At 42.0% G+C, this 101,485-nt stretch overlaps 2 protein-coding genes across 6 annotated transcripts; both read left to right on the top strand.

The window, feature by feature from the left end:
- Nucleotides 1-6,745: 6,745 nt before the first annotated feature.
- cluha (CLUH binding protein of NUMT mRNA a) lies at nucleotides 6,746-47,111 on the top strand. Of its 5 annotated transcripts, none has more exons than XM_085796573.1 (27): nucleotides 6,746-7,108; nucleotides 15,384-15,577; nucleotides 17,222-17,393; nucleotides 19,147-19,290; nucleotides 20,846-20,973; nucleotides 22,142-22,296; nucleotides 23,439-23,564; nucleotides 24,682-24,829; nucleotides 24,938-25,030; nucleotides 26,431-26,865; nucleotides 27,984-28,243; nucleotides 29,078-29,406; nucleotides 30,321-30,422; nucleotides 31,831-31,931; nucleotides 33,921-34,073; nucleotides 34,159-34,221; nucleotides 35,413-35,657; nucleotides 36,952-37,036; nucleotides 37,140-37,293; nucleotides 38,180-38,319; nucleotides 40,225-40,305; nucleotides 40,401-40,526; nucleotides 41,586-41,707; nucleotides 42,256-42,349; nucleotides 42,961-43,095; nucleotides 43,195-43,268; nucleotides 44,953-47,111. In XM_085796573.1, exons 1-27 carry the CDS (start codon nucleotides 6,976-6,978, stop codon nucleotides 45,077-45,079), a joined length of 4,119 nt encoding a protein of 1,372 aa, XP_085652699.1. In that variant the 5' UTR covers nucleotides 6,746-6,975; the 3' UTR covers nucleotides 45,080-47,111. The 5 variants fall into 5 exon arrangements, with proteins under 5 accessions (XP_085652699.1, XP_085652697.1, XP_085652698.1 ...); XM_085796571.1 differs by having other exon boundaries at nucleotides 6,759-7,108; nucleotides 29,078-29,493; XM_085796572.1 differs by having other exon boundaries at nucleotides 6,787-7,105; nucleotides 29,078-29,493.
- A 3,081-nt stretch (nucleotides 47,112-50,192) lies between these two features.
- On the top strand, nucleotides 50,193-99,901 carry LOC146976640 (lissencephaly-1 homolog). The gene is made up of 11 exons (XM_085796563.1): nucleotides 50,193-50,323; nucleotides 57,922-58,231; nucleotides 77,726-77,810; nucleotides 81,263-81,337; nucleotides 82,275-82,481; nucleotides 88,450-88,618; nucleotides 90,379-90,481; nucleotides 90,629-90,857; nucleotides 94,564-94,665; nucleotides 95,717-95,873; nucleotides 97,777-99,901. Exons 2-11 carry the CDS (start codon nucleotides 58,200-58,202, stop codon nucleotides 97,848-97,850), a joined length of 1,233 nt encoding a protein of 410 aa, XP_085652689.1. The 5' UTR covers nucleotides 50,193-50,323; nucleotides 57,922-58,199; the 3' UTR covers nucleotides 97,851-99,901.
- Nucleotides 99,902-101,485: the final 1,584 nt, after the last annotated feature.

Below are 101,485 nucleotides of genomic sequence, written 5' to 3'. Positions count from 1 at the left end.
ACACCATCGCAGCTTAATATAAACGTATTTCATATAGGCTACTGCAATAATTCACAAAAATATACATTCAAACCTCAACAAATAACTTAAAATGTCTGAATTCTAACCGTTTAAGACGAGGGCATGACGCCATGTTTTGATGTTGTCGTGACGTCAAGTCGGAGCTCTGATATGATACCCGAGTTTTCCGATCTGTAATTTCCGAGTTCGACGCCGTTCAATTTTATTTTTTAACAACTCGGAGCTCGTTTTTTTCCGACTTCCGAGTTGTCTTGAACGCAGCATATATTACACTTTGACTTTTTAAATGGACTTTGATATAACCTCAAACAATGTGCAAAGCAAAACTCAGTGTCACTTTAAGTAAGTCAGTCTTATATTAAATTAGAATCTGTTTACACCGGTGTCACATGCTCTATATACTCTGGGGCCTTATTGCAGATAGAATACCCCCTTTTAGATTTACGCTAAGGGTGTGTTTGACCGTGGTAGCAGCCATTTTAGGTGGACCACCACCACCCGGCCCAGCTGTGTGGCCCCAACCAACTGTGACCTTTCAAGGCCAACTATAAATCACGCCGGGGCAGGTGGCCAGCTGAAACTACAAACGGCTCCATGCAAAAAGACAGACTGATTGGATGAACAGACGACAAACAATGATTTACAATTCTTTTGTTTCTGTTTTCTTTTTAACCCTTGACCACTGAACACTTATAGATCTGTTGTAATCATACATTTTATAGCTGATCCACAGAAGATACTTTCTGATTGGCCCCAAGCCCCCACCTGCCCACCTAAACTCAATCATTGATGTTATTAAAGCAGACGTAAGCGTTCCGGTCGTTTTGGCTACTAATGCTGCGTTCCAGGCAGGCTTTTGAAACCGTAAATTACAGCTTCAAGTCACAACTTACGACTTTGTAGCGTTCCAGGCAACCCACTCGTGTTTTTAACTTCCTGTTTTACCTGTGAAAGTCACTATAACGGCCACTCGTAACTTCCATGAACTGGTCGAACTGGTACGACTTCACAGGTCGGAAAAACAGGAGTTACGGGTTGCCTTGAACGCACCATAACAGTCCTCGTCCCTACGTCACCACATTCAGGCGCATCCCTTGGCTGCACACACAGAGAGGACTGCCCCTTTATGCCGTTCTCTCTCCTCATTGGATAAAACTTGTAGGATACAAGAAAAGTTTTCTCCTGGGCTCAGAGCAGAGCAGAGTGACTGACAGACCCGTGTTTCAGACCAAACACTCTATAGAAGTGATTGCTGTCGGAAGATATAACTATTTAAGACTTATATTAACACAAAAATATCGCTCACTTCTGCTTTAACATCAACTGTCAAGTCAAAATGTCAGATGGGCAAAATGTCTGTAATCTAACCACAGCTTCAACTGACGAGAAAAAAACTAAAGAAAGTGGATCAGGATTTCACCACAGCCGACCTTTATTTCTTTAGTGTGTCCATAACATGAGGTAGTAACGTCTCTTCTACACCATGTACTTTCCATTGTTTAATATTTACGTACATTACTCTTGTTTTTTTCTGTTTTGTTTTGTTTTGTTTTGTTTTGTTTTGTTTTGTTTTGTTGTCCCCGAGCCACATTGTAAAACTGTATCCATCACGAGCACTTAAAGAGGAACTATGCAAGTCTGGCCGCTTTTCCACTGTTTTGCTAACCCTCCTCTCGGTCATGTGCATTTGTTTTTAACGAAGCCGGTGAAGAATCAATCCATGGAGCGGTGGATAACGTTATATAACATTATACAATGTTACAACGAGTATATCTGTGTAGTCTTAACTGTCATAAACAAAAGATTACAGTTGGTTTTCAGCCATGAGAGCCAAGTCACAAGTCATGTCTATCACAATTACTCTGGATTTTTTTAATGAAGGTAAAAATGTAGTAAAGCCACGGGAGAAATCCTGCTTAGTTCCTCTTTAAATTCACACCATCATACAGATAGACACACACACACATACATACACACAACATCATTTTTTCAGTTTCACAACTTATGATTTTGTGATCTTTCAGTTACAATGCAACAACTACTAAGTATTTAATAAAACAGTTTGATATTTCTTTCGATATAAAGAACCGAAGGCCAGTCAGTCAGTCAGCAGTGACGTTGGCCACGTACGAACTTTGTCTCCAGGGCTGAAGCGACACATTTTACTTACTCAGCCTGGATGTTTTTAAGAGAAACATTGAAGCATCAGTGTATAAATGCAGCTATTCTCTATCTCTACTCTGTCGTGGCTGCTTGTTATGAACAGGCCACATTCAGGTGATAATCACGCCTGACTCGTTGGACCCAGTGCTTTACTCAGGTGTGGTTTGTGTACTAAACACACACCTATACACACACTAACGACTACTACTTCAACTTATCTGTGTTTGAGGTTGTTGGGGTTTCTTTTTCGCCTCAGGAAAAATGGACAAACCAGAGCATGACTGCAGGTTTCGGTGTGTGTGGTGTGTGTTTTTTTTTAATTTTTTTTGTCCAGTTGATGATCTACTTGCGATGTGTTCCTTTTTCTGTTTTACACAACTTCCCAAAGTAGCTGAAAATGCACATGAAGACAGTGGCTGTGGACTGTGTGTACATGACGAGAACACCCTCCCTCTTGTGTTGTGTTATCAACATAGTACACGCGCACGGTGGCCCCTAGTGTGACAATGAGCAAACAGCAACAGTGGAGGGACGATGAAATTTCATGTCACACTTTCAGCGGCTGTATTATTATTATAACGTACAGTTAGGACACACACTGCAAAAACTCAAAATCTTTCCAAGAATATTTGTCTTATTTCTTGTCAAAATGTCTCATTTCTAGTCAAAACTAATCTCTTTCCACTTAAAATAAGACTCACCACCTTAAAAATTAACTTGTTTTTAGATCATTTTCACTTGTTTCAAACACATTTTCACTTTAAATAAGTAGAAAAATCTAGTCTTATTTTGAGTAGAATGAGTAGAATGAGATTAGTTTTGACTAGAAATGACATTTTGACTAAAAATAAGACAAATATTCTTGGTAAGATATTTGATTTTTTGCAGTGCACTTTTATGTTATTGCAGATGATGAATTCAGAGCTGTCTGATGAAAACCCCACTGTACTTTCTGCCTTATAATGGAGGAGTAACGGACTTGCAGGATGAACTGAAGACACTTAAGACATTTCTCTATCTCAGTTTTGCGTCATTTTATTTCAACACTTCTACAAGATGCCGTACGGTTTCGCATATCAAGGTCAACTGTGTGTAATGTGTAATGTTTTGTCGGAGTCGCTTGACATTTCAGCCGTGACTCGACTGAGCATCAGTAACGTTGACATGAGCCTTCCTCTGAGGCTGGGTTTCATTGCTGCAAGGCTTTTCTCACCTTTTACAACAACTGGTTAGACGTTTAGCATCACATTTTGGTAGTAAATGTTCAATAAAGCAATATATCAATATATTTATATATCATTAGTAGGTCCCGTCAACTGGTTTAAGTACACTTGAGGTGTTAAAATAGATTTTATGATTGTTTAACTTTGTATTTTGTAATTGTTGAGCTGGGTATGTTTTGCTTAATATTTTTCTGAACTGTCCAACAGATTTGATTGGATATGACCGTCTAACAGATGGCCACTGAATCTTTACACGATGAATTGTTATGTTACAGTTTATAGGAGGCATATTTGATTAGGGGAGTCAATGATACGCTGCACCGAGCAAACAAACTGGGCGTATTATTATTATTATTATTATGCCACGCGACACTGTCTGGATGAAGAACTTGTCCTCCTTTTAGCAAAAATGCAAATGCGACAAGGGTTTTCATTCAACTCTCAGCTGGTAAGCCATTAGCATGACTGTGTGCACTACTCTTCCTCAAGTTTTATGAGACAGTAGGGGACAAAAGAACGAAGCCGTCTTGTTCCCCCCTCCCTCTTTCCCTCTTTCCCTCCTTCCTTCCCTCCCTCCTTCCCTCCTCTCTCTCCCTCGGAGGAATCCTGAACTTAGACTGTTAGACTTCATCACTCCATATCATGCAAAATGAAACAGCAGGTAGACTGAACTCTCCATCCATCTCCCATAATCAGTAAATGAAAGGTGTGTACCACATTGTACCATGATTTCACATTTCAGATGATCTATTCTCTGAATTACGTGCTCTGTATATTATAGAGAGCATCTTGGAAAGCAGGTCCAAACACTGGCTGCTGTGCTGTAAGCATCTTTGCTACAGACTGATGACTTGTTTGTCTGCTTTGGGGGGGAAAAACACTAATGAGGCAAAGAGGCCCACCGCTAAAATCAACATGAAGACGAATGGTGTGATGAATGAAGATGACTTTTCATGTTTTCACAAATGCTCGCTGCCTGATTTGCTTTTTCTACTTTTCAAAAACGCATTTAACATCAATCAAACAGCAAAAAAAAGAAGTAGATAATTTACTCAGACCCATTGAGAACGTCTTCCATCTCTCTAAACGCACATGTAACAAATCCAAATCCTCATTTTAAAAAAACACAACGCTAACAAATGTCAGCGGCAGCATCATCTCTGTCATTTCTTTCTGCCCAGGTCTTGTGCTATTTGAGGTCAAATAACTTTCTATTGCATCTTACAGAAGGATTCAGGAAGACTGTGTGAGGCATCGTGTTTGGCATGTTATGTGGACTCTAGCAATAATGCTGTGTGATGATGATTCATACCCAACATGAAAAGCGGAGAGGTCTTGCTCTGGGTCTTTGTATGGTTTTGGTCCATTGGTGGCCATAAGCTATTGACTGATAACCGCATATACTGTGTTTGCTTCCTTTAGTGATCTACTATACACATACATGGAATAAAATGAAGGATTGTCTAGTTTGTTGCCTGCTTGTCATTGAAACAGAGAATTTGTTGAACTTTTACCTGTCCTCACATTTGTTTCAGTGACGCCACAAACGTCTTTGATAGATGAGAAATCCTAAATCTGTGTGGTTCAAATCTACAATGTCATTTTGAGCATACAAAGCAACCTTCAGCAAACATGTATAAAACAATAAATACAATGCTATATTGGACTAATACATGGTGTGGGATATTATACATTATGAAAACATGATACTAAGATTATTTCACTATGATATTTCCATACATCGTTCTCTTTTATAATAAATATTTACAGTAATTCAGTGTGAACAATAACATATGATTCAATCCAGTTGGATATGGACAATTTACTATCATTATATGAATTAAGAGCATCTATTTTGTCCATTATAATAATTTTCGATCCCAAATTGACTTTTGTGTAGAGAGGAATAGATTCCTCTGTATTTTACCATGAGACAATGAGAACATACCTTTCTAATGAAAAATATTGAATAAATAAATATTGAATATTGAAAATAAAATAAAACAAAATAAAGGGACAATGTTGATGTGTGAGAAACAAGTATTGACCTAGTGATGAGGGCCAAAGTTTATCAATTGATTGATATTCACATCACATTTTCTTAATACTTCCAAGTTGTATGTAACAATTAGGTTTCCATGCAAAGAACTGTAGAAAAACTACAGAAAAGATGCATAATATCTAGTGAAAGGATGCAGCATGAGCCAGAGATTACATTTAGGTGTGGATCCAAATTATTCACTATGAATTAGATTTTTGTCCTCTGAAGTCTGTGTTGTTTTGTCTTTGGTGGAGATCTGCAGTCCCATCTAGGCAATTATTAAACTAAAATATATTGGCAGAGCACATAGAAGAGATAGATTTAATCAGTTTGAAAGTAACTTATACACTACTCAAAATGTTAGTTAACTTTCAGGTCAAATGTATTAAGTCTCTCTGTTCAACATGATGACATGGAGCTCAGTGGATGCTTCCCTCTGACAGCATCCCATCATCTGAAGCCTCCACATGTCCAGGTCCTGTTGATCTGTTATATAGGTGTGGTCTTGGTCTCATGATGTCAGAGTGCTATTTGCTGCTGCTGCTGCACAAATGTAAATTTCCCCACTGTGGGACAAATAAAGGAATCTTAACTTAACTTAACTTAACTTAACTTAACTTAATGAAGACGACTGTTTCAATACAAACTGTCACCGAAGCAGAAAGAACATTTAGTGGTGGATTCATGGATCAGACACTTGTGATGTGTGTGGTTAATCACCTTGTTGTCGAACAAGTTATGTTATAAGGACTGAAACACTGAACAGTTGGACATGTGCATTCAAAAAGTTTAGAGAAGGTCAAATTAAGTTCACCTGTGTAAAGGTTAGAGTGCATTTAAGGTGCATTCTGAAATTTCATCCTGAAAGCTTCTGAATACAGTTAACTACTTTTTGTGAGTAGTGTATAGTTTTTTACGCAGATTTCAAGGTCATATGCAACTAAAATAACCTCTAAAGTAGTTGTAAACAGTTCAAGCAACTGCTCCTTGTGTGTGTGTGTGTGTGTGTGTGTGTGTGTGTGTGTGTGTGACATCTGGGTCAAACTGTCAATCAAGCCATTCAGTGGGATATTTGTTATTCTGATAATAGTCACAACAGTGCAGCAATTTTTTCTTTCTCATTTTATTCAAACATTTTATTTTGGGTGTTCAGCTGGGAAACTACAATATTCAATGTCCAAAAAAAAGAAAAGAAAAGACAAAGACGAGGTGGATTTAAAAAGGAAATTGTCGCATGTGGCTTTCCGTAGCGCCACGCGCGGTGGGTGGGGAAGTGCAACGCAAAGGCATAGAGGTCAAGAGGAGGGGAGAAGAAAACCACGTGTGTTCACCACCATGTACAGCGCTGTCCTTCCTCCGTAGACTTGTTTTTGTAAGCCTGTACCCTTCGCATGTAGCCAGCTAGCCCGTGTTTAGTCGGAGAAGCAGTCTTTCTTTCTTTCTTTTTTTTGTTATTTCTTTTACAGACTCGCACAATTCAAGCAAAGCTGCAAGGGGGGATTTCTGTCGCCACACTGACTGCCGACCATGGTGAGCAAGACAGATGACATCCCGGCGTCAGTGCCTAGCTGTAATCCGGTTGATCTTGCGGATGAGACCGGGGATGGAGCCCAGGAAGCCAGCAGCAAGACCCGTCTGAAGGACCCGGGCTGCGGCTGTGGTGAGTCTGCAGAGCCCCACACACACACACACACACACACAGCTTCATACGTGCTGCTATGACACTGGACATACTGGACACACACTGCACACTCTGGTTATAACTCATTGATACAACCAACCACCAACCAACACCCCGGTGCACTGACCGCTTTATTAAATGTTGTCAACTTTAGTGCTTATTTTGCACCTTTTAGCAGCATCCACTACAACCGGTGACATTCACCTCCGTGTATTGTTATTATGGGACTTGCAAGTCCTCGGGCTCAAGGTGGTGGTCTATATAGGCTGTAAGTTACCCTCTCCTCCTCCTCCTCTACTCCTCCTGTACCCCCGACCCCAACCAGGCATCTCCTTGGTACCCTCTCCTCCAAATGTCTCTAAGTTAACAAGCAGCATTATAATTAAATAGATGTGCCTCTAGCTAATTTGCTAATATGAGCACCCTGCGCAGGATCGATAGGCTACTGTGTGTCTTCTTTTACATCCGCGGGTCACAGCTGTTAGCATGTAGCATAGCCTGTATAAAGAAGGCATGTAAGTTAGCCAAAGCTGCCACTGACAGTGTGAGGCGAGCAGACAGTGCTAACTAACCATTATAGACCTGTGTGTGTGTGTGCACGCTAAGCTAACCCAAACAGGACCATAGACTGTAAAGAACAGGACCCGGCTTCTGTTAGCTTCCTCATTCAGTGCGCAGCCACTTAGCTCACTGTTAGCTCGCTGTTAGCTCGTCGGCTAACTGACTGACTGAATGACAGCAGCTCCACACACACGACCACCGGCAGCAAAGCAAAGCAAAAGCCTGGTGTGTTTTTTTTTTGTAGATAATATAACACGAGTTTTAGCTACAACTGCAGGGCCCTTGCTTGTTTCATCACGCAGCTTATTATGTTACACAAACTGGGACCGACCGACCGACCGACGCTGCACATGTTCGGTAACAGAGCGAGAGCCAGGAACTGAAGGTCACCTTCAGTGGAGCGGCTCACTGTCTGCCGGGGCGCGGGGGGGGCTCAAACACTACAGCCCTGGGCCGGGGGGGTCTACTGTCACCTGGTTGTGTGAGGGGCTGTGTTGTCACTCTGTTTAATTAGTGAAAATACACACACGTAGCTGCCAGGTGTGTGAAACTCGCCGCGGGTGAGTGATAACCCTACGCCGGCTACCCCGCACCCCCCCCGCCGGCTGACACCAGATAGAGTGGCCCGGCCTCCTCCTCCTCCTCCTCCTCCTCCTCCTCCTCCGCGACCGGGAAGCGGAAGCTGTGTGTCGTAGAAAAAGTCACTCATGACAGCGAGTCCATGCACGGTGAGAGGGAAGGTTACGCTCATGATACATGAACAGAAACAGCAGCGTGAGCAGGTGAGTGTCCTGCCGGGACAGAGTCACAGGGTGCACGGAGGACAGGAGAGGAGAGGAGAGGAGACCACCGACAGGCTGAAGAGTTAATGTTACACAACTTGTAGAGCAACTGAAGTCACTGCAGGCTCTTTCTATGTCTCTCTCTGTCTCTCTGTGTGTCACATGTGGGACCTTGAATTGTCTCTGCCATGTCTCAATTCACAGTAAAACACAGAGGAGAGTCTCTGACCGCCTGTAGTGTCTGATTTCAGGTCGTGTTTGTGTGTTTCTGTGGGTGCATTGCTGTGTCCCCTCCCTCCACAAACCTATAGTACATTTCTGGAGCTGATAGAAATATAGTCCGTTGATTTATTAGTTAATTGGTGGAACAATTTGTGCAATAGTTTAGGTTATTTTATTAGAGGCACAAATGCAACATATTCTGTGGCTCCATGCAGCTTTGCAAGCATTTGCTGCCCTGTGTTTGTTTTATGTTTTACATGTGAAGTTTTTAAGTGTTAATTGAAATAAGCAACTGGATGGTGCCACTTTGCACTTGAGGAATGATCTCTGGCATTGTTGCACATTTTATGATCCATATGATAATGAATGAATTGTTCTGATCATGAGAAGAGTCATTAGCTGCAGATCAGCAACGGATAGGTTTGTCAGTTTGCTCTCTTTTTTTTCCAGTTTTCTTACAATTTTTAGATGCATATGGATTATAAAAGATGAGAAGTCAGTATTTGTTGGAGCTCTGGAAAAAAGAACCATGAGCTGCAGCCATACCTGTGTGTGTGACCTACATATCACATGTGTGCTTTATATGTGAGGGACTGATGGGCCTCAGTCATATCTGATACCAAGAGCTGACGCTGCCTCTGGGACGGTCAGTTGTGACAGGTTGTTGGAGTAGCACATGGCAGAGCAGACAGGCCGGGTCGAGGGTCACTGTTAGTGGTTTTAAGGTACTTAATGCTCGTGTGGGGAGAAGAGTGACCTGGTTAATCCCAGGAATCACTGACATGCTGGCACTATTTCACCAAGGCCACAGACACACAAGGTTTCAGTGTGTTCACCATCACCAGCATCAGTGGTTCCCGGCCTTTTACTGCAGAGGAAACACCTGTTGTCAAGGGTAACACATCACAGGGTGTACGTTGGGGTTGAGCTGTTAATTGAAGAGGGACATGCACGATTTTGAGGCATTTGGGGATAAATGATGCATCAGTTGTCAAGAAAACAACGAACAAAGTTGGAGAAATGCAAAGGATGAGTATGACTGTTGGGCTGCAAGAGACGATGGTTTATCTGCCCATTGTTTCTATCTATCTATGGGTTGTTTTGTCAGAAGTAAAAGCATGTTTCAGTTGTTGTAAGGTGGCTTTTTCAAATGTTTTTGTCCAATTAACAGTCTGACAGCAAAATCCAAAGGTGTTCTGTTTATTATCATCTGACTGTGACAAAGTAAATCCTCACAGGCACAAGCACATGTTTAGCATTTTTGCCTTTTTAAAAATGACTAAAACAAATCTATTATCAAAATTATTGCACATTATGCGGGAGAATCTGATGTATACTTTTGTTCAATTCAACTCACACTGTTGGAGCTTTGAACCACAAGTTTGGAGCCCTGATCAATAGCTCATGTTAAATATCTGGATCTTTTTGGTTTCCTCTGTGCATTTGTAAATCAGAGTTATCAATTAATATAGTTGTATGTTCTTGATAAGCCTTCTAAATAATCAGAAATGCACTCAAAACACCTCCATCACATGTTTCCCCAGAGTACGAGATGACAAGTTGTTCATTTAGTTTGATCAACAATAGAAAACAGCTGAAGCAATGAATGTATTTGAATTATGAATGCAGCATAAGAGCTGTTCTCAGATGGACTTGCATTTATCCTGTAATTGAGGAATGTTTTATCCTCCATTGCTGCAAGTATGTAACAATCAGGCTTTATGTTGAGTCAGTGGTGCAGTAAAATGTGGTGGTGACTCAGGGTCTGTCCGTCCGTCCATCAGGACGTTACCACGGCGAACATGATTACAGAGACCTTGTGTTGTTTTTGTTGTTGTGGTTTTTGTTGTTTTCAGGGTTGTCTGGCTGGCTGGCTGCTTAAATGTTGCCATGGCAGCAGTCAGGGTCTTGATGTCAAGGCCTGCAGACAGAGTGGAGAGCTGGCTTCCTGGCTGGCTGGCTGCTGGAGAAACAGAGCAGCAGCAGTTTGGTTGTCAGAAAGTTTCAGCCCGAGGACGTCGGGACGTTGTTCAGGCTGGGTGACGAAGCCTCTTCCCCACATGTTTAAAGAGGGAAATAATCCTGGATCTCAAATATGTATCCTGGACAAAAATAGTCCCACATTTTTTGATTAGTCATCCTGATCATGCAAGAAAAGCCCTTAGAAAAAAAAGGTATTGTTGACCATGAATGGAACTATGTCCTACTACTTGGCACACACATGTATATGGGTGTGTGTGTGTGTGTGTTTGTGGGTTCAAAGTGAAGAGATGATTTATATATTTATATATATATATAGGCCTGTTAAAGACTTGTGGTCATTTAAGGACACCAGACTAGGGTCCCTTTAAGACTAATGTGCATGTGGGCACAATAACCAATTAATAATGCTAATTATAACAAAACCTTGTAAAGCATATAAAACTACCGTAACATGTAGCTGTATACACCATGTAGGAGAAATAAAAGAAAGTTCAATTCACATAAGATGAATGGTACAAGGGTCAGTGACAAATACTTTTCTTTTTTTTATAAATGAAAATGAATAAATTCTAATTGTTTTAAAAGCATGGATCAGATTTGTTAAAATGTACATTTTGTATTCATGTTGGTTTTATGTAACTTCTTAAACAAAAATTAGACTGAATGCTCTGAAAATGTCAAATGGTGTCACCACAAAAGAATGATGAATATTAAATATTTGATCCACCTACGCTGGATTTAAGTGTACGTATATAAAGTATACTTTCTACTGAAAACATTCAATTGAAGTAGATTTTTTTTTGCTGTTTCTATATCTGAATTTTACAACACTGAGCAGGACATATAACATAAAACTACCCCTTTTTTCTAAATAATGTGACAGATTATGTAAAATTTGACAAGAAATAAGTGTTGCATTGCAAAAGTGAATTACATTTATTCCACATTTTATGAGTCCAGATTCATTTTCTTGTACATAGTCAAGACTAGTATGAAAAAACACCAGTTACACCACTTGACATTGGATTGCATCACATCATTGAGCCATAAAACAAATAAAAAAATGAAGGCAAATGGAATAAAACCAGAGTGTAGAAGGAGGGAGATCAGTAAAACCAACTCAGTGATAGACATGTTCTTTACACAAATAGAAGATCACAAGCCACAAACTGTAAAACACTGCAACAAGCATGTAGACTCTGTTAGTGACCCACTTTCCCTCTGAGCAGGGTGGGAATATCCTCATTTTAAGAAGCTTCCCCCTGTTTAGTTAAACTTGATTAGTTTATTACTTCCTTGTCCAGTTAGTGTGTACAACTTCTAGATGACGCGATCAAACGTCTTGTTTTGTGCTCGAACAGTTCAACATCCAAACAGATTTATTTCGCTGCAGAGAACCGAGGGGACGGCCTGTTAGTCGGCCGGCGGGTCGCCATGGTGTCGTCATGGTGTCGTCATGGTGTCCAGCTCAGATAAGCAGCTGAAGGAGCCGTCCTCACACTACACACACACACACACACACAGATTAGATATTAGATTTCTTTGGTACTTATTACTGAATTGAATACATTTCCAAGACAAATATTTTTACTTTTACTCGAGTTAATTTGTAGGAAGGCTGAAAAGTACTTGTTACTTTCAGGTCTTTTTTTTCTAAAATCCTATTGGACACAAGCTGTGTTTGTCAGAGAAGGAAACCCTAACCCCTAAAAGCAGCACATCAGTGCAGGTTTCAAAGAGTTCATTCTCACTAACAAGAGTTAAAAGCTCCTTACATTCATTTAGAAAAAATTATAGTAATTCATTGATGTGAAAAATAAGAAATGTACTCTTACTCTTACTTTTACTTAAAGTAAATTTAAAAGCATGTACGTTTGGATTAGGCTTGGGCGGTATTATGGTAATACCGTAAACTGCAGGTGTTTAAAAATAGCAACGGTATCAGTTTCAATACCGTCGTGAAAAAATGCAATGCACTTATACAAGAGATAAGGATTAAATATTAAATAAAAGTGATTTAATGTCTAAAATTGATTATATGTCCAGTAGCACTTATGTGTGGTTGAATTTTCAGTTAGTTTAATATGTTTTAGCCTACTTTTACACCCCCGGTCATATAGATTTTGACTTAATTTTGACAAGACACGGCTCCAAATGTTTTTTGTTTTTTTCCTGCGACCAATCGACCAATGATATTTTGGTCTGCTAATGTTTAGCCCTAGTATTCAGTTTCTGAATGGTGAAGACACAAGCCAGCGTTTGGTAATGACACTTGCGTCATAATTTTTAATTAGTCACGGTAATACCGTATACCGTGGTAAAATGTGGAGGAGGTTTGACGGTATCAAAATTTGGATACCGCCCAAGCCTAGTTTGGATACTTAAGTACCTTTAAAAGCAAGTACTTTTTTACTCTTACTGGAGTAACATGTCGACTGAGCTACTTTTACTTGTAACGGAGTAAATTTTGACCAGTAGTATTTGTACTCTTACTCAAGTACTGGGGTTGAGTACTCTGTCCATCTCTACACACACACGCGCGCACACACACACACACACGCACACACACCGTGCCCTGCGTTTCCTTCTGCTCCGCCACACTGTTATTAACGTGTGTGTCTGCTCTGAAGCCGTTGTGTTTGTTATTCAGAGCGTGGCCCGCTCCCCCCCCCCCCCACACACACACACCTCCACCATTTTAGTGAGTTCATTCCCACCCGGGGTCGTAGTCCAGTCATGAAGCCGCCTCACCCCTCCCTTTGGGCCTTTCTGCTGGGTTACCCTTGACAAACGACCAAGGACAAAGTGGCCGGCAGCAGTTGTGTGTGTGTGTGTGTCCCCCCAGTGAGAGAAAACAGTTGTCTGACATCCATACACACACACACACACACACACACACACACACACACACACACACACACACACTCAGCCCTGCTCCTCTGAGTTACCTCCTCTTTATTCTGGTCACTCCTTTTATCTCATCCTTCCCAACTCTAAAAGGAAAGGTGGAAAGTTTAATAAGCATGCATGGTGTGTAATAAAATGAAGTACATGTGTGTGTGTGTGATAGTTTGTTTTTCATTAAGAGAAAATGAATGAAATCTGAGTGATCCAATGTCCGAAGCAGCCGCCAAATGTGTAACTAGCTGAGTTGCTGATATTGCATCATAGTGAGTGACCAACAATTCCCTCTTGTGAGTGCAGAAATCTCTCCTGGTCTTCAGGACCTCGAGGCTGCGGGGGCTTAACTCCCCCCAGTGTTGCAACAGTGTTGGTTTCAGCAGGTCAGTGTGTTGCTTTCTCTCCAGGGCAGCTGGTTAGTTGCTTGTTGGCAACATTTTCTCATACAATAATTTGTGATTTGCATGTGTTGTGGGTTCAGTTTTTTTTTTTTTTTTTGTTTAGTTTGTACCTGTGCTCCATGGTAGCCGGCCGCTCGTCCATCCCCTTATCCTGTAGCGTGGCATACTATTGCTCAGCTCTGTCGGCTATGTTCAGCCATTCATAAATATTTCATGAGGTTATCAGAAAGGTCATTCAGCCTCTGGGTCCGTGTGCTTTGTTTTTGACCGACCCGCCTGCCTAGCAGCGTCTCGGCGTTCCTGTGGGAGCAAAGTCTATTGTTTTGTTTTCTTTCTTTGGTGTCAGGATGACTTGTCTCGCGTGGCTGGCTGTCTAAAGGTGCTGCTCCCTGGTGCTCAGTGTATTGGCTCATCGCAGCTGTACGGTGGATGGTTGTTTAACTTCATAATAGTAATACAGAATAGGATGTAAAAGCCCCAGCCTGGGGTTGTGTTTTCAGACTTTAAAGGAGACATGTTCTGCCTCCTTTCCACAAATTAAAATACTGCCCAGGTGTCTTAAAGACATATCTGTGACATGCTTTGGTCAAAATCCCCCAAGGATCAAACATCACAGCTCTTTTTATCCTCTCAAAACAGCCCTGTTCAGAACGGCTGGTTTCAGTGCCTGTCCCTTTAAATGCAAATGAACCACTGCTTGCCCCGCCCCACCCCTTCTACTGGTCCCAGGTAGGGGTGGGGTTATGCAAATTCGAATCCTAGAGCCTGCACAATACATATTTTTTTGTCAATTCTCATATTTTGGGGGGCCAGAAGGCAAAACAAACACCCAAATATATGTTAAAGAGCCTTCAAAAAGTGATATTTCCATAATATGCCCCATTTAAGAAGCACCAGGGTGCATGTGTAGCTGATGCTAGTTTAAAAAGCAAAGAGTAGTGGTGCCAGATAGTGATGTGATCTAGGTTTTTTTTAACAGGATGTTCCCATGACACATGACACAAACAGCCTTGTTCAGAACGGCTGGTTTCAGTGCCTGCCCCTTTAAATGCAAATGAACCACATCTTGCCCCGCCCCGCCCCTTCTACCAGTCCCAGGTAGGGGTGGGGTTATGCAAATTCCAAACCTAGTTCCTTCACTGGAAGACAACTGAGGTAACAGCTCGTAAAACTATGTGGATTTCAACCTAGGAAGCCTAAACATTACAGATTTATTTGTCAATTCTCACATTTTGGGGGCCAGAAGGCGAAACAAACACCTAAATATATGTTAAAGAGCCTGATATTTCCATAATATGTCCCCTTTAAACAAACTAGCCTAGTGAGTTGCTGCTGTAATCATCTCAGGATATGAATGTCCCATAATCCACTGATGACCCGTGCCGGCGTCTCTCTCCGCTGCAGGGCACAGCGCAGATACAGCCATGGTGAACGGGGACGGGACTCATGACCACGCGGAGGAGACGGACTCGAAGCAGGACGGGGCGGCCGAGGTGGACGGAGTGGACGAGTCCAACGAACAGGAAGTGATAGTGATCCAGGACACGGGCTTCACCGTTAAGATCCAGGCCCCCGGGACAGAACCGTTCGACCTGCAGGTGAGGACCCCACTCTCCACATCCACAAGCACCAGTGTGTTAGCGTTCATACAGATGTGTGTGTGGCGGCCTGGGAAAACCCGTCGGAAGTCGCGGACGTTCTATTGTTAGTCTACTTGCCAGCCCATAGGGCCCCATTGTGAACCCGGAAATGTTGAGTACCCCAAAGTTTTATGTTAATAATAATAGATAGTATGGGTCCCCAGTATTCAGAAACTGCCGGATGCTAACTTATATATATTGGGCAATTAGCATAACAGACATAATTAGCATAAATTAGCATAATTGCCTATATGGGCAATATTTCAACAAAATTGACTTGGCTGATCTGGGCAATATTGGAGTGGTTTTAGGGGTTATTGATGATGCTGAATCCATTTCTGACATTTTCAAAATTTAAAATGGCTGTCTAAACCGGAAGTGACCAGATTTTGAAATCCATCAAAATCGGCCCACTGGCGGTTAAAATCTGGTCACTTCCGGTTTAGACAGCCATTTTGAATTTTTAAAATGTCAGAAATGGATTCAGCATCATCAATAACCCCTAAAACCACTCCAATATTGCCCAGATCAGTTGTTGAAATATTGCCCATAGCAATTATGCAAATTTATGCTAATTATGTCAATTATGCTAATTGCCCAATATATATAAGTTAGCATCCGGCAGTTTCTGAATACTGGGGACCCATACTATCTATTTCTAACATAAAACTTTGGGGTACTCAACATTTCCGGGTACTCATTGTTGGCAAGTAGACTATGTGGCTATATAGGTGGAAAAGTACTATTTCCACGATTTTGATATTTTGTGTGATTCTGGTACTTTGAACTCTCTACTACATCGTGGTGAATAAATATTTTAAGAAAACAAAACGGAAACTTACTTATTTTTATGTTTTTGTGGCGAGTAAAGCGTTTCTTTTCCAGCTGAGCCACAGCAGCAGCGCTAGAGGAGACCGGTCCGTTGTTGTTGTAGAGGTAACATTCAAGGACCCTCGGAAAGCAGAGAATCCCGCGATTCAGATGCTTTTTTACAGCTGATCTTTATCATAAACGGTTGTTGATGTTTTGTAAAACATGTGCAAGTGCCGATGATGAGTTCGGTTTAGCGCCGATGCTACGTTCTGTTTAGCATTGATGCTACGTTCGGATTAGCATCGATGCTACGCTCGGTTAGCATCTGTTCCCGTACCACGTGATTACACGCACCCTATACGGCCCCTTCTTGTCATAGAGGCACCATTCAAGGACCCTCGGAAAGCAGAAAATCACACGATTCAGATACAGCTCATCTCTATCATAAACGGTTCAGAAGTTGTTTAATGTTTTGTAAAACACTCGTCTTTAGAGAGTTAAAACAGCAAAGTTCTATTTAAAGCCATTTTTCTCACTTTTCAGTTTTTTGGAAACTCAGATCATAACTTTTGATCTGAAAGGGCTATCTCAGTTATTCAAACAGTTATGAATGGCTGAAAACTTCTAGTTTATGGAAATATCAAAAAATGAAAATGTCAAAAAAAATTCCACCATATGAAGGGTTTTCCCAGGCCACCACACATATTAGGTAGACAAATATTATGCATGTTGTTGGTGAGACACCTTCTGATGCTCCATCATGTCTTCTCTGCCCCCCCCCACCTTTAGGTGTCTCCCCAAGAAATGGTGCAGGAAATCCACCAGGTGCTGATGGACCGCGAGGACACGTGTCACCGCACCTGCTTCTCCCTGCAGCTGGACGGAAACGTGCTGGACAACTTTGCTGAGCTCAAGTCCATCGAGGGCCTGCAGGAGGGCTCGCTCCTCAAAGTGGTGGAAGGTCAGACTCAGAGACCTGTTGCCAGGTTTTGTTGTTTACGTTGTTTTGGTCCAGATGGGGGAAAAAGTCTTTGAGTGAACAGTAGGGAGGAGCCATCGCTAACAAGGCTTCGCACTAACCAACCCAGTTTGATATCACAGACAGAGGAAGTTGATCTTAAAGCCTCACCTCTAATACCTCCAGTTGCATTTTGGAGTCAAAAGTAAATACAGGCTAAACTATAGAGGAGACCATGCGGAGGCTGTGAGCTGTGTGAGAGACGCAATAAAAAAATCTTAGCTCGGGTCACACTGGTGTCTCACTGGGCAGAGTGCATGCTCCAAGTGCCTGGGTAAGGGTTAGGGTTAGCCACATGCTAGGTTTGACCCATTGAAATTTAACTTGAATTTCCTTTTACTGTCATCGAGCAGTGAAGCACAACAAAATGTAGGTGCATCTCTCCCCAATGATTTAAAAAGAAAAGAGACAACTCTGTGTGGTAACGTTGTGTTATTATCTCATAGCGTGGCGAATGTGCAGCTCACAACTTGTCCACCAGAGCGTTGTGGAGTTGTTGGATTGTGTATTTGATGAGGGAAACCAAGAAATCCCATGAGCCTCCGTAGCGTAGCTCTGAGCAGCTCACGGCTCTGCTCCGCCGTTCTAAAAACAGCTTGCACCGACAATTAAAGGTAACGAAGCTACTCCTAAAACTATAGGGATTATGGCAATGGGCCAATTTGCCAAAATGTTGAACTATCCCTTTAAAGTATTCTTGTTGCACAAACCTTTACTTAATCCTTATTGGTTAATTTGAATGGGACTGTGCATATTAATGAGTGTACAGTACAGGACTGTTGTAAATAAAGAAAACATGAAACCAGTATTACAGACATAGAAACATACAGTATCACATACAAACAACAACTACAATAAAATAAACAGTGCTAACAAAGTAAAGCTGCTACCCAAAGTGCTAGTTTTTAAAGTATTTCCAAGGCAGAAGTGCTTGTTGTTAAAGCGGCCGTTGAATATGTAATTGTTCACAAAATGCCAGAAGCTGTGTTCACCTCGTCGGTCCATAATGAAAGTGTTATTGACTAGGACAGTGATGGCAGGTTCAGCCTGACGAACCTGATCACCCACGCCGAATGTCTGAAGAGTGTTACACCTTCATACTTTTGGATGTTGAAGAAGAATATTTTATTTTATTTTATTTTATTTATAGTGCAATGCAGGTGATAAACAATACAAGTGTAAAAGTGTGTAAGACGGGTGAAAAACAAACATATATAGCAACACAGAACAAGACAATACGCAGTGATAACTATTATAACCAATCAAATGAAATAACAAAACAAAAAAAAAACAATAAATGAGAAATAAAAAATTAAAATAAAATAACACAATTGAAATAACAAAGACAATGTTTTTGTTTAGGATACGCGTTGTGTGTGTGTGTGTGCATGCGTGTGTGTGATGAGCATAAGTATGTTGGACTTCTGAGGTAGATATGGCAAAAAGAAAGGGGGGAGAGATAGCAGAACAATAGTAAATAAATAATTAAATAGGTAGTAAATAATAATAGTGAGAAGAAAAAAAAAGAAAAGAAGAATATTTTAATTGCAGGGACGCGCTCAAATGATGATGGTTTTTTTTCTGGCAAAGACGACACTGAATGAAATCACACTGAAATCACAGAATCTGTTGTTGGACAAACCCCACGATGCCTTCTAGTTCTATCCCTGACCTCGGCGTGTCTGTTTTTGTGCAGAGCCGTACACCGTCCGTGAGGCTCGCATCCACGTGCGTCACATCAGAGACCTGCTGAAAAGCCTGGACCCCTCGGACGCCTACAACGGAGTGGACTGCAACTCCCTCTCCTTCCTCAGCATCTTCACTGATGGAGACCTCGGAGGTACGGTGTCACGTCAAGACGCTCACGTTAACAGACACACACCAGATGTCGACTCGATGTTTGTACAGGGAGAAACTGCTCTGTGTGTCCCCGAGGGGTTTCTTTTCTTTAAACCAACAGCGCTGAATTCACACTTGTCCTGTGTTTAAACTGCCACAGAAATATGACTTGGTACAATGTAGGAACGTCGCTCTTGTGACTCTCATATAAAAGACACGAGAACTTTTTGTTAAGATTTAAGAGAAACATATTCAAATACAGGGTTCTTACGGATCCTTAAAAAGTCTTAAAAGACATTGAATTCATTAATCTAAAAACAAGGCCTTAATTGGCATTAAAATGTCTTAAATCAAATTGTCAAAAGTCTTAAAAATGTTAACACATGGTAAGTGGGATTTTATGGTTGTAATTAGTCTCAAATCTCAAAATAATTGGTAACAATCCGACATAGAGAAGTTAGTGGCGGTCAGTGTTTTTGTTTTTCAGACTTTTTATGCATTTATTTTGAAAGGACAGCTGGAAAGAGACACAATCCAATGTTCATGTAGCAGTCACTTTACCTTGGATCACATAGGAAAGTGGGTAAAATTGTCCCTAACCCTATGTAATTGATGTGGTGTTTTTCTTTCTTTTTACTGCATTTGTGTTTATTATGAAGTCGGTCTTAAATTTCATTTCAAGTGGCTTTAAATAAGTCTTAAAAAGTCTTAAATTGAACTTGGCTTAAGCTGTAGGAACCCTGAAATATCTCCAGATTCATATAAAGGAGTCTGAAGTCTTCACAGTATCCTCCTCTACAGAAGTTATGTTATGTTTATTTATTTGATATGGACATCATAAATACATTGAGACTGTTCCAGTGGACAGAACAGATGCTTTGCTTGGGTGTGTTGTTTAGCACATGTGCTAATTGTCAACACCAGTCCATAGGCGGCAATTCAAAAAGCACAGAACATATTATCAACAGTATGAGATAAAACCAAGTGCATGACACTACATCATGACAGTAGCAGACTAAAAAAATACAGAGCAGGAGCAGGAGATTGAGCAAACAGAAATCATGATCGTAACAGTAAAAATAGAAACATTGAAAAAGTCCATATTTTATTATATATATATTATATTTGCTTTTAATCCTCTGTTAAACGAGTTTTTATCAGTCTCCAGTTTCAGGTGAGTGGGTAAAGTGTTCCATAGGTTAACTAACCCCTTTCATTGAGAAGGCAGACTGTCCACATGATGTTGTACACTTGGGAACAATGCAGTCGCCATAGTGGGAAGCTCGTGTGTTCACTCGGCTTGAGCTACAGCGTCTTTTTATCAGTGCAGAAAACAGGGCTGATACACAGTTATGAAGACATTTAAAAAACGAGACTGATATTACAGTAAATTATAAAGTTTTCAAATGCAAGAAGGTTGGTGTTTTCTCAGGATGCGAGGAGGAGAAGTGGTAGATGAACAGCTGTATTCCTGCTCAGCATCTGCATATATTACTATACTGATGGTGCAGTGGTGTAACCTTGCTCCTTCCCTTCCTACGTCGTTGTTGTTGCAGATAGCGGCAAGAGAAAGAAGAAGGGCAACGAGCTGGAGCAGATCGACTGCACCCCGCCGGAGCACATCCTGCCCAGCAGCAAAGAGCGCCCCCTGGTGCCCCTCCAGCCACAGAACAAGGACTGGAAGGTGAGCGGCGGCAGCAACAGGCCAGAGACTTGGCACCACATGAAGGTGTCACATGAGGGGGGGGAGTGCATTCTGCCGTTTAAAACTGAAGGATAAAAATGTGGTGCTTTAAAGCTACAGCTTCAGCTACAGAATAGATTTTAAAGTTCTGCTCCTGGTTTACAAATCACTGAATGGTTTAGGTCCAGAATACATGAATGACATGTTAGTAGAGTATAAACCCAGTAGAGCTCTGAGATCTACTGACTCAGGTCAGATAGTGGAGCTCAGAGTTCAGACCAGACATGGTGAAGCAGCATTTAGCTGTTATGCTGCTCACAACTGGAACAAAATACCAGCAGAACTGAGATCAGCCCCAACTGAGATCAGCACTTTTAAATCCAGGTTAAAAACATTTCTCTTTTCACGTGCTTATAGCTGAGAACTTAAAACTTTATCTATTTTCTTTTATTTTACTTTTATTTGCTCTTGCTTTTAACTCTGTTTTTAGTGTTTTGTTTGTTTTTACTCTTGTTTTATGCTTCTTTTTCTTAATGTTTTGTCTTTATGTAAAGCACATTGAGTTGCCTTGGTATGAAATGTGCTATATAAATAAAGGTGCCATGCCTGCCTTACAATTTTATGGTAAAAAACAAAACAAAAAAAGCAGGGTGGTTGTGCGCACATCCAATGCCTATTTTAGGCCAGGTGCCGGACAGTCAGGATAATTGCAAAGAAAAAAGGGAATATCCGCACACTGATTTAAGCTCCAATAAATGGGAGCTTAAATCAGTGTGCGGATATTCCCTTTTTTCTTTGCAAAAAACAAAACAAAAACATGTTTCCAAACTACCAGCAGAACTGAGATCAGCCCCAACTGTCAGCCCTTTTAAATCCAGGTTAAAAACATTTCTCTTTTCACGTGCTTATGGCTGAGAACTTAAAACTTTATCTGTTTTCTTTTCTTTTACTTTTATTTGCTCTTGCTTTTAACTCTGTTTTTAGTGTTTTGTTTGTTTTTATGCTTCTTTTTTTAATGTTTTGTCTTTATGTAAAGCACATTGAGTTGCCTTGGTATGAAATGTGCTATATAAATAAAGGTGCCTTGCCTTGGCTTAAAATTTTATGCTAAAAAAACAAAACAAAAACATGTTTCCTTTGTCTGATGAGTTGTAAATGTCGCCACCAGCCTATGCAGTGCCTGAAGGTCCTGACGATGAGCGGCTGGAACCCCCCGCCCGGGAACAGGAAGATGCACGGTGACCTCATGTACCTGTACATCGTGACTGCGGAGGAGCGCCACGTCAGCGTCACTGCCTCTACACGCGGCTTCTACCTCAACCAGTCAGTCCACATTTCACCGCAGAGCAGAGGGCTCTCCGCCTTCAGTTAGCACACAAAGCGTTACACATGCAGGGTTCCTACGCAAGTATGGAAAAGTATGGAATTTGATTTTATACATTTCCAGGTCTGGAAAAGTATGGAAAATGGAAACTATTATATGGAAATATATTTTTCTTAATACTTATCTGGGTTTGGTCCCATCTGAAGTTATTTGGGTTAATTATTTTGTATGCGCTATTGTACCTAGCTACAATCTCCAGGAAATTATTTGGCTACATAATGGCATACACATTCAGAATAATGAAAATAAATGATAAATTGCATGCTTTTTTTTATATTATGGCACATCTATTTACTAAAATATCACAAATAATATGAATATTTTAACGAGCAGTCTGGAAATTAGGGTCTGGAAAAAGTATGGAATTTGGACATTTCAACCCTGCACATAGCCTTATTATTTTAAGATTAAAAAAACACTCAAGGAAGTGTAAGAGGTGTCTCCTGTGAGTTAGGTTTTGCTGGACACACACACACAGATTCTCCAGTAGCACTTTAGTATAATAAACAATACAGTGCACAGTGCATGGAATAGCACTTTCTCTAAATGGAGGACAGTGCATTAAGTGTTGATAGAGATGCAGAGGCCTATTAGCAGTTTCAGCATCCTAATTTTGGATCCCTACTAAAGCTTAGCAGTCAAATTAATGATGTAATTGGATTACACTGGAAAGTACACTTGGGGAAGACGATGCTGTGCTCAGAGCAGGGTTGTCTCTCTCTGTTTCTAACAGCTCGGTCACAGCAGATACACAGTTGTACTGCTGGACACACATTACACGTTTGGTTTCTTATTGTCAAAGAAATTGTGTGAATACAATTCAAATGACATGCTAGCAGTGAAATGAGCCTTAATTTAAATGTGCAGCCAGTAATTGTGGTAGTTGCCAAAGTTTTAGCTCCTTCTTCTTTACTGATGTTTCTAAATACAGATATGTAAATTGTAAAAAATAAAAGTCAGGTCCCTACAGGAAGACAATCCAGACCTTTTTAAATTCTGGATGTTTTTTCTCATGGAACTGGACTTAATGTTGTGTCGATGTGAGCTCTGATGGTAAATTGTGTCTGTGTGTTGTGTACAGATCCACTACCTACACCTTCAACCCCAAACCAGCCAACCCCAGCTTCCTGAGCCATTCTCTGGTGGAGCTGCTGAGCCAGATCAGCCCTGCCTTCAAGAAGAACTTCACTGCCCTGCAAAAGAAAAGGTGACGGGTGTCTCTTTACCTTTACCTGAAAGAACGAATCTCGTTTGAGCGGCTCTGCATAGTATAGAGTCGATGCTCATCATGAAACGCATGTTTACTCAGGAGCTGGGTTTGTATTTGAACAAATACCTCTCTTCTCCTTTTTTGAAGTTCTTCTTTACACCGTGAGAAAGCAGGTTGTCTTTTACAGTCGTTAGGCTTGGGCGGTATTACGGTAATACCGTAAACTGCAGGTGTTTAAAAATAGCAACGGTATCAGTTTCAATACCGTCATGAAAAAATGCAATGCACTTATACAGGAGATTGGGATTCAATATTAAATAAAAGTGATTTAATGTCTAAAATTGATTATATGTCCAGTAGCACTTATGTGTGGTTGAATTTTCAGTTAGTTTAATATGTTTTAGCCTACTTTTAACCCCCCCCGCTCTCCGCTCCCCCGTCGGACACGCTCCGCCATAGTCACTCTCACTCACACACACATCACACAGCCAGATCGCTCTGCACACAGTTTATGAACTTGATTAGTTTCAACAAGTCGGTCGGGTTTTTCACTGTGAGACAGACCGCCGATGAGCCTGTGGGACGGGTCCGCTAATCGTTGAAAACAGCAGTGCAGAAATGTCTGGAACAACATCGGAAAAAGTCGCTCTTGACAAGAAAAAAATAAAAAAAAGGGACCGGACCTGCCGTGCCGTGTCTTGTAAAAAAAAAAACTGACAGCGAGTGCGTGTCATGACTTCCTGTATCTGGCCCTTCAAAATAAAAGCCCTATAGCCTTTCATATACAGTTCGGTCATATTGATTTTGACTTAATTTTGACAAGACAGGGCTCCAAATGTTTTTTTTTTTTTTTCCTGCTACCAATCGACCAATGATATTTTGGTCTGCTAATGTTTAGCCCTAGTATTCAGTTTCTGAATGGTGAAGACACAAGCCAGCGTTTGGTAATGACACTTACGTCATCATTTTTAATTAATTAGTTATACCGTGGTAAAATGTGGAGGAAGTTTGGCGGTATCAAAATTTGGATACCGCCCAAGCCTAACAGTCGTATTAAAAATGAAAGGCCATGCAAGTGAAGTCTTGTTTCCCCTGTGTTGTGTAACTGCTGCAGAGTTCAGCGACACCCCTTTGAGAGGATAGCCACGCCTTTCCAGGTGTACAGCTGGACGGCTCCGCAGGTCGACCACGCCATGGACTGCGTTCGAGCCGAGGACGCCTACACCTCCCGTCTGGGTTACGAGGAGCACATACCTGGACAGGTGGGGCGCGGCTGTACACCAGCAGCACAGCACAGCAGGCAGATGTATAATAATAATGCAGCCATTTTGTCGGTGCTAATAAAGTTGTTTATGTCGACATGTCTCCAGACCAGAGATTGGAACGAGGAGCTACAGACCACCAGAGAGCTGCCCCGCAAAAACCTGCCCGAGCGGCTGCTGAGGGAGCGCGCCATATTCAAGGTGCAGTTGATATTAAAGATGTTCAGAAAAGAAAATTGAATGTGATCCCACTATGGGTCTTAAAATTAGTGTCATCACTCATCTATCAGACGATGTAGCCCAAACGTTTCCATCACTCAGCCTAGCTAGCTAAGTTAGCAAGCTACTGTATAATATAGCTAGCCTACTAGCTGACAGTTAGCTACGTTAGCTAAACACACTTCCATGCACGCACACACACCGAGCTGGACGACATCCAATCAAATTCCTTCGAAACAACACTGTGTCCTGCCCCAAACATTGAATATCCCGCCCGTTTGATAACGCCCAATCAAATTTGTTTTCCTTACTTGTGTAAACTTGTGCGGAAACTCGTGGAAGGAGGCGGGACAAACAGGACAAATGGCCATTTCTCAACACCTTTAAAGATATTATGGTTCAGATTTTTTTTTTTTTTGCATGCATTAGGCAGGGACATTATGAAATGTTTTTGTGTGGTAAAAAAAAATCCCATTTGCTGTCAATCCAAAAGTCTGATGTTATGTAGAATTAGGGAATGAAAGGGGTTTAAAAGATAATAAAATGTGGATTTTGTTTGAATCGATTAATCGTTCCATCCATTCTCCCCTGCTTGTCCAGGTCACATAATCTTAGGAATGGTTGTAATATATGGTTGGGGTAATAGAAATTTGATATAAATAGCAATAAATTAAAGCACAAGTAAGCGATATGTTTGTGTTAATCTAAGTCTTAAATAGTTATATCTTCCGACAGCAATCACTTCTATAGAGTGTTTGGTCTGAAACACGGGTCTGTCAGTCACTCTGCTCTGCTCTGAGCCCAGGAGAAAACTTTTCTTGTATCCTACAAGTTTTATCCAATGAGGAGAGAGAACGGCATAAAGGGGCAGTCCTCTCTGTGTGTGCAGCCAAGGGATGCGTGTGAATGTGGTGACGTAGGGACGAGGACCAATAGATCCATGACGAGGGCGGGGGCTGCTAACTCCATCGGCTGACAAGAAGTTATGGTGCGTTCAAGGCAACTCGTAACTCGTGTTTTTCCGACCTGTGAACTCGTACCAGTTCGATCTGGTACGAGTTCACGGGTCAGAAGTTACGAGTGGCCGTTCTAGTGACTTTCACAGGTAAAACAGGTCGGAGAAACACGAGTGGGTTGCCTGGAACGCTACAAAGTCGTAAGTCGTGACTTGAAGCTGTAATTTACGGATTTACGGTTTCAAAAGCCTGCCTGGAACGCAGCATTAGCCAAAACCACCGGATCGCTTACTTCTGCTTTAATGACTTTTAAAAAACCCTGCGTAAACCCTACTGTAGTTAGATCAGACCTCTGTGTTGCCAGAGGAACTGAAGATGAAGATGAAGATATAATGTAGTTTTTTATGCGTCTTCCTCCTCCTGCAGGTCCACAGTGACTTTGCGGCAGCCGCCACCCGAGGAGCCATGGCGGTCATCGACGGCAACGTCATGGCCATCAACCCCGGCGAGGAAACGCGCATGCAGATGTTCATCTGGAACAACATCTTCTTCAGCCTGGGCTTCGACGTGCGGGACCACTACCGCGAGCTGGGCGGGGACGCCGCCGCCCACGCCGCGCCCACCAACGACCTGAACGGCGTGCGGGCGTACGGGGCGGTGGACGTGGAGGGTCTCTACACCCTGGGCACGGTGGTGGTGGACTACCGGGGCTACCGCGTCACCGCCCAGTCCATCATCCCGGGCATCCTGGAGCGAGAGCAGGAGCAGAGCGTCATCTACGGCTCCATCGACTTCGGGAAGACGGTCGTGTCTCACAGCAAATACCTGGAGCTGCTGGAGAAGACGAGCCGGCCGCTCAAGGTCAGTGACGGACAAAACGTCTGAGTGATCATTAACTAACTCCTGGATGATCCGGTTATTCACACTACATAACTTTGTGTTGAAGGTTAACTCAGTCGCTTTTTTGATTTCCATTGTTGTGGGGAAAAAAATGGGTCAATGTACAATAATTTATTGTGGGTTAAACCCATAAAGATTGTCCTGCTGTCGTGAGTACTACTACAGTTGTAGGATATGAGCCTTTTTCATATTGAAAGAATGTAGTCAAGACGTGTCAGCTTAATTATTTACATCTTAAGCATTGGCCATAGAGTACCGGTAGTCAAGTTGTACAATGACAGAAGGCAGAAAGACCGACAAACTAATTTTTTTTTGACACTTTCAAATATACACAATATTGCCAGCTTCATCCCTTAAAGGGATAGTTTAACATTTTGGCAAATTCACCTATTGCCATTAATCCCTATAGTCATAGCAGTAGGTTCATTACCTTTAATTATCGGTGCAAGCTGTTTTGAGATCAGCGGGGCAGAGATGTGAGCTGCTCAGCGAACACAATGAAGGTGAACGGTACAGGTCCCCTCTCCCTCATCAAACTCATCAAATACACAATCCAACAACTCCACAACGCTCTTGTGGATAAGTTGTGACCTGCACATTCACCACGCTATGAGATAATAATGTATAATTTTGAGACAGAGTTGTTTTCGAGGCAAATGCGTAGCCAGAACTACATTCCAGACATGGCTGCTAGTTCAAAGTATTTGCTTCATGTGTTGAAATGTTACATAATTATACATGATTATCTCATAGCGTGGTGAATGTGCAGGTCACAACTTGTCCACCAGACCATTTTGGAGTTGTTGGATTGTGTATTTGATGAGGGACAGGGGACCTGTACCATTCATCTTCATTGTGTCGCTGAGCAGCTCACGTCTCTGCCCCGCTGATCTCAAAACAACATGTAATGAACCTACTGTTAAGACTATAGGGATTATGGCAATAGGCGAATTTGCCAAAACTACCCCTTTAAGGCCTTGCATTTCTGACTACATGAGTTTGACAGATGCCTCGACTCAGACGATGTGTGTTCAGGTCCTCTGTGTCTCCTACAAGTTAATACTGGCTGTAACATTCAGGTCCAGAGACACAGCGTGCTGAACGAGAAGGACGACGCGGTGGAGCTGTGCTCCTCCGTCGAGTGTAAAGGCATCATCGGGAATGACGGCCGACACTACATCCTGGACCTGCTGCGTACTTTCCCCCCGGACCTCAACTTCCTGCCTGTGGACGGAGAGGACCTCCCTCTAGAGAGCCAGCACCAGGGCTTCCCCCGAAACCACCGCCACCGCCTGGCCTGCCTGCGCCAGGAGCTCATCGAGGCCTTTGTCGAGCACAGGTGGGAGTCTGAGCCGGTGTGGGCGAGGGATGTGCAGGGTTACCCGAGTACCCGAGTACCCAGGTACCCGAGTAGACAGTCTGCTGTCCGGTTATGAATTTATTATCTAGTTAACCTAGGATTAAAAAAACGGCACGTTAGAGCGTCAGTCTAGTGTCGGATCAAACTACATCATCAGCCATGGTTCGGCTTTTTGTCGTGTTAAACAGTTTCGGATCAAGCAACGTGATTTTCTGCTGTGTAAAAGCGTTTTTGGATCGAGCCTCGGACTTTCAAACCTTTTACAATAATCTGTGGTGGTTCCCTCGGAGACGACAGGTGTCATCAAGTCTGGTAGAAAATCTGCTTTCAGTTTACAAACATTCTGAAACCTTCCCAGTTATTTCCTGAGACGATGCGAGGCCGAGAGGAGCGAAGGCACCAAAATGTTAATAAGCAAAAATAAGCACCGCTAATGATTTAAAAAAAAGAAAAAAAAGTTTTCTCCTCCGAGGCAGCCGCAGCATAAATGCGCTGCGCTCAGAGCGCATTCAGCGCATTTATTCGCATCTCTACTCTTATTATCCACCTGATATTTAGTCTGACGACGCTGTGTGTCAGTAATGCGACTGTCTGACGGACAGAGTGCGTTTATGCACCGGCTGAGCTCTGTCCGTCAGACATGACGTCATTTCATTTTTTATTACAGTATTCGGTTACCCGGGTACAACAAGGTTAGGGTACTCGGTTAGAAAATTATTGGAAATGCCCATCCCTAGTGTGCGCCATCACGTTCACATGTGAGGAGTTTTTTATTTCCCCTCCGTTTAACTGTCCCCTCTGTCCCCTCTCCAGATATCTCCTCTTCATGAAGATGGCAGCGTTACAGCTCATGCAACAGAAAGCGAACAAGGACAGTAAGGCTGACACGCCCGCCATCACAGAAACAGCCTCAGAAACACCCACAGAAAACAGTGCCGACACAAACCAGGCACAGACCCCCGCATCAGATTCCCCCAAAGCACCAGAGGTTTCCACAGACAGCAGCAGCAGCAGCAGCCAGACAGACGGCAGCACGCAGGCAGCGGCCGACGGCGAAGAAGAAAAGTCCCCGAAACCCGCCACGAACGGGCCGCTAGAGCCCGCAGCTACCCAGAACGGGGAGTGCAAGAGCCCACTGGAGGGTAAGGAGCTTGAGGAAAGTATTCCAGGATTAGCTCAGGCCAAAGAGCTGGCGGAGACCTTAGTTGCCGAAGACGGATCTGGTATTGGTACGTCCAAAAAAAATAACCCCCCGAAAAGCAAAGCCAGGACAAAACGCAGGGAGAGCTACTCTGGTGGATAACTGCATAGACGGAAAAAGAAAAAAAAGTAGCATTTAATCAGATGGAAGGAGTATTGAACCAAAACTGAACTGTCCTAATGCAGCTAATTTTAGAAGTGTGTGTGTGTGTCTGTGTAGTATTAAAGTATCAAGCAGTGGGTCATAGTGGCTCCCATCCACCTGGCTAGCTGTCCCTGCTCCGTCCGCGCTGTGTGCAGTGGGGAGGAGCGTTGGCACCGATCGAGCCCGCTCTCCTTGTTCCAGCCTGTAATAACCTGCTGCTCGGGGATGTGATCAGTTGCAGTGTCCATAAATCCAAAAAAAAAAGGTGTTTGGAATGCAAAAGATAATCATTCAGTGTTTTTTTGTTTTGTTTTTTGTGCTGCTCAATTGATCCTGAATCAGTAATCTGCTTGTCAAACTAATCAGTAGTGTTTTGAGGTGGTGGTGTGTGTTCATCCATGAGCATGTCTTATTGTTAGCTGAACCAAAACTAACAACTACAGCTGCTGCACTCAAATCAGTGTTTTGGATACATGAAGAGATGAATGGAACTACAAAATCAGTGATACTGTATTGTGTGATCAGGTGTGTTGGCGATAATCACACAATGTAGCATGCGGAGGTGGAGGGAACAGAAAATTGGCGCCTGTGGCTCGGTGTGTGGACGGGACACACAACGTTGTCTCTTCTTGCCAGTACTTAACGTTTGTGTGTGTGTGTGTGTGTGTGTGTGTGTGTGTCTTCCCTGCGTCCGATCCCGATCACAAACAGATCCCAAAAGCCGCGAAGTCGTCCTCAACGCTTGCAAGGCGGTCGGCTCCATCAGCAACACGTCGTTTGACATCCGCTTCAACCCTGACATCTTCTCCCCAGGTGAGCGCGGCAAGGATGATACACTTTTATAGAATTCAAACCAAGATTTTTTTTTTTTTTAAGCCTTTAAAAACTCATTTTGCTCTTTATTGAGCAAAGTGCATTTCAGAGCACATGAATGAAACTGAGGAGTTACCATGACAACTGCATGTACAGAAGTGAATAAAAAAAAAATCAAACTGCACAAAATGGAGACCAACAAAACGATATATTTGACTTCTAATGCATCTCTGCATTCAGAGCATGTTCACAAAAGAGAATAAATATCAAATTGCACAAAATAAAGACCCACAAAACAAAACAAGATTCACTGCATTCAGGCCACATTAACTCTTTGAGTGCCAGCCCTTTTATAAAATGGTCAGTGCCGTGTGCCAGCGTTTCGGGGCATTTTGAGTAATATTTTAAGACCAAGAGATTATTTTGTACTATGCCTCTGAAAACACAAAATAGCTCAAAGGAAAGAGGAGACTCTCTATTTAACTAGGGAAAAAACCATTTGTTTGTACCTTGTTCCATTCTTGATTTTTCTTAAGCTGAATAGAGACCACTTTTTTTCTAGAAAGCTGAGAAAAATGCATTTTTGTGAAAGAGAGTCTCTCAAGAAAAACAGTGATTTATCTGTTTTAATTTTGGCTTCAAAAACATGTAAGACATCTGAAAATTAAATTTCACATGTTTTTTCATTGTACAAAAAAAAGTCCTACTCTGCAGAGTGATGCCTGCCCTCCTACTTCTCCTGCAGTTGCTGCCCCCTCACCATCTCCTCCCCTCTCCCCCCAAATAATAAGAAACTGAGGAGGAGCATTACAACTGCATGTGTTCACGTGTCTCGTGCCTTTCAATATAAGTTATTTTTCAAAATAAAAGACATGTCCAACATCAGATGTGCATTAAATATTATTTACTTTTTTGACCAGCTGTCCGCGACCCATCCAGAACGGGTCTAGACCCACTTTTGGGTCCCGACCCACCAGTTGAGAACCACTGCTGTAGATCACTGTTGTTCCTGCTTTTTGTGGACAATTCAGGCGAAATAATGATGGTGCATGGGAAAGATTTGAAAATTTGAAAATATTCAAGTCAAACATAAAATATTTCAGCGGCCAAATACACACAAAAAAAGGAAATCAGGTGATCAGTGTTGGCTATAAATATATTTGAAATGTTAAAGGCTGATTTATGGTAAATTGACAATCAATAAAGAAAAATACAAAATAATTTGATTTACACTTTTTAGTTGAAAGCAGCTTAGATAACTTGTCACTGTACAATTTTCCACTTCCCATATAACCAGCCTGAGCTCATTAGGCTCCAAATGGTCTCTGGGGTGATAAATAACACTGTTCACAATGTAGGATCTAATTTAAGTGTACTGTGTGTGTGTGTGTGTGTGGTGTTCAAACAGGAGTACGTTTCCCCGACGACAGCACAGATGACGTCCAGAAGCAGAAGCAGCTCCTTAAAGATGCAGCTGCTTTCTTAGTGTCCTGTCAGATCCCATCGCTGGTCAGTAACACACACGGGTTTTTTTGAATGACCTTATGTATTTGGTAACACTTAATAATAAATACACACTATTACCGTAAGCATTAAATACTGATTTTATCATTTATAACACATGAATACTCATTAGTATGTAGTTTATAAACACGGTTAAAAATGTTTTACTCATCATTGATAACCACTAACTGTATTTATAAACTACATACTAATGAGTATTAATGCGTTATAAATGAAGAATTCAGTATTTATTAATGCTTAACTAATGCTTAAAGGACAATTCCAGGTGAATTCAACTCTGGGGTGTATTTTCCTATAATTTTAGGTCTAAAAGAATGAATCTGAAGATTTTCAGTTTAATTGCTCCTGTTTTGCGGTAGTTGTGTCTGTCCCCGCATCACCACGGCAGCAATGAATGGGAGTGGATGTAAGTTTCGCTGTTTAGGCTGTTTCCATCCCTCAAAGCCACAATTTTTTTCCACAGACAGCGTCAGATGGAGACTCAAACATGCACCGAGAAGTTTATTTACTTCAACAAGCCGACATGTTTGTAAAACTAGATCTAATTCAAAGTCTCCCGGAGTCTCGCGCGAGACCCAGTTGCCGTGCTGGTGTATTCAGGTGCAGTAGGAGCTACCGCTTGTGTCATAAACACAGGAATATCAACTCTTTACTTGCTTCAAGTTAGGGCTTTGACAACGAACTTCGAAATTCGAATATAATTCGAATATTAAAAAAATAACCATATTCGAACGAATATTAGGGCAGCTCTAAATATTCGAACCTGTAATAAGCATTATTTTTGGTAAATGTGTTTGCCTGAAAACGTAGTTTTCAATCCAGATTAAAGGCTTTTTTCAGCCTGTTGAAGTTGTGAAACGCAGCTCATTAGCATTGATCACCTGGGGCTCCTGTACTTACAGTATGACGTTATCACGTCGTTAACGCCTGACGCCTGTTCACACCGTTCACACTTCTTCACTGATAAACAATGGCGGAGCAAAAGGCTGCGAGTGCGACCATAGATAGCATACTCTACAAACCACGGAGGGAGAAGTTGAAATATGTGTCTACATTCATTTAGGAGTGGCGGGCCGTTTTTTTTTTAATTGTCGCAAATACACCACCGCAGCATGTCATCCGTTCATTAATCCCCGCATAGCGCTGTTTCTTATTGGCACACACACACACACACACACACACACACACACAGAGAGAAGCGCGCATGCAGCATGCATGACAGTGAAAGCGAAACTTGTACCGCCCCCCCCCCCGTCGGACAATCCGGTCGCTTCGGGCGGGGGGGGGGGGGGTCAAAATATTAAAAAATATATTATCCATAATATTCGAATATATTCGAATATTAATATTAATAAACAAACGAAGTTCGAATATGATTTTTTGGACAAATGTCAAAGCCCTACTTCAAGTGTACATTTTTTTCCACAGACAGCGTCAGATGGCTACTCAAACATGCGCCGAGAAGTTTTTTTTACTTGAAGCAAGTAAAGAGTTGATATTCCTGTGTTTATGACACAAACGGTAGCTTTTCCCACTGCTCCTGAACACACCGCGCACGGCAACTGGGTCTCGCGCGAGACTCCGGGAGACTTTGAATTAGATCTAGTTTTACAAACATGTCGGCTTGCTTGAAGTAAATAAACTTCTCGGTGCATGTTTGAGTCTCCATCTGACGCTGTCTGTGGAAAAAAATTGCGGCTTTGAGGGCTGGAAACAGCCTAAACAGCAGAACTTACATCCACTCCCATTCATTGCTGCCGTGGCGATGCGCGGACATACGCAACTACCGCAAAACAGGAGCAATTAAACTGAAAATCTTCAGATTCCTTCTTTTAGACCTAAAATGATATGAAAATACACCCCCGAGTTGAATTCGCCTGGAATTGTCCTTTAATAGTGTGTACTTATTATAAAGTGTTACATTTATTTTTTAGACTGTGTCTCTAAATGTGAAGGTGTGTGTTGTGTGAGCAGGTTAAAGACTGTCTGGACCACAGCGCGCTGCCCATGGATGGAGCCACGCTGACAGAGGCCCTGCATCAGAGAGGCATCAACGTTCGCTACCTGGGCACCGTCCTGGAGTTTGTGGACAAGACCCCTGCTAAAGCCCAACTCGAGCACTTCTACGTGAGTCTGACTCTCTACATCTGACCGTCACACAGTCTGTCCTCCTGTTTCCTTCTAACATTTTTCTCCCTTTCTCATATTTTAGAGAATAGGAATCAGTGAGCTGATCACTAGATGTGCAAAACATATCTTCAAGACGTACCTCCAGGTTTGTAACTTTGAATACACATGATATAGTTTCTTGAAAAGACGAAAATACTTTGAATCCGTTAAAGGGACAACGAGGAGTTTTGGAAAAGTGAAGTGTTTCCACACTACATTTATGAGCCTCTGCACCGTGAAATTCTTTGACCGGCGCAAGACAGACTCATGTTTTCATTCATCAAGAATTAAAGTCAGAGGTTGGAAGACGATCACATACCGTCGTAGTTCCCACCATAAACGGAGATTCGGCGGCGTTATTCTCATGACTCGCCACGAAACCGAAAGTAAAGAAACGCTGGTCGGCTCGCCCAGCATTTCCACCACCACTAATAATAACAAAATAACCATAGAGACAAAACCATAGATTTATCTAAAATGGGCCCATTAACAAGTGGTAGCGTAGATTCATCCACATTAACGTGAGACTTTTTTATAACCGAATAGAAACTCCTCGTTGTCCCTTTAATTTTTTTTATTGTTTTATTGTGCGTGGACAGTCCCAATTAATCAACTGCATCAAATAACAGTAAAAAGGGCTTTAGCTTTAGCCAGCATGGCTAATATCCTGCTGTAGTCCCTGGCCAGATGACAATGGGCATCCTAAAAAACAACAACAACAATATATTACAACACAATGATTAAAAATAATCACTAGGGATAGAACAGGTAGGCATCAGTACAATCATGCACAGACAACACATAGAAACATACAAGAGCAGTACATGCAATATACCAGTAATCACACACAATAGGCTACATCAGCACATACTGTACTACACATTCTGGGATGCAGACAGACAGGGGTGCATGCAGACATCACATAGACAGATAAAACACAGACAGGCAGAATGATCATGACGCAAATAGCACAATATCTTAGTGGGTACAGGTGTAGTTATGAGCGAGCCATGTATGTATTTCTTTAATATGGGTGGGAAGTGAGTTCCAATGTTGTAATGCTTTAACAGAAAATGATAGCTGGCCAAATGTACTTTTCCTGAATGGGACTGTTAAATCACCACGAGTGGCGTTTCTAGTGATCTGACCAGTGTTATTGTGTTGGTTTATGAATGAGTTCAATGGTGGTGGAGCTAAACCATGCAGGATTTTAAAGACCAGACAGATGTTCCTATATTTTATGATATCCTCCCAGCTCAGAAGAATTAATCCATGTTTTTCCTTGTTCCTGCGGCAGGGCGTGGAGCTGTCTGCCCTCTCTGCTGCTGTAAGCCATTTCCTCAACTGCTTCCTGAGCTCCTTCCCCGATGCCGTAGCCCACCTGCCTCTGGACGAACTGGTGTCGCGCCGCAAAAGCCGCAAACGGCGCAACAGGGTCCCCGGCGGCGGAGACAACACGGCGTGGGCCAGCCTGACGCCCAGCGAGCTGTGGAAGAACATCGCCTCCGAGGCCCAGAGCTACTATCACTTCACCGTTCAGTGGTAAGAGAGCTATCATCTATTAATGTGATGCAAGCGTCGGAGATGAGGAAACGGGTTTTGCGCTGCTCTTTAGTAGTTGCGTTTCCATCCACCTTCTTTTATTCGCATTTTCAAAAATTGCGAATACAGGTAATACTCAGAAAATTAGAATATCGTGAAAAAGTTCATTCATTTAAGTAATTCAACTTAAAAGGTGAAATGAATATATTATTTAGACTCATAACAAGCATTGCAAGATATTTCAAGCTTTTATTTGTTAGAATTTTGATTATTATGGCTTACAGCTTATGAAAACCCCAAAATCAGAGTCTCAAAAAATTAGAATATCGTGAAAAAGTTCAATGTTGTAGCTCACATTGTCACAGCCTCGTCAGCCAATTAATCCAAAACACCTGCAAAGGGTTCCTGAGCCTTTAAAAGCTCTCTGTCTGGTTCAGTACAGTTCGCAATCATGGGGAAGTGAATGAACTTTTTCACGATATTCTAATTTTCTGAGTATTACCTGTAAATACTTGGATGGAAACGCCAGAAATTCGAAAAAAGGCAGTAAATGCGCATAAAGGTTTTTACGCTTTGGGGGGGAGGGGGTGGATTTGTCAGCGTATCGATTAAATGAAAATGCGACTTTTTGTTATGGAAACAGATGATGTGAATTGAGGCAGAGTTTGTGGGTGAAGCTGCTGGACTTCACCCAGCGACGCCCCGGTCTCCCAGCAACACAAACGCTCCGTAACCCATAATGTTTTGTTCATGACGGTTAAGACTACAAACACACGCCGTAACATCGTATATGTTTTGTAACATTATCCACCGCTCCATTTATTGATTTTTCACCGGCTTCGTATGTAAACAGATGCACATGGGCGAGAGGAGCGAAACCAAAACAGCAGAAAAGCGAGCCGACTTGCACAGTTCCCTACGGTCTTTCTGTGTAAATATCTCATGTTACAACGTGAAAACCTGCAGCTTATATTCAAGTGCGGCCTATATGTACAGTATTTTCTTTTAAAATGTAGCTGGTGCGGCTTATACAGGTGCGTCTATAGTCCGGAAAGTAGGTAAATTGTCCATGATGTTGAGTGTCAGCTGAGTGTCAACTGTTGGATACATTCACGCTCTCTTATGACGTAATCTCACGGTGCACTCCTCCTAATCGCAAAACAATAATGAATGGAAACGGGCATAAATTCGCTTTGCTTTTTTTGCGCATTTTCACAAAATCCGCTTTTAAATTCGATACGACTTGGACGGAAACCCAACTAGTGACAAATATCCTCTTGTTGAACTTGTGCAGTGAAAGTGTGGACCAGGTGGTGGAGAAATACGGCCTCCAGAAATCAACTCTGCTCAGAGAAATTTCTATCAAGACTGGCATCCAGGTAAAAATCTGTTGAGTCCATATTGATCCCCCCAGCACCACTTGGCCAGGTTTCCTCTACTTTTAATAAACGTTTTGTCTGTGTCCCTGTTTTGCTCTTGTAGATTCTTATAAAGGAGTACAACTTTGACAGCCGCCACAAGCCTGCGTTCACCGAGGAAGACATCCTCAACATTTTCCCTGTTGTGAAGCACGTCAACCCCAAAGCCTCCGACGCCTTCCACTTCTTCCAGAGTGGTCAGGCCAAAGTACAGCAAGGTATGATGACGTGTATATTTACTTTTACAGAATAACAGAGCAGAGAATAATCGTGTTGAATGTTTTCGAGGTAAATTCATGCAAAACCGCTGATGTACGTTCCTGTCGGGGCCAGTTTTTCGTCAGTTTTTCGTTGTTCCTCGAAAACAACTCCGTCTCATAACGTTGTGTTATTATCTCATTGCGTGGTGAATTAAGAAAATTAAGAAAGAAAACATTAAGAAAATGTACAAAGATATGGTGCTTAGCAGGTAGAATGGATAGTGATCATTAATGACTACTGCATTACTCCTTAATTGATACGAAATGGTGATGATGTATGTATGTATGTATGTACATGTATGCGTATATGTGTGTAAATGTGTATGTATGTGTTGATATGCATGTATATTTTAACTAGACATAGGGGTGAGAGCTAACAAGCTATGCTTCTTCTCCTTTTCGAATATGTCACTTATTTTCTTTTTTTTTAAATTATTTTTTTGCTTCCTCAGTGTTTACTTTATATTGTGTTGGAAAAGAATTTGCTCAGTAGCAAATCAGGAAGCCTCTTACTATTTTCATATTCAAAATAAACATTACAAACAATACAAACAAATGTGCAGGTCACAACTTGTCTACGAGAGCATTTTGGAGTTGTTGGATTTTGTATTTGATGAGGGAAACCAAGAAATCCCATAATGAGCCTCCGTAGCGTAGCTCTGAGCAGCTCACGGCTCTGCTCCGCCGTTCTAAAAATAGCTTGCACTGACAATTAAAGGTAATAAACCTACTGCTATGACTATAGGGATTATGGCAATGGAGCAATTTGCCAAAATGTTGAACTATCCCTTTAATATAAACTGGCTGTTTTTTCTTATATTTCTCACTTCCTCTTCACCTCCAGGTTTCCTGAAGGAGGGCTGTGAACTGATCAACGAGGCTCTCAACCTCTTCAACAACGTGTATGGACCCATGCATGTAGAGATCTGTGCCTGCCTGCGCCTGCTGGCACGCCTTAATTACATCATGGGAGACCACCCGGAGGTGGGTCTTCATACACTCTTAACCTTGTAGTCCAGGCAAAATAGCGTTTTACGACAGACTAATTGTCACAGAAGGTTTTTCACCATACATCATTTCTATGAGGTGTCCAGAACAACATACTGAAAGTCCTAAGAAATCCTAGTTGGGGAAATATGTTTAATTTGTATCATTATTTACTGTATAAAGTCTATGGTGCTGACAACAATACAGGCCCCTGTTTTTGCTGCTTGCAGCTTTATGGCTTCTTGACCATAAGTCAATTAGTGTTGAGCTCATTTACATATTTAAAATTAATATGTATTTGAAATACAGAAATGTTACTTTTCATGTATACTTTTATTGTGTGAAGTGTGATTGTGGTAGGAGTAAAGGAAGAAAATAAGTCTTTTCGGGTGTATTTTGGGCATATTCCATTAGTGTATTGCTCATTTGCATATTCAAATTCATTTTCCAAGAAACTTGTAATACAAAAAATGTTACTTTTAATGTCTATTTTCATTGTGTAAAGTTTCATTGTGGTAGGAGTAAAGGAAAAAAATAAGTCTATTCGGGTGTATTTTGGGCATTTGATTAGTGTGAGGCTCATTTGCATATTCAAATTAATTTTAATAGAAACTTGTAATACAAAAAATGTTACATTTCATGGATACTTTCATCATGTAAAGAAAAGAAAAAAAATAGCCTCATTGGGGTGTATTGTTGTCGGCACCATAGACTTTAAACAGTAAACTAGAAAAAGCATTTCCAAGAATGGAAATGGTGTGACTGCTGATAGCAACTGAACGCTGTTGCAGAATTAGCAAATAGTGCAAGCTGTGATCACCATACAAATGTTTGACCAAGGTCAGAATCGAACCCACATCCTCATGGTCATTAGACTTCCACTCTGCCTCTAGGCCACAGTGCACACACAGTTGCAGAGACTGTTGTCTGTTAATGATCTGCACACTGTCAACATCAAGAAAGCTTGAGAGTCAAGCTTGAATGACTTAGAATGAAAATGTCTGTGAATTTCAGGCTGAGCACTAACCATATGGCCACAGAGAACCTGAGTTAGAATGAGCTTTATACTATGAGGAATCAAAGACTGTCCAATGACAGCTGAATAATTGGAATCAAAAGTCAAGCAATGAAGTGAAAAGACTGAGGCAGGAATCGAACCCGTGACCATATGATCACTAAACCTTTACTCTGCCACTCGGCTACAGAGTGCACACTGCTTTCAAAACTGTTGTCATTCATTGTAATGTGATGATGTGCTGCAAACTGGTATGAGTAATCAAGGAGATAACAAACACCTGTAACCAATTGAAGGCGGGGGAGGAGAGCAGAATTCAACATAACATAACAAGAGTTCTTCCCTTGGATTCGAACCAGTGACCTTAGGGTTGGCAAGCAGTTACCCTAACCCCTACACTACAGTGGAGTTGTGAAGAAGAGAGGTTGAGACTTTGATGAATGTGAGATTTTTTGTGAAAAAGTTAAATATTTTAAAAAGTATAAATAGTTAAAAAGAGAAAAGTAATGCCGATAAAGTTCAAAAAAAGCTGCACATTTTGATATATGAATTGTTGAAATAGCACAAAGTATGAAGGACTAGAAGAAGACCGTAAAAAGGCGGAAGAAAATGGCCAAACAGAAGAACAATAGTGTGACTGCTTCAGCAGTCACACTAATAATGATGAGAATTAAACATATTTCCCCAACTAGGATTTCTTAGGACTTTTAGTATGTTGTTCTAGACACCTCATAGAAATGATGTATGGTGAAAAACCTTCTGTGACAATTAGTTCTATTTTTGGGTCCAAAATGAGCTAAATTGCCTGGACTATGGTCTGTGACGTTCATATCAAACTGCTGTTGATTTTTTATATCGCTAAATGACATTTATACGTGCACTTGCAGGCTCTGAGCAACCAGCAGAAGGCCGTTCTGATGAGTGAGAGAGTCCTCGGCATCGAGCACCCCAACACAATTCAAGAATATGTAAGTTGTCGCGCCCAGAGAAGAATCTTTCTGGCCCATTCAACACATTTAATTTCCCATCTTACGTCCTGATGTTGTCGCCCACTCTTTCTTAGATGCACTTGGCTCTGTACTGCTTTGCCAACGGCCAGCTGTCGACCGCCCTGAAGCTGCTGTATCGCGGCCGTTACCTCATGTTGTTGGTTTGCGGGGAGGACCACCCAGAGATGGCGCTGCTCGATGTGAGTGAAATCTTTTCACCTTTTATTGAATCATCTACAGAAGTGGACAGAATTGTTGGCACCCTTCTGTTAAAAAAAGAAGAAACACAAACACAATTGTCACTGAAATAACTTGAAGCAGACAAAAGTAAAGGACCAAAGGACGTTCTTCCAGAGGATTGAATGAATTAATGAAATTATTTATTTTGTCCACATACACAAACATCAAAATCAACCATTTTGTGTGAACAATTGATCCAGCACATATTGTACATAATTGCAACCATACATTTCACACACCCACAAAAGAAAAAAAAACATACAGTGACCAAAAAGTGGATAAGTTGAAACCCAAGGTTTATATTTGCCTTTCCGATACCTTCCGTAATATTAGATTACCTGAAACATCAAGAGTGCAAAATAAGACCAATAGAATCATTATTTCATTACTGTGCTTTGTGGACAGGTGAGACAAAACTGGAGCTTTTTGGCAAATCACATCAGCTCATTGTACACAGATGTAAAAATGAAGCATAAAAAGAAAGGGGGGAAAAAAGCACCTACTGTGAAACCTGGCACAGGTTGTCTTTAATCTGAGCAGGTTACAATGAAATCTCAAGACTATCAAGGCATTTTGCAGCGAAATGTGCTCTGAGCAGCTCACGGCTCTGCTCCGCCATTCTAAAAACAGCTTGCACCGACAATTAAAGGTAACAAACCTACCGCTATGACTAAAGGGATTATGGCAACGGGCCAATTTGCCAAAATTTTGAACTATCCCTTTAAGATGAAGTTAAGGGAGCATCTTTTTTGTCCAGACCAGTTTCATTAGTTGGTTTTTTAAAAATCATTTTGATGGACCACAATTCAAAAGCAGTGTCTGATTTTCGTTCGTTTCGTTAATTTTCACCAAATTTTAATTTATTTTTTACTTTTGTTCAGTTTCAAGTTATTTCAGTGACAGATGTGAGTTTTTCTTTCTTTAACTGAAGGGTTATGGTCCATGTGTGTATGTCAACCAAAATAAAGTTGGTTGACTGGTGCTCTCCCTTACTGGTGGTTCTCTTCTTCCCTCCACAGAGCAACATTGGGCTGGTGCTGCACGGAGTGATGGAGTACGATCTGTCCCTGAGATTCCTGGAGAACGCCTTGACCATCAACACAAAGTACCATGGACCGCGGTCCCTCAAAGTGGCCCTCAGGTTGGGGAAGCTTCATCATCATCAGTAACTACAGTACAGGCCAAAAGTTTGGACACACTCGATGCATTTCCTTTATTTTCATGACTATTTACATTGTAGATTCTCACTGAAATTCCACTAATGAACCCTGACATGGCACACTGACACCTGTGAAGTGAAAACCATGTTCAGGTCAGGTTCACCTCTTGAAGCTCATCAAGAGAATGCCAAGAGTGTGCAAAGCAGTAATCAGAGCAAAGGGGGGCTACTTTGAAGAAACTAGAATTGGTGGGGGCAGAGATAGAGGAGGAGGAGGAAGAAGGAGAGGAAGAAGAAAAGAAGAAAGAGAAGACAAAGAAGAAAAGACGTGTTTTCAGTTATTTCACACTTTTTTGTTAATTCCACATGTGTTCATTCATAGTTTTGGTGCCTTCAGTGAGAATAAAGGAAACACACTGAATGAGAAGGTGTGTCCACACTTTTGGCCTGTACTGTATGTAGTTAGTGAAATACTAACTTGTATCATCATTTATGTATATGATGTTTCTCCTTTTCTTTTTATTTCCCAGCCATCATTTGGTCGCCAGGGTTTACGAGAGCAAGGCCGAGTTCCGCTCGGCGCTACAGCACGAGAAGGAGGGCTACACCATTTACAAGAACCAGGTAGACCCTGCTGGACTACACATACACACACTTCTCTGTCTTTAAAAACATCACTGCATCACATTCCAGGGTTTATACAGGAATCTTGAAGTTAATTTCAATACCTTTTTAAGACTTTTTCAAGACCTTCTCAACATTTTTTAACACCTCACCGCCGCTTCAAGCTGTAACCATTTACATCAGTGACACTTTTAACTGAACAGTTTTAGTTTTTGTGATAAAGACTATAGACCACTATGATAGAACAGAATTCAAAAAAGGCTAGGATAATAAATCAAAGACAAAGTTTATCAAAAAAACAAAACATTGCTCAACTCTCAAAAAAACAAAAACAACAATCTTCTTTTCTTTTTCATGAACCGGTTCATCTTTGTTTTTTAATAAAACAAATAAATTCACACACTTCCACAATGTTTTTTACAACTCAAATTCTTGGACAGCTAATTCAGAAAAATACCTTCAATATTTAAGACTTTATAAAGTCATGAAAATACTTTTTAATACTTTTTAAGGGTCTTCATTTTCCCAAAATTGATTTATCACCTTTTAATACTTTTCAAGACCCCGCGGATACCCTGCATTCAGCCTTTCTTTTTCTTCTCTCCTCTCAGATGGGCGAGGCACATGAGAAAACCAAGGAGAGCTCGGAGTACCTGAAGTATCTCACCCAGCAGGCCGTGGCTCTGCAGAGAACCATGAATGAGATCTATAAGAACGGCTCCAACGCCAGCATCATGCCCCTCAAGGTGACCGACCGACCGAGCCCAGTCAGACATGTTTTTATGTTTCCATCTGACGCACGTTAAATGTCTCGTACTGATGTTTATTTCTCCTGTATCCTGCAGTTCACCGCCCCCAGCATGACCAGCGTGCTGGAGCAGCTCAACATCATCAATGGCATCATCTTTATACCTCTCAGGTAGAGTCAGAACGAGTGTACAAGTATGTAGGAGTTCATTCATAATACCCTTAAAGGGATAGTAGCATTTTTTTTAAAGTGGGGTTGTATGATCTCCAAATAGCCCCTAAGTACTTTAATTGCAGTAGAAGACTCTCTGCACTCCTCCCGTTAGCAACGCCAGCCCATAATAGCCCTGCCCAGAGATTTACAACATACAGTGTTGTGAACGGACCCAAAGAAACGGCCTATTTTCACGGCCTAAAAGAGGTTTTACCTGAAAAAAAAAACACAGTTCCATTGTTCACTATAATATAATTTTTTCCAGCCCTTCAAAGTGCAGGAAAAACACAGTTTTGATTTGGACCTAACCAACTCACGTATCCCTCCGCCCAGGGTTAGCGCCCGCCGATCAGCAGTTGGTTAGGTCCAAATAAAAACTGTGTTTTTCCTGCACTTTGAAGGGCTGGAAAAAATTATATTATAGCGAACAATTGAACTGTGTAATTTTTTTTCAGTAAAACCTCTTTTAGGCCGTGAAAATAGGCCGTTTCTTTGGGTCTGTTCACAACACTGTATGTTGTAAATCTCTGGGCAGGACTATTATGGGCTGGCGTTGCTAACGGGAGGAGTGCAGAGAGTCTTCTACTGCAATTAAAGTACTTAGGGGCTATTTGTAGATCATACAACCCCACTTAAAAAAAATGCTACTATCCCTTTAACACCTGAAGGTATTCAACAGCTACTTACAACATGGTGTAAATTTTCAAATAAAAGTCTCAAATAGATGCCGGTCACCTATACCGGCCAGGTCTGGCTACAGGTTTGAGTAAATAAAAGCGGGTTTTTGTATTTCTATTTTCTCTCTAAATGAATGTTGCTCTGGATCCGACTCTTTCCTTCGATTCTTACTCTTCAACAGTAACAGAACGGTTTGACAGTAGCTATTTTCCATCTTTACAGAGCATAAGATTTATTCAAAATTAAATAAAAGTCTGTCCTATATCGATGTCTGTTTTAAATATAAGCCGGGTCAGTTCAGCAGTTGAAGCAAATAAAAGCCCGGGCTTCTATTTGAGAATTTATAGTAAACAAAAATTTATATTTTAAAGGGATAGTTCAACATTTTGGCAAATTGGCCCATTGCCATAATCTCTATAGTTTTAGTAGTAGGTTCGTGAGCTGCTCAGAGCTACGCTACGGAGGCTAATGGGATTTCTTGGTTTCCCTCATCAAACTCATCAAATACACAATCCAACAACTCCACAACGCTCTGGTGGACAAGTTGTGACCTGCACATTCACCACGCTATGAGATAATAACACAACGTTACCACACAGAGTTGTTTTAGAGGGAAATTCATGCAAAACTGCTGCTGATGTTCCCATCGGGAGCAGTTTTTCGGCAAGCAGTCTCTGCATTTCCCTCTAAAACAACTCTGTCTCGTAACGTTCTGTTTTTATCTGATAGTGTGGTGAATGTGCAGGTCACAACTTGTCCACCAGAGCGTTGTGGAGTTGCTGGATTGTGTATTTGATGAGTTTGATGAGGGAAACCAAGAAATCCCATAATGAGCCTCCGTAGCGTAGCTCTGAGCAGCTCACGGCTCTGCTCCGCTTGAATGGTCAAGCTACAGTATGTTTGGGATTCCTCTACAGAAAGTTGAGATGAGTCCAACACTGATCCTCTCTGTTTTTCTTCTCAGCCAAAAGGATCTGGAGAACCTGAAGGCCGAGGTTCAGAGGCGGCAGCTGCTGCAGGAGCTGGGGAAAGGCGACGAGCTGACCGAGGACGGCCCGCTGGAACTAGAAGACAAAATTCCCATCGATTAATCCAGAAATAATCCTTTGTTTGACGCACAACTACTTTCTGCTATTTGGGAGGGAGGGAGGGGGGGGGAGGTTTGATGTGATGTGAAGAAAAAACGGCCTCGTCACTGGGCCCGTGGACCCCAGAGAGCCAAGCAAGCGGTCTAAAAATCAGCATTGAAATAATTAACAGGGGGGGAGGACGGGACGGGAGCAGGCAGATCAGAGAACAAACTGTATGAACTGTAGGACAAAGGAATACAGAGCAAGAGTTTCCTACAAGGTAGGAAGGAAGGAAGGGAGGGAGGAAAGGAAGGGAGGGAGGGAGGAGAGAGTGCAAACGAGAATATAGAATCAACGTTAACGTGCAATGTGAATAATCCCACCAAGGCCCACGATGAACCTGGTGATGACGTCACCCGAGGTTTTAGCTGCTTAGAATTATGATTAATAAATGAATAAATAAATGAGAGAGCGGGTTGCAGCAGCGAGGCGAGGGAGACCGAGGATGACCATGACATTGTACTATACCAGAGCCTTATCCACTGTAACATAACCCCCCAGCTAACGCTTCTTCTTCTTCTTCCAAACTCCCCCACAGCACTGTTATAGCCCCGGACCACTTTTCCTTTTCCTTTTCCTTTTCCTTTTTGCTCCCCAAAGAGCCTTGAAGACCAGACCCCCCCATGTGGCTCCCCTACCCCCCCCCCTTTAAGGTGCTGTCAATGATAAAGCACCTACACCCTGTCCTAGAACTCAGGGGTACTTTCTACTGTGCACTAATAAGACCAGAATACAGTCAATCAATTTGAGATTTTATTTTTTTTTTTCCGAGCGGGGGCTTCAGAATGTAAATTCCCCTCTTGGTGGCTTTTTTTTTCTCGAGCCATCGCCCATCACTCTAGCACGCCCCCCCCCCCCAATGGTTAATCAATTCATCTATCATGTGTACTTGAGACATCCCAGGTGGGTGCCTGCTGTGTCCAATGGTTCCAGTTTTCTTCAGGCAAGCAAATAATTAGTCAGCTCTCAACTATTTTTTTATTTGCTGTATTTCTTTTTCCCTTTTTTTTTTTTTGTTTTTAGTAAATATAATGATTTTTTTGTAAAGGTGCACAGGAGAATGAATACAAGGTATTTTAGACCTATGGATCTCATCAGTTAATTTAAGCCATGTCTGTTTTATAGAAAATGTATAGGTGGGAAAAAGATGTATAAATCTTTATGGGACTTTGACAGGTACTCGGCTGATGCTAACGGAAAGAAACAAACAAAAAAAAAAGCAGATTTGAGGAAACGTCCACTTTACGCAGTAGAATATCAAACTATAAACTAGCTGTGTTCAACCTTCTATTTTTACACATTGAAAGAAAATTATGTGCATGTATGTTTGTATGTGTGACAGTGCGTGTGTCTTTGTGTAGTCCCAATGGAAAAATCTCATCGGCCAGGGCTGTTGCTGCTTTCCGCTGCTGCTGCATAGTTTTGAATAGAGGCTAAGCGAACATTGGCTTTCCAGATGTTTTATTTTTCTACGCATAGTAAAGCTGTTGGATGGCTGATGCCTCTTTCCTTAAAATATTCATGGCCACCAATGTTGTCGATCTGTTTCTGTATGAATTGGTATTGAAATGAACCTCTTCTCACTGTCAGACAGGTGCTCAACATTGGCAGTAGCGAGTGATTTATTGTTGCTGGGTGTGTTTTTTTTTGTTTGTTTCGTTTTTTTTCCCCATTATTGGTTCACGTCATCGTTTCATATGTAACTTGAGACATAAAAAAAAGAAAAAAAAAGAAAAGAAAAATCAGCCAGGAGTGTCTGTTCACTGAGCAGTATTTAGTGCACTTTCTCGTGCTGTTAGGATGTGTTAACATATTTACAGCATCACCAAAAGTGGACAAGAGAATGGCTGCCTCAATGTGATGTACCAAAAAAGACTGAAGGTTTGTTTGCGCTTGTATACATGCAATGTATCCCTCCCATGGCAATTTGTTACTTAATTGTTGCCGTGTCTAAATGTTCTGTGATTAAAGCAATAGAGAGATGGTGCTGGAACTGATTGTTTTCAGAATATGCAGTTTTTACTTGGCACAAGACGTTCATCATGGACTACTGACTGTACAAGCTGAATTATCTGCCCGCTAATAAGGGAGCCGTATATATATATATATATATATATGTGTATATATATATATAAACAGAAAAACCAAGGATGAGACTGGGTGATGAAGTCATGACAGTGATTTTGTTGAGTGTGCTCCCTGAACATTTAACATCAGGAGTAGAGTGTGGTGTGATTTGTGCCTATTGTTGATGCTTCTAAATTGAAGCAGGGTGATAACAGGTAAAAACGTAACAATTTATCATGGTAAAATGTGTTTTGTTTGTTTTTTTCCCCCCATGGGTTTGTTGTATTATTATTATTTTTTTCTATTTTCTTTATTTTCTTTTCCTGCTGCCCAAATCTCCCTCTCTTAACAGTACCCACAGTGTCCATAAGGTGGCACACTAACATTTGTCTCATTGAGAAAGGAAATGCATTGACCTAAATGACAGATGTTGTAGTGCAAATGCACACAAATAGAATCATGGCTTCAGCTGACTTAGACCATTTAAAAAGAGGGAAATTTAATTTTTTTTTTTTTTTTTAGCATTTTTATTTTGCAGAATATCAGTTGGATGTCTAAAAAAATAATAAAGACTGCTCTACCTGTTGAACATGTTCTGAACCTGTTGAAATCCTAACAGCAAGGAGTCTATCTATTGTTTGGGTATTTTAATAGTTCATGATATAGAATAAACTCACTGAGAATGATCAAATGATTTGTCTGCAGAGATGCTCTATATTGCTCGGTTACGGTCTTTTAACACAGCGCTACTTGTAGACGTCTAACTTGAGCTTGTGTTTACTATAACATTTCTTCCTAATAAATAGATACGCTGTTAAAGTATATGGAATATTAGTGGCAGGACTAGGTGAAACTAACTTTTAAGTTTTTATTCTTTTCTATTCGTTTGCAAATAAACCATTTGCAGTTACTGGGTTTGTGTTCAGGTTGCAAAGTATCTGAAATTACAATTGCACACAAGAAAATATGAAATATATATTGAATTGCTATATGGGTACTGTACAAAATGGCTATTAAAGGTTAATCTATTCTATGAGCAAAGTTTTGTGAGGGGAAACCAGTTCTTAAGCGTTGAAGAAAAAAATCTATCTCAAAATAACAAACACTTTGCTATGCACTGGTCATACTGCATTAATTGTCTGTGTGATGTCCATAATGATTTGGATTTGTTTTTTTCCCAGTTGATGAAAATTTCTTCTTCACAAGGGAAGTGTTTGAGTCTGCTTCCCTTGATGTGTGGTATCTATCTATTTAGTATTATATGTTCTTCTTTACTAAACAATCAAATACTTTTATATTAAAAAATAATAAAACAAAACTAGTAAAAGCTTTGTTTTGGTAACTCCTGAGTAGCCAGTGGTGGAACAATGATGATTCTGATAACTTGAGTAATGCCACTCTGTAGCTACTCTGTGAGTGCTCAAAGTTTGACTTTAGCAGAAGCAGGGCCAAGCAGTGTGTTATTGTTCTAGGTGAATGTGATGAGGCATTTCAAGTGCTTAACTTTTAGGGGATTTAATATATGAGTGCATCATATTTCATGGACTGATGAGCTTTGTGGGTAAATTATTATTTTGCAAAGTAGCCTACTTATAACAGTCAGATAAATGGAGTGGAAGTATGAAGTATACAATGAAAGCACTAGTAAGTAGTAGTAGTACAAATACCTCAAAAGTAGCCTACAGAGTACCTGTAGATCACATTCAACATTCTGTATTAGTCTACAATCCAGACCTTTTCTTGCATGTACAGAATTAGACCCCCTGACTTTTACTTGCCTGTTTTCATGGTCTTGTTTTCTATAGACCTGCACAGGGCCGTTGTATAGGGGAGAAAGGTGATGATAACTCTAGGGGCCCAGCGCCCAGTAGGGCCCACTAAAAACCCCAGTAGTCTAATCTTTGTATGACTGAATTATTCTGCATAAGACCCTGACTAATACTCATAGTAATGCTGCATTATTTAGCATCAAAACAAAGTAGGCTAAATAAAAAATGAAGTAGTCTAAGAAAAAAAAAGTGGAAAAGTCAGGGGGTAGGGGCCCACTCTAGTATTCTTTAAGGGGGCCCAGAATTCCTAGCAACGGCCCTGGACCTGCATCAATGGTTGTAGGCAATTAGGGTTATAAATAGCAGCTACACCTTTAATTTGTTTATTCGCCATTCATACTTCATATATATATCACACAGGAAGGATATATATATATCACACAGGAAGGATAAAGATTTTCATCATCAATATGCAGTTCATTAATGTGTCAAAATATAACCCAGCCACTGGACCAATTCAGAACTTTTAAACCACGAGAAGCTACGTAAAAATTAACAGAGAAAAAAAAAGCCGTATAACTTTTTCAATTTTTTGCCTTTTTATTTGATAGCACAGAGAAAAAAAAGCCGTATAACTTTTTTTTTCTTTTTTTGCCCTTTTATTTGATAGCACAGAGAAAAAAAGCCGTATAGTTTTTTTTTTTTGCCCTTTTATTTGATAGCACAGAGAAAAAAAGCCGTATAACTTTTTTTTTTGCCTTTTTATTTGATAGCACAGAAAAAAAAGCCGTATAACTTCTTTTTTTGCCTTTTTATTTGATAGCACAGAGAAAAAAAAGCCGTACAACTTTTTTTTTGCCTTTTTATTTGATAGCACAGAGGGGAAAAAAAGCCGTATAACTTTTTTTTTTTTTGCCTTTTGATTTGATAGCACAGAGAAAAAAAAGCCGTATAACTTTTTTTTTTTTTTGCCTTTTTATTTGATAGCACAGAGAAAAAAAAAGCCGTATAACTTTTTTTTTTGCCTTTTTATTTGATAGCACAGAGAAAAAAAAGCCGTATAACTTTTTTTTTGCCCTTTTATTTGATAGCACAGAGAAAAAAAAAAGGCGTATAACTTTTTTTTTCTATCAAGGACGTGCGCGTACACGAGATGCCGTGAACGCGAGGTCCGTCCGTGCGCGTTCTCGGCAGTGGGCGAATGCGGTAGGCGACGAGGAAACGAGCGGCGGCAGCGGAGCAGCGGAGACGACGCACAGCAGCTCACCTCCACATCACAAGACCTTGTTCTGGAGCGGAAATTTCACGCCCTGTCGGGTCGTGTTACCGTCGGAGTCGGTCGGGGATATTGACGGGCAGAAACAAAAGGGTGAGTTCGGGCAGTTTCCAGTCAGGGTGCCGGCCGGGGGGGAGAAGGAATCGGCCGTTAAAGGTGGAGAAAAATGACGATGTGGCTGTAACGTCTGCGCCTCCTCTAACGTTATGTGTCTCAAAATGGCGGACAGGCCGCTCGGACCGGAGCAGCAGCAGCGGCAGCAGCAGGTACCGTGTCGGCGGTGTTTATCCACGGATAACTTACACACCGACAATCCTTTTCGCTCTTAACTGATAAAACGAAGCCTCCCGACGTTAACCACAGCACGGGCCGACTGTCGCTACCCGGGCTTGGATGCACGTTAAGAGTATTTACCGGGAGTGGGTGTCCTAACTTTCCTCCCTGAAGCTAACTTGGCTAACGTCAACTTTAGCTAAAGATAACGTTAACGTTAAGCACCAACACCGTTAATTACCGACGTTACCGGGGGCCAGGGGAGTAACGTTATGTCGACGTGTTTGGGTATGGGCACGTCAGCGTACGTTAACTTACAGATGCACTGGTTGCTGTCTCTCCCAAGTTAGTTGTTAATAACCAGTAATTAGCACAGTGCCAAGCAGCAGCAGCAGCAGCAGCAGCAGCGTCAGTGCAGACCAGACCCAGCCAACCTTGTTAAAAACAAAACCCCGCACAGCTCCGTTATCGGTGACCGGCTGCTTTCACCACTTTATTACCGTCAACGTGTTGATATTAACGTCTCGTTCACCGTCGTATCGCCGCTAACGTTATGTCCCGTGTTAGCATTTTCAACAGGGCGTTAAAAATGACAGTCGTCATCCAGTTTGCGCCGTGTGCTGCTTGTTGTGCACACACACATCATCATCATCGTCGTTGCAGCTGAAAGTACAGCACATTACCTCCGTTGCAGTCGGCTGGCTAACTAACTAACTAACATGGCGTGTTTTCAGTCAGCCGGGGTGTATATTTTCCTCCACTGCGCCTCAGCTGTCATAACGTTACCGGAGGATGCTATGGGCTGAAGCTCCCTCCCAGCATCTCTGGCCTTTCTTTTTTTTCCCCCTGGCACGGTCTTAGAAAATCAGGGTGGAGCAGAGTTTATACGAGCTGCAGCGTCTAAATCTGAGTGTTTTCTGTCTCGTTGTGTGGATGTAGTATGATTGAGTGATTCGGGTCTGGACTGTGTGGACCCTCAGTGGGCTTTTTACGCAGGGATGAATGCAGGTTGTCGGTTGCAGGTTTGTGCACTGCACGACAAACAAATCCCCCTCTCCCCTCCTCACTAACTTCAATTAAGCGTGTTCCGGATTCGGTTAGTCTGGGTCCTTGGTTTATTTTCTCCAGCCACGCCTCTAAGGAACTGCCTCGCTGCTGATACATCGGAATAATTATGGGATATTGTTGAAATAGCTTGTTTTTTAAAACGATGTGAAAATGAAACACTGTGCTCCACTGTCAGGTAAGAGTTTGTGTTTAGTTTGAGACCTGAATTTACTCAATACAACCATTTTGAGGAGGGGTGTTAGTGTTAACATTCATTTCCAGCACCACTACTGAAGAGCAATGACTTGCTACCTAGTTGGTTGAATGTGAGTGTCTCCTTTAGGATGTTTCTGTGCATGGTTTACTAATCTGTTTCAACATGGATGTTGTCTTTGACAAGAGTGTCACAGTATGATGAAGTTCTGTAGCTTATTTGATCATATTTCACATGGAGTAGTTTGAAATGTGTGTGGTAGAGCCACTAAGCTAAAATGAGAACAACAGCTCTCTGTTTTTTGTAAAAAAAAAACAAAACAGACATGCTTCATTTCTCCAGTAGTGACGGCAGGAGCCAGTGGATGCAGTCAGCTGGTTTTACTTGAAAGCGTTCTTAGTTAGTCCCCGGGTTTATCAGAGGTTTATTTGAATACATTCATCCCTGCAGCCAGCCTCCACTCAGGGCTTTCAGCAATGGCCACACTGCCATATCAAGTGTGTTTTTGTAGATGTTGTTGTTTGTTTCTTTTAGTTTGTTAAAGTAATGAGAGGATTGTTAGAGCTGCTTCCATAAAAGGAGCAAAAATAGTCCTGGCAACGAGACAGCCCCTTTATTATTATTATGTCAACAGACAATGAGAGTGAGATGTGTGGCGGTCTGTGGGACGGCCGTACACATCGCCCTCCTTCCTTGAGCTGGCGGTTGCACAGAGGTTTATCTTCTGGACAGTTTGCCCACCAGCTAGATGACTGGTCGTTACTGACCAGCTGCCAACAGCAGCTGCCGGTCAACCTCCAAATGACCACTCTGACACACTGTTTGGATAAACACTTGTAATTTCTGATAAAAAACAACAAAAACACTTGATAATGCTGCACTGTTCACAAGCTGCTGAGGCTAAATTTAGCAACAAGTTATTGTGCAGCGGTTGCCAAGTGCTAGCTTTTAGAGAATTGAAAGGTTTGATAGGAGCATGATTCATATACTTGGCAACAATATCTGGTTCTCTGTACATACAGTCTGAATTTAGAGCCATGGTAATTTAAATTACTAACTTGTTTGCATGAAGCTAATGCCCTGGGAGAGATTGACATCATGTCATGTCAAATCTTGTTCGGTGCCAAGTGGGACTTGGTTTTACTGTCCTGCTTCCACATGCTGTCCCTCTGTCCGTTGGCTGCATGCTGGCTCACTCTGTCATGCTGGCTCTGCTCACTAAGGAGTCTTCCATCGGATAATGATCAGTTTACAAGGTATCAGGTGTCTTGAAAGTCTAAAAAGCATTGGTTGTTCTGAAAAGACATGAGAAGCTTATATCATACTGTAGTGTTAGGGTTAGGCAACATTATGTGTGAGATGTTTTTCATTTTAGCAACTAAAAACATACAGTTACGTTGTTCCTGACCTATGTGGCCCTCACACTATTATTTCTATGTTCATAATTTATCTATTTCTTGCTGTTTATTTGGGTCATGTTGCTGCTGCACACTGATACGTGTCAGTGTCAGTCACACGCACACAGCTAGTTGACCACAAGTAACGATCAGATATGGCCACTGGCCCGTAGCCGTGCTCGGCTGGTACAGTGATGGCCGTCCAACTTGTACCGTCCATGCCTGTTAGCCTGTTTTGCTGACGGCATGCCCCTGGCACAGCAGCAGTTATCTTCAGTCTAATGCATTAATAATGTCATACTATGACTAACAAGCTTATCATGTTCATAGTTTACTGATAAAACCGCCTTATGTAACTTTCATTTGAATACAAGTTATCTCGGGTATAAAATCACATTAACTTGACTTTGTGAAAACAGCCTGTTAATGAATACATGAAGGTAATGTGATGAACGTAGACAGTGTTCAAGTTAAGCTCATAAAATATCTTATTGCTGCAGATTAATTGTCAAAACTGTTCAGTCTGCTGACCTCTATTAAATTTCATTAACGTGTCTTACAAACCTTTAAATGTAATAGTACCTGACCAAAGCCTAGGATGAAGGTCTGGACATTTAATTGGCATTGGAAGTTGTTTGTTTTTTTACCATTATGTGATCATGGTCCTAGTTTTTGTACAGATGCAATCCTCCCATCTGTGCATGCTGCTGCTCTGCTGTGCTAATAGAATATGCTTTTATTTTAACATCCACAGAGAAAGCCGTTGTTTTACCAGCAGTGAAACTGACTAATAAAGGTTAGCTGATTGTTACCGGCATGACTGACACACACCTCTAACAGGTCGTAATGGCTGCAGATAGAAAGCTGAGTCTGATGTTCACTCTGTTTCAGTCAGTGATGAAGCTCTGTGGAGGATTTCTATCAGGGAGCTTTATGCAGGACAACCATTCACACCAACTGGAGATAATTTACAGAGTATTCAGCCTTTTAGTCCCGTTGGTGAAAAGAAGTCTCTATCTCCCTGTTGAGGTTTCTTGTAACTAATGTTTTAAAAGCATTTTCCACCTTCTGATGAACAGGCTCATTACAGCGTTGCATCATTAATGTTTATCTTTCCCACGTGTATTAGTAAACTACAAAGGAATACATCTGAAACAACAATAGTCATTTCATAATTGACCTAATTCAAAATGATGTTAGTCACACAGCACACAAGACTTTGATGTCTCTTCATAAGGACTAGTGCAGCTTTGTCTTTATTCTAGGGGTCAGTTCAACCTGTCAGAATTGCTCTGTGTAGTTTAACAACAGACACAGTCAAGTGTGGTTGTCATGTAACGTTCCTGGGACACAGGTGATATGGTAGGTAGGATGAAGTCACTCCAGATTCCAGCTGCTTGAGACACTTGGTTTTGAAAGAGCATGATGACGTAGAGATGCTAACAGAGCGTGAGCTGTCAAACCATGGTATGTGTTGAGACGAGCCGCCGTGACACCGTTCTTCACACTCTTGACCCCTGACTTAAGGTGTTTGTCTTGTCTTCCTCCTGCTCTGGATTCCTGAAGGGTGTGTTTTCTTTGTTCAGACATACAAGTGCTGATTATTCAGAAATGTCATACACATACCATTTGTCATATTTGGCATGTTAAGTTACTGTAAAGTTGTTGACTTGTTGTTGCCCAGTTGGCCAGCTTCTGTGTTTTTACATGTAGCCTACTCTGCAAATTGAGTTTGTTACAAGGTGTAATACCATCTAAAGGAAAGAAAATGACTGTGGTGTTTACTAACATGGTTTTCCTGATTCAGTTAGTTGAAAAATGCTGTGTTTTCTTTTTGCTCAACCTAATAAACACATAGACCGTGGATGTGGTTCATTACAGTTTAGACTTGATAGAGTCAGATAACCTGTTGGTACCGGAAATGAAATTGACATCACTAATTCACAGTTCATGAGGACACACATACCCGTTATTGACCGTCACCCGGTAGAGTTATTGATGCACAATGGTGCAGCCCCCCCCCTTCACTCAAGTTTTGTTTTTGTGATTGTGCAAACATGAAGCCAGGAGTGAGATTGGCAGAGAGGGGAGTCGTCCACATGAATGGATATATACAGCGATGACAGTGGCAGCAGTAGATGATTTTATTTCACACATGATAACATTGGTAAAGGTTAACTTTTGTAAAGGTTGGACTGGTGCTGCTCACTTCCACAGCTCACACTAGTTGGGATGTTCAGTGGTCTTCTATTATCAATGACACGGGTATTGAAAGTAGCTGTGTCAACGTCCTTCATGAGCGATAGGAAGAGGAGAGGAAGCAGTTTTGTAACCGGTCTTTCCTCTTCAAACTTGGCACACGCTACGTCATTGGCACATGTTGGACTCACGGTGCACTTCGGTGTGATCAGGGATTTACATCTTGTGAAGAAGTTTCTCTTTTGCCGTGTTCAGTGGTTCAGCTGGGTGTGTGGGTCACCAAAGTGACGGTTTAGCTTGTTTCATGAGTGCACAGTGTGTGTGTGGAAGTGAAGCAGGACAGAGCGCAGGTAGTCAGACCAACTGAGCCAGTGATGGGAAAAAATGCTCTCAACTACAATGCTGCACATGTAGAGCATCCAAACTGCCTTGTTAACAACCAAAAACACCTGCATGTGTGTGACCATGAACTCAAACACACTCTAAACTTTTGTTGCATGCACAGACATGATGGTCGTAGTCTGGAGCCCTTATTCAGGGTTCTTACGGATCCTTAAAAAGTCTTAAAAGGCATTGAATTCATTAATCTAAAAACAAGGCCTTAATTGGCATTAAAATGTCTTAAATCAAATTTTCAAAGTCTTAAAAATGTTAACACATGGTAAGTGGGATTTTATGGTTGTAATTAGTCTCAAATCTCAAAATAATTGGTAACAATCCGACATAGAGAAGTTAGCGGCGGCCGTCAGCGCTAAATTTCTCACCGCCACCAGCTCCCGAGTCAATGTTTTTTTTTTCCAGACTTTTTATGCATTTATTTTGAAAGGACAGCTGGAAAGAGACAAAATCCAATGTTCATGTAGCAGTCACTTTACCTTGGATCACATAGGAAAGTGGGTAAAATTGTCCCTAACCCTATGTAATTGATGTGGAGTTTTTTTTTCTTTTTTCTGCATTTGTGTTTATTATGAAGTCGGTCTTAAATTTCATTTCAAGTGGCTTTAAAAAAGTCTTAAAAAGTCTTAAATTTAACTTGGCTTAAGCTGTAGGAACCCTGTTATTAATGAAAAGGGTTGGATGCTTTAAGAAACATTTTGTGTGCAGAGTTTTAGAAAGAGTCAGTTTTAGCTGTAGTGTCCCTGAGCCAAGGCCAGGTTGTTAGGTATTGTTCTTCAACCACCAGCACACCGTTGTCCATCCATACACAGTCAGAAGTCAGGGCACATCTGGAAGACTGACAGGTGGTGACGTCATGGTCCAGAGGTTGGCTGTCGGCAGCGTACGGTTGCTTTCTGTTCAGTTGTTCTGGCTAATCGTCATGGCTACACTAGTGGGCCCTTCTCTGTGCAGCACATCTCATGTTGAACACACACCGTCGCCTGTACAGGTGTGTGTCTAATGGACATGTACGCCGTGTTGTTTCTCTGCAGAAGGAAACTGGCTCTACTTGTACCTTTTGTTTAGCGGCCCAGGCAGCCGAGGTTTAGTCAGGCTGGTCCCATTAGACTAAGAGGCTTATTGTAGCTCATAGTTAGTGTTTCTAGTGCCTGTTTTGGTGAAGTGCTTGTCAAGATTGTGATATTGTGTCAAATAGGGGTGGGCGATGAGGCAAAAATATCATATCACGATTTTTTTAAAATGAAGTCACGATTTCGATTTCATCACGATCTTAAATCGAAAAAAGGAAAAATAGACAATTTAAGCCAAAGAACCTTTCTGAACAGATTTTAATCTAAATAGTTGCAGTTTTGCCAACATGTGCAAACAACGTAAACATAGTAAAAGGTAAACAACAACACTCTGATAAAGTGGACTCTTGCAACATAAAAGGTAGCTTTCAATTAACATGAAAGTAAAATATCAATGAAGACATTACTGTTTTATTCAACACAGTCATTTTAACAGGATTTTAAGTATCAAAACACTAAATAGCTGATTGAAAAGGGTCAAATAAAAATATAAACTAAAGTAACTGTTGTTATCTCTTCTAGCAAACTTTGCAAATGTCCTTTGTTTGCGCTTTGCAGCATAGAACTGCAGTTTATAGAATGAGCCCCAGACGATCCTACGATCTCTGCACTTTGGCAGATCGTCTACACGCTCTAATCCTTCACGATCTAATATCACCATATCGCCCAGCCCTAGTGTCAAAACAGACTTCATGGGATCATTGTTTGCCATATTGCACATGTAGGTTGTGGACATAGATCAGAGGACTGGTGCTGAAAAGCAAATGAGGGAGAGTATGTTATGGAAAGTAGGTGGCTTTTTTAATATTAGAGAGATGGGTTTATGCTGTCTTTTATTTGCTTGTTGCAGCGTGCTGTTGAAACTTCATTCTCCTCCTGGTAGAACATACAATACATGTATTTTTTTCCTTTGCTTCTATTTTCCCCCCATTTCTGACAGATAGTTCAGCCATTTTGTCTGTGTGTAAACTGGTGCAGACATGCAGCACTCCTGGCCTATAAACATTTTCATCCCCACCCATTCTTCATGTTATCTGTCATGCATACCTAATGCTGACTTTCTCCCTCTCTCTCTCTCTCTCTCCTTTTCAGATGCAGTGTAGACTTGGCTGGTGACTGGTTTGCAGGCTCTCCACTTCACTCGTCCCCGGAGTCAGCTGGTCGGGGAGCAGATTCCTGCACTCCCCCCCTCTTCCCAGTCCGAGTCTTTGTGTAGACAGAACCAACCGCCCGTCATTGGAGTACACGGCACGTCCTCGTCCGCGTTGCCTGGTTCTGCACAGCTCACCTCCTGACTGAGGAGAGCGCAGCAGCTGCACACGATTCACCTTCGACCACCTGATCCCTCCCGGCCCCACCCACACGTCGCCATGGTGCTGTCACAACGGCAACGAGATGAGCTGTAAGTTACCTGCACACCTTTCACAACACGCGGTCACATCGTCGCACAAATGATGTGATGAGATGATGAGAAACTAAAAGAGAGTAAAGAGTGTTTTCATGTTTTGGTGTAGTCGGGTTGTTTCTGGGGTGGTGAGTCGATGTCTTTTCCCCAGCCAATGACAGATCACAGGTGAAGGTGTGTGTGTGTGTGTGTGCTGATCAGGGGTCAGTCCTGACCACTGCTGGCAGGGGCAGAAGCCCTCCACTACCAATCCTCATCACAGTCTGTGATTTCTTTTTTAAGTGACGGCTGTTTTTCAGTCGCTGATTGAAAACGATGGCCTCACGGTACCGCTCATCTGTGTGTGTTAGGGATGCAAACAATTAATCGACTATCGATTAATTGTCGATAAGAATTTAATCGATTAAATTAAATTACTTGCAATTAATCGTTCCTTTTCAATGGGAGTTTTACTGTGAAATGTAAACAAGCAAAGCCGACATAATGTAGCAGATCTCTGTGTAAACTTGTGCAGCGCTGCGCACTGCAGCACACAAGGGAGAGAGGGAGAGGAGGTGAAAAGAGACAACACTGTTACCTGTTGTAGCTATACGGGACTCAGGCTGTACCATCGCTAACACACAGACGACCAGTGAGTAACGAGTCAAAAAGCCGCCGACACGGAGCTGCCTGAGGAGTTGTAATGCAGCCTGAACGCAGCTCAAACCGACCCGGTGCCTCAGCACGGCGGACAAGCTTTGATAAACACACCGGATCCGCGCTGGTTTACAGTATCCTACCGTAGTTTAGCCGGTCGCTACCGGAGCTTAATTTAAAAAAAAAAAAAAGAAAAGAAAAAAAAAGCGCTCGTTGCGGTGCCGCGGAGAACAGCGCGTGTGTCCAAGCTGTGTTGGTTTATGTAACTTGAGGGGACAAATGAACCACATGTTTATTGTCATGCATTGCTGACCTGGGCATTGTTTCTCAATAAATTAGAAAACCCTTTCCTATCATTCCCCTTTTCCCTGCATGGTTGAAGGAGACTGGCTCGCATCCACGCTCCCACTCCCTCCTGCGCCGACATGTCACCTTAAGTCACATAAACCAGTACGGGTGTGTGGACACAATATTGTTGTCAGCGCGACAGCGCCTCATCACCGCTGGTGTTAAAAGGCTCCGTTCTTTCTGCAGTCAGGTTAAAGCGCACATCCGCTGTGTTGGTAAACAAATAATCCCTCTATATCAACGGAGGCAGCCGTGCTTGAGCAGCTTGGGTTGGAGGTGGTGTGAGTGCGGGCCAGGGTACGGAACAACAACTGGCCCGTGTGAGTGCGTCCTTATTTGTGGCCGCTGCAGCGCCACACGGGCTTTGCCTTTCAGCAATCAAGCGCTGTTTTCGTCTTTGTTAATAACAATAACAGCAACAGCTGTCGGCAGCTGAGATCGCTGTGCCGTCACCATAGAAACGCAAGACGCATTACGGCTCATTCGCAAAATACCTTTCAATGGAAACACCCGCAAATAGCAATTGCACTTTTTCGAAGTTTCAGAAATATCGCTTTTATTTTGCGAAAATCTGTAATGGAAACGCAGCGGTGTCTCTCATCTCATCTCATTATGATAGGACTTCAACCTCAGAGCTCTCTGTCCCAAATAACGTGCTACTTAAACATTTTCATTGTGCTGTGCTCTTAAAATAAATTAACAAATACTAGTGTAAAGTCCATAAGGAATTTTCCCCTTAAATTTAGGTTCTCAGGAAAATCGCCGCTTATCAATTAATCGATCATCGATCGATAAGGTCTATCAACTATCGATTAATGAATTACTCGATAATTTGCATCCCTAGTGTGTGTGTTTTTTTAGTTTTATTTTATTTTGTTTAAAGCAGAAGTAAGCAATATTTTTGTGTTAATATAAGTCTTAAATAGTTGTATCTTCCGACAGCAATCACTTCAAAAGAGTGTTTGGACTGAAACACGGGTCTCTCCATCCCTCTGCTCTGCTCTGAGCCGAGGAGAAAACTTTTCTCGTATCCTACAACCTTTATCCAATGAGGAGAGAGAACGGCATGAAGGGCTGTGTGTGCAGCCAAGGGATGCGCCTGAATGTGGTGACGTAGGGACGAGGACTGTTATGGTGCGTTCAAGGCAACTCGTATTTTTCCGACCTGTGAAGTCATACCAGTTCGATCTGGTACGAGTTCACGGGTCAGAAGTTACGAGTGGCCGTTATAGTGACTTTCACCGGTAAAACAGGTCGGAGAAACACGAGTGGGTTGCCTGGAACGCTACAAAGTCGTAAGTTGTGACTTGAAGCTGTAATTTACGGTTTCAAAAGCCTGCCTGGAACGCAGCATTAGCCAAAACGACCGGATCGCTTACTTCTGCTTTAATAAGGGACAGTGTGCAATGACATTAATCATTTGCAGACAATGAAGAGATGGTTGCACCAGATTTAGCTCCCAGCTAATTTCCATCTGCAGACCCCAACATATAACATATAAAAATTGGGGTGCACAATATGCAAAAGAACAAAAAACATTGCAATTTCAGATGTTTGGGCATCGGACTTTGGTCTTTGCACCTGGTCTGGATAGTTGAATGAACTATGCAGCCCTACCTGCTTTATGCTTGGCGTGTTGGTGTCCACTCTTCTCCTCACTCTGACTTTCTTGTTGACGTGTAGTGACAGGCCTCGTTACTGTGGCTCTCATCTGGTTGAGAATGTGGGTCAAATGAGCAGAGGTACTGTTGTGTTGATCTGAACCAGATGTTCCTTAAAGCCCAATGACATGAGCGCCAGTCATAGTACCAGAGAGAATGGTGACTGATTTATGTATCCATGCCCAAACAAATTATATTTCGGTAATAGTTTGAAAGCCTGAGCATTGCCTCCTGTAAAAATGGTCCTTTTACGAGAGAAGACAACCTCTTTACTTCCAGGGAACAATGTGTATTGAGGGAAGGGAACTGATTCAAACAAGGAAATTGATTATCTATTCCCCTTGGCACCTCTCAAGAAGACTGAAAGACGTATCTCCAATGAGGTCTTGTCTCCACCTTCGATACCTACTCCCGAAGACATAGTATTTTGCCCCTTTGTTTCCTAACAAGCCTGGAGTGTAAAGTACATGCAAGGAAACCAACAGGGTTGCAGGATGTTGCGCCAGGCTGCATGGACCGGCTCAGTGAAAACCATCAGTCCACAGGGAAACCCAACATGTCCTGAATCTGCCTACAAAACCAGAGAAAGATCTGCCCCTGTGCTGTGCTGTGCTGTGTGTTTACATTGATCAAGTGTCAAAAGTGAGAGTGGCTATGATGATTGTGGAAACCGTAATTTGGCTGTGTGTCTGAGTCTGTGGGCTCAGTAATTAACCCCTGAGGCGAGAGATAAAAAGATAAGACATCTCAATGTGAGACACAAGGTCATGAGAGTGGGATGAGATGATCTGGTTGAGCTTCTCCGCTTCACTTCTGAAACACGGTCAAACTGCATGTTTTAAAAAGCAGCCAATCGACTGGCAGCGAGACGAAGGACCCCGTCGACCGTCATTGTTGTCACTGTCTTGCGCTGACAAACGCATCAACGCTCACATGACAAGGCTCTTAACATTCCCAACAGTGTCTCTGTGTTTTTAGATCAGCTCTGTGGGAGGGGTCTGTTGTTATGGAGAGGTCTATTGGAATGCTAATCTTTCCTGCTATTTGCCATTCAGAAGAAGCTGCCAGGACCCCCCGCACACCCCTCTTTTCTCCTCGGTTGCACAAGTCTCTGCCCCCATAGTTTACAGGAAACTGATGTGGGACCAGTCGAGTCACACTCAGGCATCTGTTGCATTCCTCTCAGTGGGAGCTCTCACCGTGTTAGAAAGTTGTAAGGTGTCTGTAAGATCCTTGTTCCTAACCTGCAGCCTCATGCAAGTGAAGCTCACGAGGACCTTCTGGGAAACTCAGCAGCTGAGGGAGTGATTCCTGGAAGTAGTGAACAGTTCATCAGCAGCTATCAGCACTTACTTTTCATTGAGCCCACCCCCTTCCTTTTCCACAGCATTGTTTACCATCACAGGGCGAATAAATGGATTTTGTTCCCGTAGCAGGTTCTCTTTGCCTCTGCCACGACTTTGAATCTGCAACTGTCAGAAGCAATCAAGTAACAGTAGGAAACTGAGGCCCCGTCCAGACGAATACGCGGCTTCACCGAATCCGATCTTTTTCTTAATCGTTTTGAAAAAAATCTCCGTAAACACGGCATCGTTTTCAGAAATATCTGCGTCCACACGGATCACCTGAAAACGACCCAAAACGCTGTAGTACCTACATACTGCAGGCGTGTGTGTGGAGCGTGTGTGTCGCTGCAGCGCTGCCTGCATCACATAAACACTTAAAACAGCTGAAGAAGACGGGTCCCCGCTGTAATTCAATAGAAGAAGTTCCCCGCTGTATTCAAACTCAAACATGGATTAAATGTTGACAGGGCGTCGTGTCAGAGTAAATATTACAATCAGTGATGATTAAACAGGTGTGATTCAGCCGCAGCGACGCGACGTTAGTCGGCCGTTGTTGTTGTTACGTCCATAGACTGTCAGTGTGTAGCAGCTGCAGCGGTGTGTGTGTGTGTGTGTATGTCTCAGGTTACAGGTAGAGCGGCGGGGGGCATGACATCATCGTTTCAGAAAAAATCCGTATTGGCCGTCCAGACGAAAACGCTGGGGCGGCGTTTTCAAATTTTCCCACTCTGGGACCCGTTTTCAAAAAATACCGTTTCACCCCCCGAAAACGCCGGATTCGTGTGGACGCGAGGCCGATCCGATAAAGTATTTATCCGGATTCGAAAAAAACGGATTCGTCTGGACGGGGCCTGAATTGTTACTACTCTCTGTGATACAAACACTCAGATCCTTCACAGAGGCAGAAGTGTTGAGTCCTAATCACATGCAGCTTTATAGTCGAAATATTATCAGCCATATAGAACTTGTATGAAAAGTCATATCTCAGCCGTTCTTGTTACAACAGACATTTGCCACTGCGTCGGTGCATAATTTTACTTTAATTTGATATTAACCAGTTTGGTCCAGTCGGTTACAACTAAGGGCTCAGAGTCCCTCATAGTGTCACCACATACATTTGATGGCTAATGATAAAAGATTGAGGATAAAGGGAAAAGTCAAACAAACACAGTAGTGGATGGTAGTGGAATAGTGGATAATCTGAACACTCAGTATCATTATTATTATTATTATTATTATTATTATTATTAAAGCACAAAACAAGAGAAGACAGTTTGTCCTTCCTTGTTGTTTTTGTCTTTCCAGGTCCCCAATGTGGACGAACACATTTTCAAAAGAGACATAATCTTTGTCCCCTAAACTGGGATTTTTGTCAGCAGCACCGCAGTCAGATGTTGCGATGGTGCAGCATCTTCACAACAGCTCTATCTTTATGAGCATAGCCAATGAAAAGCGCATTTGTGTTTGTTTCCAGGGTCAGGGGACTCGTCCCCGCTGGCCTGCAGTAAAAATAGATACAGAGCACAAACTATCTGCTCCCCTGGAAGACCTGAGGGCACCCATGTGCAGATGGGCCTTCGCTTTGAACTTTCTTTTTGCTGCACAAAGAAAATCCCTTCGGCCTCCACCATGTCTTAGGCTACAAGCTGGTTCATGTGATTTTTGTCCTTTTTCCATCGTCCCCTGGCTGTGAATGTGATGACATAACAGATTAAATGCCTAGACCTCTGTGTTTAGATCCCTCCTACGTTTTTCTTATTTCCTTCTGTTGCACCTTTTTCCTTTTGCTGAAATATTTTTCTAGGGCTGGGCGATATTAAAAAAAAAAGTATATTGATAAAAAAGTTATTTTGAATTTATTGATAATTTCTTATGTATTTGTGCTGCGTTTTATGCTTAATGGCCTACTGTAAATAAAGACCACAACCACAACCTTCAACTCAGAGGAGCTAACTAACTAATTCACATTTGCCTTTGTGAATTAACTGACATATGCTGGTCCGACGAGGAATCATCGTTTACTTGTAGAAGGATGTTGTTGTTGTGCCGACGCTTCAAGGATACAAGTGTAGAGGGTTTTTTTTAATTGCCCATTTATTCAGCTTGGGTGGTGGGCCAAACTCTTACAATGTTTTCTTTTAAAGTATATTTTTGGGCTTTTTCACCTTTAATGGATAGTATAGGTGAGAGAGAGAGAGAGAGACAGGAAATGGGAGGCAGAGAGAGGGGGAATGACATGCAGCAAAGGACCGTCTGAGTCTGGGTTTGATACATAATAATAACATATACATAATGTTGAGGTAATAAACCCTGTGTATGTTTCTGCTCCTGGTTGGGAGGCAGAGTACGCCTGGGTCAGCGTTTGTGATTGGCTGTAAGGACGTAACGACTTGATCGGCTTATGAAACTGATCGTTATGTGTTTAGCGATGGATATATGGATGGATATGTATCATCGTCAAATTATCACCCTGCCCTGTATTTTTCTCTATCTATTTGTAATCAATACCAAATGATTAAAGCAGAAGTAAGCAATCCGGTCGTTTTCACTAATGCTGCGTTCCAGGCAGGCTTTTGAAACCGTAAATTACAGCTTCAAGTCACGACTTACGACTTTGTAGCGTTCCAGGCAACCCACTCGTGTTTCTCCGACCTGTTTTACCTGTGAAAGTCACTATAACGGCCACTCGTAACTTCTGACCCGTGAAGTCGTACCAGATCGAACTGGTACGACTTCACAGGTCGGAAAAACACGAGTTACGAGTTGCCTTGAACGCACCATAACGTCTTGTCAGCCGATGGAGTTAGCAGCCCCCGCCCTCGTCATGGATCTATTGGTCCTCGTCCCTACGTCACCACATTCAGGTGCATCCCTTGGCTGCACACACAGAGAGGACTGCCCCTTTATGCCGTTCTCTCTCCTCATTGGATAAAGGTTGTAGGATACAAGGAAAGTTTTCTCCTGGGCTCAGAGCAGAGCAGAGTGATTGACAGACCCGTGTTTCAGTCCAAACTAGGGCTGGGTAAAAAAATCGATTTAATCGATTTTGAATCGATTTCATTTAAATTTTGTAATATCGATTCAGAGGGCATGAGATCGATTTTTTTCCCCCGTTAGTCTCGTGCGTGATGAAGCAGCGGCGCGGTTACGTCTGACGCTCTGACTCAGTAACTACGAGCGGAGTTTCTTTCTTCCTCTTTGTAACTGTGCAATGTAGCTATTGCTGTGTTTGATATGATTAAAAACCAAACCAAACTACGAGCGGAGATCACGTCAGCTCAGGTGATCTGCAGGTTATTGTTTCACTAGAGCGCTCCGACGCTGTGTGTGTCTGTGTGTGGCAGCGGTGAAGCGCTGACACACACACAGACATCTACAGGAACCGCATGTTCTTCAAGCCGCAGGTGAGCGTATTACCGCAGAATAAAGGACACGAGCAGCTCCGTGTTTTCACAGTGCGACTTTTCTCCTCCACTTTATGACCGTCGGATCATAACACATGACGCCCGGACTCTGGAGATAGGCGACGTGACCGGGCCGGACTCGTCACAGGAACCGCTCCACACATTCACTGTCACTTTATTTACCATGGGCTCCGTTTCTACACATTTCCTCCCTCAAGAGGGAGGGAGGGAGCTTTAGCTGCTGCAGACTTGATTTGAGACACTTTGTACTTAAAGAAACAATGCCTTAATTATAAATTAATTAATTAATGCAATTTGCAGTGATGGAATGTTGCAGTTCAAGTTCACTTTCACTTGCAATTCCTTTCTAATTTCAAAATTGCCCTTTTGAGACTTGGGACAGTTTTATTTACAGTTCAAGTTTATACTGTCAAATTTAGTTAAGTTAACACTTAAAAGCTGAATCGTCTATGGTGAAAAGAAAAAAATAAAGAACATTGTATTTTGTAACAGAGTTGAGCCATTTTCATTTTTTAAGAGGAGATTGAATCGATTCTAATGAAATCGAATCGAATCGAATCGAATCGTGATTAATCGATTTAGAACCTTAGGAATCGAAATCGAATCGATTCAGGAAATTGGCCACAATACCCAGCCCTAGTCCAAACACTCTATGTAAGTGATTGCTGTCGGAAGATACAACTATTTAACACTTATATTAACACAAATATATCGCTTACTTCTGCTTTTAAAGTAAAAATTTGAATAAATTTGAAATGCATTGCATTTGCATAATCCAATGTATTATGTCACTTGGTCACTACTAGTTGAAGCACCTTTAGTAGTTATTACAACTTCAGGTCTTCTTGAGTCTGAGGTGAAGAGGTGTTTGTTTGTTTGAGCAACTCATTGGCCGTGTGCTTGGCTTCATGGTCCTGTCCAGTGACCGTGTGGTGCTGCAGAGATGGTCATTCTTCTGGAGGTTTCTCCATCATCCCCACGCAGGGTCTCTGGTGCTCAGCCAGGGTGACCATCAGGTTGTAGGTCACCTCTCTAATTAAGGCCCCTGCTCTTCCCCGACGGCTTGGTTTGGCCAGATGGCCGCTTCCTACATAGCAGATATGTGCTTTGAAACAATCTTGTCTGAGCTGTGCAGAATTCTTTCGGTTTTATTTATAATGAATCCCCCCCCTCCCCCCTCAGGAGTAGGGTTAGGGGTGCGCGATCGTAGCGGAAATAATGAAAGTAATGGGCAGGTTTCCAGGATGCCAAGTCGCCTATTCATTGTAATGTAACAACTGCCGATGAGAACCGGTGTCAAAAAGGAAAAAAGTAAGAAAAAAAACAATCGATCACAGACTTCATGATCGATTACCATGGCAACGAACTAAGCTTCGAATTTTTTGGGTCAGCCCTATCTGATACCAACAGCAACTTAACTTAATAAATCAAGAAAACAGTTTATGTGCAGCCACAATATTGTAAGATAAAAAAGGTATTTTTAAAAATAGACAGTATAAACAAGTAGTACAACAGTACATTAACTTAAAAAATCTAGAAATTAACAAATCTTTTAATACAACTTAAAAGTGCGGCCACAAGTTAAATGATTCCTTAGAAAAAAGCATTTAACAATAGTGGAACACCAAACTCAGCAGAGATGGTCACCACAGCCTTAATAACTTTATTAAAACCAGATATATTTCTAGGTATTTGTGACTCAGGAGAAATAATTAGATCGATTATAAATGTTTGTGTCTAGTTCCTCATCGGTGCCTGTCGGTCCTTGTTATCCTTTGTTTATCCAAGCTTGAGTTCTACACAAGCCCGTGGGTTTTAAGAAAGTCCACTTGACTGGTTAAAGCTCTGGCCTAAGCTCAATCAACAGAGCACCACCATCACCACGTGACACAAAGCATGTGTGTGTGCTACACACCCACTAGGAGGACAGTGTGTGATTATTTTGGATTTGTGTGTAGCCCAGACAGCTGTTTTTTTAAATATCTTTACTACAACCCTGACCCTTTACTCCTGATGCTCATATCGACTCATTGTTCATAGTTTGTGTTCAGTAAGAAGATCAGGAAGGGGCTTTGGCCTCCATAAGATCATAATGTGTTGGAGGTTCCCCCCTTTGAAGTGTTCTCTGGGCTGGAGGGTTGATCCACACTGCAGTGCTCTTGACTTATATAAAGACAGACTGCCCCCCCCTCACCCCCCACATCGTACCTGCCTCACATTGGAAGTAAGTGTGTTATGGTAATCTGTCTTAAAAGAGGCTTTGTGGTGAATGAAAGCTGATAAACCAAATGTTCTCTCAGATGATGTGGTTGTGTTGATTGTCTGGTTGATCTGGGCGCTGATACCTTCAGGTGACTCGTCTCATTAACCAGGGCCTGGGGCTCCTGCTCATCAATAAGGCAACAGTATTGGTAGATTGGCTACAGTTTTCACAGAGATCCAGCTGTAGCTGGCCGATTATGCAATCCTGTCATATGATTTTAGTGGAATGTCTTCGGTAACAAGTTGAGATGTTATCGGCTGTTCAGTACAAGAGCGAGGAATAAGCTTAACTTTTTGAGCCCTCCACCGGCCCACCACTTCACTGAATCTGCTCCTTATTCCTCCATCTTTCACACATTCAGCCTCTGAGCAGACATAGTGGTGTGTTTCAAGTAAAAGTAGACATAGTGGTTTGTTTCAAGTAAGACTAAGACCTTGTCCCACGTTAGCCACTTCTACTCGATTTTGACCCTCACACTTGGTTTTGCTCGTTCTGGTGTAGGGGTAGGGTGTCCCGATTCTTTTAAGAGCAAGTGGAAGTGCTTTTCAACCTTTAAAACTACCCCTTAAATCGGGGGAAAATCGGAGGCAGACTCCGAACATAGTGCAAGATGAAATTACCTTCGATACTTAACAATATCTTAACAATATCTCCTACGTCGTCACTACGCGTCACATAGGAGACCATGTCGGATACGCTAAGTGGTCTCTATTTCTAACACTTCTCACTTTATCACAGAGAAATTGGATTGGGCCTTGGTGTCAAGTTTGTTTGCAAGATAAAGCCTTTGTTTTCAGGCTCTGTCATACCATATTATCATGGTACAATATTATTGCCACATACAGTAAATGCGATTATATTATGGTTTATCAGCTTTTTTCAATTGAAAAATTATGTCACCAAATGAAAACTTGAACATCTGTTTTGTCTAATGAGATAAACATCTTAGTCTGTTCAGGTACTTGGTGTCTGTATATTGATACAGTATTACCATGCAACCCAACCCAACCCAACCCAACCCAACCTACTGTTAATGTGTAGATTAATCAGTTCCTTTGTTTGATTGAGTAGAAGCGCTGACATCTTAAGGTTCTTTAACTTATAAAGCTTTAGAAGATTCTGTCCTCTGTGATTTAACCTATAGCTTTAATTCATATCAGTTCTGAGAAACATCTCCTGCCTCCTTTAGGGAGAATTGAAAGAGAATTGAAAGAGTGACAAGAGAAGAGCTCTGGACGATATCTGGCTAAACTGAATGAGAGTTAGTTTTGTTATAGTTCTGAAAAGACGTCACACAGTGTGCAAGGTCAGCAAAACTGGGGTTGAAAGAAAGGTGAAATCAGATGTTTCTGTGTCATTTTTCCAGCAGTATAGCTGTGAGTGTGTGTATCTAGAGACAGTGGTCACCTCGCCACACAGCACTGGCCCGTTGTCCTCTGATGTTTGCCGTGTCTGTGATGATGGACAGATTTATCACACTGGGCTACGTCCTAACCAGCCAAGCAAAACTCCTACTTCTCTCCCATTTAGATATCTATTGAGGTGTCATATGTATGTGTTGGAATGTATGTTTTTATGTTTTTAACACCTAGACTGCAACCAAATTGCCCAAGTTGGGACAAATAAACTACTTGACTTGACTTGATTTAATCAGAGCATTTAGAGTCTGTAGTTCATCAGTGTCACGTGTGGTTATGTTCTTTGTCTAGCGTATCTTCAGTTGGAAGTATCATAATCTGTGCTTTAAGAAAAATTATGCTGTTTTTATCACTTAGACCAGTGTTGTTTTCGTTAACGATGACGATGACGAAATTATTTCGTTGACGCCCCTTTTTTTCATGACGATAACGAGACGGTGACCGCGGTGCGTTCAAAATGCATGACATTTCTGCTTATTGTGCGTGTAATCTGTCAATTAATATCAAAAAGTAGGCTATCTGCATCCCATCCTTGTGGTCACACCACCACCTGACATGCAGCGCACACTCTGCTCAACACACCTGCCGTCACTCGACGAGAAGATATATCGACGTATTTTAAATATAATCCAGCAGAAAAAAAACTGAATGCACCAGGCTACTGTTACCACTTTATCTGTGTGTAGGCTAATGCATAATCCTTAGACCATAAAGTATTTGCCACTGGGTGGAAACATTATGTGTAAAACCATTCCTTTATTGAATTAATTTGTTAAAAGACTTTTTTTTTTTTTTTTTTTTACTAAAACTGACGAAAACTAGACTAAAACCTTTTTGAGTTTTCGTCGACTAAAACTAGACTAAATCTATCATATATAGAACAGGGTTTCCGCTACATGTAATTGATCGTGGCGCACCGCCACGGCAAAATAAAAGCCGCCACACCTTCAGAATGATGATTTTTTTTTTTATATATATATATTTTTTTTATGTTAAAACAATGTAAAGCAGGTTTTCCACTAGGGGTTGCACAGACTAGTCCCCTGCTCCACAATGACGTTTTGAGCTTGACGTCGACTAGTCGCTGATCATGTGGTAGTAGGCTACAAGAGTAGCGGCTTGAAACAACAGCTGAGTGCGCTGAATGAAAAAAATACGAGCGCAGTCAAGCTGGATAGAACGAGCGCGTACCAGACAGGAAGTCGGGCACAGAAAAGGCGAGAGAATCCGGTCAATTTTCAAAATAAAATAAATGATGATTAAGTTTGCTTGTCCGTCTATAAATATTTGTCAGTTGCGTCTGCACACAAGACACATCCATAGGCTACATACAGCGCTAGAGACAGACCTGTGTGTGTGGAAAACCGAGTAGCCTACAGACGGGTCGATGTTTGACCGGCGTGGAGAGAGAGAGCAGGAGAAGCTGCTGCTTCCGCGGGCAGTGTGTCCGGGCTGCCGGGAATTCAAAAAAAAAAAAAAACTCCGCTCATATCAACAGCTTTACGTCGCGCACAACAACAACAACAGCAGCAACCAACCAGGAAAAACAGAAACTGTGAGTAAAACTGTGACTGAGCAGGACTGTGATGGTGACGAGGCCTGTGTGTCGTTTTCCTCCCTAATTGTTTAATGAACAGTAGCTACAGTATTTTCTTTTGCACCTGTATATGTTACAAAAAAACAAACTGATTTACAGTTTGTTGTTTATAAAGCTGCTGTTCTGTGGACTCATTTCTGTGCGTGAGCTGTCAGTCAGTGAATACAGATTGTTGCAGAGCATTTCCCTCCTCCTGGGATTTTAGTTATGATGGTAAAAATATGAATGATGTCATCAGTCGACGAGCCGGTCTCGCGCGCACCCCCCCCCCCCCACCCCCCCCCCCCCCCCCCCCCCCCCCCCAGTCGATCAGACCACCCTCGCCGCCACTCTTTAAAAAAATCCTGGAGGAAACACTGTAGAAGTGACTAAAATTGACTAAAACTAATAAGTATTTTCGTCAATAAGACTAAGACTAAATCTAAAATGCCTGCCAAAAACAACACTGACTTAGACACTATGTAGTTTGTCTGTCAATAGATGGAGGCCATGTTAGTCAGTGTTGCTCATCTCCACAGCGATGTGAAGGAAGAACAGGGAGGAAGTGATGCTACAGGCAGACTGTCTGACTCACCTCCTCTCAGAGGGGTGAGCTCATGCATCTCCCCCTCGTCTCATCCACGTCTCTCTCTCTCTCTCTCACTCCATTAAGCCTTTATAGTGCATTAGAGAGCAGCACTGTACCAGAGCTCTGACCAACCACAGCCACGTCTGAGGTCATGTGAGGCTTGAATAGCCGTAGTTACTTGTAAAACGTTATTGTAACATGATCAGTAATGATAGCAAGATATATGATCTCACACAAGCAACTCAGTCAGTAGCAGCTTTTCCTGTCTTCCGTCTGTCCTCTCTGTCCACATGAATGACGCCCTTTCTCACTATCCTCCCCGACACGTCATCTACCGGTAGTTGTAGGTTGCTGATAACCATGGAAACGCAGTGGTTGGTTCTCCCTTCTGTCAACAGTACGACACATCTCCCACTTCGGTCCTTTCTTCCCTCCTCCGCACGGTCCTTGGGGAGCCCACACATCCAGGTGAAGCTGGGATCAGGGCTTGTGTTGTGTGTTGTGTGTGTTATCTCCTGTCAGCGCTGAGGCTCAGTGACCGTTATTCACCGCTGCTGAGCTACTACACTTCTGTGAGCTTATTGAAAGTGTTTTGTTTTTAAGGGTGCAACCAGCCATTGTTTTTGACGAAGCTTCAGATTGTTTTCTTTGTTCATTTTCTTTTATCGTTAAGTCTATAAAATGCCCCAAAATATTGGAACATGATCATTACAGTTTAGCACAGCCTAAGATGGTGTGTTTAAATGCCATTTTTTTCTTTAGCCAACAGTTCAAATCCCCACAGGTATTAAGTAGTCACATATGGTAAAGAAAGGCATTTGACCACCTAGAACCAGCAGGTGTTTCATCGTTTTAGCCATTTTTTAAGCTGAAATATCAGTCTGTTTTCAAAATTATTGATTGATTTTTTATTGTAATACTGTATAATGCATCATAATATCTAGCTCTGCACAGAGTTGTTGTTTGTTTGGGGTTTTTTTTTGTTTAAAGGGATAGTTCAACATTTTGGCAAATGCACCAATTGCCATAATCCCTAAAGTCAAAGCAGTAGGTTCGTCAGTGCAAGCTATTTTTAGGTCGGTGGGGCAGAGATGCGAGCTGCTCAGCTAATGCTACAGAGGCTCATGGAATTTCTTGGTTTCCCTCAAAATTCATCAAATACACAATCCAACAACTCCAAAACGCTCTCGTGGACAAGTTGTGACCTGCACATTCACCACGGTTAATAACGTAACATTGCTTGTATAGGGCTGCCCCCGACCAAAGATTTTCTTGGTCGACCAATAGTCGTCATTTACTGCGATTAGTCGACTAACGTTATTATTTCATAGCGTGGTGAATGTGCAGGTCGCTCGCATCTCTGCCCGACCGATCTAAAAACAGCTTGTAACGAACCTACTCCTAAAGACTATAGGGATTATGGTAATGGGCGAATTTACCAAACTGTTGAAATATGCCTTTAACATTATGCAATAGCACTTAACCCCCCCCCACCCATGGCGCTACATATTAAACTGCTCCACCATGTGGTTTATATATGCAGCATAGAAGGTTGATTATAAACCTGGCCTACATCAAAGTGACCTTTGTTACACAAGCGGCCAGTGAGGAGCTGTTAGATCCACAAACATCCTTTCTTAAAAATAAATAGAGATAATGTGGGTCATGCAGATTAGCATGATTCTTTGCCTCTAAACGCTGCTGTCCTCATGAGACCAGATAGGTTGTCTTCTGACTAGGGATGTCACGATCATACATTTTCTTGGTACGATTATTGTCAAAGAAATAATCACGGTATTACGGTTATCACGATTATTATGCATTAATTCATTTCACAACACTATGAATGTGTAAAATCAAAGATAGTCAAAATATAATTACATTACTCATTGTTTACACAAAATATTTCAAGTATCTATTAATGTATGACCAATTATTAACCCCCCAGGGGAAGTGTTTGAAATATTCATTCAGGTCATAAATTGTCGTCTATACCAAATGTTGTTTATTTTAATCGTTTTTTGTTTTATTTTGTGTGTTTTTTTTAAATACAAATGACACACTAACATTTAAATTTCTACCAATTCAATGTTACGTTAAATAAATGGACCAGTATCTGAGCATTTACCTTCATTTTGGAGCACATCTGCCGATATGGTTCCGACATAATCTATTTTGGGAAGTGACGGTATTTAGGAACCTTTACGATTAAATAATTGTGGCGTTTAATACCGCGATTAATTGTGAAATCAAGTAATCGTGACATCCCTACTTCTGACAGTTTGGTAAAACATGTAGTTGGGTTCGGTGGAAGCGCACCGGGTCACACACACTCTGCTGACACACCCACAGCACGTTCAGCATCCTTCACCTGCCCGTACATGAAGTCTAAGACGAACCAGCAGAGCCGCGTGGGCCTCGAGCCGGCCGCCTGTCAGAGCAGCAGATAACCTCCTGCTCACCTTGAGCTGTAATCAGGCCCGCTACCGTTGTCATGGGGATTCAGGTGGGCAGAGGGAGACGGGGTTTCGGTGCTCGACGCTGACCGAGAGGGCACGGGGGGCACAGGCTGGGCCGACAGATTGTAGCCCCCACCCCCTTCATGTTGGCACCTCAAAGCATCGCTGCCTGACAGCTTGTCTGGCTCCTCCTGGCATTAACGCTGGAGTTGACTGTGCACAAACACAGGAGGTCTGGAATCAAAAGAAATATTGTATTACCATTAGAAGAAAATTGCATTTTTATCAGACATTCATGAATTCACTGTCTTTGTCTGTGAGTTTTAGGTCATCTCTCTGTTTTTCTAAGTAGTTTGTTTTTCTGCCAAGTCTGGCATTTGATCTGTTTGTTTCAAGTGAAATGAAGAAAAAACATTGTTCACATGATACATTTTATTTTATTTTATTCTATTGTATTTTTTATTTTATGTCAATCTGAAACAGTTGTCTTAGCTTGCATGAAGAAACCTGCACAACAAATATGTAGAGGTTTAAGGATGTGTGGGGAGTTCAGTCAGGGTGTCGGTTGAGTCTTGGTGAAACGATGCGAGTCAAGTTAGCGCAGTCTGAATAAAGAGAATAAAGCATTGGAACTAGAACCAGAGTAGGAAGCAGGGAGATCCTGTATTCACTCTAAGAGAATAACAGCCTGAACTATTTAGACTAACTGACTTGAACCTCATGAATAAGTCTTGGTAAATTGGGCTGCAGTTGCAAACCAGTGGTGTGAGTGTGAATGGCAGCTGTGTATGTGTTGTTAGTGTGTGGTGGGTTTCCTTAAAGGATAATTTCCGTTTTTTTACAACATGGACCTTATTTCTAGCATAAAATAAGATCATTTTACTCACCCAGACAACGTTGGTGTCATTTGGAGTTGTTTTGACGAAATTAGCCCCAGTGGAGCGGCGCGTATATCCGTATAATGCGAGAGCACGGGGCACGCAATGCAGCCTGTAAATAACACATTATCCGCCGCAAAACTCGTTCATTTCGCCAATATTTTGTTATGATACACTAGTGTTATTCCCCTCCGAGCCCGTGGTGGCATGTTATCAACATCCGGGGTCTGTAGGTTGACTACTGACCTCTGACCTGGATGATGTCATCTCCGACTGCTGTCCGGCTCATTCTGATAATAATCATTCTCAGGGGTGCAAACTTGTCACCTTTCGGCGAAATTCGCCGTTTTGGATCCCAAATTGGTCATTTGTGTGATTCGTGTAAATCCGCAATAAAAAAAAAAGTTGGGGGGGGGGGGGGGGTCCGGCGAGGCGAGGCGAAGCACCTGTCTCTTTAAGGCGCATGCACCTTATCTGGATGAGTGGTGGCAGCGCTCCTCTTCTGTCCGGCAATATACACCTGAAGCTTCACTTTTAATACAGACTAACTAACGCGACTTTTTGAGCATGGCGAGTGAAAGAGTCGGAGCTAGAAGATGCGCCAGCAGCGTTGTGTAGGTGCTGTATGGGACCGCGTGTGTGTGATGATCGCGATCGCGGCCAATTAGCGATTAGCGCGTTTAGCATAATTAGCTCCAGTGTCTCCCTCTTCTCTGGAGGAGGGTCTGGCGAGCGAGACTAGCTCCAGAGCGACCTGTTCAGCAGCAGCAGGAGGAGGAGGAGGTTGACTGACTGTGGCAGGACACCTGCCTCTGTTTCACTTTATGTTGCTGGTAAATAATGTGGTTGTAAAAGTAGTAGGCTAAAGTTAAATTATTTACTATGCACTAATTAAAGGGGCAGAGCTTTAAGAGACATTTTAGCTTTTATATTTTATAAGATATATTTTTTGTAAGAACCACAATTAATAAATATAGGTTATATATTTCAGTGAATATCTAATTGTTCTTAGCATTTGTTAGATAACTTTCTTTGCCCAATAAATTAAAACATGTTGGAACTATCAATGTCTCCTCCCTTGCAGCCAGATTCTCACCTACTTTTAACCTCAGACTGTCACAATAATGTATCAGATGTCAGACTGCCTCATTCTTTCAGTTTTAACCTGAATATACAAGACATGATTGATTTTCCCAACGATCAAAGTATACAAAACCGAACCGAAAACCATGACCACAAAACCGAACCGTTTACTTGAACATCTTTTAAATACATATTGCCGCTTAATATGTTTTATGTTTCACAATGAACCAATCAGTCTGTATTAAATTTTATTTAGTTTGAAGGCAAGGTTTGCAAGGTTCATCTGATGGACATCAAGGGACAGATTCTCCAAGTTTTGCACAGCTTTTGCTCATGCTAAACCTGCATAGGCTGAAGACCCCCTTCACATATTTCAAAACCAAACACAGAGAGACAGATTGTGCAGGTGTTGCAAACCTGAGTAAATCTGGACCCTAGTCTCATGCTAAAATTGACTGTAAATTCACCTTTAAAGTTAGGTTTTTAAAAAAAATTCCCCGGGGGAGCATGCCCCCGGACCCCCCTAGGGGGTTGGTATTGTCACCTTTTTTTACCCCGGATGAGTTTGCACCCCTGCATTCTGCTTCGGCATTCAGGTTCATTTTTATCTCAACTAGCCGGAGCTTTAGTGAGTCCAGGTTGAGGAGAGGAAGCCTGTGGAAGCTGAACTTCATCCAGCTGCTCATTTTGTTCTGACAAGTCAGAAACACGCAGAAACGAACCATAGTATTAGCTGTAGCAAGTTAGCCACGCCGGGCAGCGGTCGGAGATGTCATCATCCAGATAAGAGGTTAGTAGTCAACCTACAGGCGCAGCATGTTGATAACATGCCACCACGGGCTCGGAGGGGAATAGCACTAGTGTATCATAACAAAATATTGGTGAAATGAACGAGTTTTGCGGCGGATAATGTGTTATTTAGAGGCTGCATTGCGCTGCCCCGTGCTCTCGCATTATACGGATATACGCGCCGCTCCACTGGGGCTAATTTCGTCAAAACAACTCCAAATGACACCAAAGTTGTCTGGGTGAGTAAAATGATCGTATTTTATGCTAGAAATAAGGTCCAGGTTGTAAAAAACGGAAATTATCCTTTAAGGCAGTCCTGGAGACAACAACAGGAAGGTTGAAGGTAGCTTCCTGCTCTTGTTTTTACCTCTGCCTGTCTCATTCTGTCATCTGTCCTGTCTGATCTTCTCTCCTCACAGCTTTGAAACAGTAGGAGTGTCACATAGTGCTGCTGCTTCTCCCACCGTCTCAGTGTTAAGTGCTTGTGTTTGTGTGAAAGCATGAACCTGAGAAGGACGTGAACAGGGCTAAAATATCAACAGCCAGAAATATACTGCTGTCCCTCTGTGTGTGTGTGTGTGGTAGGATGTACACACTGACTCTCAATTTCCCTATATCTGCACCACGGGGAGTCATCCCCTCCTATTATTTGCCCACAGCAACAAGAGCTCATTATAAAGCCAGACAGATGTGTTCTCCATTTGTGTCAAATAGGCGGAGAGGGGGTGTGAGTGTGAGAGAGAGAGAGAGTGTAGACCGTCTGGGTGAATTGTTAGAGACCAGCTCTATGTGTTAGACTGATTTTATGCATGCAAAGCATTTTTATTGTATAGCTGAAACCCCGATAACACCGTCTGAATGTGTGACAAGTGTGGAATAATTTGCATCTCTCATTTTGTGTCTTTTGTTTTACAGTGTTGAATACAACTTCATTACTGGTGTCGCTCCTCGTGGCACTTTAACAACCATCTGATCTGCTCATCAGGAGAACTAATTACGGGTTCCCTTTGTCTGTTTCAGAAATCGAGCAATAGCCGATTATCTACGTTCCAATGGATACGAAGAGGCATATTCCACTTTCAAGAAGGAGGCGGAATTAGATAATGTGAGTAGATTAAGGGTGGACACACACATCCGCACAGCCAATCACACCAATTTAGACCAACAATATGCCTTGATTTCCTCTTTACTTCTCATTTCACTCAACATGTTCATGAGTGTGACCGGGAGCACCTGCACCCAATTATGCTGCTCTGTCTGATTAGGGGTCTGTGCTACAGCCTCCTGCAAAAAAAAAAAAGCTTTTATCCACTTGGTGTAACATGTACAATGTCACAGTGACATGTGTGTGTACGTTTGATGAAAAAATGAGAAATTGCTGGGTTTAAAATATGCTCAGTGATCACGGTTTTACCATGTAAATATTATAGTGCACAATTTTAGCATTGAGATCAAAATGTATGAAGAAAGGTTGGAAATACCTCTACTGTAACACTGACTATAATTCTGCTGTTAATGTTGACAAAAAATGAACAATATGAAGGTGGAAATCACAGCAGAAATGTCGTGTTAGTTTGCAATAGATTTTACGGTTGTACACAAAGAACAAGTGCATTTTCATTCGTCATAGATCTGTCATTCATTTTTTACATAACAGAAACACAAAAGCATTCAGTTTTGCCTTGACTTAAAGTGTGTCTAGACTACATCCCTCTCATACCTCCTTTTCTTCATTTTGTCCCCTGCACAACATGGAGAAATAAAATAAATGAAGTCACGTTGAATATTTACCATCAGATCCTTTACAGTGAAAAGTTGTCACACACTGTCAGGGAGATTAAGTAGAGAGAAGTCTTTGATCCTCACACCGTTCCTCCAGTGTGGATGCAACACCTGCAGTTACCTGAAGACATTTAAACATTATAGACATTTTTCTATTTATAGAATGAGTTGTAGTACAGCTCGAACCCCCACAAGAGCAGAGCGATCAAAACACAGATGTTTTAGTAGTGGGAGTAGGGATGGGTACCGAAATTCTGTACTTTTTTGGTACCGACCGAATTCCCACCAAAGTACCGAGTATCGATTCACATAAAGTCAATCTCCCACCGTAAAAACTGACATTTTTTCAGACAAGACTATAGTCTCATAAACTTTTTTTTTTTTTTTCATTTAATGACTATTCCATTATATGAAAATCATTGCCCATCCCTAAAACATAAAATTCTCTTAAAGGCTGAGGAGTTGTGATGTTGTTAAGAGGTAAATATTACAATTTTAGACATTTTGATTTTTTTTATTAAATACCACACACACAAAAAGCACCGAAAACAGGTACCGATTGGTACCGATATCGGTTCCCAGGTACCGAGTATCGATACCGTATCGATTCAAATGCGAAAGGTACCCATCCCTATGTGGGAGTATTAAAAAATAAAACCAAGTCATGTGAAGCACTCGTCATCTCTGACTTGTTTTAATCCCGTTCTTTCTGGCTCTGCCTCGTTGTAGCACCTTGCCTTCACGTGACACCCCACCCCCTTATTTTCCTTTCTTCTGCCTTTCTTCTTTTCTTTTTTTTCCCAGGCCTTTTCTCTGCGGCAGCCCTGTGCAAGCAGACTGAATAATAGATGAATGGCACGGAGGGATAGGTTCACCCTGTTGGGTGTTAGTCCTCAGCCAAATGTAGACTTTGGCAGCAGCAGCCTGCTAAACCAAGTGATTTCTACCACCGGTTTCCTGAAACCACGTGATTGGACAGATATAACCAAGGTGGTTTCTATGTAAATGTGGTTAGCTGAATAAAATGTTCTTCTCCTCGGCTCTTTACGGCATCTTGAGCAGCTGTATTTAAAGTTAATGCTGTGTCAGGTTTTCATAGTAGGAATAATTAATAGAGGTAACGCTCTATTTCTGTGTGAAAGAAAATGTGAATACCTGTCTGCTCTCGCTCTCTCTATCACACACACACACACACACACACACGTATGTATTACCCACTGCCAGTAGGCTACAATGAAGTCTGGCACTTGCCGTTTTGTGTGTGTCAGTGTGTGTCCCTGTGTCTTTGTGTGTGTGTGTGTGTGTTGGTGTGGTGGGCAGAGTCTCCAGGCAGATGGCAGATTAGATGATGGCAGACTTGTCCAAATTGGGCTCCCTACTCTCGCTCTCTGTTTTCTTTCTCCTCCATTTCCCCCTCTGCCTCGGCGCTTGTCTTTGTCTTTACAGTGGAAGGAACAACCTGGTGTCATTGAGAAGTGTTAAATATAGGCCTCGGCGTCGCCTGCTTCTCTCCACACCTCCAGGATGTCTGCTTTGTCTCCAGCCCAGGCTGAGGAACTGCTCGTGAAATTGGAGCGAAACACTAATTTTCTCCATCGCTGACACTCGTGGCTGTCTGTCAATGTGGGTTTTTGATGCTTTGATAGTTAGTAACAGCCGCGAGGCATGGATTACACACACACACACACACAGCACCACCAAGGCTGGTGTATTGTGTGTTGAATGAAACTCTACACTAGACTTTATTTAGCTGTTTTGCCTTTGTGTGTTTATATTGCTTTTAGGGAAATAAAGATGGTCCTCAAGAATATTTTTAATATATTATAGATAAGTCATCATCATGTTTTTGAACAAGCTGTTGACCTTTTTAAGTTTTTTTCCTTTAGAAGACAAAGGAATTGACAAAATTGTTTCAAGCTATTTATAGTTAAACATTTTTACGTTTCTTTTTTCTCCGTTATTTCCTGTTCTTGCTTTTATATGTGAAGTTTTATGGCTTTTCTTTTTTCCAATGATCAATAAATCTGCCTTGACTTTTGATTGATGTGATGTCATATTACACGGCTATAAACAAAGTCATTAGATCGTGATACCGTAGCCTCTGGGTAATGATGATTGATGAGCATATTTTACTTTTTTCTTATTTATTTATTTTATTATGTGTAGTCGGCCAAACAGTTAATCCAGAAAATGATTGGAAAAGAAAATAATTATTAGTTTATAGTTTTATTGAGTTTATGTTAGTTTGTGTTGACAGAAACCCCTTCACATTGTGCAGAAACAGACTGTGTGTTGTCTTGAGCCACGAGGTCGTTTATGTAGACGGCGCCATTGTCCAGGTCCTGGTATGAGGCTGCAGGTGAACTCAGGCCTGTGTCGGCCGGCACCGCCACAAGTTAACTTCACCGCTGCCTCCTGCACCGTGTGTGTGTGTGTGTGTGTGTAAACCGTCTAAGTCTTCCTTGTCTGCGGGAGATTAGCTTGTGTGAGAGGGATTAGGACTGGGGACGGGGTGTGTGTGTCGTACAGTAGGTTGGTGGTGTCTGGCAGTCGGCGTCGGCCTGTGAGGGGCGTGTAAATAATTCCCTGTTCTTTCTTCTTACTATAGCCAAAGACTTGAACATGCCACCCCCAACTGCCCCCCCCCCCCCCTCCCCTCCACATGCCTCCCAGATTATGCTGAGCCCACTACTTTGATTGGCTTTCTCTGCCTGTTTGCTGATATCTGTGTTTTTCTCCCCCCAACCCCTCTCCTCCTCCCTCCTTCCCCCACAGAATGAAGAATTGGATAAGAAGTACGCCGGCCTTTTGGAAAAGAAATGGACCTCAGTCATCAGATTACAAAAGAAGGTTTGTGGGGGCTTTTTCCTCCTCAAAGAACGCTTGTGGGGATTGTAGTCTTGTGAATGGTTCATGACATTACTGCTGAATCCACTGTTAACACTCAAACAAGTGTAGCAGGGAAACATTAACCCAACTGTTGGTGTGCAGTTATTTGTTTAAAACTTCAGCAGTTGAAACACCCTATATCTATAGATTAGCTCCACTTGTGCATTTTTATTTCACTTTCCTGCATGTACTTGGTCTTGAGTTAAATAAATAAATAAAAAAAGTTAAAGAAATATGCACATGTGGAGCTAATCTACATATGGAAAAGTATGGAATTTGATTTTATACATTTCCAGGTCTGCAAAACAGAAACTATTGTATGGAAATATATTTACTTTAATACTTATCTGGGTTTGGTCTAATGTGAAGTTATTTGGGTTAATTATTTTGTATGTACAATCTCCTGGAAATTATTTGGTGACATAATGGCATACAAATTCAGAATAATGAAAACAAACCATCAATTGCTTAATTGATTTACATGATACACATCTAATTACTAAGATGTCACAAATTATTTGATTTTTTTATTTTACCGAGAAGTCTGGAAATTAGGGTGTGTAGTAACCCTGTACATGGTATGGAGCACAAACATTAGTTAATATCAGTGATCAAGAGTAGCAAGTAGCAAGTAGCAAGGCTGTACATGCTTTCCACCTCTGACAATTGGAAACAGAAAAAAAAAAAAGAAAAGATAAATAAATAATCAATATAATAAAATATCACCTAAACAAAGGAAGGCTGCTCTTCGGAAAGACACCTAACTTATAAATAACTTACACTTTTACCAGACTGTAGCAACACAATCAGTTTAAACATAGATGTGTGACTCACCTCTTCCATATACCTTCCACTTCCACCTTTGACACTGTGACCTTTGACCTGTGCTCTCTGGCAGGTTATGGAGCTTGAATCCAAACTGAATGAAGCTAAAGAGGAGATCACCCTGGGAGGGCCTGTCACTCAGAAGCGAGACCCCAAAGAGTGGATCCCCCGCCCCCCAGAGAGGTACTCGCTGAGTGGCCACCGCAGTCCGGTCACCCGCGTCATCTTCCACCCGGTCTTCAGCGTCATGGTGTCGGCTTCTGAGGACGCTACAATAAAGGTGGGTGTTGCTGAAGGGGTTAAATGTTGTTGTTGTTGTGCTAATATGGTGGTCTGGATAGCGTTTCAACTTTTCACGGTTATCAAATCATACACATGCATGATGCCAACAAGTTAAACTGTTGCTGAATTCCTGCAGGGTCGTCTTCCTCCGTTGCATGTGATCAGACCTGATCTGTGTATCTGTTGGTTTGTCTTTCCAGTTCAACGTAAACATGAACTGCATCTACTTAATGATGTACATGTCAGGCTTTCCAAAGCCACAGTAGATACTGGAAACGTTGACGATGAGCCTCAAAAGTCTTAAGATGAGCTTGAAATCGTTGGTTTTCCAGAGATGAGAAGAAGCTGTCATGCTTAAATGACACCTTGGGTTTTAGGAATTTACTCACTGCTGATGTAGTAAAAGGTTTCATATACAAGTTAAAATGAAGTTAAAATGTCAATGTCAATTTATTTATAAAGCACATTTCATATGGCAAACATAAACTCAATGTGCTTCATGATAAAAAATGGGATTGACAGGGAGTAGGAAGTAAGGTTAAGACTGTGTTTTTGTTTTGTCTCATACATATGTATAACCAAGAGAAATCTTGTCAGCTGATATGTTGTCAGACATTCATAACGAGGTGACAACAGTAATGATTTCAAGCTGAGGTCAGAGATGCCGTCATATGTTCTAGAGCTGGCTGTACACTCATACATTAGTCCGTTAACCATATTGCAATTGCGATTCCTTCTTAAGTTCCTTGTCATCTGTGTGGTTCAACAAACACAAGCAATAACTCGTTCTGTAATATGAGCAACACAATATTTGATACATTAAACATAAATTGTTCTTTAAAAAACAAAAAACAGAATAGATCCACAGCAACATACAGCTCCTCTCTGACAGTAAAGTTTCCGCTACGTTCAGCCAAGTCTGACGCCAGTATAAACAGTTAACAGTGCTGCGTTGTTGCTTCTTTTCACCGACAGCTTCACTCTCCCTTGCAAGACACCTAACCAGAGCATCATTGCAGCCTGTGCTGCCACAAAATCACATTTATTATATCATGATATAGTTGCAAACACAATTAATCGTTCAGCCTCATTACAGGTCGTCTTCTTCTTCTTTCCCCCTTCACTCCCAAGGACACCTAAAATGTCATCCTCGTCTAACACATCCAGCACATGGTGTTATTTACTCAGGAAAGTGTAAACATCACTCAGTTGTGCAAGGCTTCTGGTTGCCATGGTAAAAACTGAACTCCAAATAATAAATTTCATGTGACATTTGTGTCGGCAAACACACCGTCACATGCCACTTTGATCTGAGTCCAAGCTGTGCCTTGGTGTTCACCAACGTAGTCACACATCACAAGGTGTTGTACAGCATATCAATACATTTCTTAACGTCTTATTTTCAGATTAGGCATTTATTTAGTGCAGCTGTTCAGCTCTGACTTCCTGGTGTTTCAACAAAACCCATTATTCAGTGTGTGACGCCACAGATATCACATGGCTTGATCTCAGAACTAAAGCAGCTGTTTATCCTGGGTAGAAATATTGAAATATGATATTGCATATAGTAAAATAAAATAAAAACTTGATGTATGAAGGTTTATCGTCTGCACAGCTCTGGTGGAGACAAACTGCAGTGTGCTTTGTTTGCTGCCAAACCCCCTCCTCACTCCTCGCAATTATACAATCTACAATTCTAAGATTCAGCTTTAAAACCCAACAAAGTGTCCTTTTTATTCCAGTGCCAGCTGAGTAGCAGCTTGAAGGCCGCTCCTCCTGTGTCCTCCTTCCTGTGCTTATGCATCACTCTTCAGCGCTGCCCCCTCTCTCCTCTAATTGTTTTTGCGCGGCATACCCTGGATGACACAAGTATCTGTGTCTCTCTGTCGTCCCAAGACTCCTTATATAAACTCTGTGGTGTGTCTCTGGGCTGTTTCTGCGGCAGCTTCTCTCTCTCGCCTCGCTGCACAATGCCAATACTCTGCTGAGCTGTTTGTTCTGCATGTTTTATTCATGAGACAATAAGAGACACATGTACATCTCCTCCTCGGCTACGCCCACACAGCGGGGACCCCTCTCCATGTTTTGGCATCTTCCTTCCTCCCTCCCTCTGCGCCCCCACCCCCCCATCACCCTGCCTCATTTATCTTCCACTTAAATCTTCAGCTGCCCCACCGTGACCACCTCCCCTCTGGAGGAGACAGGCCTGAGCCCATATCTGAGAACTCAGCTGCTCTTCCGTGCACCAGCTCTTCCCTGGTTGCGTCGTCGCCTCTCGGTGGCCCGGCCCGACTCCCCGTGTCCTACTTTCCTCCTCCTGGTTCAGCGCTGTTGAATTTTTAACTGGGGAGTCGACCTCGTGTTCTTAACACAGACTGAAAAACCTGTCGGCTTTCTTGTGCCAGGGCAATAATCTAAACTACCACTGATAATCTAAACGACTAAATGCCCATTATGTTTTATGTCGCTCAGCCACTCAGGACAGATTTATTGTGTTTTTTTGTTTTGTTTTGTTTACCCAACCTAGTCAACCTAGGCTGTAACTTTGGACCAAAAAGAAACAATAGTAGCAAACAATTCAGAGCAAAGCAGTTAATTAAAGCAGAAGTAAGTGGTCCGGTCGTTTTCGCTAATGCTGCGTTCCAGGCAGGCTTTTGAAATCGTAAATTACAGCTTCAAGTCACAACTTACGACTTTGTAGCGTTTCAGGCAACCCACTCGTGTTTTTCCGACCTGTTTTACCTGTGAAAGTCACTATAACGGCCACTCGTAACTTCTGACCCGTGAACTCGTACCAGATCGAACTGGTACCACTTCACGGTCGGAAAAATACGAGTTTCCTTGAACGCACCATAACAGTCCTCGTCCCTACGTCGCCACATTCACGGCGTTCCTTGGCTGCACACACAGCCCTGCATGCCGTTCTCTCTCCTCATTGGATAAAAACTGTAGGATGCGATAAATGTTTTCTCCTCGACTCAGAGCAGAGCAGAGTGACTGACAGACCCGTGTTTCGGTCCAAACACTCTATAGAAGTGATTGCTGTCGGAAGATATAACTATTTAAGACTTATATTAACACAAATATATCACTTACTTCTGCTTTAATTATGTGATTGATCGATCAGTATAAGATTGATCTATTACAAATGTCTCCAAAATATTGTGATAAGTAGACCATGAATGATTAATTGATCAAAAGGAATTACTAATTAACTGACTTGATTAATTATTTGAGTAGTTTCATGAATTGTATTTCATTAATGGGACATGCAAACAAATGTTTGTATAACTTTTGGTCTTTGAAAGACAAAGATCATCTTGAATAAAAACTCTTACACCTGATATGAGGTGAGTTTCTAGGCAGATGTTGTAATAATGCCCTGGACTAGTGATGTGCGGATCGATACTCAAGTATTGATACTTCCAATACCAAACGTGTCCGTTTTAAGGATTGATACTCATAAGAAAGCATTGCTACTATCATCAGTCTGCACTAATCTGGGGGTTAACAACAATGTTTATTGACAATAGACCATTATTTTGCTATTTACAGGCCGGTTCCCCGCTGGTTGGAAGGGACTACATCTGCTTCCACCTCTGAGGCGAACTATGGTTGTGTAAATGAAATTAATCCACACACCTCAACTCATAGACCTAATGGGAGCAGGAGGATTACAGTTTGGATGTTATTCTTGAAAAATAATGTTTCTAGTGAAAGAATAAGAACGATAATCTGTGATTTATTCGCTGCTACCTCAGAGAAATTCCAGACTATTCCTTTAAATGTGTCAAAACTATGCTCTAAGTAGCAAAATTTCCTATATTAATGCCATAGAATTGTGGGAAATTCACATACCATGGTTACACCCTTCATTTAATGTCTATTTTGCAGTGTTTCATTGCCACTAACAACCAAATGAAGCTAGTCTGTGTTTAAGTGTCATTAGTTTTTGTTTCCCCCCTCTTCACACATGAAGCTTTTGTAAAATGTATCAGCATTGGTACCGGCAATACCACCTTTGGTTTTTATTTGTTATGGGATCAGAATGAAAATCAGTGGTATCGCACATCACGACCCTGGACTGGTTGATCCTCAGTCTTGTAGCATTGAGTCACAGGTAGCAGACGGATTACATGTGATTTAAATGCTGCTGAATACTGTCGACATGTGTGTAGACTGGGACCAGGTGTAACTTCAAACACATTTACTGCATTGATCCTCTACAGGATAAACCCCCCCTGTGCACACTGGACCTTAAGGGCCATCTGCACTGTCTGTAGGTCCCTTTTTAAGGGGGGGGGGGAGGGCACAGAAGGACTAGCGGGGGGGGGAAGGAGAGGGTGGGGTTCACTTGTCGCTGTCTGCTCCGAATCCCCCACCCCAAGAGAGGCACCAAGGAGGGTTTATCCCTCCGTGACAAACCGTCTGTCTGCTGAAAAGCCAGAGACGCAACAGCTTTCTCAGGCTAGAAAAACAGGCTTACCACTGTTCACTCCATATTTTGTCTGTGCTCCAACTGGCTTCACCACACTCAGCACATAAACTGTCTCTGGGCTTTTATCAGGCCGAGCTGTAAACCTAATCGGCATCTTGGCACATGCATTCCTGCCATTAGCAACAGTCATGCAACAATCATGCATCCTGTAATTCAATAGACCGAATCTCCTTGTTGTTTACATTCTACTTCCGGGTAGAAAACCAGCACGTAATTTGAATGAGATCAATAGTAACGAACGAGAGTTTAGCTATATACAGGTAATACTCAGAAAATTAGAATATCGTGAAAAAGTTCATTCACTTCCCCATGATTGCGAACTGTACTGAACCAGACAGAGAGCTTTTAAAGGCTCAGGAACCCTTTGCAGGTGTTTTGGATTAATTGGCTGACGAGGCTGTGACAATTTGAGCTACAACATTGAACTTTTTCACGATATTCTAATTTTTTGACTGGGGTTTTCATAAGCTGTAAGCCATAATAATCAAAATTATAACAAATAAAAGCTTGAAATATCTTGCAATGCCTGTTATGAGTCTAAATAATATATTCATTTCACCTTCTAAGTTGAATTACTTAAATGAATGAACTTTTTCACGATATTCTAATTTTCTGAGTATTACCTGTATATCATATTTTTCACGCCCTATCACCGTTTAGACAAATCTGAAATGATTGAAGAAACATTACTATTTCTGTGTGTGTGTTTTGTGTTGCTATGTGTTGTATTTATTCAGTTTGGGGGAATCACAGTGTCTAGAAAGCATCAGTGGCTCAGCTGACAGGGACAGCTGACGGCGGTAGCTAAGATAACGGCGGTAGCTAAGCTAACAGCAGGACGTCAGCTGTTAAAACCCTCCCGTTGTGGGACACGACATGAAACTACTCCAGTTAGCTCAGTCATGTTGGAACTCAGATATCCGCTGGAGAAAATATTTTTTCATGGAGCGTTTATTGAGTCACTGAGTTATTAAAGTTAAACAGGTAGCTAACCGTTAGCCCGGCTAATCTCTGATAACCATGACTAATTACAAAAATGTGCACACGTAAATAGTAATGTTTGTCCAGTCATTGGTTTTATAGACTTTACAAACATCAGATTAGTCTAAACGGCGATATAGTGACATAAAAAAGTAGATATATATAGCGAAACTCTTGTCCGCCACTATTGTTCGAATGCTGGTTTTCTACCCGGAAGTAGTTGTAAACAACAAGGCGATTCGTCCTATATACACACAGACTTTATGAAGCAAGTTATGAGCGCTTAAAACAAATGAGATGTTCGTGTGGTCACCGGTTGTAATTCTGCCATTAGTGTGTCTCACTGCTGCGACCGAGATGTGAAATCGTCTGTCAAGCGTCCTCATGTTTCTCACTGATACACCGTCTGTGGTTCGGTTTGACTGTCAGATACCTTTGTAGGTTCCTTTTCTAGATGATGTATGAATCTGCTCTGTCTGCTCTCCAGGTGTGGGACTATGAAACGGGAGACTTTGAACGTACACTGAAAGGCCACACAGACTCCGTGCAAGACATCTCTTTTGACCTGACCGGCAAACTGCTAGCGTCCTGCTCTGCAGACATGACTATCAAGCTGTGGGACTTCCAGGGCTTCGAGTGCATCAGGACCATGCATGGTGAGCAGATGAAACGCTTCAATGTCTTTAAAAACCATCCCATGATGGATTTGTGTGATCTTTTTTTCCCCTCCCAGCAGAAATGTTCTACCATTTATTGCCACCGTGGTGAATATGCTCCGTCCAGGTTTCTACATCATTGCTGTATGAATTGATGCTCAGGGCTCAGGTGGTGCAGATGCTGTTTGCTATCATATATCGTCTGCTCCAGTGAGATCCACGACCAGCTCTGACAAAAGGGTTGTTTAAGCCATCTAATGTCTCTTAGTACCCGCATCACTACCCACTGCAGTGAGCTCCTACAATCTGCTTTGGTCAATCTCTTATCAGGCTAATGGGATTTCTTGGTTTCCCTCTTCAAACTCATCAAATACACAATCCAACAACTCCAAAACGCTCTGGTGGACAAGTTGTGAGCTGCACATTCACCACGCTGAGATAATAACACAACGTTACCACACAGAGTTGTTTTAGAGGAAACCAAGAAATCCTGTTTGCCTCCGTAGCGTAGCTCTGAGCAGCTCGCGGCTCTGCTCCGCCGTTCTAAAAACAGCTTGCACCAACAATTAAAGGTAACGAACCTACTCCTAAAACTATAGGGATTATGGCAATGGGCCAGTTTGCCAAAATGTTGAACCTATCCCTTTAAAATGTAATCATTTACAGTCATTTGAATGGTAAAGGATTGATAATGGTCTTAATAAGCCTATCTATATTCTGAAAATCTACCCCACCAGTGGTCATATCATCACTGAACTAGTCCCCACACACCCCCTTTCTTCTTTTACACCTTAACTGCCAAGTAAATGATGTTAGAGAGCCAGCAGCACAAACAAAAAGGAGCTTCAGCTTTTCAAAAGTGCCCATTAATGTCTGCGCGTGCAGCAGACATTAATGGATATCAATGAATTAAACAAGCCAAACACAAAGTACTCTGGCATTCTGAAATTTATCCCGGATTTCTGTGTGCAACAGATTTCACCGGTTGCCAGTATTTTTAGTTGTAAATAAGGACGTGAGCTGCTGGCAGCCTTCCTCAAACAGACGAGCGCCGTTCACACAGCAAAAAGACATTTAAAGGCACAGTCTGCTGTCTTTATTTGTCCCCCACCATTTCCTCTTCATCCTTCTTTTTACCCCATCACCATTATTAACTTTTGATTTATCTACTCAACCTTTTCTCCCTTTTCCCCCTCCACTCTGCCTTTTTTTTTCCCACTCAACTGGCCCAACTGGTGAAGTAGATTAGTGCCGATTTGGACAGCAGTTTAATTATCCTCTTCAGCACCAGATAGCTCTTTTCTGTGTGGCTGCCACCCATTATTATAGCCCGATGGCATGTGTATGCGCAAATACACGCACACGGTTAAGCTGGCCTTTTAGAGTATACTTACTGTTGTCTTCATCTGTTGAGCGGCTTAAATACGGCCCAGCATCTAGGTAATTAGGCATCTCTTATTCTCTATGGAACAAAGTAAGCCCCGGCAAATTGGCTGCTTCGCTTGTCACTTAATTGGCTAATTATGACCAAACCCAGTGTTTTTTTTGGTGCAGTTAATGAATCAGGATGTGTGAAACGTTGTTGCTTAATTTTATGTGTGTTTCCTCTGCTTAATGTAAAGAAGGACAGAGCGAAGGGATCATGTGTCGCCATCTGAGATCATAAAATTACAAGTCATAATTTCAAATGTTGTGTTTGGTCGTTTTTACCGGTCTCTGGCTATTACTGAGATCTTATTTTGTCTTTTTATATTTTTCAGGACATGACCACAATGTTTCATCTGTAGCCATCATGCCTAATGGAGATCACATCGTTTCTGCCTCGAGGGACAAAACCATGAAAATGTGGGAGGTGGCAACTGGGTACGCAGAAAAGAAAAACACCCTGAGAGCATCACCGTGTTTTTTTTTTAAATACTTGTCTTTTTTTCTTTATTTTTGTTGTTTTATGGATGACATTGTGTTTCATGAATCACGTCGTGACCATATTTGTCGTTATCTTTCCGTCAGCTACTGTGTGAAGACCTTCACGGGCCACAGGGAGTGGGTCCGTATGGTGCGGCCCAACCAGGACGGCACGCTGCTCGCCAGTTGTTCCAACGACCAGACGGTGCGCGTGTGGGTCGTGGCCAGCAAAGAGTGCAAGGCAGAGCTGCGGGAGCACGAACACGTAGTGGAGTGCATCACCTGGGCACCGGAGAGCGCCCACCCCACCATCCTAGATGCCACAGGGTCCGAGGTAAATAAAAGACTTTTTCCACATTTCTCCAAAATCCATTCAGGTGTGGAGGGTTTTAATCACGCTGAGTAATCACTCATCTATCAGACGATGTAGCCCAAACTTTGTGAAAAATTCTATTTTAGAGTAAATCCAGGGTGAAAGTGGGCTAGTTTTTTTTTTTTTGCATTGGATAATGCAGGCTATGCATCACATTGCTCACGATTCATCAGCCAATGATATCAGCATCCGTCAACCAAACGTCTGTCCCTACTCTACTCTCCTCCTTATGACTTAGCCTAGCTACATTAGCAAGCTATAACGTAGCTAGCCTATTAGCTAACAGTTAGCTACGTTAGCTAAACACACTTGCACACACACATACACACACCGAGCTGGACAATTGACCTCTGGCTAAGCCCCGCCCCCTCCACTCACTGGGACAAACAGTCAACATTCAGTGACAGTTGCTATGGCAACAGCTGTCACAGTAGAGACATTTCTCAGGAGGCAACTGATGGTTTTTGGAGACAGAAAGATTAAATATCATCTCGAAGTCACCAAAACTTCACTTAGCTTTACTGCTATGGCTGTTGATTGCCGCGAAACGCCGATAGCGACGGGCTAACTTCTGTTAGCCTGTCTATGGAGTTTTGCATTATACGTTAGCATTAAGCTAGCGGGCTTTATGCTTAGTTGTGATACTGGCTAACATCCAAACATCTCTCACAATATGTTGCCTCAAATACGTTGTTGACTTAACTTAGAACAGATGTAGACATCCTTGTTAAGTTTATCCAGGTTTAGTTGGTGTTGTGGTCTACTGCATAACTTTATCCAGAGCAGACACTTCTCTCGGTTGAGATGTGGCTTGGGAAAAGGTTAAAAAAAAATCCACCCCGTCGCCTCTCGGGATACCTAGTGTCAGAGTTGCATGTACCCCATGAACACCGTTTGACCATTTTAAACTTAAAATGTCAAGAAAAAACCTATAAAAACGAATGAAAACTGACTAACTGCAATGCATTTCAATGGACGTGGAAGCAGAGAATGTCCGAGTGTATGGGCTAGCTATGCGCACTGTGATTGGCTCATCGTGTTTGGGGGCGTGGCTTAGCCATAGGTCAATTGGACATTGAATATCCCGCCCAATCAAATTTGTTTTCTTTACTTGTGTAAACTCGTGCGGAAACTTTGTGAAAACTTGTGGAAGGAAATGGGGGCAAACGGGACAAACGGCCATTTCTGAATAGTCTCTTTTAATATGTAGCCCTTTAATAAATGTATTATCTATTTCTCAGAGCCACGGGAGACAATGATCAGTGAACAAGAAAAGCAGGCAATGATTATTGTACGAAATGTCATGACAGACAGACAGAGTGGTGACCTCATAGGTAAACTTGTGTACCAAGGCAATGTCAATCAATGATTGATAGGAACAAGTCATTTCCAGTTGGATCTCCATCAAGTCCAAATGCTTGAAATTGAACACCATGTCCATATTGAAGACAAGCTCTGTGATGACAGGTTATTACTGGATGGTTAAACATTGAAGGCAGTTATGAAAGAAGCAAGGTACACCCAACTAACCCTAACCCATACACCAAAAGACATCAGCAACATATCAACGATAGATGAATCATTTTGAAAACCCAAAATGGATGTAGAAGCCAATAAAGTCAGGTCTGAGACGCTGTGTGGGGCTCTGCAGCCCTTCAGGTGTTTAACTGAAGGACAGAGTGTATGATTTGATGTGATAATGGATTTCTCAACTTATCAGTTGACGTGTTCCCTCTCTACATGCGTAGCCAAGTCAGTAAGACTCACACTGCTCACACTGAAGGCCATGTGAACAGACTGAGAAGAAGTGCATGTGCGTGCGTACCCAGATAGAATATCAGCATGGCCCAGAGTCAGCCCACTCACCCTCCTCATGCCTTGTGATCTCAAGTGTGCCCAATTGTAGCCTTGTCAGATTAGATCAGTGTTTCCCCCTGCAGCAGTTGTCCCAGTCTAACCTGCCATGAAAAACACTGTTCACTTGCACATAATCAGATTTTTGCTGATGGTTGTTTTGTGTCTTAAAGGCAGTAAAACCTGAACAAAAGTTTCATTTCACTGATGGAGTTGTTGACTTGGGACAGGCCTGAACTCATGGAGAACAACCCCTGTCTCACAGGTGTTTGCACACGTGTTCTCAGACTAATTGTCAGCCATGTAAAACACTGATAGTTGCTCTGCTGCTCTGTGTTCTTTGCTACAGTGGTCATCTGATTTCTTTGATATTTTACCTTAAAGGAGACAAATTGTATTATCCCCACTTTCCAAAAAATTAAAATAGTTCCCAAGTGTCTTAAAGACATATCTGTGACATGCTTTGGTCAAAATACCCCAAGGATCAAACATCACAGCTCTTTTCATCCTCTCTAAACAGCCCTGTTCAGAACGGCTGGTTTCAGAGCCTGTCACTTTAAATGCAAATGAACCACTGCTTGACCCGCCCCTTCTACCGGTCCCAGGTAGAGGTGGTGTTGTGCAAATTCGAATCCTAGTTACATCACTGGAAGAAAACTGAGGGAACAACTCGTAAAACCACGTGGATTTCAATCTAGGGAGCCTGAAAATGGTCAATTCTCACATTTTGGGGCAAAACAAACACCCAGCTTTATGTTAAAGAGCCTCCAAAAAGTGATATTTCCATAATATGTCCCCTTTAAAACATTGAAACACACCGGGGCAGTGAGACATGGCTCCTTTAAGCCCCGTTTCCACTATGCGGTACTGTACGGGTTGGTACGGAACGGTACGCTTATTTCATACTGGTCCCACGGTACCCGTTACCGTTTTTGTAACCCTGCTAACACAGGACCGGTTCCCTTGGGAAGGAGCCAAAGCACTGCGAGCTGGCTGTCGAGCATATGGCGTCATCGCGCAGCGCGACAGATATCTGAAGCACAACAACACAACCGCGCCATTTTTCCAGGTTTTCCAGCTGGTTGCCGTAAAAATGGCAGAGAATGGGTTCAACCGGACCGCGAGCCAGTGTCGCTACATAAGTCGACATGGTGATGCTTCGACACACACTCCGCCTACCCCTGAAGGTCCTTTATACAATGGAAATGCAAAGCTGACCATATCCGACCCTAACCGTACCCGTGCCGATCCGTACCGAGCCGCACCGTACTGACAGTGGAAACGAGGCTTTACTTTTCTTCTGGTTCGTGCTTAGCTGCACCTGCCAGACTGTTTGTGCACAAAACCAACAATAACGGTTCAAATTGTTTGGCACACTGGACTAAACATCCATTTACATGCCAGACAGAGCTTTTAAACATCTGTTATTATGTTAATAGCCCTCATGGTTAATACAGCAGTGAATGAGAGTGGTTAACAAGTCTCTTCCTTTCCCCTATTGTGACGGATAATGAGGGGATGTAGAGTGTGGAATATTTTTTTTGTCTTTGTACTATTTCTTTGAGCGCCATTTAAATGTGCAGTTTTTTTTATACACATGTTTATATTTATTCATTTTTTGTATTCTGTTTATATATGTGGGTGTCTAGTATTTAATATTATTCTAAAATAGGTTCAGAGTTTTAGGACTGAATGTTTTTGGTAAATAAAATGATTCCTTGCAGATGAAATGTGGATTATTGTCTGTCTGTGATGCACTTGACCATGAATGTTTTCTTCAAAATTATAATTGAATGTCTTTGTGCCCCAACAGACCAAGAAGAGTGGCAAGCCAGGCCCCTTCCTGCTGTCTGGCTCCAGAGACAAAACCATCAAGATGTGGGACGTCAGCATCGGGATGTGCCTTATGACACTGGTGAGGGCCGTGTGAGGAGAACAGCTTCTCAACATTTACATTTACAGTACAGGTCAAAAGTTTGGACACACTCAATGCATTTCCTTTATTTTCATGACTATTTACATTGTAGATTCTCACTGAAATTCCACTAATGAACCCTGACAAGGCACACTGACACCTGTGAAGTGAAAACCATGTTCAGGTCAGGTTCACCTCTTGAAGCTCATCAAGAGAATTAAATGCCAAGAGTGTGCAAAGCAGTAATCAGAGCAAAGGGGGGCTACTTTGAAGAAACTAGAATTGGTGGGGGCTAGGGATGTCACGATTACTTGTTTTCACAATTAATCGTGGTATTAAACGCCACAATTAATTGATCGTAAAGATTCCTAAATACCGTTACTTTCACAAAAATTTGATGTTGGAACCTTATCGGCAGATGTGGCGCAAAAATAAAGGTAAATGCACAGATACTGGTCCATTTAACTAACGTAACATTTAATTGGTAGGAATTTAAATGTTAGCGTGTCATTTATAATAAAAACATAAAGCAAAACAAAACAAAAAACGATTAAAATAAACGCAAACATTTGGTATAGATGACAATTTGTGACCTGAATATTTCAAACACTTCCCCTTGGGGATTAATCATTGGTCATACATTAATAGATACTTGAAATACTTTGTGTAAACAATGAGTAATGTAATTATATTTTGACTATATTTGATTTTACACATTCATAGTGTTGTGAAATTAATTAGTGCATAATAATCGAGATAGAGGAGGAGGAGGAAGAAGGAGAGGAAGAAGAAAAGAAGAAAGAGAAGACAAAGAAGAAAAGACGTGTTTTCAGTTCAATTTCACACTTTTTTTGTTAATTCCACATGTGTTCATTCATAGTTTTGGTGCCTTCAGTGAGAATAAAGGAAACACACTGAATGAGAAGGTGTGTCCAAACTTTTGGCCTGTACTGTGAGCTATTTAAATATCCAGACTGAAAACCATGTGGGAGTGAGATTAAATTAGCCTGCAACCGGTGTCTTGAGCAGCATCTGTCTGTCTGTTCCACAGGTCGGCCATGACAACTGGGTGCGTGGGCTCCTTTTCCACCCCGGAGGAAAGTTCATTGTGACCTGTGCGGACGACAAGACCTTAAGGATCTGGGACTACAAGAACAAGCGCTGCATGAAAACCCTGTGTGCCCATGAACACTTTGTTACCTCTCTGGGTAAGCACTGGGCCCCTCACTCTCCTAGAAGGAAGACTTCTTCATCCTTGTTGTTGTTGTTTGAGCACTCGGGTCTCTTGAGACGCAGCAGGAAAAACCCTCTGCCCTCGCTCGGTAGCGGAGCTCAGCTCACAAATACCTGTTTCAGCGAAGGGTAGGATCACTGTTAGAAAAGAAAAAGAAGAGAGAAAAAAAAAGCCCAGCTTCACCGTAGGCAGTGTGTGGAGCATCCTGAGGGTTACTGGCAACTGGGGGTATAAGAGGTAGACAATGCTCCAGGATTTATCCCCCCCACCAATCCTCCCCCTCCTCATATCTGCAGCTCTTCAGTAGATCAAGGCTTGAGAAGTCTCTTGAGGAGCTCTTGAGCCAACTTTTCTCTGGCAAGCCGTTTGAAACCCAGTCCTCTTAAATCCTGCTTCAGCCAAGGAGAGGATATTGCTGTGAGCTATTGATGTGATGAATGTTGTGTTGGAGCGCTGTGGGAAAGACAAAGCACCTTTGTTTGAGAAAAAAAGTATTGTCCTGTCTGTTTGTATAATACAATACCTAGTGCTTTCCATCAAACGTGCTTACACTCGGCTTCTTAAATAAACCTGAAGAAGATGCCCCCCGTTCTTAACCTCGTGTTCAGAGCTTAGTTTAGTTGTTCCCCAGCTACTGAAGTAAACGGCTGTCAACACCAGACATCTGGAACGAGGACACTTCCAAACGCCTGATAATCAGAAGTCCATAGTAGCAGCTTTGTTTTTAGCGACGCGTCGGGCACTCACCGGCCGGTCGCAAATATTTTGACCCATTTTAGCGCTGGGTCATGAGTTAACTTCACCTTACAGGGGTAGTTCAACATTTTTGGCAAATTTGCCCATTGTCATAATAATCCCTATAGTCTTTAGGAGTAGGTTTGTTTTTGTCGGTGCAAGCTATTTTTAGAACGGTGGAGCAGAGCCGTGAGCTGTGAGATAATAACGGGGCGTTAAGAGAGTTGTTTTAGAGGTAAATTCATGTAAAACCACTGATGCGCTTTTCCCATTGGGGGCAGTTTTTTTTTGCAAGCAGTCTCTACATTTGCCTCGAAAACAACTCTGTCTCATAATGTTCCGTTATTATCTCATAGCGTGGTGAATGTTGAGCTCACAACTTGTCCACCAGAGCGTTTTGGAGTTGTTGGATTGTGTATTTGATGAGTTTAATGAGCGAAACCAAGAAATCCCACTAGCCTCTGTAGCTCTGAGCAGCTCACGGCTCTGCTTTGCATTATACGTTAGCATTAAGCTAGCGGGCTTTATGCTTAGTTGTGATGCTGGCTAACATCTAAACATCTCTGACAATATGTTGCCTCAAATACGTTGTTGACTTAACTTAGAACAGATGTAGACATCCTTGTTAAGTTTATCCACGTTTAGTTGGTGTTGTGGTCTACTGCATAACTTTATCCAGAGCAGACACTTCTCTCGGTTGAGATGTGGCTTGGGAAAAGGTTAAAAAAATCCCCCCGTGGCCCCCAGCCTCTCAGGATACCTAGTGTCAGAGTTGCATGTACCCCATGCACAACGTTTGACCATTTTAAACTTAAAATGTCAAGAAAAAACATATAAAAACGAATGAAAACTGACTAACTGCAATGCATTTCAATGGACGTGGAAGCAGAGAATGTCCCAGTGTATGGGCTAGCTATGCGCACTGTGATTGGCTCATCGTGTTTGGGGGCGTGGCTTAGCCATAGGTCAATTAAAGGTAACGAATATGCTCTTAAAACTATAGGGATTAATGGCAATGGGCCAATTTGCCAAAATGTTGAACTATCCCTTTACTTAGTTAACTGCATATTACAAGGATATCACTGTGTACTTACGGCCGCTGCTTGCGCTGTGTTTTGACCGTCTTTTTGTTTCCTCTGCAGATTTCCACAAGGCCGCCCCCTACGTCGTCACCGGGAGCGTAGATCAAACATTAAAAGTGTGGGAGTGCCGCTGATCTCCACCTCGGAGGATTGGACCACAACCCCCCAATTTACCCAGGCGCTCCTCTGGATCCCACCTCCCCTTCTGCCATCCCATCTCCCCTTTCATCCCCCCTCCACCTCCCCCTCCACCTCCACCTCCTCACCTAACATAAAACCTCACCCGCACATTTTCATCTCCTCCGGCTGCACTTACCACCATGGTTATTTACCCACCGCGCTCTCTGGTCCAATAACTTTTGTCCTTCTATGTAAATTATTCCTGGATGTAGATCGAGCTATTAAATGTTACACACAAAAGTATTCTTGCATGGTAATCCAAAATTGTATACTGTAAATTTACATAACGTTGTCTAGAAGTACCATAGGTTTAACACGGGGCTGGCCATCACGCAGCCTTTACCGACCAACCGAAGGCAGATGTTTTTGACTGGGTGTAATATGTAGGGCACTAAAAACCAATAATTTAAGAAATGACAGTGTCTTTATGTGTAAGATTTATTTTTGTCTATTTTTTTATTTAGGATTTTTTTTTCTCTGTTATTTCTCTCCTTCACTGTCGTAGTCTGTTGGTGCCTAGCTTGGTGAAACTTTTGAGAGATAAGGCAAGGAAAAGCATATATGACGTGATAAGATACGATTGTCTGTGGGGCTTTGTTATTGAAATAATCTGTAGCTTTATAACGTCACTTCTCAAGTGTGCATACCATTTCTCTTCATGTGGAACTAGGTAATATTTTAATGGCTGTGTATATACGAATGTTTCAAACTGTTGTCCTTGGACCTCGGGGGCTTTAAAAAACAGCTTTGTACTCTTGTCATGGTGGCACATTGTGAACCACTGATAGGCTTTAGATAAATTATCGCATTTAACGATTCTGCAGCAAAGAATAAGAAGTTGAAACGTTTAAAGGAGGCTTTGTGGAGAAACTAAACCAAGTGTTTTTCACACGAAGCCCGATGTAGCAAGCAAGTTTGTTCGGCTTTCTCTGTCAGCGAGAGCCGTGGGTCAAGAGTTCAAGGGTTACACCTATTTAATCTCTAGCACTTGATTAAGACCTGCGGTGTGTCTCCCTTTTACAAGACGACTTCCTGAGACCTTGCATGTCATAACTTGTGACAGACCGAGCCCTCTGTCCCCTTCTTGTCCCCCCGGCCAGGGACGGGTGCACCATTGGATGTACAGTATGTGGTCAGGATGCTCAGACGACCCACAGAGCCTCTAAAAGCTGCAAACAGAAGCCGCCAAATGCAAACTTGCAAAAATGGAAAACATTCAGGCATGACAAGGAGTCAAAGTATAGGCCCCCTGGGTTTGTTTTCTGGGATGTGCAAAGATCTCTAATTTCTGAGGGGTGAAATATATGTTTGGCATAAAAAAAAAATGGTTTTGAGTTTAAGGAAGAAAAAAAAAAAAGTTTTCTGTGAAAATATGACATGTAAATTTAGCTTGTTATTGCTTGATTTGGCAATTTTGTACTATCGCACTAAAGGATGAACTGGACAGGAATTTAGGATTAGAGAGGAGATTGCTAGCAGCAGACAATGTAAAGTGTTTTGTCTGTAGAGGGGTGTGATGCTGAGATTGGGTTTTATTGTGAAGAGCCGGCTGTAAAAAAAAAAAAAAAAGAAAAGGGGCGGGGGGCGTCTGCAGCTCCTGGATCAGATAAATGGAGGACAACGCTTCAGCCGGAGCTGGAGTGTGGCTTTCCTCAGCTGTTCAGCTTTTTGATCTTTGTGGAGCTGAAACTGTAAACCGGGGGGCGACGTTTTTCGGGGGGAAAGACTGGAAGATGAGCTGCAAACCAGTCCACGCTGTAGAAACAACCATTCCACTCCCCTTGGAGGACAAAAATGGACCATCTTGCTTCTAACTGTAGCTGGCAAGGTGATTCATTAATCTTGCACATCCCTGTTTTCACTAAATCTTCGGTCGTTTAAACGATGACCGAAGACAACATTAAAAAAAAATTTAATGATGTTGATAAATGCATAAACCTATAATTTCTGATTAGCCTTTTCATTCCAATGCAGTTCTTGGCTAATAAAGAATTCCACTGCTTAACTGATCTTCTTATAGCTTCTTTGCCAAGTTTTCCTCTTCCTGTGTGTTACTGGATGTGGTGATCTGCTGCTCAAGCTCCCTGCTAGTGGCTACTGTGAGCCTAAAAACGTGACCTGTTGACGTAGCACTGCTGCATGTAAAACCTTCACCAGAGGCAGAGCTGTCAGAACAGTCGTCTTCTACAAGCTTATTGTCTTATCAGAGAACAATTGGATCGAATCATGAGGAGAGAAACCGTGTATTTAAAGCAGTTTGACATTTTGAGAAACACGCCTGTTTGCTTTTTGTGTGGAGAATTGGATGAGAAGGAAATAGGCTACCACTCATGTATTGTAAATATGAAGCTACAGCTAAAATCACAATCAAACACAGGTACAGGTACAGGTAAGGGACATATGCAGGACTTGTTTTCCAAAAGAACCCAATAACTGGCCCTTTGGTTGCTTAATAACAGAAGTGCAATATAACTGAACATCAGCTGTTTATATCAGCTGAAAAGAAAAATGTAAACAGGAATGACATTTATGAATTCACCATACAGGGAAGACAGCTTCACAGCAATGCTGCATTCACACCACGTTGACAAAATGGGAAGAACGACGTGAAAAGAAGCCGTTTTTTAACCCGTTGTAACTTTGTAGACACACATTAACGCCCTGAACCAGTTTGTTCTGCTGTGTTCAGAGGAGAAAGACCAAAAAATGAGATGAATTAACATGTTTGCAATTAATTTCCTTAATTGGGAGATATCGTTAATGTGTTGCCATCTAAAACAGTATCGTTTCTTGGTGGAGTTAACTTGTTTCAGCTGTGTTTAAATGCTAAACTAAGCTGAGTTAGGCTAAACTAACTGCTCGTTACCATGACAGTGGTATCCATCATCTCCACCTCCAGCTCTTAATAGCCAGAAAAGAGGACGGTCTTGTTTCTTAAAATGTCCAACGCCCCCTTCTACATACATCACTGTGTCCGTGTTTGAGTTCAGGCAGCTCTGTTGACTGGTTGTAACTTTAGACAAAGGCTGGTTTTGTTGTGTGTGTGATGCTAATCTGAAGGAGGTTTGTTTTTTAACCGCCTCCATCTTCTTATCTGTAAATGCAATGGGATTGTGGCAGACTAGGATGTTCCAAAGGAGAAACCCTCTCTTTCAGGGAATATAACTGATGATATTACCCATGTTTCTCTTTGGTGCCCCCCCCCTACCAACCCCGACCCCCCTTACAAAGGTTTTATTTTTTTTTCTACAAGCTGTTTTCTCTTGGGTGGAGAATCAGCACATTTTGTAGTAGCTACCTACTATTTGGCATGGCTGTGGAAGATAAGATGCCAATGTGTTCAATGTTCTAGCTGAAGCCAAAAAATAATGTAGACGTTAGTCAGAACAATCTGGTTTTATCTTGAGAAATCTGCCTCCTTTTGTTGGTCCAACGCTGTGGCCGACTTTGGAGGGGGGGGAAAGAAAAGAAAAGAAAAGAAAAGAAAAGAAGATGCTCGTCTCCTCAGGATCACGCTATGACATGCCAGACCGTAACAATGTAAATTAAAAAACCTCCTCCCTTCCTTGGCTTTACTCAAGGAAGCAGG

This window comes from Trachurus japonicus, chromosome 13, assembly GCF_045865225.1.
Source record: "Trachurus japonicus isolate A0001 chromosome 13, Traja_1.0".
Lineage (NCBI taxonomy): Eukaryota > Metazoa > Chordata > Actinopteri > Carangiformes > Carangidae > Trachurus > Trachurus japonicus.
This window is presented reverse-complemented; position numbering and strand designations above follow the sequence as displayed.

Excerpts from the sequence above, each read along its gene's own strand:
- LOC146976640 (XM_085796563.1), top strand. The coding sequence starts at position 58,200 with ATGGTGCTGTCACAACGGCAACGAGATGAGCT. Across the intron at positions 58,232-77,725 it reads CAACGGCAACGAGATGAGCT|AAATCGAGCAATAGCCGATT; the intron begins GTAAGTTACCTG and ends TGTCTGTTTCAG. Across the intron at positions 81,338-82,274 it reads TCATCAGATTACAAAAGAAG|GTTATGGAGCTTGAATCCAA; the intron begins GTTTGTGGGGGC and ends GCTCTCTGGCAG.
- cluha (XM_085796571.1), top strand. The coding sequence starts at position 6,976 with ATGGTGAGCAAGACAGATGACATCCCGGCGTCAGTGCCTAGCTGTAAT. Across the intron at positions 19,291-20,845 it reads CACTGATGGAGACCTCGGAG|ATAGCGGCAAGAGAAAGAAG; the intron begins GTACGGTGTCAC and ends TTGTTGTTGCAG. Across the intron at positions 26,866-27,983 it reads AGACGAGCCGGCCGCTCAAG|GTCCAGAGACACAGCGTGCT; the intron begins GTCAGTGACGGA and ends TGTAACATTCAG.